The sequence below is a fragment of the Ranitomeya imitator genome, chromosome 10 (genome assembly GCF_032444005.1).
Source record: "Ranitomeya imitator isolate aRanImi1 chromosome 10, aRanImi1.pri, whole genome shotgun sequence".
In the NCBI taxonomy this organism is placed as follows: Eukaryota; Metazoa; Chordata; class Amphibia; order Anura; family Dendrobatidae; genus Ranitomeya; species Ranitomeya imitator.
Window position 1 is genome coordinate 1,364,924 of NC_091291.1, and position 144,179 is coordinate 1,509,102.

A 144,179-nucleotide genomic window follows, 5' to 3' on the forward strand; every position below is an offset into this window, starting at 1 on the left:
TATTCCTCACCAACCGTTACACCGATGCCTCTACCCTGTGCCAGTCATTACACTGGTTACCCATCCACTCCAGAATCCAGTACAAAACTACTACCCTCATCCACAAAGCACTCCATGGCTCAGCACCACCCTACATCTCCTCTCTGGTCTGTCTACCACCCTACCCGTGCCCTCCGCTCCGCTAATGACCTCAGGTTAGCATCTTCAATAATCAGAAGCTCCCACTCCCGTCTCCAAGACTTTACACGTGCTGCGCCGACTATTTGGAATGCACTACCTAGGTTAATACGATTAATCCCCAGTACCCACAGTTTTAAGCATGTCCTAAAAACGCATTTGCTCAGACTGGCCTACCGCCCCAACGCATTAACCTAACCCTGTGTGGCTCATACAAAAATTTTACCATAACCAAGTCCCTCGTTTCATACTCACACGCTTTATGCAGTTAATAGCCCTCTGTGTCTATACGGTTACATATTTAGGCTGATAAGTGGTTTATGCAGCGTTACATGAACACCCAATTTCTTACATTATGGCTGGTCAGTAAAATGAAAGCCATTGTTACCATCCACCTTTCTTATCTCCCCTATCTCCTCATAGATTGTGAGCAGCAGGGCCTGGACTCCTCTTGGTATCTGTTGATCTACGTGATTATTGTTATGCTGTAATGTCTTTTGTCTGTACAAGTCCCCTCTAAAATGTAAAGTGCTGTGGAATATGTTGGCACTATAGAAATAAAATTATTATTATTATTATTCTTAAGTATACACCACAAGGGGGTGTGCATGCATGTGGAGACACAGGGGGTCAATGGGTGTCCTGGTGCGCTAGCTGAAAGCACATGGACCAGTGATCATCCCACTGAATACTCGCTATCCTATTACCGTGGGCATAATACTACTAAGACAACACAGGATGAGAGTAAAACAGTGGCAATACTTTATTGAACCACAAAACAGGCAAATAAAATATATAACAGTCCCAGCACAGTACCCAAGATGGTTCAAATTACATTAGTCTCACCCTTCCGCTGACTCGTCTGGATAATGGCAGCTGTTACTTCAGCGCTTCCAGGGCTGACTACCCCATCTGTGGCACGCACACAGGGAAGGTAACAACAGTCCATTGAGGTACAAGGCCAGTTGACCGGGGGTTCACAACCTGGCTTTTCGGAACATGTCCATGGAGCCAGGCAACCGGTGGGTCCCAATCTTGACTTTCTCCAAACGTATCCTTGGATCAGCAATGGTCAATAGAGCAGATTTGCATTCCTCCAGCCAAGGCTGAGGTCCCTTAAGCTGACATCCTGTATCCCTTAATACTGATAGGAAGGGCCGTGCGCACAACTATATAAGGGGCCTTGGTAGGTTCCCACACCATTAGCATAAGTTAAGTAAATCCAGCACTCATCGTAAGTGATCAAAAGCAGGATTTTAATGTGATTCACTGTAGTAAAACGTTTCGGTCTTGCTTCAGACCTTCTTCAGCTACAGTATATTTCAAATGACACTGTGCGTCAGTAATTTCCAATATGATCACAAGTTCGGTAAACCTTATAGAGGAGAGGAATGTAGATGTATAAACCTATATACAAGCATAGTGTTGTAAGCCACCGTGGCGCTTAGTGAACGCGGTGTCCACCGCTAGTCCTAGACCAACTCGCATTGTTTCTTTATTTAATCTAATTGCATAGTTTTTCGCCTGTTTCACAAGTCAATAAGCTGGCTGGCCTGGACAATGTGTAATCAATATATCAACAAACATTATTCAATGATCACTGTCTTACAAATATTGTAGACAATAAGTTGTAGGAGCTGATATAAGATGGCAAGCATTAGCCATTCATACATTTAGAAATGCCAATTTAACCTACCATAAGAGTAAACATTTCATACTCTTCACAACAAGAAAGAAACACATCAATTCAAAAGTCAACATATAAATAGCAGTCTATTCCCCATGGCTTGCTGAAAATAGACATCTAGTTAATTAAGATAAAATGCTGTGTCATCACAATGCGCTGGCTGCAAACTTGTGTAGAGTTGGAATAAGGCGGACAGCAGTAATGTCCACACCTCTGTTCCCGCCCATTGAGGCGTAGCAGACCGCGGAAGCTGTTGTGAATTTTGCTCTTGGGCTCCCTCCGGTGGTTATGAGTGGTAGTGCTGCGGTAGTTGGATCGCAGCATTTATCAGGTGTTTCTATTTTTTGCAATTTGGGCTGGGCTATTTAGTCCTGCTTTATCCTTTAGTCAGTGCCAGTTGTCCATTGTTTTTGGAGGATTCACATCCATGCCTGGTCTCTTCTGTTCTGCTGTTCATTTCAACAAAGATAAGTTCTGGCTTTGTTTTTGCTGTCCACCTGCTGTGGACCTTATAGTTCTGTGCATTTTCATGTTTTGTCTAGTCCAGCTTTGTCTGTGAAGGATGTTTTGCAGCCAAGCTGTGTCTCTGGAGATGCAGATATACCCGCCATGTCTTTAGTCAGATGTGGTGTTTTGTATTTTCTGTGGTGGATATTTTCTAGTGTTTTAATACTGACTGCATAGTACTCTGTCCTATTCTTTCTTTTTAGCTAGTATGGTCTCCTATGCTAAATCCTGATTTCATGTCTGCGTTTGTTATTTCCCTCTCCTCTCACAGTCAATATTTGTGGGGGGCTGTCTATCCTTTGGGGATTTTCTCTGAGGCAAGATAGGTTTCCTGTTTCTGTCTTTAGGGGAAGTTAGTTCTTAGGCTGTGTCGAGGGGTCTAGGGAGTGTTAGGTACCCCCACGGCTACTTCTAGTTGCGCTGCTAAGTTCAGGGTTTGCGGTCAGTACAGGTACCACCTTCTCCAGAGTCCGTCTCATGCTGCTCCTAGGCCACCAGATCATAACAGGAAGCCACGTGACCGCACTTCTAAGCCTCTGCTACATTTACAAGTTGTGACCAGCTGACATATGCACTGTAATACCCAGTGGGCGAGTTCTTTCTGCAACAGTCTCTTCTCATTGGTTGGCTTCGGTAGCAGCACGGTGGGATCCGTGACAATTGGTGGCAGCGATGGGATGAATATGGACTGGAACACATCAGCTCGGCTGCCCCCAATATGTGAATACGATTCTATGTATACAGGCCTGATTTATAGAGTCACCTTGGAGGTCAGATGTCTAGACCAGCCTCTCAGGCTAATATTATAATTGCTTGTTTTTTCATTGGCTCATGGCCACTCCACCAATGAATATATTTTTTCTGAAATTCTTGGTGTAAAGTTTCCCACAGATAGATAGTGTCAGACTGTAATTGACATCTCTCATCAAAAGAGCTAGGAGGTGTGAAATGTTTCCCCTTCCTGGTTCCCAGCCAGACCCCCTGGCGAGATTGGAGACAGTAGACTGCCTTCTCAAGATACATATGTTGTGACATTTGTGAGACCTGTAGTTTCAGGGCAGATGTTGAACTTCTGGCTACACATATAAACCTATATGTTTTTCACTACACACATATATACCTATACATATTCCATTACAAGGCTGATGATGCCCCATGTCCAGACACACCACTGAAGAAGCTGGCGAAACTTGTGCATTGAGGCTGGAGACATGACTACCTTTTCCAAGCCATAAGTATAGCCCTATATTGATTAATTGATTATGTAACACCCCAGGAAGCTGGTTGTTATCGTGGTATTGCCTTCCTCACGAGGAGGGTGATGCATGCCTGGAAGTGACAGGGATCCCTTTAACAGGTAACATGTACATACAACACCGATCTGACTCCAGGCCAGGAGGGGGAGCTCTGATCCAGTTTTCTGGGTGGCTTCCATATATATTCTGGCTGGAGGAATTAGCTAGTCAGTCTAGAGAAGAGCTGGAGCTGTGCAGACACGAGGTTCTGCAGCTCCCGACAGAAGATTGTAAGGCTGGGTTCCCATTGCGTTATGGGATCGCGTTTAACGGACAGCGTTGCACGGACAGCGTTGCACGGCGAAATTAACGCCGTGCAACGCGTCCGTTAGCGCGCCCATTCAAGGCAATGGGAACGCGCATCGCTAGCGCGTGCCATTTTCGGCACGCGCTAGCGATGTGCCGGTGTTTTGTAGCGCGCCGCGGACGCTGCTTGCAGCGTCCGCGGCGCGCCCGAGGTCCGTTCCCCGCTCTCGCAGATCAGGGATCTGCGCTAGCGGGGACGTTAAACGCGACCCCGAAAATCACATTGCGTTAGCGCAACCTGCTAGCGCTTAACGCTAAACGGATTGCTCTAACGCAATCTGAACCTAGCCTAAGAGACTGAGGGGAGAAGAGGCAAAGGAGAGGAAAGATACTGGGAGTGGAGCTGCGAGTGGGTTAACTCCAGAATCAGCACAAGAAATCGGAGGCCGGAATTCCAAGGTTGTGGGGGTAACTATGCCCCACAGCAGAATCCGGCGGGCAGGAGATTCCAAGTCTCCTGGCCACCATTAACACCCGAAGGCACAGCAGCAGCTAGAGCCCGGAGTCACCACGAGAAGGGACACCTGTAAAACTGCTCAAGTTACCTGCCATGCGGGTAGTGTCCACCTAAAAGGGACAGAGAGAAAGAGGACCTTGGGTGAGGCCTAAGGCAGCAAAGGACTACAACACAGCGCAGTAAGGAAGGCTTCCAACCCCACCTGGCTAGGGGATTCCGAATCGCTTCCAGGCTGCCCGGACCTCACCAGCACCTGTGATCTGTACCCTGGACTGTGGCTGCATACTACCAGTAAAAGGTAAAGAGACTGCTACCTTGTGTCCTCCAATTCTTTCCGGCATTACACCGTCTGTCATCTCTACCCACTACACTGGGAATCCTGGGGATCCCTGCTGCAATGACATCATCCCCAGTGGACCCCTTTAAGCAGCGTTGGTCATCCCTGACCGAATACCACAGGTGGCGTCACGAACATACTGCATTAGACTTTATTTCCATTAATCCCCTTTTTTTACTGGATACCCACAGACTAGGTCACTGCCACCATGACCACCCCTTTAAGAACCGGCCCGTTACAGAGTACCCCACGGTCCTAGCGGGCGCTCCAATTACCTTGCAGTATCCTTAGTTTAGGTCGATACCAAATGATTGCATACTAGTTTGTATCCACTGGAGATTTATGTTATGCTGCCATCTAGTGGCTCATCCGCGAGACACACGTACACCGAATCAGAGCCAACTGCTTGGGTAATTTCAGTCCCTTCTGGGTTTTTGACTGAAGATATGAATATATTCTGCCTTAAGCTAGTTGGTCCACCGGACATTAAAACTGGTATAATCTTATAGGCATCAACAAACGATAGATTGGCAGTTTGCGCTGGCTGACCACGAGGAGCCTGTTTTTACAATAATAGGTGCAAGTTTGTGGATTAATCACTCATTGCAAAGTGATGTTTGCAGCTTGGTAAGTAGATCGTCCTTACACTGCACTACTAGTACCACAACTCTGGTCAGTATTGGTGAAATACACTAGTGATAGTGAAGCTACCTGGTGTGAGACTCTTCACCAATCTGTCTGCTAGCGATATATTACCTTTCTTGTCTCCGATATTCTGGCATCTTCTTGAAGTGTTTTTAAATGATTATATATCAATACAATTTATTTTTTATTGGCACTTTTAATTTATAGCCAAGGTGAAAACCGTACACCAGATTATTTCCATGTTAAATTGCCCGTCAGCAGGATTGTGCTCATTGACTACAGGCAGTGTCAGGTCGGTACCGTTATACTGATTACACTGATACCTGTGATCAGGATTGTGGTCAGTGACTACACACAGTGTCAGGTCGGTGCCGTTATACTGATTACACCGATACCTGTGATCAGGATTGTGCTCAGTGACTACACACAGTGTCAGGTCAGTGCCGTTATACTGATTACACCGATACCTGTGATCAGGATTGTGCTCAGTGACTACACACAGTGTCAGGTCAGTGCCGTTATACTGATTACACTGATACCTGTGATCAGGATTGTGCTCAGTGCCGTTATACTGATTACACCGATACCTGTGATCAGGATTGTGCTCAGTGACTACAGACAGTGTCGGGTCAGTGCCGTTATACTGATTACACTGATACCTGTGGTCAGGATTGTGCTCAGTGACTACAGGCAGTGTCAGGTCGGTGCCGTTATACTGATTACACTGATACCTGTGATCAGGATTGTGCTCAGTGACTACAGACAGTGTCAGGTCGGTGCCGTTATACTGATTACACTGATACCTGTGATCAGCATTGTGCTCAGTGACTACAGACAGTGTCAGGTCAGAGCTGTTATACTGATTACACTGATACCTGTGATCAGGATTGTGCTCAGTGACTACAGTGTCAGGTCGGTGCCGTTATACTGATTACACTGATACCTGTGATCAGGATTGTGCTCTGACTACAGGCAGTGTCAGGTCGGTGCCATTATACTGATTACACTGATACCTGTGATCAGGATTGTGCTCAGTGACTACAGTGTCAGGTCAGTGCTGTTATACTGATTACACTGATACCTGTGATTAGGATTGTGCTCAGTGACTACACAGTGTCAGGTCGGTGCCGTTATACTGATTACACTGATACCTGTGATTAGGATTGTGCTCAGTGACTACAGACAGTGTCAGGTCTGTGCCGTTATACTGATTACACTGATACCTGTGATCAAGATTGTGCTCAGTGACTACAGACAGTGTCAGGTCGGTGCCGTTATACTGATTACACTGATACCTGTGATCAGGATTGTGCTCAGTGACTAAAGTGTCAGGTCAGTGCTGTTATACTGATTACACTGATACCTGTGATTAGGATTGTGCTCAGTGACTACACAGTGTCAGGTCTGTGCCGTTATACTGATTACACTGATACCTGTGATCAAGATTGTGCTCAGTGACTACAGGCAGTGTCATGTCGGTATATATGATGTATATATAATAGCACAGGATATATTATATACTGGCCATATGATGTATATATAATAGCACAGGATATATTATATACTGGCCATATGATGCATATATAATAGCACAGGAGATATGAGTAGCATGAATCAAATTACAGGTTCCCTTAACTTTGGCATTAGGTAACATGATGAGTCTTGTAGGTGACGTGCTCCACATAGCAGTGGCGCAGTATGTCATGACCCACATACCTTGGCCGTGCGTTCATCACCAGCCAGGTGGTCAGTGAGTAACCTCTCTGTTATACAGATAACCTTCCATTATCATAGCAGGATCTTCTATCAGCCCCTCTAATGATTCTCCTACAAAGCTGCGGCTCTGTATCCGGCCTGTGTACAATCCTGCAAACGATGGACCATGAAAACATGTGCTGTCTTAGGCCTCTTTCACACTTGCGTCGGTACGGGTCCGTCGCTATGCGTCGGGTCAACGTACCGATGCACGTTGTGAAATTTGTGCATGATGTGGGCAGCAGATGCAGTTTTTCAGCGCATCCGCTGCCCATTTTGAAGTCCGGGGAGGAGGGGGCGGACTTTCGGCCGTGCATGCGCGGTAGAAAATGGCGGACGCGACGGACAAAATAACGTTACATTGAATTTTTTTGTGACGACAGTCCACCGAAACACGACGGATCAGACATGTGGCCATACGTCGCTAATACAAGTCTATGGGCAAAAAACGCATCCTGCGGGCACATTTGCAGGATCCGTTTTTTTCCCAAAATGACGGATTGCGACGGATGCCAAACGACGTAAGTGTGAAAGAGGCCTAAGGCCTCTTTCACAGTTCCGTCTTTGAGCTTCCGTCTAAATCCGTTGATTTTTGAAAAAACAGGATCCAGCAAATTTTTCTGCTGGATCCTGTTTTTTCCCATAGACTTATATTAGCGACGGATTGTGACAAATGGCCATCCGTTTTATCCGTCGTGCACTGGATCCGTCGGAAAATTGCTATCCGTTGGGCTTATTAAACGTTTTTTCTGTACGTCGGAAAATCGTTCAGCGACGGATCCTGCGCTGCCCATGGTTGGCTATAATGGAAGGCTATGGACGCAGGATCCATCGCTGACTGTGAAAAGCAGGAATCCAGCAACAGGTCCCGTCTTTTGAAACTGAGCACGCGCGGAAGAATTTCCCGAAATTCTCTCTCGCTCTCTCTCTCTTTACTATTGATGCCGCCTATGCAGCATCAATAGTAACAATATATAATATTAAAAATAATAATAATTAAAAAAAAATTGCAATATTCTCACCTTCTGGCGGCCCCCGCAGCGTTACCTATGCTCCCGGCAGCTGGCGTTCCCAGTAATGCTTTGCTAAATGACCCGATGACGTTGTGGTCTCGCGAGGCATTATCACAGAAGTGTGATAGAGGCCTTAATGGTCATGATGATGGCCCCATTCCTATTCATTTAGCTTAAGATTTGCATTATTGCATGCATCATGGGCAGACACTGACAGTTTGGAACCCCTGGGCAAGAAATGTGTTTGGGCCCCCCTCCTTTTATGGCGACTAGGATACATATATATAGTGGCATGGCGACTGGTCATGTGATTGATGGACGGTATGTATCGCACAGGTGGGTGGCCTGTGATGGAAGCCTGGGTGCAGATCTACTGCTGAGGGATGTGTTTTACATTGGAAAGGCTTCCAGGTGATTGGAGAGATGGGTGGGTCCAGTCACCTACAAACCCGCCCAAAGGGATGTGTCTGAATACCCAAGATGAAGCCTGTATGTGATTGTGTGTTTGAGGACCTGCAGTGATGTCACCATCACCTGACTGGCCATGTGACAGGTACCTGGGGGTGGTTACACCTGTGTAATGGAGGTGTGTTTGGCACATGGGAGCGAGTGCTGGCTAGTCTGAGCCAGAGCACGGAGGCCTGTGAGATACCAACGGCGTGGACGGTCTAATAACCGTGCGTGATACTGACCGACCGGGGTCAATGTGGGACTGTGGTTCCACTGTAAAGCTGAATGTGTGCAGACGGTGTTCAGGCTGCTGCATACTACCACGTTCCTGACGTTGTGGTTTATGCTGATGTGGAAAAAACCAAATAGACTGTTTTTGTAAGAAAATCGTGTCTCTGCGTTTATCCCGTTGCCAAGCAAGTCTCCCCCACGATACACAGTAAGAGCTATCTTAAAAAAAAAAATATATATATATATATATATATATATACATATATATATACATACACAGTACAGACCAAAAGTTTGGACACCTTCTCATTTAAAGATTTTTCTGTATTCTCATGACTATGAAAATTGTACATTCACACTGAAGGCATCAAAACTATGAATTAACACATGTGGTATACTTAACAAAAAAGTGTGAAACAACTGAAATTATTTCTTATATTCTAGGTTCTACAAAGTAGCCACCTTTTGCTTTGATGACTGCTTTGCACACTCTTGGCATTCTCTTGATGAGCTTCAAGAGGTAGTCACCGGGAATGGTTTTCACTTCACAGGTGTGTCCTGTCAGGTTTAATATGTGGGATTTCTTGCCTTATAAATCGGGTTGGGACCATCAGTTGTGCTGTGCAGAAGTCTGGTGGATACACAGCTGATAGTCCTACTGAATAGACTGTTAGAATTAGTATTATGGCAAGAAAAAAGCAGCTAAGTAAATAAAAACGAGTGGCCATCATTACTTTAAGAAATGAAGGTCAGTCAGTCCGAAAAATTGAGAAAACTTTGAAAGTGTCCCCAAGTGCAGTGGCAAAAACCATCAAGCGCTACAAAGAAACTGGCTCACATGAAGACCGCCCCAGGAAAGGAAGACCAAGAGTCACCTCTGCTTCTGAGGATAAGTTTATTCGAGTCACCAGCCTCAGAAATCACAGGTTAACAGCAGCTCAGATTAGAGACCAGGTCAATGCCACACAGAGTTCTAGCAGCAGACACATCTCTACAACTGTTAGGCCGGGATCACACATGCGAGAAACACGTCCGTGTCTCGCATGTGAAATCCAAGCTCTGGCGCCGGCACTGTGGAGCGGAGCGTGTGGCCGCATAGGAACACATGGAGCCGCATGGTCCGCTCCCAAGTGCCGGCGCCAGAGCTTGGATTTCACATGCGAGACACGGACGTGTTTCTCGCATGTGTGATACCGGCCTTAAGCGACTTTGTGCAGCAGGCCTTCATGGTAAAATAGCTGCTAGGAAACCACTGCCAAGGACAGGCAACAAGCAGAAGAGACTTGTTTAGGCTAAAGAACACAAGGAATGGACATTAGATGAGTGGAAATCTGTGTTTTGGTCTGATGAGTCCAAATTTGAGATCTTTGGTTCCAACCACCGTGTCTTTGTGCGACGCAGAAAAGGTGAACGGATGGAGGAGGAGGTGTGATGGTGTGGGGGTGCTTTGCTGGTGACACTGTTGGGGATTTATCCTGGTATAATATGCCTCATCCTGGTAGAATGTGCCCCATCCTGGTATAATATGCCTCATCCTGGTAGAATGTGCCCCATCCTGGTATAATATGCCTCATCCTGGTATAATGCGCCTTATCCTGGTATAATATGCCTCCTCCTGGTATAATGTGCCCTTATTCTGGTATAATATGCCTTATCCTGGTATAATGTGCCCTTATCCTGGTATAATATGCCTCATCCTGGTATAATGTCCCTCATCTTGGTATAATGTTCCTCATTGTGGTATAATGTGCCCTCATCCTGGTATAATATGCCTCATCCTGGTATAATGTGCCTCATCCTGGTATAATGTGCCCTTATTCTGCTATAATATGCCTCATCCTGGTATAATATGCCTCATCCTGGTATAATGTGCCTCATCCTGGTATAATGTGCCCTTATTCTGCTATAATATGCCTCATCCTGGTATAATGTGCCTCATCCTGGTATAATGTGCCCTTATTCTGCTATAATATTCCTCATCCTGGTATAATATGCCTCATACTGGTATAATGTGCCCCATCTTGGTATAATATGCCTCATCCTGGTATAATGTGCCCTTATCCTGGTATAATATGCCTCATCCTGGTAGAATGTGCCCCATCCTGGTATAATATGCCTAATCCTGGTAGAATGTGCCCCATCCTGGTATAATATGCCTTATCCTGGTATAATGTGCCCTTATCCTGCTATAATATGCCTCATCCTGGTATAATGTGCCCTTATCCTGCTATAACATGCCTCATCCTGGTATAATGTGCCTCATCCTGGTATAATGTGCCCTCATCCTGGTATAATGTGCCCTCATCCTGGTATAATGTGCCCTCATCCTGGTATAATGTGCCCTCATCCTGGTATAATGTGCCCTTATCCTGGTATAATATGCCTCATCCTGGTATAATGTGCCCTTATCCTGGTATAATGTGCCCTTATCCTGGTATAATATGCCTCATCCTGGTATAATGTGCCCTTATCCTGGTGTAATGTGCCCTTATCCTGGTATAATGTGCCTCATCCTGGTAGAATGTGCCCCATCCTGGTATAATGTGCCCTTATCCTGGTATAATATGCCTCATCCTGGTATAATGTGCCCTTATCCTGGTATAATGTGCCTTATCCTGGTATAATGTGCCCTCATCCTGGTATAATGTGCCCTTATCCTGGTATAATGTGCCCTCATCCTGGTATAATGTGCCCTTATCCTGGTATAATATGCCTCATCCTGGTATAATGTGCCCTCGTCCTGGTATAATGTGCCCTCGTCCTGGTATAATGTGCCCTCATCCTGGTATAATGCGCCCTCTATCCTGGTATAATGTGCCCTTATCCTGGTATAATGTGTCCTTATCCTGGTATAATATGCCTCATCCTGGTATAATGTGCCCTTATCCTGGTATAATGTGCCCCATCCTGGTATAATGTCCCTCATCCTGGTATAATGTGCCCTTATCCTGGTATAATATGCCCATATCCTGGTATAATGTGCCCTTATCCTGGTATAATGTGCCCCATCCTGGTATAATATGCCTCATCCTGGTATAATGTGCCCTTATCCTGGTATAATGTGTCCTCATCCTGGTATAATGTGCCCTTATCCTGGTATAATGTGCCCTTATCCTGGTATAATATGCCTCATCCTGGTATAATGCACCCTTATCCTGGTATAATGCACCCTTATCCTGGTATAATGTGCCCTTATCCTGGTATAATATGCCTCATCCTGGTATAATGTGCCCTTATCCTGGTATAATGTGCCCTTATCCTGGTGTAATGTGCCCTTATCCTGGTATAATGTGCCTCATCCTGGTATAATGTGCCTTATCCTGGTATAATGTGCCTTATCCTGGTATAATGTGCCCTTATCCTGGTATAATGTCCCCCATCCTGGTATAATGTGCCCTCATCCTGGTATAATGTGCTTCATCCTGGTATAATGTGCCCTTATCCTGGTATAATGTGCCCCATCCTGGTATAATGTGCCCTCATCCTGGTATAATGTGCCCTCATCCTGGTATAATGTGCCCTCATCCTGGTATAATGTGCTTCATCCTGGTATAATGTGCTTCATCCTAGTATAATGTGCTTCATCCTGGTATAATGTGCTTCATCCTGGTATAATGTGCCCTCATCCTGGTATAATGTGCTTCATCCTGGTATAATGTGCCCTCATCCTGGTATAATGTGCTTCATCCTGGTATAATGTGCCCTCATCCTGGTATAATGTGCCCTCATCCTGGTATAATGTCCCTCATCCTGGTATAATGTGCCCTTATCCTGGTATAATGTGCCTCATCCTGGTATAATGTGCCCTCATCCTGGTATAATGTCCCTCATCCTGGTATAATGTGCCCTTATCCTGGTATAATGTGCCTCATCCTGGTATAATGTGCCCTTATCCTAGTATAATGTGCCCTCATCCTGGTATAATGTGCCCTCATCCTGGTATAATGTGCCTCATCCTGGTATAATGTGCCCCATCCTCGTATATATGTCCTTCATCCTGCTATATTGTGCTTTGTTTTGTGATACATTAAACACTTTTGCTACTTCTCACCATGGTAGCACGCCCTGCGAGGTGCTCTTTTACGGCCGGCAGTTGACTTCCCTGTAATGGTGCATAGAACGCCGTGGTCAGCTGCCGTTCTCTGGCCGACGGCGGGTTCCCTGCCCCACGATACACTGCAGCACATCTGTGGTAGTCGCTGGTGGCGGCAGGCCCCGGTGCGGCTGCACTGGCTGCACTAGTGATACGTGTGGCCCCGGCAGGCATGTGTCACTAGTGCAGCCATCAGAAGCTCCCAGGTTACAGCGGAGATACTGGGGAAGGGGTTACAAGCCTGGGCTGTGTGCTGACTGGCTCACAAGAAGTGTACTGTGGGATTGTTGGAGTAGACTGCTGACATTCCATTGTGAGTGGAATCTGCCCGCTGGCACCGTCCATTTCTATGTGTCATCCAGCATTACACAGATCTTCCTCGTATTCAGGAACCATTCTTATGCAAAGTGCGTTGTGTCATTTGGGAAGTTGCAGCCTAGTAAATTCCCGCCATGACAGGTAATGTCCACAACGTTCCCCACACGATCCAGGTATTGGCTCTCTGTCCTTTCCCGTGTTCGCGTACCATCCTGGGCTCCATGCAGTGTCAGACACCATGATGGCCAAGTGGGAGTGACTTCCAATCCCACCACGGACGACATCTGCAGACAGTTTGTATGGATTCCTTTGGTTTCTCAGGATTCCTCTCACAATCTAAGACATTACTGTAGATTGTGAGCCCTAATGGGGACAGTGATGACGTCTGTAATTCCCTGTGGATTATGACTGCGCTATGTAAGTACAATAGATACTTAGAGAAGGAGCGCATGAATGCCTCGCCACGCAGGATTCACCACGTCTGTCCTCTGTATGCAAATACTGCTGAGCGTCAGGAAATTAGTCCACGAAAAGCTGATCAGCACATGACAAAAATAGATCAAGTCTTCAAATTATATTCTATAAGTATAAAACAATTAACATCCACATGCTGGTGATAGAAAAAACCTGCAGCGTTTCTGACGCTAGAATGACTAGGTACGGCCTGATCCTACTCTCCTGCCCCTTTGTAAGGCCTGATCCTACTCTCCTGCCCCTTTGTAAGGCCTGATCCTACTCTCCTGCCCCTTTGTAAGGCCTGATCCTACTCTCCTGGGCCTAGGTAAGGCCTGATCCTACTCTCCTGGGCCTAGGTACAGCCTGATCCTACTCTCCTGCCCCTTTGTAAGGCCTAATCCTACTCTCCTGGGCCTAGGTAAGGCCTGATCCTACTCTCCTGGGCCTAGGTACAGCCTGATCCTACTCTCCTGCCCCTTTGTAAGGCCTAATCCTACTCTCCTGGGCCTAGGTAAGGCCTGATCCTACTCTCCTGGGCCTAGGTAAGGCCTGATCCTTCTCTCCTGGGCCTAGGTACGGCCTGATCCTACTCTCCTGGGCCTAGGTAAGGACAGATCCTACTCTCCTGGGCCCTAGGTAAGGCCTGATCCTACTCTCCTGGGCCTAGGTAAGGCCTGATCCTTCTCTCCTGGGCCCTAGGTAAGGCCTGATCCTACTCTCCTGGGCCTAGGTACGGCCTGATCCTACTCTCCTGGGCCTAGGTACGGCCTGATCCTACTCTCCTGGGCCTAGGTACGGCCTGATCCTACTCTCCTGGGCCTAGGTAAGGCCTGATCCTACTCTCGTGGGCCTAGGTAATGCTTGATCCTACTCTCCTGGGCCTAGGTAAGGCCTGATCCTACTCTCCTGGGCCTAGGTAAGGCCTGATTCTACTCTCCTGGGCCTAGGTACGGCCTGATCCTACTCTCCTGGGCCTAGGTAAGGCCTGATCCTACTCTCGTGGGCCTAGGTAATGCTTGATCCTACTCTCCTGGGCCTAGGTAAGGCCTGATCCTACTCTCCTGGGCCTAGGTAAGGCCTGATCCTACTCTCCTGGGCCTAGGTAAGGCCTGATCCTACTCTCCTGGGCCTAGGTACGGACTGATCCTTACGTGCAAACGCGTCTTTTGTTTCCTTGTCATCATCTAGACATCGATCATCTAATTCCAGGACTGAAATGTAACCTTCCATACATTCACACCTGCTCTTGCCGTTTTCTTTACACCCCAACCCTAAGAAATGCACAGAACAAGCCTTAGTCACAATTCATTACTTTTATTTGAAGACATTTGTTACAAACTGACAATAAATAAAAAAACAATTAAGAGAAACTAATATGAAACAGTAATGAGCAGTGCCCCTGTCCATGCTCACAAACGCCAATATTAGCCGGTATAACTAGCATGCCATCAGCTTCTCGGGACAAACACGTCATCACTTTCATAACATCATAAGCTGCGTGACATTCCTGTGCCGTACAACATGGAAGAAGTCATTGACCAGAAGTGATGGGTGCGGATGTCACCTCCCGGAGGAAGGAAATATCGCAGTCTGCAAGGCCAGCACTGCTCAGGGTTATTGGTTTCATTTTGGATATTTGGCAGCAAATTCATATGTATATATATATATATGTATATACACGATGGATATAAAAAGTCTACATTTCTGGCAAAATACTAAAATGTCAGGTTTTTGTCATGTAAAAAGAAAATCCTACCAAGAAGCATTTAAGAATTTTTTTCCACCTTTAAAGTCGCTCTTAATCTGTCACAATTCAGTTAAAAAATAAGCTTTTTTCACACAAAAAGACTTCAATGAACTAAAATAATGTGGTTGTATAAGTCTTCACTCCCTGTATTTGCATGGGTTCCCTGCTCACACACTCCAAAGCTTATCTGTCACATTTCGGGGGCATCTCCGGGGACAGCGCCCTTTTCAGGTCACCACAGATTGTCCCTTGGGTTCAGGCATGAGCTTGGGCTGTTCCAGAGCTTTCATCTTCCAGCCAAGCTCTTCTTTAGTTCATTTGGAGATCGTCCAGGGTCACTGTTATCCTAAAAAGTAAAATTCCTCTTCAACTTCAGATTTTGTTGCAGAATTGACTGATATTTGAACTGTTCATAATTCTCTCTAACGTCACTAAAGTTGTTGGGCCCAAAAGTTCCCCCTTGGTCTTATCAGGCATAACATGTTTCACACATGCTTTTGGTAGACTTGATGTATGTTTTGGCAAAGCATAGCCAGGCTTGGATGTTTTTCTTTGTAGGGAAAGGCTTCCATCTTGCCACCCAATGCAACAGCCTGGACATATGAAGAATACGGGACCTTGTTGTCACATGTAGAACTTAAAGGGAACCTGTCACCCCGTTTTTTGAGATTGAGATATAAATACTGTTAAATAGGGCCTGTGCTGTGCGTTACTATAGTGTATGTAGTGTACCCTGATTCCCCATGTATGCTGAGAAATACATTACCAAAGTCACCGTTTTCACCTGTCAATCAGGCTGGTCTGGTCAGATGGGCGTGTTCACAGCGTTCTTTTCTTCCCCAGGTTTCCGTTGGTGGCGTAGTGGTGTGCGCATGTCCAAGGTCCGAATTCCTTGCGCCCACATGAAGACACAGCGCGCGATCTGCGCTGTCATCCCTTTCATCGGTGGGGGCGGCCATCTTCCTGGGGCCGCGCGTGCGCAGATGTAGTGCTCTGCTGCACGGGGCTTCAGGAAAATGGCCGCGGGATGCCGCGCGTGCGCAGAAGAGATCGCGGCGGCCATTTTCCCAAAGCCGAGATGCAAACTCGGACCTTGGACATGCGCACACCACTACGCCACCAACGGAAAGCTGGGGAAGAAAAGAGCGCTGTGAACACGCCCATCTGACCAGACCAGCCTGATTGACAGGCGAAAACGGCGACTTTGGTAATGTATTTCTCAGCATACATGGGGAATCAGGGTACACTACATACACTATAGTAACGCACAGCACAGGCCCTATTTAACAGTATTTATATCTCAATCTCAAAAAACGGGGTGACAGGTTCCCTTTAACCTGTACTTGCCAGAAATTCCTGCAGTTCCTTTAATGCTGAATTCCAGACCAACTTTCTTCTGATCTTTTTATCACTGCCTGAGGGACGTCCCGTTCTCAGTAATGTCACTGTTGTGCCACATTTCAGCCCCTTCTTGAAGACGTCTTCACAGTATCCATGGTAAATTAAATGCCTGGTAAATTATGTTGTCCCCTTCTGACTAATAACTTTCCACACTGAGATCCTCTGCTGTGTTGTCAGCTGTTTACAGACCAGAAAATGTCAGGAAAATCCTCCTGGACCAGCGACACGTTCTCTGGGGTTAATGAGCGGTAAGAGACGGTGTCTGTGCCCTGACTATTACGTAACATGAGGGAAAATGTGATTGGCTGATCATGAACACAACCACATCCCCAATTATAGGAGGTCCTCATATTTATGCAACCGCATTATTTTACATTTGTTATTTTTACTTTCCCCTCAAACTGATTTCAGATTGTTTCTCACTGGATTTGAACAGTTTATGTCGACATTATAGAGGGAAAAGTTATAAAACGATTCTTCATGGTAGGATTTTGTTTTAAAGAGAAGAAAACAAACAACTGGAATTGTATTAGGGTGTGTAGACTTTGTATATCCACTTATATATATTAATAAATTCATCTGCCACTAAGTCAGTGACCAGCCTGCCAGTGGAGTAACAATGCTGGCTATGGCAGGCAGCCATCTTTAGTATAGCCATCTACATACATGGAAAGACCTAACCGTTTACATATTCATGTTACACATCAATAACTCATATTCAGTACACAGGACAGTCTATGGTGGAAATATAATAACAATAAAATACGTTTCTTCTAGACAATAAGAAGCATTATAGTAAAGTTGCAGCTGAAAAATTGACCTTTACTTGTTATGAGCTACTGTGCAAAACTCACGGTGCAACTACAATACACATGTACAGAACAGAATCAGTCATTCAATACCTGAAGAATAACACCATCCAACAAAAATATATATTTATATATATACTTATAAATATATATATATATATAAATATCTGTAAAACTATATAAAGAAATGTGTCTCTGAAGATTGGAAAGTGAGCCTAAAGCTGCATGAGATAAATGGTTCATCCATAGGAAAGAAACACAAGTGTGAAGTTAAGGCGACTCTTGGCTGGCCCAGCATACATCTGGACTGAGCGTTAGATTCTACCTGGAGCCGTGACATACATCTGGACTGAGCGTTAGATTCTACCTGGAGCCGTGACATACATCTGGACTGAGCGTTAGATTCTACCTGGAGCCATGACATACATCTGGACTGAGCGTTAGATTCTACCTGGAGCCGTGACATACATCTGGACTGAGCGTTAGATTCTACCTGGAGCCATGACATACATCTGGACTGAGCGTTAGATTCTACCTGGAGCCGTGACATACATCTGGACTGAGCGTCGGATTCTACCTGGAGCCGTGACATACATCTGGACTGAGCGTTAGATTCTACCTGGAGCCGTGACATACATCTGGACTGAGCGTTAGATTCTACCTGGAGCCGTGACATACATCTGGACTGAGCGTTAGATTCTACCTGGAGCCGTGACATACATCTGGACTGAGCGTTAGATTCTACCTGGAGCCGTGACATACATCTGGACTGAGCGTTAGATTCTACCTGGAGCCGTGACATACATCTGGACTGAGCGTTAGATTCTACCTGGAGCCATGACATACATCTGGACTGAGCGTCGGATTCTACCTGGAGCCGTGACATACATCTGGACTGAGCGTTAGATTCTACCTGGAGCCGTGACATACATCTGGACTGAGCGTTAGATTCTACCTGGAGCCGTGACATACATCTGGACTGAGCGTCGGATTCTACCTGGAGCCGTGACATACATCTGGACTGAGCGTTAGATTCTACCTGGAGCCATGACATACATCTGGACTGAGCGTCGGATTCTACCTGGAGCCGTGACATACATCTGGACTGAGCGTTAGATTCTACCTGGAGCCGTGACATACATCTGGACTGAGCGTTAGATTCTACCTGGAGCCGTGACATACATCTGGACTGAGCGTCGGATTCTACCTGGAGCCGTGACATACATCTGGACTGAGCGTTAGATTCTACCTGGAGCCGTGACATACATCTGGACTGAGCGTTAGATTCTACCTGGAGCCGTGACATTCATCTGGACTGAGCGTTCGATTCTACCTGGAGCCGTGACATACATCTGGACTGAGCGATAGATTCTACCTGGAGCCGTGACATAAATCTGGACTGAGCGTTAGATTCTACCTGGAGCCATGACATACATTTGGACTGAGCGTTAGATTCTACCTGGAGCCATGACCTACATCTGGACTGAGCGTTAGATTCTACCTGGAGCCATGAAATACATCTGGACTGAGCGTCGGATTCTACTTGGAGCCATGAAACACCCACTGCAGGGTCACAGCCTTTGTAACATGATCAGTGCTGCTGTCATTATCCCCGCAGTCGACCCTTACACTCTCTCAGTGCTGCTGCACAGCAATTTGGGGAAAGCTCATCAGTGCAGGCCAAATAGAGTCTGTTCCAGATAGGAGCAGTCAAATGTGAGCATCAATCTCTCTGCTCGGAGTGTCTGACAAGAATAGCCCTATTCATTACAATAGTGGAGTTATTTTGTAACTGGGCGAGTAACAAACACTTGGAATGGCAAAAAAGTTATATAGCCTGTACACGTGAGATTGTACAGATGTGTCATCGGGAAAACATGACTGTAGAATAAAATATTCATAAAATAATAATGGAATTCTGCAGTCATTACAGCTGCGGGAGACTTCAAGAGTGGACAAAAGGCAAGAAGGCCGGACATGTTGTGCCCCTCCAGTTCTACTTTGTTCCCTCCATTAGTAGAAGGCGAAAGCATTGAGAACTCTCATCTCCTAATGTAAGATTGTTTCCTGCTTCATCTACTCTGTGTCATCCATGGCCAGTAATGCCAATATAGCGTAAGATCGGATTCTCTGCAGACTCTAGTCGTCTCCTTTCCTCTACAGCCACAGAAAAGAGAAAATATAAAACTACAGTACGTAAACAAGAGTCCAAGATGGGCCTGATGAGCAGACCGCTCCCCGCGTAGTGTTATCGGTCTGAAATACATATATATCCATGGATTAAAAAAAAAAGGACATTCAGTTCTTCAAATCTCCACAAATGGGCAATAAACCTGCAAAGAAGCTGGAGAGTATGAACACATAAGCTGTGGCTGTGGTTGTCCAAGACGGGTTGAAATGCCCTGAACGAAGGTTGGAAATGGTTTTCTGGCTAGCAGTGCTCTCAGAGGAGGTGTCGGTCAGGAAGAGGCAACCTAAACTGAGCGACTGCTTCCCTCACCCTGTCCTAGCCCTAAGTCCCTCTGCATCACTAATAAACACGGGCAGAAAAGAGGAGGGAAGTCACAAGAGGTAGGTAGTAATGGTGCGGATTAAACTTGGGAATCTCCCAGGCTGTGGAATTCTTCTGGAGAAGTTTGCTTGTCGGTGTTGGTCTCCCCACCCTGCCTGAAATCAGAAGCAATCTCATCAAAGGTGCGACCCTTTGTCTCAGGCACTTTGAAGAATGTGAAGATGAAGAAGATAATCAGCAGGACTGTGAAGATAATGAAGACGTAGGCCCCACAGAGTTTCTGCAAAGGAAAGAAGACATATAATGAAGAATCCAGAGTGAGACCATTACGGCTACAGTGTAAAGTGATACGATAAGGATCATTTACCTCCACGTATTGGAAGCCCATTCCCACAATAAAGTTGGAGGTCCAGTTGGAAAGGCCGGCAACTGCAATAGCTGCAGGGCGAGGACCCTGACTGAAAAGCTCAGCAACAATGAACCAAGGAATGGGTCCTGGTCCTATCTCAAAGAATGCCACAAAGCCAAAAATGGCTACAATACTGAGGTAGGACATCTCTGATACACGGTCCTGTTGTTGGCAGACAAAATAATTGGATGAAGACACTTGTACCATGTCATTCACTAGTGTTTCTCAAGCCTTCTCTTTCATTTTCAGTTTGCACTTACCAGTAATACAAGAGCAATGGTCATCAATATAGCACATGCAGCCATGCCTCCCAGTCCGATAAGATGAAGGGTACGTCGTCCAGCTCGCTCAACTACAAACAGCTGCAAAACAAGAACAGTACAGATGAGACTGCATCGCCCCTCTCACAGTACGTCTGAGACTGCATCACCCCTCTCACAGTACGTCTGAGACTGCATCACCCCTCTCACAGTCCGTCTGAGACTGCATCACCCCTCTCACAGTCCGTCTGAGACCGCATCACCCCTCTCACAGTACAACTGAGACCGCATCGCCACTCTCACAGTACACCTGAGCCTGCATCGCCCCTCTCACAGTACAACTGAGCCTGCATCGCCCCTCTCACAGTACAACTGAGACTGCATCGCCCCTCTCACAGTCCGTCTGAGACCGCATCGCCCCTCTCACAGTACAACTGAGCCTGCATCGCCCCTCTCACAGTACAACTGAGACCGCATCGCCCCTCTCACAGTACGTCTGAGACTGCATCACCCCTCTCACAGTCCGTCTGAGACTGCATCGCCCCTCTCACAGTCCGTCTGAGACTGCATCGCCCCTCTCACAGTCCGTCTGAGACTGCATCGCCCCTCTCACAGTCCGTCTGAGACTGCATCGCCCCTCTCACAGTCCGTCTGAGACCGCATCGCCCCTCTCACAGTACAACTGAGACCGCATCGCCACTCTCACAGTACAACTGAGACCGCATCACCCCTCTCACAGTACAACTGAGACTGCATCACCCCTCTCACAGTACAACTGAGACTGCATCACCCCTCTCACAGTCCGTCTGAGACTGGATCGCCCCTCTCACAGTACAACTGAGACTGCATCGCCCCTCTCACAGTACAACTGAGACTGCATCACCCCTCTCACAGTACAACTGAGACCGCATCGCCACTCTCACAGTACAACTGAGCCTGCATCACCCCTCTCACAGTACAACTGAGACTGCATCACCCCTCTCACAGTACAACTGAGACTGCATCGCCCCTCTCACAGTACAACTGAGACCGCATCGCCACTCTCACAGTACAACTGAGACCGCATCGCCACTCTCACAGTACACCTGAGCCTGCATCGCCCCTCTCACAGTACAACTGAGACTGCATCGCCCCTCTCACAGTACAACTGAGACTGCATCGCCCCTCTCACAGTACAACTGAGACCGCATCGCCACTCTCACAGTACAACTGAGCCTGCATCACCCCTCTCACAGTACAACTGAGACTGCATCACCCCTCTCACAGTACGTCTGAGACTGCATCGCCCCTCTCACAGTCCGTCTGAGACTGCATCGCCCCTCTCACAGTACAACTGAGACTGCATCACCCCTCTCACAGTACAACTGAGACTGCATCGCCCCTCTCACAGTACAACTGAGACTGCATCGCCCCTCTCACAGTACAACTGAGACTGCATCACCCCTCTCACAGTACAACTGAGACTGCATCACCCCTCTCACAGTACAACTGAGACTGCATCGCCCCTCTCACAGTACGTCTGAGACTGCATCACCCCTCTCACAGTCCGTCTGAGACTGCATCGCCCCTCTCACAGTCCGTCTGAGACTGCATCGCCCCTCTCACAGTCCGTCTGAGACTGCATCGCCCCTCTCACAGTCCGTCTGAGACTGCATCGCCCCTCTCACAGTCCGTCTGAGACCGCATCGCCCCTCTCACAGTACAACTGAGACCGCATCGCCACTCTCACAGTACAACTGAGACCGCATCACCCCTCTCACAGTACAACTGAGACTGCATCACCCCTCTCACAGTACAACTGAGACTGCATCACCCCTCTCACAGTCCGTCTGAGACTGGATCGCCCCTCTCACAGTACAACTGAGACTGCATCGCCCCTCTCACAGTACAACTGAGACTGCATCACCCCTCTCACAGTACAACTGAGACCGCATCGCCACTCTCACAGTACAACTGAGCCTGCATCACCCCTCTCACAGTACAACTGAGACTGCATCACCCCTCTCACAGTACAACTGAGACTGCATCGCCCCTCTCACAGTACAACTGAGACCGCATCGCCACTCTCACAGTACACCTGAGCCTGCATCGCCCCTCTCACAGTACAACTGAGACTGCATCACCCCTCTCACAGTACAACTGAGACTGCATCGCCCCTCTCACATTACAACTGAGACTGCATCGCCCCTCTCACAGTACAACTGAGACCGCATCGCCACTCTCACAGTACACCTGAGCCTGCATCGCCCCTCTCACAGTACAACTGAGACTGCATCACCCCTCTCACAGTACAACTGAGACCGCATCGCCCCTCTCACAGTACAACTGAGACCGCATCGCCACTCTCACAGTACACCTGAGCCTGCATCGCCCCTCTCACAGTACAACTGAGACTGCATCGCCCCTCTCACAGTACAACTGAGACTGCATCGCCCCTCTCACAGTACAACTGAGACCGCATCGCCACTCTCACAGTACAACTGAGCCTGCATCACCCCTCTCACAGTACAACTGAGACTGCATCACCCCTCTCACAGTACGTCTGAGACTGCATCACCCCTCTCACAGTCCGTCTGAGACTGCATCGCCCCTCTCACAGTACAACTGAGACTGCATCACCCCTCTCACAGTACAACTGAGACTGCATCGCCCCTCTCACAGTACAACTGAGACTGCATCGCCCCTCTCACAGTACAACTGAGACTGCATCACCCCTCTCACAGTACAACTGAGACTGCATCACCCCTCTCACAGTCCGTCAGAGACTGCATCACCCCTCTCACAGTCCGTCTGAGACTGCATCGCCCCTCTCACAGTCCGTCTGAGACTGCATCGCCCCTCTCACAGTACGTCTGAGACTGCATCGCCCCTCTCACAGTCCGTCTGAGACTGCATCGCCCCTCTCACAGTCCTTCTGAGACTGCATCGCCCCTCTCACAGTACGCCTGAGACTGCATCGCCCCTCTCAATCCATCTGAGACCGCATCGCCCCTCTCACAGTCCGTCTGAGACTGCATCGCCCCTCTCACAGTCCGTCTGAGACTGCATCGCCCCTCACAGTCCGTCTGAGACTGCATCGCCCCTCACAGTCCGTCTGAGACCGCATCGCCCCTCTCACAGTACAACTGAGACTGCATCACCCCTCTCACAGTACGTCTGAGACTGCATCGCCCCTCACAGTCCGTCTGAGACCGCATCACCCCTCTCACAGTACGTCTGAGACTGCATCATCCCTCTCACAGTCCGTCTGAGACTGCATTGCCCCTTTCACAGTACGTCTGAGACTGCATCGCCCCTCACAGTCCATCTGAGACCGCATCACCCCTCTCACAGTACAACTGAGACTGCATCACCCCTCTCACAGTACGTCTGAGACTGCATCGCCCCTCACAGTCCGTCTGAGACCGCATCACCCCTCTCACAGTACGTCTGAGACTGCATCATCCCTCTCACAGTCCGTCTGAGACTGCATTGCCCCTTTCACAGTACGTCTGAGACTGCATCGCCCCTCACAGTCCATCTGAGACCGCATCACCCCTCTCACAGTACAACTGAGACTGCATCACCCCTCTCACAGTACGTCTGAGACTGCATCGCCCCTCACAGTCCGTCTGAGACTGCATCGCCCCTCACAGTCCGTCTGAGACCGCATCGCCCCTCTCACAGTACAACTGAGACTGCATCACCCCTCTCACAGTACGTCTGAGACTGCATCGCCCCTCACAGTCCATCTGAGACCGCATCACCCCTCTCACAGTCCGTCTGAGACCGCATCGCCCCTCTCACAGTCCGTCTGAGACTGCATCACCCTCAGTCCGTCTGAGACCGCATCGCCCCTCTCACAGTACAACTGAGACTGCATCACCCCTCTCACAGTACGTCTGAGACTGTATCACCCCTCACAGTCCGTCTGAGACCGCATCACCCCTCTCACAGTCCGTCTGAGACTGCATCACCCCTCTCACAGTCCGTCTGAGACCGCATCGCCCCTCACAGTCCGTCTGAGACTGCATCACCCTCACAGTACGTCTGAGACCGCATCGCCCCTCTCACAGTACGTCTGAGACCGCATCGCCCCTCTCACAGTCCGTCTGACACTGCATCGCCCCTCTCACAGTACGTCAGAGACCGCATCGCCCCTCTCACAGTCCGTCTGACACTGCATCGCCCCTCTCACAGTAGAGCTGAGACTGCATCGCCCCTCTCACAGTACGTCTGAGTCCGCATCGCCCCTCTCACTGTACACCTTAGACCATTCACATGAGATTGCATCGCCTCCCCCGGTTTAGTTTGCTATTCCCTGACTCGCAAGGAAGATTTCTGTTAAAAATATCACATTCTAGTTTTAGTAATTCTCTCTAGTTTTTAAATCTTGAGTTTTAGTTTGGAACATTTATAGAATAAAGTTCTGCAGACATAGCACATAGACGTGGGATTATGTCCCAGGTCAGTGGTTGGGCCTTGTACTCACAGACACAACGGTAAATGCTGTGTTGACAATTCCAGCACCGATAGTGGCATAAATTGGCTGCTCAACTTGGGCTTTTTCGAAGATCATAGTAGAATAGTAGAAGACCTGAAATGAAGAAGAGATTGTGTTTATTTCCGGGCACAACATGGTAGGTGTACTGCACAGGTGACATTCCAGGAATAGCTGAGACACTGCCTTTGTATCCCTGCTTCATGCCTAGAAGTGCTGGTGAGAAATCGATATCTTCGAGCTTCTGTCTTACCGCATTAATGCCAGAGAGCTGCTGAGAAAGCTGCAGAACAATCGCAATGAAGATGGGCTGACGATACAACGGTGAGCGGAACAGCTCCAATATTGTCACATTCTTCTCTCTCATCATCTGACGACTCTCTTCCTTCATCTCCTGAAGATCGCTGGTCACATCTGTGGTGCCTCGAAGCTTCTTCAGGACTGTGAAAGATATCATGAGCCACGGTAAAGTTCACAGGATCACCCACATATTTAAGGTAAGAAAAGCTTCTAGGTGCTCACCACTCTTGGCTTTGTCCTCTTCATTACGGTTGATGAGTAAAAATCGGGGACTTTCCGGACAGAATGGTAGTGCCGCTGACTGGACAAGGGCAGGTACAAAGATGCAGCCAAGAAGAAGTGGCCATAAACTGTCATTCCCCATGATCGGCTCCAAGCCAAATATCTGTGCAGAGAATTGTAGATGTCACATCCTCTGTCAGGCAGAGACGTAAAGTACGAGCCACAGCAGTGCCGCCACGTACCTGGGCTATGAGAATGCCAACCACAACTCCCAGCTGGTGCAGAGTTCCCAGAGCTCCACGAAGAGACGTAGGAGCAACTTCTCCAACGTACATGGGCACAAAGCCAGTAGTAAGACCAGAGTAGAGACCGATTATAAACCGGCCAATAATCAGCATTTCAAAAGAGTAGGCCATCTTGGAGAAGCCCATAAAAATGGCAGCAATAAATGCCAGGATGTTAGCCATCAACATGGAGTTACGCCTGGAAACGAGAGGGCAACAAAAATCCATCATGCTTGGAAGATATTTCACCTGTAACTGGTCATACAATACGTGGCATGACTGATGCGATAATGGCGCCCAAGAACAAACCATAATAACATCCTTGATGATCTGACTATGCTGCCGCCTGTAGAGATGTTACTAGCCATCCACTGCCCCAGAAGAAAGCACGTGCAAAATAAGAACCCGATTTAGAAATCTTCCGTTGTCTTTGGATGACTTTCAGTTTTTATTCTGAGAGTTTGGGTAATGACCCTGCTCGCCCCATCAGCCAATATTCGGAGCTACCATCGTCTACGATATACATATAAATACCGGTAACAGAAAAACATGTACCCATGTAAGTGGCGACTCGCCAAAGAATGCAGAACCAGGAGAAAACTGGGTCAAAAAATGGCAATAAAAATACAAATGCAGAAGATAAATAAATCCAAAAAATATAATACATGAGTTGTAATCAAACAGATGATTAAATCCATAGGTGTAAAGAGAAGGCCGAAGAGAAGGTCGGGATTTATAATAAAGTGGAAACAGGAATATATAATCCATTTCCAGGTATCACATGCTTATATGGATCAGGATTCCACGTTGGCATTGAGTATACAAGTAACCAAGACAAAATGCATTTAAAAAAGTGGTCTGTAAATCACTCTGCTGCAGCCTGCACCTATCAAAAGTAACGTTAAGAAACAGCAGGGGTACGAACCCCCTGCCAGGGTCTACGCAGGACGAATCATCATAATGGGTCATTATTCCCATGGTTAGTGGTTGGGTGAAGCCATTTATTGTCACACTACTGTGTTTTCTCTTTATAAATCATAATGACAACCCAAAACATCCAAATGACCCTGATCAAAAGTTCACATCCCCTGGGGATTTTGGCCTGATAACATGTACAGAAGTTGACACAAATGGGTGTGAATGGCTGCTAAAGGCAACATCCTCACCTGTGACCTGTTTGCTTGTAATCAGTGTGTGTATAAAAGCTGAGTGAGTTTCTGGGATCCAGACAGACTCTTGCATCTTTCATCCAGCCACTGACATTTCTGGATTGTGAGTCATGGGGAAAGCAAAATAATTGTCAACAGATCTACGGGAAAAGGTGGTTGATCTGTATAAAACAGGAAAGGGATACAAAAAGATATCCAAGGAATTGATCATGCTAGTCAGCAGCGTTCAAACTTATTAACAAATGGAAAATTAGGGGCTCTGTACAAACAAAACGATACTTGGTGAAAGCTGAAGGAAAGATGAGTGCAGCACGTTGTCAGCAAATACTGGAGGGAAATTTGCACTCATCAGCCCAGAAGCTGCGCATGGGTCATACTTGGACGTTCTAGCACGACAACGATCCAGAACACAAGTCGACCTGTCATTGGCTACAGCAGAACAAGGTGAAGATTCTGGAGTGTCCATCTCAGTCTCCTGACCTCAGTATCATTGAGCCACTCTGGGGAGATCTCAAGTGCGCAGTTCATGCCAGACAGCCCAGGAATTTACAGGAACTGGAGGCTTTATGCCAAGAAGAGTGGGCAGCTTTACCATCTGAGAAAATAAAGAACCTCGTCCACAACTGCCACAAAAGACTTCAAGCTGCCATTGATGTTAGAGGGGGCAACACACAGTATTAAGAAATGAGGTATGTGAACTTTGATCAGGGTCATCTGGATGTTTTGGGTCATTATGATTTAAATAGGGAAAACACAGTAGTTTGACAATAAATGGCTTCAACCAAACCACTAACCATGAGCAGAGAAAAGGTTTTGGTGTTGTCCTTCATATTCTCTGAAAAAAGGCCAAGAAAGCAAAAATTCTGCCGGGGTATGCAAACTTTTGTTCACAGCTGTAAGCATGTGATACCTCTTTTTATTGAGTTCCTGGAAATGGCTTATATATTCCGGTTTTCTTCTGTTTGCCCTTTATTACAAATCCCGACCTCTTCGGCCTTCTCTTTACACCTATGGATTTAATCACCTTTTGATTACAGCCCATGTATTACACTTTTGTACTTCCCGTATTTATCTTCTGTATGTGTATGAATTGTTGTTCATTTAATAGAAGTTATAAACGTGTATTTTTTTGGCATTTTTTCACAGTTTTCGCCTTGTTTTGCAATAGTCTACGATAGTGTAGAGAAGCCTGCGGAAAACAAGCATGGCAGTGATAGATCTGCTGGACCTCCAGAATGACTGACGGAACAACTCACCTGCCAAATCGGTTCACAAACAGACCCACCGAGAAGGAGCCAATCATGCCACCAACTGAGAAGATGGCCACAGACAAGGACCACAGGGAGGTCAGGCTGGAGTCCGGGATGTTCTCCCCATAGCGGGAAATCCAAGTCTCATTGTAAAACTTCTCAATCACCTGCAAAAAACATCAGAAGAATGGTAGAAAGAATTACAGACAGGAAAGAGACGACTAAAGCACAAAGATATGTGCAAAACAGTGGTGTGCTTCAAAAAGCTGATTCCTCATAATCCCAGTTCTCTCCATATACAGTATAATCCTAGTTCTCTCCATATACAGTATAATCCTAGTTCTCTCCATATACAGTATAATCCTAGTTCTCTCTATATACAGTATAATCCCAGTTCTCTCCATATACAGTATAATCCTAGTTCTCTCCATATACAGTATAATCCTAGTTCTCTCCGTATACAGTATAATCCCAGTTCTCTCCGTATACAGTATAATCCCTGTTCTCTCCATATACAGTATAATCCCTGTTCTCTCCATATACAGTATAATCCCTGTTCTCTCCATATACAGTATAATCCTAGTTCTCTCCATATACAGTATAATCCTAGTTCTCTCCATATACAGTATAATCCTAGTTCTCTCCATATACAGTATAATCCTAGTTCTCTCCGTATACAGTATAATCCCTGTTCTCTCCATATACAGTATAATCCCAGTTCTCTCCGTATACAGTATAATCCCAGTTCTCTCCGTATACAGTATAATCACTGTTCTCTCCATATACAGTATAATCCCAGTTCTCTCCGTATACAGTATAATCACTGTTCTCTCCGTATACAGTATAATCCCAGTTCTCTCCATATACAGTATAATCCCAGTTCTCTCCATACACGGTATAATCCCAGTTCTCTCCATATATGGTATAATCCCAGTTCTCTCCATACACGGTATAATCCCAGTTCTCTCCATACACGGTATAATCCCTGTTCTCTCCATATACAGTATAATCCCTGTTCTCTCCATATACAGTATAATCCCAGTTCTCTCCGTATACAGTATAATCCCTGTTCTCTCCATATACAGTATAATCCTAGTTCTCTCCATATACAGTATAATCCTAGTTCTCTCCATATACAGTATAATCCTAGTTCTCTCCATATACAGTATAATCCCAGTTCTCTCCGTATACAGTATAATCCCAGTTCTCTCCATATACAGTATAATCACTGTTCTCTCCATATACAGTATAATCCCTGTTCTCTCCATATACAGTATAATCCCAGTTCTCTCCATACACCGTATAATCCCAGTTCTCTCCATACACGGTATAATCCCTGTTCTCTCCATATACAATATAATCCCACTTCTCTCCATACACGGTATAATCCCAGTTCTCTCCATATACAGTATAATCCCAGTTCTCTCCATACACAGTATAATCCCTGTTCTCTCCATATACAGTATAATCCCTGTTCTCTCCATATATGGTATAATCCCTGTTCTCTCCGTATACGGTATAATCCCTGTACTCTCCGTATACGGTATAACCCTGTTCTCTCCGTATACGGTATAATCCCAGTTCTCTCCGTATACGGTATAATCGCAGTTCTCTCCGTATACGGTATAATCCCAGTTCTCTCCGTATACGGTATAATCCCTGTTCTCTCCGTATACGGTATAATCCCAGTTCTCTCCGTATACGGTATAATCCCTGTTCTCTCCGTATACGATATAATCCCAGTTCTCTCCGTATACACTATAATCCCTTTTCTCTATATATACAGTATAATCCCAGTTCTCTCCGTATACGGTATAATCGCAGTTCTCTCCGTATACGGTATAATCCCTGTTCTCTCCGTATACACTATAATCCCTTTTCTCTCTATATACGGTATAATCCCAGTTCTCTCCGTATACACTATAATCCCTTTTCTCTCTATATACGGTATAATCCCAGTTCTCTCCGTATACGGTATAATCGCAGTTCTCTCCGTATACGGTATAATCCCAGTTCTCTCCGTATACGGTATAATCCCTGTTCTCTCCGTATACGGTATAATCACTGTTTTCTCCGTATACGGTATAATCCCTGTTCTCTCCGTATACACTATAATCCCTTTTCTCTCTATATACGGTATAATCCCAGTTCTCTCCGTATACGGTATAATCGCAGTTCTCTCCGTATACGGTATAATCCCAGTTCTCTCCGTATACGGTATAATCCCTGTTCTCTCCGTATACGGTATAATCACTGTTTTCTCCGTATACGGTATAATCCCTGTTCTCTCCGTATACAGTATAATCCCTGTACTCTCCGTATACGGTATAACCCTGTACTCTCCGTATACGGTATAACCCTGTTCTCTCCGTATACGGTATAATCCCAGTTCTCTCCGTATACGGTATAATCGCAGTTCTCTCCGTATACGGTATAATCCCAGTTCTCTCCGTATACGGTATAATCCCTGTTCTCTCCGTATACGGTATAATCACTGTTTTCTCCGTATACGGTATAATCCCTGTTCTCTCCGTATACAGTATAATCACTGTTCTCTCCATACACCGTATAATCCCAGTTCTCTCCGTATACGGTATAATCCCAGTTCTCTCTGTATACGGTATAATCCCTGTTCTCTCCGTATACGATATAATCCCAGTTCTCTCCGTATACGGTATAATCACTGTTTTCTCCGTATACGGTATAATCCCTGTTCTCTCCGTATACGGTATAATCCCTTTTCTCTCTATATACAGTATAATCCCAGTTCTCTCCATACTCAGGGGCGCCAGGAGCTGCACATTCAATACTAAGTATATACATGAACAAAATATCAGTTTATAAACAGAAAATGAAGCAGGAATAACGGCAGATGGCTCTGTGTTGTCATTTATAGACCGGGGTCTTTTCCATTCCAGACTTTGCTTCTCTGATAATCTCTGGCCCGATATTTCGGCGTACCCCTCTATTTCTGACAGCGGGTTCACATTTGTCGCAGATCTTTGGTATTTTCATGTCTGCAGCCAGGATGTCGCCCGTTTCGCCCTGGACCTTGGTGCCTGCTCTGTGATAACTGGGCCCAGCTCTATTTGCCATTGATTTTTGTGAGCAGCCTCTGGTTTCCTGCTCTTCTTTATAGCTTTTCTCATCTCCAATCAACTTATTGATCAACGTTCTTTCTTCTGTACGATGTCTGGAACGACCGGGCTAAAACCAGTAAGTACCACATCTGCTGCGTCCTTCTTCACATAAGGGCCATCATTAACATCTGTGTCTTCACATAATTAATAATCTCACTAATTGAACTTTGCACTGGTATTAATTAAGGGGGAAGTGAGACGACCGCCCCGGGGAGGGTGGACTCTGGGCAATGTATTGTGGCTGTAATGAATAACGAATAGTTGCCTCGTTAACCTGCCCACAACCTCAGATCTTCTCGTATGGTGGCCGGCGGTGGCATCACCCGTCCCTGGACAGCGGAGTGACTGACTGGGTACAGGGCAGAAGAGAAGGCAGACTCCATTTAAAAGAGTCTCAAGAAGGAGGAGCTGAGAGCCTGAGAGAGAGCCAGAGTAGTGGGATGACAACCTGGCGACCCCAATGCAAAGCTTGGCCAACTGGGACCGTGAACACCCACAAGAGGAGGTGAGGACGTGAAAGAGGGCATCTCCGTGGAAGGACCGCTGCCCAGTGCTGGCATCCAGATTTCAGAGGATCAACCGAGTTGAGGCGGATGATGGATGCACTGGGAGAGCGGCCACGGAGATAGAAGAGGCAGGAATCTTAAGCCAATATCTGGGTGTTCGTGTAGCAGCACCCCTACCTGCCTCCGCGTAGAGGACCGGGATAAAAGCAGAGAGAGGCCCGAGATATACCACAGTTCAGATGTTAGGAATATGTTAGTGCTGTATAAAGATTATTATTATTATTATAAAGCAATCATTCTATTAATCTCATCAGTATCTCAGTGGCCTCAAGCAATTGTTTTCCCAGCAACTGGGATGATGGACTTATGGAATATTCTTCATTCTGTGAACTAGAAGCAAATGTTTAAGAGGAAGGTATGAACACTTGTGGCCATTCAGAGGGAAGATCCCAGGACGGGAGGAAGAAGCCGTGTGCTTAGTCCATGAGTTGTGGAGAGTGACATCAAAGGGAACGCACCTAAGATGAGGTCCTGAAGGACATGGATGGATGGCCTATGGAGTTTGGAGATTGTTGTGTTATATGTTACGTCATGTGTAAACCTCTATACTCTGGTAGTGCGCTGTAACCTTTCACACGAACTACGGATGTGTATAGTAGCACATCACATGTGTCTGTATTTTGGTGTCTTTATGTGTCTATCGATGTGTCTGTTGGTTTCTCTGTGTCACGGTGTGTCTGTGTGTCGGTTTCTCTGTCTCTGTGTCTGTACAGGTCCTTCTCAAAAAATTAGCATATAGTGTTAAATTTCATTATTTACCATAATGTAATGATTACAATTAAACTTTCATATATTATAGATTCATTATCCACCAACTGAAATTTGTCAGGTCTTTTATTGTTTTAATACTGATGATTTTGGCATACAACTCCTGATAACCCAAAAAACCTGTCTCAATAAATTAGCATATTTCACCCATCCAATCAAATAAAAGTGTTTTTTAATAACAAACAAAAAACCATCAAATAATAATGTTCAGTTATGCACTCAATACTTGGTGGGGAATCCTTTGGCAGAAATGACTGCTTCAATGCGGCGTGGCATGGAGGCAATCAGCCGGTGACACTGCTGAGATGTTATGGAGGCCCAGGATGCTTCAATAGCGGCCTTAAGCTCATCCAGAGTGTTGGGTCTTGCGTCTCTCAACTTTCTCTTCACAATATCCCACAGATTCTCTATGGGGTTCAGGTCAGGAGAGTTGGCAGGCCAATTGAGCACAGTAATACCATGGTCAGTAAACCATTTACCAGTGGTTTTGGCACTGTGAGCAGGTGCCAGGTCGTGCTGAAAAATGAAATCTTCATCTCCATAAAGCATTTCAGCCGATGGAAGCATGAAGTGCTCCAAAATCTCCTGATAGCTAGCTGCATTGACCCTGCCCTTGATGAAACACAGTGGACCAACACCAGCAGCTGACATGGCACCCCACACCATCACTGACTGTGGGTACTTGACACTGGACTTCAGGCATTTTGGCATTTCCTTCTCCCCAGTCTTCCTCCAGACTCTGGCACCTTGATTTCCGAATGACATGCAAAATTTGCTTTCATCAGAAAAAAGTACTTGGGACCACTTAGCAACAGTCCAGTGCTGCTTCTCTGTAGCCCAGGTCAGGCGCCTCTGCCGCTGTTTATGGTTCAAAAGTGGCTTTACCTGGGGAATGCGGCACCTGTAGCCCATTTCCTGCACACGCCTGTGCACGGTGGCTCTGGATGTTTCCACACCAGACTCAGTCCACTGCTTCCTCAGGTTCCCCAAGGTCTGGAATCGGTCCTTCTCCACAATCTTCCTCAGGGTCCGGTCTCCTCTTCTCGTTGTACAGCGTTTTCTGCCACATTGTTTCCTTCCAACAGACTTACCATTGAGGTGCCTTGATACAGCACTCTGGGAACAGCCTATTTGTTGAGAAATTTCTTTCTGGGTCTTACCCTCTTGCTTGAGGGTGTCAATGATGGCCTTCTTGACATCTGTCAGGTCGCTAGTCTTACCCATGATGGGGGTTTTGAGTAATGAACCAGGCAGGGAGTTTATAAAAGCCTCAGGTATCTTTTGCATGTGTTTAGAGTTAATTAATTGATTCAGAAGATTAGGGTAATAGGTCGTTTAGAGAACCTTTTCTTGATATGCTAATTTATTGAGACAGGTTTTTTGGGTTATCAGGAGTTGTATGCCAAAATCATCAGTATTAAAACAATAAAAGACCTGACAAATTTCAGTTGGTGGATAATGAATCTATAATATATGAAAGTTTAATTGTAATCATTACATTATGGTAAATAATGAAATTTAACACTATATGCTAATTTTTTGAGAAGGACCTGTATATCTGTGTATCTGTCTTGGTGTCTGTTTCTCGGTATGTGTTTCTCTGTCTCGGTGTGTTAGTGTCTTGCTGTGTCTGTGTCTCGGAGTGTTTATCTCTGTATGTATCTCTGTGTGTGTGTCTTGGTATATCTGTCTCTGTGTTCGTTCTCCGTGTGTCTTGGTGTGTCTGTTTCTCTGTGTGTCTGTTTCTCGGTGTGACTGTATCTCGTGTCTGGGTCTTGGTGTGTCTATTTCTCTGTGTGTCTGTCTCTGTGTGTCTGTCTCGGTGTCTATGTCTCGGTGTGTCTGTGTCACGGTGTGTATGTCATGGTGTGTCTGTGTCTCGATGTGTCTGTTTCTCTGTGTCTCGGTGTTTCTATTTCTCGGTGTGTCTGTGTCTCGATGTGTCTGTCTTGGTGTGTCTTTCTCTGTGTGTCTGTATCTCGGTGTCGCCGTGTCTTAGTGTGTCTGTGTTTTGGTGTCGCCGTGTCTCGGTGTATCTGTGTTAACATAGAACTTAGCACTCAACTTGGGATGCTTGAACAGAAGAATTTTATTTTGCAGAATACTCAAAACGTTTCGGTTCAACATGAACCTTCTTCAGTTAGATGCAGCCGTGATATGCGGAGAGAGGTACTTTAGGAGAATAAGGTGCAGGCGTGTATACCACCAGACACGGAGTCCACCTCTTGTTTGATACGTGTCTCGGTGTGTTTGTGTCTCGGTGTGTCTGTGTTTCAGTGTTGCCGCGTCTTAGTGTGACTGTCTCGGTGTGTCTGTGTTTTGGTGTCGCCGTGTCTCGGTGTATCTGTGTGTCTGTGTTTCGGTGTCGCCGTGTCTCGGTGTGTCTGTATCTCGGTGTGTCAGTGTTTTGGTGTCGCTGTGTCTTGGTGTGTCTGTGTTTCGGTGTCGCTGTGTCTCGGTGTGTCTGTGTTTCGGTGTCGCCGTGTCTCGGTGTGTCTATCTCGGTGTGTCAGTGCTTTGGTGTCGCTGTATCTCGGTTTGTCTGTGTTTCGGTGTCGCCGTGTCTCAGTGTATCTGTGTGTCTGTGTTTCGGTGTCGCCGTGTCTCGGTGTGTCTGTTTCTCGGTGTGTCAGTGTTTTGGTGTCGCTGTGTCTTGGTGTGTCTGTGTGTCTGTGTTTCGGTGTCGCTGTGTTTTGATGTCGCCGTGTCTCAGTGTGTTTGTGTCTCGGTGTGTCTGTGTTTCGGTGTCGCCGTGTCTCGGTGTGTCTGTGTCTTGGTGTGTCTGTTTCTGTGTCGCCGTGTCTCGGTGTGTCTGTATCTCGGTGTGTCAGTGCTTTCGTGTTGCTGTATCTTGGTGTGTCTGTGTTTTGGTGTCGCCGTGTCTCGGTGTGTTTGTGTCTCGGTGTGTCTGTGTTTCGGTGTCGCCGTGTCTTGGTGTGTCTGTGTTTCGGTGTCGCTGTGTCTCGGTGTGTCTGTGTTTTGATGTCGCCGTGTCTCAGTGTGTTTGTGTCTCGGTGTGTCTGTGTTTCAGTGTCGCCGTGTCTCGGTGTGTCTGTGTCTTAGTGTGTCTGTGTTTCGGTGTCGCCGTGTCTCGGTGTGTCTGTATCTCGGTGTGTCAGTGCTTTGGTGTCGCTGTATATCGGTGTGTCTGTGTTTTGATGTCGCCGTGTCTCAGTGTGTTTGTGTCTCGGTGTGTCTGTGTTTCGGTGTCGCCATGTCTCGGTGTGTCTGTGTCTTGGTGTGTCTGTTTCTGTGTCGCCGTGTCTCGGTGTGTCTGTATCTCGGTGTGTCAGTGCTTTCGTGTCGCTGTATCTTGGTGTGTCTGTGTTTTGGTGTCGCCGTGTCTCGGTGTGTTTGTGTCTCGGTGTGTCTGTGTTTCGGTGTCGCCGTGTCTTGGTGTGTCTGTGTTTCGGTGTCGCTGTGTCTCGGTGTGTCTGTGTTTTGATGTCGCCATGTCTCAGTGTGTTTGTGTCTCGGTGTGTCTGTGTTTCAGTGTCGCCGTGTCTCGGTGTGTCTGTGTCTTGGTGTGTCTGTGTTTCGGTGTCGCCGTGTCTCGGTGTGTCTGTATCTCGGTGTGTCAGTGCTTTGGTGTCGCTGTATCTCGGTGTGTCTGTGTTTTGGTGTCGCCGTGTCTCAGTGTGTTTGTGTCTCGGTGTGTCTGTGTTTCGGTGTCGCCGTGTCTCGGTGTGTCTGCGTCTTGGTGTGTCTGTGTTTCGGTGTCGCTGTATCTCGGTGTGTCTGTGTTTTGGTGTCGCCGTGTCTCAGTGTGTTTGTGTCTCGGTGTGTCTGTGTTTCGGTGTCGCCGTGTCTTGGTGTGTCTGTGTTTCGGTGTCGCTGTGTCTCGGTGTGTCTGTGTTTTGATGTCGCCGTGTCTCAGTGTGTTTGTGTCTCGGTGTGTCTGTGTTTCAGTGTCGCCGTGTCTCGGTGTGTCTGTGTCTTGGTGTGTCTGTGTTTCGGTGTCGCCGTGTCTCGGTGTGTCTGCATCTCGGTGTGTCAGTGCTTTGGTGTCGCTGTATCTCGGTGTGTCTGTGTTTTGGTGTCGCCGTGTCTCAGTGTGTTTGTGTCTCGGTGTGTCTGTGTTTCGGTGTCGCCGTATCTCGGTGTGTCTGCGTCTTGGTGTGTCTGTGTTTCGGTGTCGCCGTGTCTCGGTGTGTCTGTATCTCGGTGTGTCAGTGCTTTGGTGTCGCTGTATCTCGGTGTGTCTGTGTTTTGATGTCGCCGTGTCTCAGTGTGTTTGTGTCTCGGTGTGTCTGTGTTTCGGTGTCGCCGTGTCTCGGTGTGTCTGTTTCTGTGTCGCCGTGTCTCGGTGTGTCTGTATCTCGGTGTGTCAGTGCTTTCGTGTCGCTGTATCTTGGTGTGTCTGTGTTTTGGTGTCGCCGTGTCTCGGTGTGTTTGTGTCTCGGTGTGTCTGTGTTTCGGTGTCGCCGTGTCTTGGTGTGTCTGTGTTTCGGTGTCGCTGTGTCTCGGTGTGTCTGTGTTTTGATATCGCCGTGTCTCAGTGTGTTTGTGTCTCGGTGTGTCTGTGTTTCAGTGTCGCCGTGTCTCGGTGTGTCTGTGTCTTGGTGTGTCTGTGTTTCGGTGTTGCCGTGTCTCGGTGTGTCTGTATCTCGGTGTGTCAGTGCTTTGGTGTCGCTGTATCTCGGTGTGTCTGTGTTTTGGTGTCGCCGTGTCTCAGTGTGTTTGTGTCTCGGTGTGTCTGTGTTTCGGTGTCGCCGTGTCTCGGTGTGTCTGCGTCTTGGTGTGTCTGTGTTTCGGTGTCGCTGTATCTCGGTGTGTCTGTGTTTTGGTGTCGCCGTGTCTCAGTGTGTTTGTGTCTCGGTGTGTCTGTGTTTCGGTGTCGCCGTGTCTTGGTGTGTCTGTGTTTCGGTGTGTCTGTGTTTTGGTGTCGCCGTGTCTCAGTGTGTTTGTGTCTCGGTGTGTCTGTGTTTCGGTGTCGCTGTGTCTCGGTGTGTCTGTGTTTTGATGTCGCCGTGTCTCGGTGTGTCTGTGTCTTGGTGTGTCTGTGTTTCGGTGTCGCCGTGTCTCGGTGTGTCTGCATCTCGGTGTGTCAGTGCTTTGGTGTCGCTGTATCTCGGTGTGTCTGTGTTTTGGTGTCGCCGTGTCTCAGTGTGTTTGTGTCTCGGTGTGTCTGTGTTTCAGTGTCGCCGTGTCTCGGTGTGTCTGTGTCTTGGTGTGTCTGTGTTTCGGTGTCGCCGTGTCTCGGTGTGTCAGTGCTTTGGTGTCGCTGTATCTCGGTGTGTCTGTGTTTTGGTGTCGCCGTGTCTCAGTGTGTTTGTGTCTCGGTGTGTCTGTGTTTCGGTGTCGCCGTGTCTCGGTGTGTCTGCGTCTTGGTGTGTCTGTGTTTCGGTGTCGCCGTGTCTCGGTGTGTCTGTATCTCGGTGTGTCAGTGCTTTGGTGTCGCTGTATCTCGGTGTGTCTGTGTTTTGATGTCGCCGTGTCTCAGTGTGTTTGTGTCTCGGTGTGTCTGTGTTTCGGTGTCGCCGTGTCTCGGTGTGTCTGTATCTCGGTGTGTCAGTGCTTTCGTGTCGCTGTATCTTGGTGTGTCTGTGTTTTGGTGTCGCCGTGTCTCGGTGTGTTTGTGTCTCGGTGTGTCTGTGTTTCGGTGTCGCCGTGTCTTGGTGTGTCTGTGTTTCGGTGTCGCTGTGTCTCGGTGTGTCTGTGTTTTGATGTCGCCGTGTCTCAGTGTGTTTGTGTCTCGGTGTGTCTGTGTTTCAGTGTCGCCGTGTCTCGGTGTGTCTGTGTCTTGGTGTGTCTGTGTTTCGGTGTCGCCGTGTCTCGGTGTGTCTGTATCTCGGTGTGTCAGTGCTTTGGTGTCGCTGTATCTCGGTGTGTCTGTGTTTTGGTGTCGCCGTGTCTCAGTGTGTTTGTGTCTCGGTGTGTCTGTGTTTCGGTGTCGCCGTGTCTCGGTGTGTCTGCGTCTTGGTGTGTCTGTGTTTCGGTGTCGCTGTATCTCGGTGTGTCTGTGTTTTGGTGTCGCCGTGTCTCAGTGTGTTTGTGTCTCGGTGTGTCTGTGTTTCGGTGTCGCCGTGTCTCGGTGTGTCTGCGTCTTGGTGTGTCTGTGTTTCGGTGTCGCCGTGTCTCGGTGTGTCTGTATCTCGGTGTGTCAGTGCTTTGGTGTCGCTGTATCTCGGTGTGTCTGTGTTTTGATGTCGCCGTGTCTCAGTGTGTTTGTGTCTCGGTGTCGCCGTGTCTCGGTGTGTCTGTGTCTTGGTGTGTCTGTGTTTCGGTGTCGCCGTGTCTCGGTGTGTTTGTGTCTCGGTGTCGCCGTGTCTCGGTGTGTCTGTATCTCGGTGTGTCTGTGTTTTGGTGTCGCCGTGTCTCAGTGTGTTTGTGTCTCGGTGTGTCTGTGTTTCGGTGTCGCCGTGTCTCGGTGTGTCTGCGTCTTGGTGTGTCTGTGTTTCGGTGTCGCTGTATCTCGGTGTGTCTGTGTTTTGGTGTCGCCGTGTCTCAGTGTGTTTGTGTCTCGGTGTGTCTGTGTTTCGGTGTCGCCGTGTCTCGGTGTGTCTGCGTCTTGGTGTGTCTGTGTTTCGGTGTCGCCGTGTCTCGGTGTGTCTGTATCTCGGTGTGTCAGTGCTTTGGTGTCGCTGTATCTCGGTGTGTCTGTGTTTTGATGTCGCCGTGTCTCAGTGTGTTTGTGTCTCGGTGTGTCTGTGTTTCGGTGTCGCCGTGTCTCGGTGTGTCTGTGTCTTGGTGTGTCTGTGTTTCGGTGTCGCCGTGTCTCGGTGTGTCTGTATCTCGGTGTGTCTGTGTTTTGGTGTCGCCGTGTCTCGGTGTGTTTGTGTCTCGGTGTGTCTGTGTTTCGATGTCGCCGTGTCTCGGTGTATCTGTGTTTCGGTGTCTCCGTGTCTCGGTGTGTTTGTGTCTCGGTGTGTCTGTGTTTCGATGTCGCCGTGTCTAGGTGTATCTGTGTTTCGGTGTCGCCGTGTCTCGGTGTGTTTGTGTCTCGGTGTGTCTGTGTTTCGATGTCACCATGTCTGTGTGTTTGTGTCTCGGTGTGTTTGTGTCTCGGTGTGTCTGTGTGTCTTTGTCGCAGCGTTTTCAATATTCTACTTTAGTCAAATGCCCGCGTTTACTCAGCTGATGTAAATGCCATGGAGCCAGGCGATTGTCACCTGATCCGCCACACGCTGCGGTGAGCATCGGGGGCGAGAACAGGCTGTCAGCCACAAATTCCACTTCTGTACACAATGTGACTGAGGAGGGTGTGTGCGTCGGCAGGCAGGCCATTGGCTGCCGTGGGCAGGATTAAGTTTACATGCACCCAGTGCCCAAAATACCTGGTAAATGTCACCGTGTGACCCGGGCCACCTTCTGCCCTTCACATATAGAGCTGATGCCACCGACCATTCATCTCTAGGAGAATGGGAGATCATTCGTGTAAAACGCAGGACATAATCAGCGAGGGGCAGAGTATGCTGGAGATGCAGATCACAGTGACTCAGCAGCCGCCGGGCTTTGGCCGCACACATCCGTTCTGCAGCCGCGTGTGACTGGTGGCGTACAGTTACGTCATTTCTCTCGCATCCTGTGGATGATATCAGTTCAGAAATCTGGAAACCCTTCCCGCCAAATGCTGGGAATGAGCCGTAATATGGAGTGAAGTCACCTTATTATTTATATAGCGCCATTGATCCCCGGCTCCTGTACATGAGGAGGTCACAGACTAATTAAAGATTACACTTAGAGTAAACTAACAGTGACAGCCGGGTACAGAGGGGAGAGGACCGGCCCCTGTGGGCTTACGGTCTACAGGATGGTGGGAGCCGGGTACAGAGAGGAGAGGACCGGCCCCCGTGGGCTTAGTCTGCAGGATGGTGTGAGCCGGGTACAGAGAGGAGAGGACCGGCCCCCGTGGGCTTAGTCTGCAGGATGGTGTGAGCCGGGTACAGAGGGGAGAGGACCGGCCCCCGTGGGCTTAGTCTGCAGGATGGTGGGAGCCGGGTACAGAGAGGAGAGGACCCGGCCCCCGCGGGCTTATTCTGCAGGATGGTGGGAGCCGGGTACAGAGAGGAGAGGACCGGCCCCCGTGGGCTTAGTCTGCAGGATGGTGGGAGCCGGGTACAGAGAGGAGAGGACCGGCCCCCGCGGGCTTAGTCTGCAGGATGGTGGGAGCCGGGTACAGAGAGGAGAGGACCGGCCCCCGTGGGCTTACGGTATACAGGATGGTGTGAGCCGGGTACAGAGGGGAGAGGACCCGGCCCCCGCGGGCTTATTCTGCAGGATGGTGGGAGCCGGGTACAGAGAGGAGAGGACCGGCCCCCGTGGGCTTAGTCTGCAGGATGGTGGGAGCCGGGTACAGAGAGGAGAGGACCGGCCCCCGCGGGCTTAGTCTGCAGGATGGTGGGAGCCGGGTACAGAGAGGAGAGGACCGGCCCCCGTGGGCTTAGTCTGCAGGATGGTGGGAGCCGGGTACAGAGGGGAGAGGACCGGCCCCCGTGGGCTTAGTCTGCAGGATGGTGGGAGCCGGGTACAGAGGGGAGAGGACCCGGCCCCCGCGGGCTTAGTCTGCAGGATGGTGGGAGCCAGGTACAGAGGGGAGAGGACCGGCCCCCGTGGGCTTAGTCTGCAGGATGGTGGGAGCCGGGTACAGAGAGGAGAGGACCGGCCCCCGCGGGCTTAGTCTGCAGGATGGTGGGAGCCGGGTACAGAGGGGAGAGGACCCGGCCCCCGTGGGCTTAGTCTGCAGGATGGTGGGAGCCGGGTACAGAGAGGAGAGGACCGGCCCCCGTGGGCTTACGGTCTACAGGATGGTGGGAGCCGGGTACAGAGAGGAGAGGACCGGCCCCCGTGGGCTTAGTCTGCAGGATGGTGTGAGCCGGGTACAGAGGGGAGAGGACCGGCCCCCGTGGGCTTAGTCTGCAGGATGGTGTGAGCCGGGTACAGAGAGGAGAGGACCGGCCCCCGTGGGCTTAGTCTGCAGGATGGTGGGAGCCGGGTACAGAGAGGAGAGGACCGGCCCCCGTGGGCTTACGGTCTACAGGATGGTGGGAGCCGGGTACAGAGAGGAGAGGACCGGCCCCCGTGGGCTTAGTCTGCAGGATGGTGGGAGCCGGGTACAGAGGGGAGAGGACAGGCCCCCGTGGGCTTAGTCTGCAGGATGGTGTGAGCCGGGTACAGAGAGGAGAGGACCGGCCCCCGTGGGCTTAGTCTGCAGGATGGTGGGAGCCGGGTACAGAGAGGAGAGGACCGGCCCCCGTGGGCTTACGGTCTACAGGATGGTGGGAGCCGGGTACAGAGAGGAGAGGACCGGCCCCCGTGGGCTTAGTCTGCAGGATGGTGGGAGCCGGGTACAGAGAGGAGAGGACCGGCCCCCGTGGGCTTAGTCTGCAGGATGGTGGGAGCCGGGTACAGAGGGGAGAGGACAGGCCCCCGTGGGCTTAGTCTGCAGGATGGTGGGAGCCGGGTACAGAGAGGAGAGGACCGGCCCCCGTGGGCTTAGTCTGCAGGATGGTGTGAGCCGGGTACAGAGAGAAGAGGACCGGCCCCCGTGGGCTTAGTCTGCAGGATGGTGGGAGCCGGGTACAGAGGGGAGAGGACCGGCCCCCGTGGGCTTAGTCTGCAGGATGGTGGGAGCCGGGTACAGAGAGGAGAGGACCGGCCCCCGTGGGCTTAGTCTGCAGGATGGTGGGAGCCGGGTACAGAGAGGAGAGGACCGGCCCCCGCGGGCTTAGTCTGCAGGATGGTGGGAGCCGGGTACAGAGGGGAGAGGACCCGGCCCCGGCGGGCTTAGTCTGCAGGATGGTGGGAGCCGGGTACAGAGGGGAGAGGACCGGCCCCCGGCGGGCTTAGTCTGCAGGATGGTGGGAGCCGGGTACAGAGGGGAGAGGACCGGCCCCCGTGGGCTTAGTCTGCAGGATGGTGGGAGCCGGGTACAGAGGGGAGAGGACAGGCCCCCGTGGGCTTAGTCTGCAGGATGGTGTGAGCCGGGTACAGAGAGGAGAGGACCGGCCCCCGTGGGCTTAGTCTGCAGGATGGTGGGAGCCGGGTACAGAGAGGAGAGGACCGGCCCCCGTGGGCTTACGGTCTACAGGATGGTGGGAGCCGGGTACAGAGAGGAGAGGACCGGCCCCCGTGGGCTTAGTCTGCAGGATGGTGGGAGCCGGGTACAGAGAGGAGAGGACCGGCCCCCGTGGGCTTAGTCTGCAGGATGGTGGGAGCCGGGTACAGAGGGGAGAGGACAGGCCCCCGTGGGCTTAGTCTGCAGGATGGTGGGAGCCGGGTACAGAGAGGAGAGGACCGGCCCCCGTGGGCTTAGTCTGCAGGATGGTGTGAGCCGGGTACAGAGAGGAGAGGACCGGCCCCCGTGGGCTTAGTCTGCAGGATGGTGGGAGCCGGGTACAGAGAGGAGAGGACCGGCCCCCGTGGGCTTAGTCTGCAGGATGGTGGGAGCCGGGTACAGAGGGGAGAGGACCGGCCCCCGTGGGCTTAGTCTGCAGGATGGTGGGAGCCGGGTACAGAGAGGAGAGGACCGGCCCCCGTGGGCTTAGTCTGCAGGATGGTGGGAGCCGGGTACAGAGAGGAGAGGACCGGCCCCCGCGGGCTTAGTCTGCAGGATGGTGGGAGCCGGGTACAGAGGGGAGAGGACCCGGCCCCGGCGGGCTTAGTCTGCAGGATGGTGGGAGCCGGGTACAGAGGGGAGAGGACCGGCCCCCGTGGGCTTAGTCTGCAGGATGGTGGGAGCCGGGTACAGAGGGGAGAGGACCCGGCCCCCGCGGGCTTCGTCTGCAGGATGGTGGAAGCCGGGTACAGAGAGGAGAGGACCGGCCCCCGTGGGCTTAGTCTGCAGGATGGTGGGAGCCGGGTACAGAGGGGAGAGGACCCGGCCCCCGCGGGCTTCGTCTGCAGGATGGTGGGAGCCGGGTACAGAGGGGAGAGGACCCGGCCCCCGTGGGCTTAGTCTGCAGGATGGTGGGAGCCGGGTACAGAGGGGAGAGGACCCGACCCCCGCGGGCTTAGTCTGCAGGATGGTGGGAGCCGGGTACAGAGGGGAGAGGACCCGACCCCCGCGGGCTTAGTCTGCAGGATGGTGGGAGCCAGGTACAGAGGGGAGAGGACCCGGCCCCCGCGGGCTTAGTCTGCAGGATGGTGGGAGCCGGGTACAGAGAGGAGAGGACCCGGCCCCCGCGGGCTTCGTCTGCAGGATGGTGGGAGCGTTGTACAGAGGGGAGAGGACCCGGACCCCGCGGGCTTACAGTCTGCAGGATGGTGGGAGCCGGGTACAGAGAGGAGAGGACCGGCCCCACGGGCTTAGTCTGCAGGATGGTGGGAGCCGGGTACAGAGGGGAGAGGACCCGGCCCCCGTGGGCTTAGTCTGCAGGATGGAGTGAGCTGGGTACAGAGAGGAGAGGACCCAGCCCCCGCGGGCTTAGTCTGCAGGATGGTGGGAGCCGGGTACAGAGGGAGAGGACCCGGCCCCCGCGGGCTTACATTCTACAGGATGGTGGGAGCCGGGTACAGAGGGGAGAGGACCCGGCCACCGCGGGCTTAGTCTGCAGGATGGTGGGAGCCGGGTACAGAGGGGAGAGGACCCGGCCCCCGCGGGCTTACAGTCTACAGGATGGTGGGAGCCGGGTACAGAGAGGAGAGGACCCGGCCCCCGCGGGCTGCGTCTGCAGGATAGTGGGAGCGTTGTACAGAGGGGAGAGGACCCGGCCCCTGTGGGCTTACAGTCTGCAGGATGGTGGGAGCCGGGTACAGAGGGAGAGGACCCAGCCCCCGCCGGCTTTGTCTGCAGGATGGTGGGAGCCAGGTACAGAGGGAGAGGACCCAGCCCCCGCAGGCTTTGTCTGCAGGATGGTGGGAGCCGGGTACAGACTGGAGAGGACCTGGCCACCGCGGGCTTAGTCTGCAGGATGGTGGGAGCCGGGTACAGAGGGGAGAGGACCCGGCCCCCACGGGCTTACAGTCTACAGGATGGTGGGAGCCGGGTACAGAGAGGAGAGGACCCGGCCCCCGCGGGCTTCGTCTGCAGGATGGTGGGAGCGTTGTACAGAGGGGAGAGGACCCGGCCCCCGCGGGCTTACAGTCTGCAGGATGGTGGGAGCCGGGTACAGAGGGAGAGGACCCAGCCCCCGCAGGCTTTGTCTGCAGGATGGTGGGAGCCGGGTACAGAGGGAGAGGACCCAGCCCCCGCAGGCTTTGTCTGCAGGATGGTGGGAGCCGGGTACAGAGGGGAGAGGACCCGGCCCCCGTGGGCTTACAGTCTACAGGATGGTGGGAGCCGGGTTCAGAGGGGAGAGGACCCGGCCCCCGCGGGCTTAGTCTGCAGGATGGTGGGAGCCGGGTACAGAGGGGAGAGGACCCAGCCCCCGCGGGCTTACAGTCTGCAAGATGGTGGGAGCCGGGTACAGAGGGGAGAGGACCCGGCCCCCGCGGGCTTAGTCTGCAGGATGGTGGGAGACGGGTACAGAGGGGAGAGGACCCAGCCCCCGCGGGCTTACAGTCTGCAGGATGGTGGGAGCCGGGTACAGAGGGGAGAGGACCCGGCCCCCGCGGGCTTAGTCTGCAGGATGGTGGGAGCCGGGTACAGAGGGGAGAGGACCAGCCCCCGCGGGCTTACAGTCTGCAGGATGGTGGGAGCTGGGTACAGATGGGAGAGAGAGGACCCGGCCCCCGCGGGCTTAGTCTGCAGGATGGTGGGAGCCGGGTACAGAGGGGAGAGGACCCGGCCCCCGCGGGCTTAGTCTGCAGGATAGTGGGAGCCGGGTACAGAGGGGAGAGGACCCGGCCCCCGCGGGCTTAGTCTGCAGGATGGTGGGAGCCGGGTACAGAGGGGAGAGGACCCGGCCCCTACGGGCTTAGTCTGCAGGATGGTGGGAGTCGGGTACAGAGGGGAGAGGACCCAGTCCCCGCAGGCTTAGTCTGCAGGATGGTGGGAGCCGGGTACAGAGAGGAGAGGACTCTGCCCCCACGGGCTTAGTCTGCAGGATGGTGGGAGCCGGGTACAGAGGGGAGAGGACCCGGCCCCTACGGGCTTAGTCTGCAATATTGGGCGAGTCGGGTACAGAGGGGAGAGGACCCGGCCCCTACGGGCTTACATTCTATGGTTGGTGGGAGCTGGGTACAGAGGGGAGAGGACCCAGCCCCCGCAGGCTTAGTCTGCAGGATGGTGGGAGCCGGGATACAGAGGGGAGAGGACCCGGCCCCTACGGGCTTACATTCTACAGGATGGTGGGAGCCGGGTACAGAGGGGAGAGGACCCGGCCCCCGCGGGCTTAGTCTGCAGGATGGTGGGAGCCGGGTACAGAGAGGAGAGGACCGGCCCCCGTGGGCTTAGTCTGCAGGATGGTGGGAGCCGGGTACAGAGAGGAGAGGACCGGCCCCCGTGGGCTTACGGTCTACAGGATGGTGGGAGCCGGGTACAGAGAGGAGAGGACCGGCCCCCGTGGGCTTAGTCTGCAGGATGGTGGGAGCCGGGTACAGAGGGGAGATGACCAAGCCCCCGCGGGCTTACAGTCAACAGGATGGTGGAGATGGAGACCGTAGGTTAAAGATAGTGCTGTTTCTCTACAGGCCCATACAAGGCTGAGGATCAAATACTACTAAGGCTACGTTCACATTTGCGTTGTGAGGTGCAGCGTCGGCAACGCAAAATGCAAATGTAAACGCATGCACAACACAGCGTTTTGTGACGCATGCGTCCACTTTTGCATGGTTTTTGGCGCAGAAAAAACTGCATCATGCAGCGTCCTCTGCGCCCTGACGCATGTGCCACAGTGACGCATGCGTCACAAAACGCAAGTGCAACGCATGTCCATGCGCCCCCCATGTTAAATATAGGGGCGCATGACGCATGCGTCACCACGGCTGCGTCCGACGCAACGCTAATGTGAACGTAGCCTAATGACTGTGCCCAGTGCACAAGGTCCATACAGACATGGGGGAAACATGAGCGGCCGCACACAGCAGAGAGATGTAGATGTGGTCAAGAAAGCTCCTGGACCAAGAAACAAAGGGTTTGAGTGCTGCTTTATCTGCGGGAGAAGTCAGCTCCACTGTGGACAGGTGTGGGCAATGCAGCAGAGGACGGTGATGCGACACGGACTGGAGATGCGACACGGCAGGCAATTCAGCAGGGGCCGACGATGCAGCAGGGGCCGACAATGCAGCAGGGGCCGACGATGCAGCAGGGGCCGACGATGCGCAGGGGCTGACGATGCAGCAGGGGCCGACGATGCGCAGGGGACGGCGATGCAGCAGGGGACGATGATGCCCTCTTATGTTCCAGTCTCCTAACTCTGCATTCTGATTTTTGGGTGTACAGGAATATTGTGTCTGGATGTTAAATTGCTCGATGTACGGAAAGTACATCATGTCCTAGAATTCCTGGGCTGCCGACATCTTCCAGCAGGATCCTGATGAGACATCTGCAGGAAGGAGGTTAATCTTCCTAATGAGATGAACTATCTTAAGGCTCCGCTTGTCCATGTGTCTGCGAGTCCTTACTTGTGTCCCTCCCCTCTCATGAAATGATTGACATAGAAGCCCGTCCCCTCGAGTAACCTCCAAACGCCATATTGGTATATAGTGACTGTGTGGTCACTGCTGTACACATGGTGTATAGTGACTGTGGCTAGGTGCTGCTGTACACGTGGTCTATAATACTGCGTGGTGCGCGTGATTTTCCTCGTGGCTGTGGATGCAACATCTCTTACCTTCTGTGGTGCATTAATGACTCCAGTGTTGTAGCCAAACTGTAAGGATCCTAGAACCGCGATGCTCACCGCCACCATCAACCGCAGCGTCATCTGCAATAAAGGTAAAGATAACGGTGACAACTGTGAGACCAAAGTGACCAGAGCTGCCCTTAGTTCCGAGCCCCAAAAATGGCCCCAACATCTCGATAGCAGCATCACTGTAGGATACACAGCTATAGGCTAAAAGGCAGAGTTACCTCTGTACACTACATAGGGGGCGGCAGTGTTACCTCTGTACTTTACATAGGGGGCTGTAGTATTACCTCTGTACACTACATAGGGGACTGCATTGTTACCTCTGTACACTACATAGGGGTGTTATAGTGTTACCCCTGCACAGTACATAGAATCATGTCCTACAATGTCTATTAGTATATCCAAGTATTTTCACACGTGCTGTTGCTTAGTTCTGTTCCTCTAATTCTATAGATGTAATTTTCGTTTTTCTTGCCCATATGTAGAATCTTGGACAGAGCCTTGTGGTCCCCACTTGTAACACTGTGGCCAGGACAGAGCCTTGTGGTCCCCACTTGTAACACTGTGGCCAGGACAGAGCCTTGTGGTCCCCACTTGTAGCACTGGGGCCAGAACAGAGCCTTGTGGTCCCCACTTGTAACACTGGGGCCAGGACAAAGCCTTGTGGTCCCCACCTGTAATACTGGGGCCAGGACCGAGCCTTGTGGTCCCCACTTGTAACACTGGGGCCAGGACAGAGCCTTGTGGTACCCCACTTGTAATACTGGGGCCAGGACAGAGCCTTGTGGTACCCCACTTGTAATACTGGGGCCAGGACAGAGCCTTGTGGTACCCCACTTGTAATACTGGGGCCAGGACAGAGCCTTGTGGTACCCCACTTGTAATACTGGGGCCAGGACAGAGCCTTGTGGTACCCCACTTGTAATACTGGGGCCAGGACAGAGCCTTGTGGTCCCCACTTGTAACACTGGGGCCAGGACAGAGCCTTGTGGTACCCCACTTGTAATACTGGGGCCAGGACAGAGCCTTGTGGTACCCCACTTGTAATACTGGGGCCAGGACAGAGCCTTGTGGTTGCTACTTGTAACACTCTTCCAATTGGATGTGCAACCATTTGATACCACTCTTTGAGTATGATCTCTGAGTTAGTTATGAATCCACCTAACCGTAGTCTTGTCAATCCCATACTTGGTCATTTTCTCAATAAGGATAGTATGAGATACTTTATCAAATGCTTTGCTAAAGTCAATATATACTATAACTTCCGCATTTCCCTGATCCACCCAGTCAGTGATTCCATCATAGAAGGAAATTAGATTAGTCTGACATGACTTGTTTGCTACAAACCCTTTCTGGCTCTGGTTAGTTACTGTATTCTTATCCAAGTACTTACATACATAATAATAATAATCTTTATTTTTATATAGCGCTAACATATTCAGCAGCGCTTTACATTTTTGCACACATTATCATCTCTGTCCCCGATGGGGCTCACAATCTAAATTCCCTATCAGTATGTCTTTGGAATGTGGAAGGAAGCCGGAGTGCCTGGCGGAAACCCACGCAAACACAGAGAGAACATACAAACTCTTTGCAGATGTTGTCCTTGGTGGGGTTTGAACCCAGGACTCCAGCGCTGCAAGGCTGCAGTGCTAACCACTACGCCACCATGCCGCCCCATGCTGTTTAATAATTTGTTCACAGATCTTTCCTGATATAGAAGTAAGCCTTACTGGCCTGTAATTTCCTGGTATACAGTGCCTTGTGAAAGTATTCGGCCCCCTTGAACTTTTCAACCTTTTCCCACATATCATGCTTCAAACATAAAGATACCCAATGTAAATTTTTGGCGAAGAATCAACAACAAGTGGAACACAATTGTAAAGTTGAACGAAATTTATTGGTTATTTTAAATTTTTGTAGAAAATCAAAACCTGAAAAGTGGGGCGTGCAATATTATTAGGCCCCTTTACTTTCACTCCAGAAGTTCATTGTGGATCTCTGAATGATCCAATGTCGTCCTAGATGCCTAATGATGATAAATATAATCCACCTGTGTGTAATCAAGTCTCCGTATAAATGCACCTGCTCTGTGATAGTCTCAGGGTTCTGTTTGAAGCACAGAGAGCATCATGAAGACCAAGGAACACAACAGGCAGGTCCGTGATACTGTTGTGGAGAAGTTTAAAGCTGGATTTGGATACAAAATGATTTCCAAAACTAAACAGCCCAAGGAGCACTGTGCAAGCGATCATATAAAAATGGAAGGAGTATCATTCCACTGCAAATCTACCAAGACCCGGCCGTCCCTCTAAACTTTCATCTCAAACAAGGAGAAGACTGATCAGAGATGCAGCCGAGAGGCCCATGATCACTCTGGATGAACTGCAGAGATCTACAGCTGAGGTGGGACAGTCAGTCCATAGGACAACAATCAGTCGTACACTGCACAACAAATCTGGCCTTTATGGAAGAGTTGCAAGAAGAAAGCCATTTCTCAAAGATATCCATAAAACGTGTCATCTAAAGTTTGCAACAAGCCACCTGGGAGACACACCAAACATGTGGAAGACGGTGCTCTGGTCAGATGAAACCAAAATTGAACTTTTTGGCAACAATGCCAAACGATATGTTTGGTGTAAAGACAACACAGCTCATCACCCTGAACACACCATCCCCACTGTCAAACATGGTGGTGGCAGCATCATGGTTTGGGCCTGCTTTTCTTCAGCAGGTACAGGGAAGATGGATAAAATTGATGGGAAGATGGATGGAGCCAAATACAGGATCATTCTTGAAGAAAACCTGTTGGAGTCTGCAAAAGACCTGAGACTGGGACGGAGATTTGTCTTCCAACAAGACAATGATCCCAAACATAAAGCAAAATCTACAATGGAATGGTTCACAAATAAACATATCCAGGTGTTAGAATGGCCAAGTCAGAGTCCAGACCTCAATCCAATCGAGAATCTGTGGAAAAAGCTGAAAACTGCTGTTCACAAATGACCTCCATCAAACCTCACTGAGCTCGAGCTGTTTGCCAAGGAAGAACGGGCAAAAATTTCAGTTTCTCAATGTACAAAACTGATAGAGACAGAACCCAAGAGACTTGTAATCGCAGCAAAAGGTGGAGCAAGAAAGCATTAAGTTAAAGGGGCAAAATAATATTTCATGCCCCACTTTTCAGTTTTTGATTTTCCACAAAAATTTAAGATAACCAATAAATGTCGTTCACCTTCACAATTGTGTTCCACTTGTTGTTGATTCTTCACCAAAAATTTACATTTGGTATCTTTATGTTTGAAGCATGATACAGTATGTGGGAAAAGGTTGAAAAGTTCAAGGGGCCCGAATACTTTCGCAAGACACTGTAGAAGTAAGGCTCACTGGCCTGTAATTTCCTGGTATAGAAGTAAGACTGTAATTTCCTGGCTCCGTCTTCTTTTCATTTTTGAAGATAGGGACAACATTTGCCCTTCTCCAATCTTCTGGGACTTCTCCTGTTCTCCAAGATTTTTCAAAGATTCTGGCTAGTGGTTCTGAAATTTCTTCTGTTAACTCTTTCAGTACCGTAGGATATAATTCATCTGGACCAGGAGATTTAAGTTCATGTAAATTAGTTAAGTGTTCCCTCACCATCGCTCTGTTTATGGATAGAGTGAATTCTTTTATTCCTTCCATGGCACCATGAAGATCAGTTATCAGTTACAATTGGGGGGGGGGATCTGTGGCGATACCTTTGTACAGTACATAGGGGGTGCTGTGGCTTACCACTGTACAGAACATAGTGGGCTGTAGTATTACCTCTGTACAGTACATAGGGGGGCACTGTGGTGTTACCTTTGAACAGTGCATGGGGGGCTGTAATGTTACCTCTGTACAGAACATAGTTGGCTGTACTGTACATAGGGGGGCTTTGTGGTGTTACCTCTGTACAGTACATGGGGCTCTGTGGTGTTACCTCTGTACAGTACATAGGGGGCACTGGTGTTACCTCTGTACAGAACATAGTGGGCTGTACAGTACATAGGGGGGCTTTGTGGTGTTACCCCTATACAGTACATAGCTGGGGAGCTGTAATGGTACCTCTGTACAGAACATAGTGGGCTGTATTATTCCTTCTGTACAGTACATAGGGGGGCGCTATAGTCTTACTTCTGTGCAGTACATGGGGGGGCACTATGGTGTTACCTCTGTGCAGTACATGGGGGGCGCTATGGTGTTACCCAGAGTTGTCAAACTGCATTCCTCGAGGGCCGCAAACAGGTCATGTTTTCAGGATTTCCTTGTATTGCACAAGGTGCTGGATTCATTCTGTGCAGGTGATTAAATCACTGGGGAACACAATTTTTTAAGAGTTAGGTCAGACAACTGTTCTTAATTAATTTTTGGATGCTGAATCCAGAAATGATCTCAGTTTTTCTCTATCACGTCAAGTTTTTGAACTATAGGATTTTTGTCTTCTCAAAACTATGTAAACTACTGTACCTAAAAAGTGTTTTGTTTTTTTTAAATAGTACAAATATGAACAAAAAATGAAATATTTTAGAAATAGGCATGACAAAGTTGTGACTACTCTTACAAGTTGCCCCGTAGCTCTATATGAGTCGAATTGTAATCAGATAACAAGTCTTATTACAGATATCAGTGCAATTGTGCTTCTCTGGCAGGTAAGTTGTGTAGGAAAAACTTGACGTGCTAGAAAAAAACTGACTACATTTTTGGAATCAGCATGCCAATTTTAGTATAAATCAGCTCAAAAACCGAACTCAACAGAAATTTTTTTTCAAATTGTTCCCCTGTGTTACCTGTGCAATACACGGAAATCCTGAAAACATGACCTGTTTGCGGCTCTCGAGGAATGCAGTTTGACACCTCTGGTGTTACCCCTGTAGAGAGCATAGTGGACTGTAGATGGGGGGGGCTGTAGTGTTACCTCTGTACAGAACATAATGGGCTGTACAGTACATAGAGGGTCTCTGTGGTATTACCTATGTACAGTACATAGGGGCGCTGTAGTGTTGCCTCTGTACAGAACATAGTGGGGCGCTATGGTGTTACCTCTGTATAGTAAATGGGGGGGCGCTATGGTGTTACCTCTGTACAGTACATGGGGGGGCGCTATGGTGTTACCTCTGTACAGAACATGGGGGCACTGTGGTATTACCTCTGTATAGTAAATAGGGGGGCGCTATGGTGCTACCTCTGTACAGTACATGGGGGGGCGCTATGGTGTTACCTCTGTATAGTAAATGGAGGGGCACTATGGTGTTACCTCTGTACAGTACATGGGGGCACTGTGGTATTACCTCTGTATAGTAAATAGGGGGCGCTACGGTGTTACCTCTCTATAGTAAATAGGGGGAGCTATGGTGTTACCTCTGTATAGTAAATTGGGGGCGCTATGGTGTTACCTCTGTACAATATGTGCAGGGGCGCTATGGTGTTACCTATGTACAGTATGTGCAGGGGCGCTATGGTGTTACCTCTGTACAGTATGTGCAGGGGTGCTATGGTGCTACCTCTGTACAGTATGTGCAGGGGCGCTATGGTGTTACCTCTGTACAGTACATGGGGGGCACTGTGGTATTACCTCTGTACAGTATGTGCAGGGGCGCTGTGGTATTACTTCTGTACAATAAATAGGGGGGTGCTGTGGTGTTACCTCTGTATAGTAAATGGGGGGGCGCTATGTTGTTACCTCTGTACAGTACATGGGGGGCACTGTGGTATTACCTCTGTACAGTATGTGCAGGGGCGCTGTGGTATTACCTCTGTACAATAAATAGGGGGGTGCTGTGGTATTACTTCTGTACAATAAATAGGGGGGTGCTGTGGTGTTACCTCTGTACAATAAATAGGGGGTGCTGTGGTATTACCTCTGTACAATAAATAGGGGGTGCTGTGGTGTTACCTCTGTACCGTACATGTGGTGTTACCATGGTTCCTCAGACATTTAATCAGCCTATAACCATACTCAGATGTCCTTATGTCGCTCTCTATAGAGTGAAGCTGGACATATTCCCTACTAAAGCTTTTGATCTCCTTTTTCCTTCAGAAAGCTCGTTTCCTATAAAAGTAACTTCTGATAAGACGATTCCCAGTGTAGACAGAGGGAACCAGAAGCGAAGCGTTGGGCACCTGTGGGTTGGAGCGTCTTGTGGTCTCGGTCTTGTGAGTCCCACACAATGGCAGCTGTGATTTCTGTAATGATCAGAGTACCTGCATCTGTCACTGCACCAGAAAGCTGCTTGTCTAGATCTCCACTCTTCAGCTCATAGTCACACAATTGGCAGCTTGTTCAGCTTCTGATGGGCATAGGAGGTGAAGCCTGTTTACCAAATTACTCAATGAATTGATTCACCTCAGCTGAGAAAGAGCCCAGTATTTCCTAAGCAGCTTTACGACCTTCCTGGGGGACCAAGGGCAAATACACAATATAGGAGGGAGGAGGTGGACCTTGGAGATGAGGTGAGCTGCTCTAGGCCTTCAGATCTGAGCGTTACATTCCTATATGATGTATATAGAGAGCGTCTCCCTGGGCGGTGAAGGGTTAACCTTCTTAGGTCCCGATCCTGGAAAAGACATGACAAGGAGCACAGAAGAATGACCATGGCTGATCCTGAAGAGAACATCACAAAGAGCATAAACAAATGATGATTTCTGTTACTGAAGAGGACATCAGAAGGAGCACAGAAGAATGACCATGGCTGATCCTGGAAAGGCCATCACAAGTAGCATAGAAGAATGATGATGGCTGTGGAGACACAGGGGTCGGCCGGCGCCTCAGGTCCGCTAACTGAAACCGCATGGACCAGGGATCGTCCTACCGAATGCCCGCTCTCCCATTAACATGGGCATAACGCTCCTCAGGCAATACAGGGTAAAGGTAAAACTGTGGCAATGTTTTATTGAACCACAAAACAGGCAGATAATACGTAGAACAGTCCCAGCAAAATTCCCCAAGATGGTGCACATTATAGAATCTCACCCTTCCGCTGACTCGCTGGGATAATGGCAGATGTTGCTTCAGAGCTTCCAGGGTCGCTACCCCACCTGTGACACGCCCACAGAGAGGAGGTAAAGACAAGCATAGGAAGATGACAGTCCATGGAGTCCATACAAGGTACAATCGTGAGGATCACAACCTGGCTTCATCTTCCAGTGTTGGTTACTCCACCTGTGGCACGCACACAGAGAGGATGTGATGACAAGAGTAGGACGATGACAGGCCATTGACGTACAAGGCCAGTTAACCCGAGAGTCACAATCTGGCTTCTCAAACGTATCCATGGTTCACCGTTGGTCAATGGAGCAGATCTGTATTCTTCTAACCTGGGTCGAAAACCCCTAGGTTGTTTATTGTAGAATGATAGATCCGTGTCTCTCATGATGGAGCCATGATGTATAATGGCTGCTGTCCTGTCTCTGGTCCTTGTCGATATATGGATGTCTTGACAGAATCTCTGGTTGTCTCTCTCAGTTTCTGAGTCTCTATACAGAGGCATGTAACCTATTTTTAGATTTAACAAGTGTCCTTCAGTCCAGCATCACAAATAAGGGGAAGAACGGGGATGAGATCAAGTAGCATTTCTTGATTATTTAAATTATTTGCATAGATTTTCCTCCTCTGTTTAGAAGGTAAGCAAACTGACAGGCAAGGACAATGCATGTAATTGACATATCAGCAAACATCATTGTCCAGTGGCCATCCATTACTGTTTTGCAAAGATAACAGAAAATAAATGGTATGAGATATTAGATGTAAATATTCATCCTACAAGAAGAGTCAATACTTCAGATAAAACTGTTTATGATTTTGGGCCTACACAATTTATCTCGGTCTAATTAGGTGCAAGGCTGTGTCTTTACAATGGCTGATCCTAAGGAGGACCTCACACTGAGCATAGAATAATGATGACTGCTGATCCTGGAGAGGACACCATAAGAAGCACAGAAGAATGACCATGGTTGATGCTGGAAAGGACATCACAAGCAGCATAGAAGAATGACAATTTCTGAAGAGGACATCACAAGGAGCACAGAAGAATGACGATTGCTGATCCTGGAGAAGACATCACAAGAAGCATAATAATGATTGCTATACCTGCAGAGGACATCTCAGGGAGCACGGAAAAATTATCATGGCTGATCATTGAAAGAAAATCACAAGGAGCACAGAATAATGACTATTTCTGATACTAGAGAGGACACTACAAGGAGCACAGAAGAATGACCGTGGTTGATGCTGGAAAAGACTCAAGAAACACAAAAGAATGACCCTGGCTGATTCTGGAAAGGACATCACAAGGAGCACAGAAGAATGACGATTGCTGAAGAGGACATCACAAGAAGCATAGAAGAATGACAATGGCTTATACTGAGGAGGACCTCACAAGTAGTATAGAAAAATGGTGATGGCTGATCCTGAAGAGGACCTCATAAGGAGCATATAATAATGATGATTGCTGATCCTGGAGAGGACACCATAAGGAGCATAGAATAATGACCATGGTTCGTGCTGGAAAAGACTTAAGGAACACAGAAGAATGACCCTGGCGAATCCTGGAAAGGACATTACAAGGAACTCAGAAGGATAACCATGGCTGATCCTGGAAAGGAAATCACAAGGAGCATATAGAAGAATGACAATAGCTGATCCTGGAGAGGCCATCACAGGGAATGCAGAATGATTATGGCTGATCCTGGAGAGGCCATCACAAGGAGTATGAAGAATCACAATGGCTGATCCTGGAGAGGATATCACAAGGAGTATGAAGAATCACAATGGCTGATCCTGCAGAGGCCATCACAAGGAGTATGAAGAATCACAATGGCTGATCCTGGAGAGGATATCACAAGGAGTATGAAGAATCACAATGGCTGATCCTGAGAGGACATCACAAGGAGTATGAAGAATCACAATGGCTGATCCTGGAGAGGATATCACAAGGAGTATGAAGAATCACAATGGCTGATCCTGAGAGGACATCACAAGGAGTATGAAGAATCACAATGGCTGATCCTGAGAGGACATCACAAGGAGTATGAAGAATCACAATGGCTGATCCTGGTGAGGCCATCACAAGGAGTATGAAGAATCACAATGGCTGATCCTGGAGAGGCCATCACAAGGAGTATGAAGAATCACAATGGCTGATCCTGGAGAGGCCATCACAAGGAGTATCAATCACAATGGCTGATCCTGAGAGGACATCACAAGGAGTATGAAGAATCACAATGGCTGATCCTGGAGAGGCCATCACAAGGAGTATGAAGAATCACAATGGCTGATCCTGGAGAGGACATCACAAGGAGTATGAAGAATCACAATGGCTGATCCTGGTGAGGCCATCACAAGGAGTATGAAGAATCACAATGGCTGATCCTGGAGAGGCCATCACAAGGAGTATGAAGAATCACAATGGCTGATCCTGGAGAGGCCATCACAAGGAGTATGAAGAATCACAATGGCTGATCCTGGAGAGGACATCACAAGGAGTATGAAGAATCACAATGGCTGATCCTGGTGAGGCCATCACAAGGAGTATGAAGAATCACAATGGCTGATCCTGGAGAGGCCATCACAAGGAGTATGAAGAATCACAATGGCTGATCCTGGTGAGGCCATCACAAGGAGTATGAAGAATCACAATGGCTGATCCTGGAGAGGCCATCACAAGGAGTATGAAGAATCACAATGGCTGATCCTGAGAGGACATCACAAGGAGTATGAAGAATCACAATGGCTGATCCTGGAGAGGACATCACAAGGAGTATGAAGAATCACAATGGCTGATCCTGAGAGGACATCACAAGGAGTATGAAGAATCACAATGGCTGATCCTGGTGAGGCCATCACAAGGAGTATGAAGAATCACAATGGCTGATCCTGGAGAGGACATCACAAGGAGTATGAAGAATCACAATGGCTGATCCTGGAGAGGCCATCACAAGGAGTATGAAGAATCACAATGGCTGATCCTGGAGAGGCCATCACAAGGAGTATGAAGAATCACAATGGCTGATCCTGAGAGGACATCACAAGGAGCACAGAAGAATCACGATGGCAGCACATCCATCAAATATACTTACAGGTAGGAGTACAAAACTTCCAGAAAATTTCCAACCCCTAGCATGCACTACACCATAGTTCGCTCCGCACAGCAGCACACAGCCCAACCTCTGCTCCCTTCACATCTTTCTGTTCCACCATTTTCTTCAGGATGGGAGAGAATAGACTGAAGAAGCGTCAAAGATTGATGCTCTGAGGTAACCATCTTTTAGACAGAGACAAATCTAGAGCATGAGCTATTGGGAAAAGCCAACTGGAAAGGCTACGGCCTCCCTGTGCTCCTCTGTGCTGCTATATTATGGACTGCATATACAGAACCAGGCCTGATCTGTGACAAACGCCTCCTGTGATAAGCAATCGAGCTGCTTCTGTGTATTCTATAGGGGTTTCCTCCTGGTCACAATCTCAGAAAATTCCTAAGAGGGGCCACAAGCCACCCAGACAAGAAAGGGGACAAGCCACCAGATAGGCCTGCATGCACACAAGGGGTGGCATTTAAAGGAGAATGTCCGGTTTCCAGCTGGAGAAATCTGAAGCTGTGATGTTTACATGGCTACACCTGATGTTCGCTCTATTCTTTGCCACTGCTTAGTTGTACATTAGGTCACAGCTACAGTCGCTTGTCTTCAGCACAACAGAAGACCTCTGGTGGAATGTCAAGAAGGCTGTTGTAAAAGAGGAATATTCCGTCATTTGGAGACCACTGCCCATGAGGATTGAGGTAAGATTCCTCAGGAACGCTCTGAGAAGCTGATGTCTGGCTACGCATCGCATCTGCAGCAGGTTATAACATCCAGAGGGGGCTCTGCAAGGTTCTGAAGGCACCCAACATGAAGGAGGAACAGTCCTGAGACTGCCGTAGTCCGTAAAAGTGTCACTTTGTGATGACATTTGGAGAAAGCACTTGTTGTGCTCTTATAACTTGTTGTATTGCGAACGGCAGACAATGTTACTATGGACTAACAATGGATGGAGATAGGGTTGGTCGTAACTGTACAATCCATTACCCCATTTTCATTGCAATGTCTGTTGGCGTATGATGTAGTCTGAAATTAGAAGGAGACAGCCACCCATAACCTAACCAAGAGGTATCGGCTCACACCCCGTCACCGAGAGACCAGGAAACTCTCCCCTGCAGAAAGTAGGAGAAGGCCCTGAGGCCTGGAGGCTTTGTGGTGGCCTGAGAGGTCACACGCTGTAGACCAGTGTGATACCGCAGACATCACAGGAGGCCTCTGGTTAGGAGACTACAACATAGACCAAACTCTGACCATCAGGATGGTGAGTGGGACAATGGCACCTTGTGATGGGTGCGGTCCCACCTGTGCACGGAAGTGATCACCGCTCTCCGCTCCCACAAGCTGGAAATTCAAGTTGTGTCTTGTGACCTGACAATATACGGTAATATTAGCGCAGTCACGGTGTATTGTCATATCGCGTCTCGTCCTGTGATGGGTGTCATATAGGATCATAAAGTATATACACACGGGGCACGTAACATGGGTATTACACGTGTGCAGAGGGGCTCACCGCCATGGAATATACTCGGCACATCACATGTATATCACACACGTATACCGGCACATCGTCCATATATCACACACGTATACCGGCACATCATACATATATCACACATGTATACCGGCACATCATACATATATCACACACGTATACCGGCACATCATACATATATCACACATGTATACCGGGCACATCACACATATATCACACATGTATACCAGCACATCATACATATATCACACACGTATACCGGCACATCATACATATATCACACATGTATACCGGGCACATCATACATATATCACACACGTATACCGGCACATCACACATATATCACACATGTATACCGGCACATCATACATATATCACACATGTATACCAGGCACATCACACATATATCACACACGTATACCGGCACATCGTCCATATATCACACACGTATACCGGCACATCATACATATATCACACATGTATACCGGCACATCATACATATATCACACACGTATACCAGGCACATCACACATATATCACACACGTATACCGGCACATCGTCCATATATCACACACGTATACCGGCACATCATACATATATCACACACGTATACCGGGCACATCATACATATATCACACATGTATACCGGCACATCATACATATATCACACACGTATACCGGCACATCGTCCATATATCACACACGTATACCGGCACATCGTCCATATATCACACACGTATACCGGCACATCGTCCATATATCACACATGTATACCGGCACATCATACATATATCACACACGTATACCGGCACATCATACATATATCACACACGTATACCGGCACATCATACATATATCACACACGTATACCGGCACATCGTCCATATATCACACACGTATACCAGGCACATCACACATATATCACACATGTATACCGGCACATCATACATATATCACACACGTATACCGGGCACATCATACATATATCACACACGTATACCGGGCACATCACATGTATATCACACACGTATACCGGCACATCATACATATATCACACACATATACCAGGCACATCATACATATATCACGCATGTATACCGGGCACATCATACATATATCACACACGTATACCGGGCACATCACATGTATATCACACACGTATACCGGCACATCATACATATATCACACACATATACCAGGCACATCATACATATATCACGCATGTATACCGGCACATCATACATATATCACACACGTATACCAGGCACATCACACATATATCACACATGTATACCGGCACATCATACATATATCACACACGTATACCAGGCACATCACACATATATCACACATGTATACCGGCACATCATACATATATCACACACGTATACCAGGCACATCATACATATATCACACACGTATACCGGCACATCGTCCATATATCACACACGTATACCAGGCACATCACACATATATCACGCATGTATACCGGGCACATCATACATATATCACACACGTATACCGGCACATCATACATATATCACACACGTATACCGGGCACATCACATGTATATCACACATGTATACCGGGCACATCATACATATATCACACATGTATACCGGGCACATCACATGTATATCACACATGTATACCGGCACATCATACATATATCACACATGTATACCGGGCACATCACATGTATATCACACACGTATACCGGCACATCATACATATATCACACATGTATACCGGGCACATCACATGTATATCACACATGTATACCGGCACATCATACATATATCACACATGTATACCGGGCACATCACATGTATATCACACACGTATACAGGCACATCATACATATATCACACATGTATACCGGGCACATCACATGTATATCACACATGTATACCGGCACATCATACATATATCACACACGTATACCGGCACATCATACATATATCACACACGTATACCGGGCACATCACATGTATATCACACATGTATACCGGCACATCATACATATATCACACACGTATACCAGGCACATCACACATATATCACACATGTATACCGGCACATCATACATATATCACACACGTATACCGGCACATCATACATATATCACACATGTATACCGGGCACATCATACATATATCACACACGTATACCGGGCACATCACACATATATCACACATGTATACCGGGCACATCATACATATATCACACACGTATACCGGCACATCATACATATATCACACACGTATACCGACACATCATACATATATCACACACGTATACTGGGCACATCATACATATATCACACACGTATACTGGGCACATCACACATATATCACACACGTATACCGGCACATCATACATATATCACACATGTATACCGGGCACATCATACATATATCACACATGTATACCGGGCACATCATACATATATCACACATGTATACCGGGCACATCATACATATATCACACATGTATACCGGGCACATCGTCCATATATCACACATGTATACCGGCACATCATACATATATCACACACGTATACCGACACATCATACATATATCACACACGTATACCGGGCACATCATACATATATCACACACGTATACCGGGCACATCATACATATATCACACACGTATACCGGCACATCATACATATATCACACACGTATACCGGGCACATCATACATATATCACACACGTATACCGGCACATCATACATATATCACACATGTATACCGGGCACATCATACATATATCACACACGTATACCGGGCACATCACATGTATATCACACATGTATACCGGGCACATCATACATATATCACACACGTATACCGGCACATCATACATATATCACACACGTATACCGGCACATCATACATATATCACACACGTATACCGGCACATCATACATATATCACACACGTATACCGGCACATCATACATATATCACACACGTATACCGGCACATCATACATATATCACACACGTATACCGGCACATCATACATATATCACACACGTATACCGGCACATCATACATATATCACACACGTATACCGGGCACATCATACATATATCACACACGTATACCGGGCACATCATACATATATCACACACGTATACCAACACATCACACATATATCACACGTATACCAACACATCATACATATATCACACACGTATACCAGGCACATCATACATATATCACACACGTATACCGGGCACATCATACATATATCACACACGTATACCAGGCACATCATACATATATCACACACGTATACCGGGCACATCATACATATATCACACACGTATACCGGCACATCATACATATATCACACACGTATACCGGGCACATCATACACATATCACACACGTATACCGGGCACATCATACATATATCACACACGTATACCAACACATCACACATATATCACACACGTATACCAACACATCATACATATATCACACACGTATACCAGGCACATCATACATATATCACACACGTATACCGGGCACATCATACATATATCACACACGTATACCAGGCACATCATACATATATCACACACGTATACCGGGCACATCATACATATATCACACACGTATACCGGCACATCGTCCATATATCACACATGTATACCGGGCACATCATACATATATCACACACGTATACCGGGCACATCATACATATATCACACACGTATACCGGGCACATCACACATATATCACATACGTATACCAGGCACATCATACATATATCACACACGTATACCGGGCACATCACACATATATCACACACGTATACCGGGCACATCATACATATATCACACAAGTATACCGGGCACATCATACATATATCACACACGTATACCGGGCACATCATACATATATCACACACGTATACGGGCACATCATACATATATCACACACGTATACCGGGCACATCATACATATATCACACACGTATACCGGGCACATCATACATATATCACACAAGTATACCGGGCACATCATACATATATCACACACATATACCGGGCACATCATACATATATCACACACGTATACGGGCACATCATACATATATCACACACGTATACCGGGCACATCATACATATATCACACACGTATACCGGGCACATCATACATATATCACACATGTATACCGGGCACATCATACATATATCACACACGTATACCGGGCACATCATACATATATCACACACGTATACAGGGCACATCATACATATATCACACACGTATACAGGGCACATCATACATATATCACACACGTATACCGGGCACATCATACATATATCACACACGTATACCGGGCACATCATACATATATCACACATATATCACACATGTATACCTGGCACATCATACATATATCACACACGTATACCGGGCACATCATACATATATCACACACGTATACCAGGCACATCATACATATATCACACACGTATACCAGCACATCATACATATATCACACACGTATACCGGGCACATCATACATATATCACACATGTATACCAGCACATCATACATATATCACACACGTATACCAGGCACATCATACATATATCACACACGTATACCGGGCACATCATACATATATCACACACGTATACCGGGCACATCATACATATATCACACATGTATACCGGGCACATCATACAAATATCACACACGTATACCGGGCACATCATACATATATCACACACGTATACCGGGCACATCATACATATATCACACACGTATACCGGGCACATCATACATATATCACACACGTATACAGGGCACATCATACATATATCACACACGTATACCGGGCACATCATACATATATCACACAAGTATACCGGGCACATCATACATATATCACACACGTATACCGGGCACATCATACATATATCACACACGTATACAGGGCACATCATACATATATCACACACGTATACCGGGCACATCATACATATATCACACACGTATACCGGGCACATCATACATATATCACACACATATACCGGGCACATCATACATATATCACACACGCATACCGGGCACATCATACATATATCACACAAGTATACCGGCACATCATACATATATCACACACGTATACCGGGCACATCATACATATATCACACAAGTATACTGGGCACATCATACATATATCACACAAGTATACCGGGCACATCACACATATATCACACACGTATACAGGGTACATCATACATATATCACACATATATCACACAAGTATACCGGGCACATCATACATATATCACACATGTATACCGGGGGGCACATCATACATATATCACACAAGATTCAAGATTCAAAGAAGCTTTATTGGCAGGACCAAATACACATCAGTTTTGCCAAAGCAAGTGTATAGAGGCAATAGGGATAGGGACTGTGGGGATGTTGGGTAGGAGCTGTGGGGGGAGGTGGATGGGGCAGATCCAGGTTGGGGCTATAGTCCATGGCATAGGGGAGGTGGATGGGGCAGATCCAGGTTGGGGGCTATAGTCCATGGCATAGGGGAGGTGGATGGGGCAGGTTCAGGTTGGGGGCTATAGTCCATGGCATAGGGGAGGTGGATGGGGCAGATCCAGGTTGGGGGCTATAGTCCATGGCATAGGGGAGGTGGATGGGGCAGATCCAGGTTGGGGGCTATAGTCCATGGCATAGGGGAGGTGGATGGGGCAGGTCCATTGTGGGGGCTATAGTCCATGGCATAGGGGAGGTGGATGGGGCAGGTCCAGGTTGGGGGCTATAGTCCATGGCATAGGGGAGGTGGATGGGGCAGGTTCAGGTTGGGGGCTATAGTCCATGGCATAGGGGAGGTGGATGGGGCAGGTCCATTGTGGGGGCTATAGTCCATGGCATAGGGGAGGTGGATGGGGCAGGTTCAGGTTGGGGGCTATAGTCCATGGCATAGGGGAGGTGGATGGGGGCAGATCCATTGTGGGGGCTATAGTCCATGGCATAGGGGAGGTGGATGGGGCAGATCCAGGTTGGGGGCTATAGTCCATGGCATAGGGGAGGTGGATGGGGCAGGTCCATTGTGGGGGTATAGTCCATGGCATAGGGGAGGTGGATGGGGCAGATCCAGGTTGGGGGCTATAGTCCATGGCATCATACTTCTCTTTCTCGCAGTCTATGACATTCGCTCACATACCGCGCTGCTATCTCCACCGCTCTCTCTTCTTCTCCCAGCAAGATATATGTTTTCTCTTCCTCCTTCATGGTGATGAAGTCTGGGAAGAGATGTGAGAGTCTCCTGAAGTGAGTGTCCCTCACTGCTGAGTATTTGGAGCAGTGTAGCAGGAAGTGGGTTTCGTCCTCTATGGCCTCCTGGTCACAGTGTTGGCACAGTCTTTCCTCCCTGGGCTTGTAGCTCTGCCTGTGTCGGCCACATTCGATGGCCAGACTGTGGGCACTGAGTCTATATCGGCTCAGGATCTGGCGGTCTCTGGGGTCCGGGAGTTTCTCCAGATATGGGGCCAGTCTGTAGTCTCTCTGTAGGCTCCGGTACATGGTCAGTTTCTGTGAGCTGATGATATCATTCTTCCAGTCACTGACATACCTCTCCTGGCCTTCATCTGCCATCTTCCTAATTCCGGCTTTTGTCAGGTTGTTGTGATTGGTGTTCTGCTCCGGTTGGGTTTGGCTGGGCTGTTCCGGGGGTTCTGGTTTTTCTGTTTCACCTTCATGTATCAGGGCTTTATGGTGATGGGAGCTTGGATTGCTCCTATGCAGGTGAGCCCGGAATGACAGCGCCCTCTTTAGAACTGTTAGGTGTAGAGGGAATCTGCCCAGCTCGGCCCGACAAGCACTGTTGGAGGTGCTCCGATGGACCTGGAGAAGATGCTTGCAGAATTCCAGGTGGAATTTTTCTGTTGGACTGGAGTCCCACTTTGACCAGTCTGGGTAGGTGTGAGGACCCCAGACTTCGCTGCCATACAGGAGGATTGGGGCGATGATGGAGTCGAAGATTTTTAGCCAGACCCTCACTGGTGGCTTCAGATGGTAGAGTGTCCTCCGGATGGCATAGAAGGTTTTGCAGGCCTTGTCTTTCAGGGTCTCTATGGCTTGTTTGAAGTTCCCTGACCGGTGAATCTCTAGGCCCAGGTAGGTATATTTGTCAGTTCCTGTGAGGTCGCAGTTGTTGAGGATAAATGATGGGTGCTGGTCTGATCTTCTCTTTCTCCTCTGGAACACCATGGTGTTGGTTTTCTTTAGGTTGACCGGTAGGGCCCAGGTGGAGCTGAATTTCTCTAGGATTTTCAGGTTGTCCTGGAGGCCTTTCTCGGTTGGTGACAGCAGCAGCAGGTCATCTGCATACAGCAGGAATTTCACCTGGGCGTCGTGGAGGGTGAGACCTGGTGCTGAGGAGGATTCCAGGGCGGTAGCCAGCTCGTTGATGTAGATGTTGAAGAGCGTTGGGCTTAGGCTGCAGCCTTGTCTTACTCCGCGGCTCTGCTGGAAATAAGCCGTTCTTTTGCCGTTCACACTCACGCTGCAGCTGCTCTCGGTGTAGGAGCTTTTGATGACATCGTAGGTCTTTCCTCCTATTCCACTCTCCAGCAGTTTCAGGAATAAGCCCAGGTGCCACACTGAATCAAAGGCCTTTTTAAAGTCCACAAAGCAGGCGTATATCTTCCCATTCTTTGTATTGTAGACGTGTCTCTGAATGAGGCTGTGCAGAGTATAGATGTGGTCAGTGGTGCGGTGGTTCGGCATGAACCCTGCTTGGCTCTTGCTGAGGACGTTGTGCTCGGTGAGGAAGGTGAGGATCCTCTTGTTCAGGATACTGTTGAACAGTTTTCCCAGGTTGCTGCTGACGCATATGCCTCTGTAGTTGGCTGGGTCATACCTGTCCCCACTCTTGTGGATGGGTGTGATGAGGCCTTGGTTCCAGGTACGAGGGAAGTAGCCGGCACTCAGTACAATATTGAAGAGTTTAACCATTGCAGCCTGTATTTCTGGTGGGCTGTACTTCAGCATTTCTGGTTGGATTCCATCCAGGCCACCGGCTTTTCTACATCTTATGGAGGAGAGTCTCTCGGTTACTTCCTGTAGTGTTATAGGTGTATCCACCGGGTTTTGGAAGTTTTTGATTTTTTCCTCCATTGCTTTTAGTTTCGCCATTATGTTTTCCTGTTCTTGGGTTAGTCCTTCCTTTGGAATGTCTTTATAGAGGTCTCTGAAGTATTGGAGCCAGAGGTTGCCATTTTGGATATGGTTGTTGTTTTTCTTGTCTTTGGGCACATCATACATATATCACACATGTATACCGGGCACATCATACATATATCACACATGTATACGGGCACATCATACATATATCACACACGTATACGGGCACATCATACATATATCACACACGTATACCGGGCACATCATACATATATCACACACGTATACGGGCACATCATACATATATCACACATGTATACGGGCACATCATACATATATCACACACGTATACGGGCACATCATACATATATCACACACGTATACCGGGCACATCATACATATATCACACATGTATACCGGGCACATCATACATATATCACACACGTATACGGGCACATCATACATATATCACACATGTATACCGGGCACATCATACATATATCACACATGTATACGGGCACATCATACATATATCACACATGTATACGGGCACATCATACATATATCACACATGTATACGGGCACATCATACATATATCACACACGTATACGGGCACATCATACATATATCACACACGTATACCGGGCACATCATACATATATCACACATGTATACCGGGCACATCATACATATATCACACACGTATACGGGCACATCATACATATATCACACATGTATACCGGGCACATCATACATATATCACACATGTATACGGGCACATCATACATATATCACACATGTATACGGGCACATCATACATATATCACACATGCATACGGGCACATCATACATATATCACACACGTATACGGGCACATCATACATATATCACACACGTATACTGGGCACATCATACATATATCACACATGTATACCGGGCACATCATACATATATCACACATGTATACGGGCACATCATACATATATCACACACGTATACCGGGCACATCATACATATATCACACATGTATACCGGGCACATCATACATATATCACACATGTATACGGGCACATCATACATATATCACACATGTATACGGGCACATCACACATATATCACACATGTATACCGGGCACATCACACATATATCACACATATATCACACACGTATACCGGGCACATCACACATATATCACACATATATCACACACGTATACCGGGCACATCATACATATATCACACACGTATACCGGGCACATCATACATATATCACACACGTATACCGGGCACATCACACATATATCACACACGTATACCGGCACATCATACATATATCACACACGTATACCGGGCACATCACACATATATCACACACGTATACCGGCACATCATACATATATCACACACGTATACCGGGCACATCATACATATATCACACACATATACCGGGCACATCATACATATATCACACACGTATACCGGGCACATCATACATATATCACACACGTATACCGGGCACATCATACATATATCACATACGTATACCGGGCACATCATACATATATCACACATGTATACGGGCACATCATACATATATCACGCACGTATACCGGGCACATCATACATATATCACACACGTATACCGGGCACATCATACATATATCACACACGTATACCGGGCACATCATACATATATCACACACGTATACCGGGCACATCATACATATATCACATACGTATACCGGGCACATCACACATATATCACGCACGTATACGGGCACATCATACATATATCACACATGTATACGGGCACATCATACATATATCACACACGTATACCGGGCACATCATACATATATCACACATGTATACCGGGCACATCATACATATATCACACATGTATACGGGCACATCATACATATATCACACATGTATACGGGCACATCACACATATATCACACATGTATACCGGGCACATCACACATATATCACACATATATCACACACGTATACCGGGCACATCACACATATATCACACATATATCACACACGTATACCGGGCACATCATACATATATCACACACGTATACCGGGCACATCATACATATATCACATACGTATACCGGGCACATCACACATATATCACGCACGTATACGGGCACATCATACATATATCACACATGTATACGGGCACATCATACATATATCACACACGTATACCGGGCACATCATACATATATCACACATGTATACCGGGCACATCATACATATATCACACATGTATACGGGCACATCATACATATATCACACATGTATACGGGCACATCACACATATATCACACATGTATACCGGGCACATCACACATATATCACACATATATCACACACGTATACCGGGCACATCACACATATATCACACATATATCACACACGTATACCGGGCACATCATACATATATCACACACGTATACCGGGCACATCATACATATATCACACACGTATACCGGGCACATCACACATATATCACACACGTATACCGGCACATCATACATATATCACACACGTATACCGGGCACATCACACATATATCACACACGTATACCGGCACATCATACATATATCACACACGTATACCGGGCACATCATACATATATCACACACATATACCGGGCACATCATACATATATCACACACGTATACCGGGCACATCATACATATATCACACACGTATACCGGGCACATCATACATATATCACATACGTATACCGGGCACATCATACATATATCACACATGTATACGGGCACATCATACATATATCACGCACGTATACCGGGCACATCATACATATATCACACACGTATACCGGGCACATCATACATATATCACACACGTATACCGGGCACATCATACATATATCACACACGTATACCGGGCACATCATACATATATCACATACGTATACCGGGCACATCACACATATATCACGCACGTATACGGGCACATCATACATATATCACACATGTATACCGGTCACATCACACATATATCACACATGTATACGGGCACATTACACATATATCACACACGTATACGGGCACATTACACATATATCACACACGTATACCGGGCACATCATACATATATCACACATGTATACTGGGCACATCGCACATATATCACACATGTATACCGGGCACAGCATACATATATCACACACGTATACGGGCACATCATACATATATCACACACGTATACGGGCACATCATACATATATCACACACGTATACGGGCACATTACACATATATCACACACGTATACCGGGCACATCATACATATATCACACATATATCACACACGTATACCGGGCACATCATACATATATCACACACGTATACGGGCACATCATACATATATCACACACGTATACCGGGCACATCATACATATATCACACACGTATACGGGCACATCATACATATATCACACACGTATACCGGGCACATCATACATATATCACACATATATCACACACGTATACCGGGCACATCATACATATATCACACACGTATACCGGGCACATCATACATATATCACACACGTATACGGGCACATCATACATATATCACACACGTATACCGGGCACATCATACATATATCACACACGTATACGGGCACATCATACATATATCACACACGTATACCGGGCACATCATACATATATCACACATATATCACACACGTATACCGGGCACATCATACATATATCACACACGTATACCGGGCACATCATACATATATCACACACGTATACGGGCACATCATACATATATCACATATGTATACCGGGCACATCATACATATATCACACACGTATATCGGGCACATCATACATATATCACACACGTATACCGGTCACATCACACATATATCACGCACGTATACCGGGCACATCATACATATATCACACACGTATACCGGGCACATCACACATATATCACACACGTATACCGGGCACATCATACATATATCACACACGTATACGGGCACATCATACATATATCACGCATGTATACCGGGCACATCACACATATATCACACACGTATACGGGCACATCATACATATATCACATATGTATACCGGGCACATCATACATATATCACACACGTATATCGGGCACATCATACATATATCACACACGTATACCGGTCACATCACACATATATCACGCACGTATACCGGGCACATCATACATATATCACACACGTATACCGGGCACATCACACATATATCACACACGTATACCGGGCACATCATACATATATCACACACGTATACGGGCACATCATACATATATCACGCATGTATACCGGGCACATCACACATATATCACACACGTATACCGGGCACATCATACATATATCACACATATATCACACACGTATACCGGGCACATCATACATATATCACACACGTATACCGGGCACATCATACATATATCACACATATATCACACACGTATACCGGGCACATCATACATATATCACACACGTATACCGGGCACATCACACATATATCACACACGTATACCGGGCACATCATACATATATCACACACGTATACCGGGCACATCATACATATATCACACATATATCACACACGTATACCGGGCACATCATACATATATCACACACGTATACCGGGCACATCATACATATATCACACATGTATACCGGGCACATCACACATATATCACACACGTATACCGGGCACATCATACATATATCACACACGTATACGGGCACATCATACATATATCACACACGTATACCGGGCACATCATACATATATCACACATATATCACACACGTATACCGGGCACATCATACATATATCACACACGTATACCGGGCACATCATACATATATCACACACGTATACGGGCACATCATACATATATCACATATGTATACCGGGCACATCATACATATATCACACACGTATATCGGGCACATCATACATATATCACACACGTATACCGGTCACATCACACATATATCACATATGTATACCGGGCACATCATACATATATCACACACGTATATCGGGCACATCATACATATATCACACACGTATACCGGTCACATCACACATATATCACGCACGTATACCGGGCACATCATACATATATCACACACGTATACCGGGCACATCACACATATATCACACACGTATACCGGGCACATCATACATATATCACACACGTATACGGGCACATCATACATATATCACGCATGTATACCGGGCACATCACACATATATCACACACGTATACCGGGCACATCATACATATATCACACATATATCACACACGTATACCGGGCACATCATACATATATCACACACGTATACCGGGCACATCATACATATATCACACATATATCACACACGTATACCGGGCACATCATACATATATCACACACGTATACCGGGCACATCACACATATATCACACACGTATACCGGGCACATCATACATATATCACACATATATCACACACGTATACCGGGCACATCATACATATATCACACACGTATACCGGGCACATCATACATATATCACACACGTATACGGGCACATCATACATATATCACGCATGTATACCGGGCACATCACACATATATCACACACGTATACCGGGCACATCATACATATATCACACACGTATACCGGGCACATCATACATATATCACACACGTATACCGGGCACATCATACATATATCACACATATATCACACACGTATACCGGGCACATCACACATATATCACACACGTATACCGGGCACATCACACATATATCACACATGTATACGGGCACATCATACATATATCACGCACGTATACCGGGCACATCATACATATATCACACACGTATACCGGGCACATCATACATATATCACACACGTATACCGGGCACATCATACATATATCACACACGTATACCGGGCACATCATACATATATCACGCATGTATACCGGGCACATCACACATATATCACACATGTATACCGGGCACATCATACATATATCACACACGTATACCGGGCACATCATACATATATCACACATATACCGGGCACATCATACATATATCACACACATATACCGGGCACATCATACATATATCACACACGTATACGGGCACATCATACATATATCACACACGTATACGGGCACATCATACATATATCACGCATGTATACCGGGCACATCATACATATATCACACACGTATACCGGGCACATCATACATATATCACACACGTATACCGGGCACATCATACATATATCACACATATACCGGGCACATCATACATATATCACACACGTATACCGGGCACATCATACATATATCACACATATACCGGGCACATCATACATATATCACACACGTATATCGGGCACATCATACATATATCACACACGTATACAGGGCACATCATACATATATCACACACGTATACGGGCACATCATACATATATCACACACGTATACGGGCACATCATACATATATCACACACGTATACGGGCACATCATACATATATCACACATGTATACCGGGCACATCATACATATATCACACACGTATACCGGGCACATCATACATATATCACACACGTATACCGGGCACATCATACATATATCACACATGTATACCGGGCACATCATACAAATATCACACACGTATACCAGGCACATCATACATATATCACACACGTATATCGGGCACATCATACATATATCACACACGTATACCGGGCACATCATACATATATCACACACATATACCGGGCACATCATACATATATCACACACGTATACAGGGCACATCATACATATATCACACACGTATACGGGCACATCATACATATATCACACATGTATACCGGGCACATCATACAAATATCACACACGTATACCAGGCACATCATACATATATCACACACGTATACGGGCACATCATACATATATCACACATGTATACCGGGCACATCATACAAATATCACACACGTATACCAGGCACATCATACATATATCACACACGTATACCGGGCACATCATACATATATCACACATGTATACCGGGCACATCATACAAATATCACACACGTATACCAGGCACATCATACATATATCACACACGTATATCGGGCACATCATACATATATCACACACGTATACCGGGCACATCATACATATATCACACACGTATACGGGCACATCATACATATATCACGCATGTATACCGGGCACATCACACATATATCACACACGTATACGGGCACATCATACATATATCACACACGTATACGGGCACATCATACATATATCACACACGTATACGGGCACATCATACATATATCACACATGTATACCGGGCACATCATACATATATCACACACGTATACCGGGCACATCATACATATATCACACACGTATACCGGGCACATCATACATATATCACACATGTATACCGGGCACATCATACAAATATCACACACGTATACCAGGCACATCATACATATATCACACACGTATACCGGGCACATCATACATATATCACACACATATACCGGGCACATCATACATATATCACACACGTATACAGGGCACATCATACATATATCACACACGTATACGGGCACATCATACATATATCACACATGTATACCGGGCACATCATACAAATATCACACACGTATACCAGGCACATCATACATATATCACACACGTATACCGGGCACATCATACATATATCACACATGTATACCGGGCACATCATACAAATATCACACACGTATACCAGGCACATCATACATATATCACACACGTATATCGGGCACATCATACATATATCACACACGTATACCGGGCACATCATACATATATCACACACGTATACGGGCACATCATACATATATCACGCATGTATACCGGGCACATCACACATATATCACACACGTATACGGGCACATCATACATATATCACATATGTATACCGGGCACATCATACATATATCACACACGTATATCGGGCACATCATACATATATCACACACGTATACCGGTCACATCACACATATATCACGCACGTATACCGGGCACATCATACATATATCACACACGTATACCGGGCACATCACACATATATCACACACGTATACCGGGCACATCATACATATATCACACACGTATACGGGCACATCATACATATATCACGCATGTATACCGGGCACATCACACATATATCACACACGTATACCGGGCACATCATACATATATCACACATATATCACACACGTATACCGGGCACATCATACATATATCACACACGTATACCGGGCACATCATACATATATCACACATATATCACACACGTATACCGGGCACATCATACATATATTACACACGTATACCGGGCACATCATACATATATCACACACGTATACGGGCACATCATACATATATCACGCATGTATACCGGGCACATCACACATATATCACACACGTATACCGGGCACATCATACATATATCACACACGTATACCGGGCACATCACACATATATCACACACGTATACCGGGCACATCATACATATATCACACATATATCACACACATATACCGGGCACATCATACATATATCACACACGTATACCGGGCACATCATACATATATCACACACGTATACGGGCACATCATACATATATCACGCATGTATACCGGGCACATCACACATATATCACACACGTATACCGGGCACATCATACATATATCACACATGTATACGGGCACATCATACATATATCACCCACGTATACCGGGCACATCATACATATATCACGCATGTATACCGGGCACATCACACATATATCACACACGTATACGGGCACATCATACATATATCACATATGTATACCGGGCACATCATACATATATCACACACGTATATCGGGCACATCATACATATATCACACACGTATACCGGTCACATCACACATATATCACGCACGTATACCGGGCACATCATACATATATCACACACGTATACCGGGCACATCACACATATATCACACACGTATACCGGGCACATCATACATATATCACACACGTATACGGGCACATCATACATATATCACGCATGTATACCGGGCACATCACACATATATCACACACGTATACCGGGCACATCATACATATATCACACATATATCACACACGTATACCGGGCACATCATACATATATTACACACGTATACCGGGCACATCACACATATATCACACACGTATACCGGGCACATCATACATATATCACACATATATCACACACGTATACCGGGCACATCATACATATATCACACACGTATACCGGGCACATCATACATATATCACACACGTATACGGGCACATCATACATATATCACGCATGTATACCGGGCACATCACACATATATCACACACGTATACCGGGCACATCATACATATATCACACACGTATACCGGGCACATCACACATATATCACACACGTATACCGGGCACATCATACATATATCACACATATATCACACACATATACCGGGCACATCATACATATATCACACACGTATACCGGGCACATCACACATATATCACACACGTATACCGGGCACATCATACATATATCACACATATATCACACACATATACCGGGCACATCATACATATATCACACACGTATACCGGGCACATCATACATATATCACACACGTATACGGGCACATCATACATATATCACGCATGTATACCGGGCACATCACACATATATCACACACGTATACCGGGCACATCACACATATATCACACATGTATACGGGCACATCATACATATATCACCCACGTATACCGGGCACATCATACATATATCACACACGTATACCGGGCACATCATACATATATCACACACGTATACCGGGCACATCATACATATATCACACACGTATACCGGGCACATCATACATATATCACGCATGTATACCGGGCACATCACACATATATCACACATGTATACCGGGCACATCATACATATATCACACACGTATACCGGGCACATCATACATATATCACACATATACCGGGCACATCATACATATATCACACACGTATACGGGCACATCATACATATATCACACACGTATACGGGCACATCATACATATATCACACATGTATACCGGGCACATCATACATATATCACACACGTATACCGGGCACATCATACATATATCACACACGTATACCGGGCACATCATACATATATCACACACGTATACCGGCACATCATACATATATCACACACGTATACCGGCACATCATACATATATCACACATGTATACCGGGCACATCATACATATATCACACACGTATACCGGGCACATCATACATATATCACACACGTATACAGGGCACATCATACATATATCACACATGTATACCGGGCACATCATACAAATATCACACACGTATACCAGGCACATCATACATATATCACACACGTATATCGGGCACATCATACATATATCACACACGTATACCGGTCACATCACACATATATCACGCACGTATACCGGGCACATCATACATATATCACACACGTATACCGGGCACATCACACATATATCACACACGTATACCGGGCACATCATACATATATCACACACGTATACGGGCACATCATACATATATCACGCATGTATACCGGGCACATCACACATATATCACACACGTATACCGGGCACATCATACATATATCACACATGTATACGGGCACATCATACATATATCACGCATGTATACCGGGCACATCACACATATATCACACACGTATACCGGGTACATCACACATATATCACACACGTATACCGGGCACATCATACATATATCACACATATATCACACACGTATACCGGGCACATCATACATATATCACACATATATCACACACGTATACCGGGCACATCATACATATATCACACATATATCACACACGTATACCGGGCACATCATACATATATCACACACGTATACCGGGCACATCACACATATATCACACACGTATACCGGGCACATCATACATATATCACACATATATCACACACGTATACCGGGCACATCATACATATATCACACACGTATACCGGGCACATCATACATATATCACACACGTATACGGGCACATCATACATATATCACGCATGTATACCGGGCACATCACACATATATCACACACGTATACCGGGCACATCATACATATATCACACACGTATACCGGGCACATCATACATATATCACACACGTATACCGGGCACATCATACATATATCACACATATATCACACACGTATACCGGGCACATCACACATATATCACACACGTATACCGTGCACATCACACATATATCACACACGTATACGGGCACATCATACATATATCACGCATGTATACCGGGCACATCACACATATATCACACATGTATACCGGGCACAGCATACATATATCACACACGTATACGGGCACATCATACATATATCACGCATGTATACCGGGCACATCACACATATATCACACATGTATACCGGGCACATCATACATATATCACACACGTATACCGGGCACATCATACATATATCACACATATACCGGGCACATCATACATATATCACACACATATACCGGGCACATCATACATATATCACACACGTATACGGGCACATCATACATATATCACACACGTATACGGGCACATCATACATATATCACGCATGTATACCGGGCACATCATACATATATCACACACGTATACCGGGCACATCATACATATATCACACACGTATACCGGGCACATCATACATATATCACACATATACCGGGCACATCATACATATATCACACACGTATACCGGGCACATCATACATATATCACACACGTATACGGGCACATCATACATATATCACACACGTATACGGGCACATCATACATATATCACACACGTATACCGGGCACATCATACATATATCACACACGTATACCGGGCACATCATACATATATCACACACGTATACAGGGCACATCATACATATATCACACACGTATACCGGGCACATCATACATATATCACATACGTATATCGGGCACATCATACATATATCACACACGTATACAGGGCACATCATACATATATCACACACGTATACGGGCACATCATACATATATCACACATGTATACCGGGCACATCATACATATATCACACACGTATACCGGGCACATCATACATATATCACACACGTATACGGGCACATCATACATATATCACATACGTATATCGGGCACATCATACATATATCACACACGTATACAGGGCACATCATACATATATCACACACGTATACGGGCACATCATACATATATCACACATGTATACGGGCACATCATACATATATCACACACGTATACGGGCACATCATACATATATCACACATGTATACCGGGCACATCATACAAATATCACACACGTATACCAGGCACATCACACATATATCACACACGTATACCGGCACAACATACATATATCACACACGTATACCGGGCACATCATTCATATATCACACACGTATACGGGCACATCATACATATATCACACATGTATACCGGGCACATCATACATATATCACACATGTATACCGGGCACATCATACATATATCACACACGTATACCGGGCACATCATACATATATCACACACGTATACGGGCACATCATACATATATCACACACGTATACGGGCACATCATACATATATCACACATGTATACCGGGCACATCATACATATATCACACACGTATACCGGGCACATCATACATATATCACACACATATACCGGGCACATCATACATATATCACACACGTATACCGGGCACATCATACATATATCACACACGTATACCGGGCACATCACACATATATCACACACGTATACCAGGCACATCATACATATATCACACACGTATACCGGGCACATCATACATATATCACACACGTATACCGGGCACATCATACATATATCACACACGTATACCGGGCACATCATACATATATCACACACGTATACCGGGCACATCATACATATATCACACACGTATACGGGCACATCATACATATATCACACATGTATACCGGGCACATCATACATATATCACACACGTATACCGGGCACATCATACATATATCACACACATATACCGGGCACATCATACATATATCACACACGTATACCGGGCACATCATACATATATCACACACGTATACCGGGCACATCACACATATATCACACACGTATACCGGCACATCATACATGTATCACACACGTATACCGGCACATCATACATATATCACACATGTATACGGGCACATCACACATATATCACATATGTATACCGGGCACATCATACATATATCACACACGTATACCGGGCACATCATACATATATCACACACATATACCTGGCACATCATACATATATCACACACGTATACCGGGCACATCATACATATATCACACACGTATACAGGGCACATCATACATATATCACACACGTATACCGGGCACATCACACATATATCACACACGTATACCGGCACATCATACATGTATCACACACGTATACCGGCACATCATACATATATCACACATGTATACGGGCACATCACACATATATCACATATGTATACCTCTAGAATGTAAGTCCCCCAGTCTGTCATTGTTAGTTTTATGTAAATGATATCTGTGATTAGTATGTAACCCCTTCTCATGTACAGCACCATGGAATCAATAGCGCTATATCAATAATAATGATAATAATAATATCTATGTAGTATATATACGGTACATATATAGAATGTAAGCCCCCCAGGGCCGGTCCTCGCCCCCCAGGGCCGGTCTGTCACTGTTAGCTTACTGTAACTTGTATGTAACCCCTTCTCATGTACAGCACCATGGAATTAAAGGCGCTAGATCAATAATAATAATAATAATAATATCTATGTAGTGTATATACGGTACGTATATAGAATGTAAGCCCCCCAGGGCCGGTCCTCGCCCCCCAGGGCCGGTCTGTCACTGTTAGTTTACTGTAACTTGTATGTAACCCCTTCTCATGTACAGCACCATGGAATCAATAGCGCTATATCAATAATAATGATAATAATAATATCTATGTAGTATATATACGGTACATATATAGAATGTAAGCCCCCCAGGGCCGGTCCTCGCCCCCCAGGGCCGGTCTGTCACTGTTAGCTTACTGTAACTTGTATGTAACCCCTTCTCATGTACAGCACCATGGAATTAAAGGCGCTAGATCAATAATAATAATAATAATAATATCTATGTAGTATATATACGGTACGTATATAGAATGTAAGCCCCCCAGGGCCGGTCCTCGCCCCCCAGGGCCGGTCTGTCACTGTTAGTTTACTGTAACTTGTATGTAACCCCTTCTCATGTACAGCACCATGGAATCAATAGCGCTATATAAATAATAATAATAATATCTATGTAGTGTATATACGGTACATATATAGAATGTAAGCCCCCCAGGGCCGGTCCTCGCCCCTCTGCACCAGTCTGTCACTGTTAGCTTACTGTAACTTGTATGTAACCCCTTCTCATGTACAGCACCATGGAATCAATAGCGCTATATAAATAATAATAATGTACACCGGGGCCATCACTGTAACCAGCGGCAGCGTGATCCCGTGATGTGGCGCACGACGCCGCCGTCCTTATGTGTCTCACGGTTGCATCAGAGGAGCAGACTCTGCTTTCGGGAAGGCTCGTCCCCCTCGGCCAATAGTCGCCGGCGCTGATCACACACCTATCCAGCTGTGTGCACCATTCACCCTTGTCCTACTAAGCTGCTGTCGTCATGCTGCGTCTCCGCGCCTCCTCCTCCACCGTGGCCTCATTTCAAGGCCTCCGGAAGACGTGTATACCAAGCAACACTGGCTCTGCCCGGAGCCTAGAGCGATGCCATCCGTTCTGTGAGCACGTGGTGCCTGAAGCGTCAGAGTCACAACTATTGCATCAGTCACTATGGCAGAGAGTCCACGAATGCATCACACACAAGGTCACACGTTCAGAAGCCAAAACCAGCAGTGGGTGATAAATGCAGAAGTGTTGAATACAGATTATTACATGTTCTTACTACACTTGTCCTGGCTACAAATCCTGAACGTGGCCTAACGGACAAGCTGGGTGAAGGATAGGCTCAGTATGTGTCACCAGGGGGTGAAGGAGCCGCAGATCGGAACCTATAGGACAGAGGACCATGCAGAGCGGCTTCCGTACCCGCTCACACAACCATGTCTGCACACATTATACTGTGCGTCCATCCTACAGGGCAACCACCTAATCCAGAGAACAATGGCCATGGCTCCAGGACCATCATCATTGCTCCTGAATATTACCGCAGTCATCTCTCCAGTATATCACCACTAGACGATTGACCAAAATGACAACCAGGTGACAATGAAAGATGCAGCTAGGGCTAAGCTTCTGTGTGAAGAAAATAATCCACTCAACAAAATATGTAAAAATGTCACTAAACTGCAGGAATTAGATTATCATTGACCCAGCATGGAGTTCCCTCAGGAGAGCTTCCACCTACCCTACCAACACGTTTTATTACAGCTGCCCAAGGATGTGAAGTGGTCAGACGATATGGCGCACAAGCATCTGTTGTCCTTTATGTGATTGTGGAGAACATCTCAAGGCCTTCATCAGGGTAGACGTGTGAGTGTCATCCATTGTCCTTCTGTAGCCATCACCACTATGACCGCCTGCTCTTCATCTCCTCATGATCCATATCCTGCACCAGTCCTTGCCATAAAAATATTTCTACAGTCTACTGCCTTACTTTGATGGCCACCTTTAGACATGAAGGACAGAGAAGAGCAGGAGGGCTGGTTCTTTTCCTCCAGATCTTCATGCCAGGAATGTCTTTGTAAGTAAACAGAGGAAGCAGACTTTCAGACTGGGGGAGGGGAAGATGGAGGAGAAGTCTGCCACTAATGTAGCCTCCAGGAAAGCTCACATTCAGGTGGGCACAAAATCTACTTCCAGGAAGTGGGAAAAATTAAGTACCAGAAAAACATCCATATCCTGAAACAACTTTCTCCGAGCTTGAAAACGCTCTGTGCTTGGCCGTCCTGTGACTCTTGTCCTACTCAGAGTTCTTTCCAGATATTTAGAGCAGAGACATATTGAGACCCCTCCCCGCTATTAATACAATCCATCCTCGGCCCTGAATCTACAGAACATTAGGCGAAAGGTCAGAAATTAAGTGACTGCCTCCTATACGTAACCTCTGAAGTGGTGGGGATACTGTTCTGGGCAGCCTGAGGATCCACAGTCCCCGGCAATGTCAAGGACACAAGAGCTGACACCCCAGTCTGTCCATCCACATATGTGCCCTCCTGTGCTGGGTCTCAAATATGGTGAGGAGCATACATGACAATCGGGAGCAACTAAACATGGCACAGTCATGTGGCATAAAATAAAAGAAGTCTCGTATATACCTGAACACCCCACAAGACAGACCATATACCGGAACACCCCACACGACCCGCCGTATACAAAGAACACCCCACAAGATCAGCCATATACCAAGAACACCTCAAAAAGCCTACCATATACAAAGAACACCCCACAAGATCAGCCATATACCGAGAACACCTCAAAAAGCCTACCATATACGGAGAACACCCCACAAGACCCGCCGTATACTGAGAACACCTCAAAAAGCCTACCATATACAAAGAACACCCCACAAAACCTACTATATAAAGAGAGCACCCCACAAGGCCTACCATATATACCGAGAACACCCCACAAGGCCTACCATATATACCGAGAACACCCCACAAGGCCTACCATATATACAGAACACCTCACAAGGCCTACTATATATACAGAACACCCCACAAGGCCTACCATATATACAGAACACCCCACAAGGCCTACCATATATACAGAACACCTCACAAGGCCTACCATATACCGAGAACACCCTACAAGGCCTACCATATATACAGAGAACACCCCACAAGGCCTACCATATATACAGAGAACACCCCACAAGGCCTACCATATATACCGAGAACACCCCACAAGGCCTACCATATATACAGAGAACACCCCACAAGGCCTACCATATATACAGAACACCTCACAAGGTCTACCATATACTGAGAACACCCTACAAGGCCTACTATATACCGAGAACACCCCACAAGGCCTACCATATACTGAGAACACCCCACAAGGCCTACCATATATACAGAGAACACCCCACAAGGCCTACCATATATACCGAGAACACCCCACAAGGCCTACCATATATACAGAGAACACCCCACAAGGCCTACCATATATACCGAGAACACCCCACAAGGTCTACCATATACCGAGAACACCCCACAAGGTCTACCATATACTGAGAACACCCTACAAGGCCTACCATATACTGAGAACACCCCACAAGGTCTACCATATACCGAGAACACCCCGCAAGGCCTACCATATATACAGAGAACACCCCACAAGGCCTACCATATACCGAGAACACCCTACAAGGCCTACCATATACCGAGAACAGCCCACAAGGCCTACCATATATACAGAGAACACCCCACAAGGCCTACCATATACCGAGAACACCCTACAAGGCCTACCATATACCGAGAACACCCCACAAGGTCTACCATATACTGAGAACACCCTACAAGGCCTACCATATACCGAGAACACCCCGCAAGGCCTACTATATACCGAGAACACGCCACAAGGCCTACTATATACCGAGAACACCCCACAAGGCCTACCATATATACAGAGAACACCCCACAAGGCCTACCATATATACCGAGAACACCCCACAAGGTCTACCATATACTGAGAACACCCTACAAGGCCTACCATATACCGAGAACACCCCGTAAGGCCTACCATATATACAGAGAACACCCCACAAGGCCTACCATATACCGAGAACACCCTACAAGGCCTACCATATACCGAGAACAGCCCACAAGGCCTACCATATACCGAGAACACCCCACAAGGTCTACCATATACTGAGAACACCCTACAAGGCCTACCATATACCGAGAACACCCCGCAAGGCCTACCATATACCGAGAACACGCCGCAAGGCCTACCATATACCGAGAACACCCCACAAGGCCTACCATATACCGAGAACACCCCACAAAACCCGCCATATACCGAGAACACCTCACAAGGCCTACTATATACCGAGAACACCTCACAAGGCCTACCATATTCCGAGAACACCCCACAAGACCTACTATATACCGAGAACACTCCACAAGGCCTACTATATACCGAGAACACCTCACAAGGCCTACCATATACCGAGAACAGCCCACAAGGCCTACCATATACCGAGAACACCCCACAAAACCCGCCATATACCGAGAACACCTCACAAGGCCTACTATATACCGAGAACACCTCACAAGGCCTACCATATTCCGAGAACACCCCACAAGACCTACTATATACCGAGAACACTCCACAAGGCCTACTATATACCGAGAACACCTCACAAGGCCTACCATATACCGAGAACAGCCCACAAGGCCTACCATATACCGAGAACACCCCACAAGGTCTACCATATACTGAGAACACCCTACAAGGCCTACCATATACCGAGAACACCCCGCAAGGCCTACCATATACCGAGAACACGCCGCAAGGCCTACCATATACCGAGAACACCCCACAAGGCCTACCATATACCGAGAACACCCCACAAAACCCGCCATATACCGAGAACACCTCACAAGGCCTACTATATACCGAGAACACCTCACAAGGCCTACCATATTCCGAGAACACCCCACAAGACCCGCCATATACCGAGAACACTCCACAAGGCCTACTATATACCGAGAACACCTCACAAGGCCTACCATATACCGAGAACACCCCACAAGGCCTACCATATAAAGAGAGCACCCCACAAAACCCGCCATATACCGAGAACACCCCACAAGGCCTACTATATACCGAGAACACCCCACAAGACTTACCATATAACGAGAACACCCCACAAGGCCTACCATATAACGAGAACACCCCACAAGGCCCATTATATACAGAGAACACCCCACAAGGCCTACTATATAGGAGAACACCCCACAAGGCCTACCATATAAAGAGAACACCCCACAAGGCCCACCATATACCGAGAACACCCCACAAGGCCTACTGTGTATACCAGGAATATCCCAAAGGGAAAGAACTTTCAATTAAATCTGAGTTGCGCACACCCTCAGTAATGACCAGTTGTCCGGATGGGACAGTTCCACTACGCTGACATATTACTGTCTGTATTCATTTGTATAAACCAGTAGTGATGATCAGCCCCTCTGCGGTGGCCCTATGTCTGTGCTGCCACTAGCTCCTCTGCCCTGTTCTTATCTCTCAGCAGCCAGAAGTCCTCACATTGAGCGACCTCTATACAGTGTGACCTCAGATGGGACCTCAGTACAGCGGAATAAACACCACCATGTGTGCCCCCCGGCACTACTATAACCCACCTCATATGCCAGCTATCCTGGGGGTGACAGTGTGTAGAGGGGTCAGCAGGGTCTTACCTTCCCTCCAGACTCCATGGTGCCTGAGTGTGTTCTGTCCCCCGCACCACCGAGTAATAGTCCTGATTCTGTGCCTCTCTCCTTGGATACAATGTATCAATCTCTGGATAGAATGTGTCAGTCTCTGGATACAATGTATCAGTCTCTGGATAGAATGTATCAGTCTCTGGATACAATGTATCAGTCTCTGGATACAGAATGTTGCTCTCTGGATACAATGTATCAGTCCCTTCCTGTGCCTGCTAATGGTTGTGGGAGTTTTATACAGGAGGGTGTATGTGACATCACTAGGCCACCCCCCCTACATGTGTCATCCCCATTCCTTCCCCCATCCTGAGAGCAGCAGGTCTTATACCCACAACCACTGAACTATCTGCCGTATACACGGGTACTCTATAGGAAATACACCCCACAGGGCCTGCTGTATACTGACAATGTCCTTCATGGTCCGTCATATACTGCCAACATCTCACAAGACTCCCTGTATAGCACAAATACCCCAGAAGACTTATTGTATAGCAAGAACACCCCCAGAAGACCCCCTGAATACTGGAAACACGCCAGAAGACTTATTGTATTGCAAGAACCCCCCAAAAGACTCATTATATAGCAAGAACCCCCCACAAGACTCGCTGTTTACCAGGAACACCCCAGAAGACCCCCTGAATACTGGAAACACCCCAGGAGACTTATTGTGTACCAGGAACACCCCAGAAGACTTATTGTGTACCAGGAACACCCCAGAAGACCCCCTGAACACTGGAAACACCCCAGGAGACTTATTGTGTACCAGGAACACCCCAGAAGACTTATTGTGTACCAGGAACACCCCAGAAGACCCCCTGAACACTGGAAACATCCCACAAGACTCATTGTGTACCAGCAACACCCCAGAAGACTTATTGTGTACCAGGAACACTTCTGAACACCTCCTAAATATTGGAAACACCCCAGAGGACTTATTGTGTACCAGGAACACCCCAGAAGACTTATTGTGTACCAGGAACACCCCAGAAGACTCGCTGTAAACCAGAAACACCTCAGAAGACCCCCTGAATACTGGAAACACCCCACAAGACTTATTGTGTATCAGGAACACCCCACAAGACTTATTGTGTATCAGGAACACCCCTGAAGACTTATTGTGTATCAGGAACACCCCAGAGGACTTATTGTGTACCAGGAACACCCCAGAAGACTTATTGTGTACCAGGAACACCCCAGAAGACTCGCTGTAAACCAGAAACACCTCAGAAGACCCCCTGAATACTGGAAACACCCCACAAGACTTATTGTGTATCAGGAACACCCCTGAAGACTTATTGTGTATCAGGAGCACCGCAGAAGATTTATTGTGTATCAGGAACACCCCAGAAGATTTATTGTGTATCAGGAACACCCCAGAAGACTTATTGTGTATATCAGGAACACCCCAGAAGATTTATTGTGTACCAGGAACACCCCAGAAGATTTATTGTGTATCAGGAACACCCCAGAAGACTTATTGTGTATATCAGGAACACCCCAGAAGACTTATTGTGTACCAGGAACACCCCAGAAGATTTATTGTGTATCAGGAACACCCCAGAAGACTTATTGTGTATATCAGGAACACCCCAGAAGACTTATTGTGTATCAGGAACACCCCAGAAGATTTATTGTGTACCAGGAACACCCCAGAAGACTTATTGTGTATCAGGAACACCCCAGAAGACTTATTGTGTATATCAGGAACACCCCAGAAGACTTATTGTGTACCAGGAACACCCCAGAAGATTTATTGTGTATCAGGAACACCCCAGAAGACTTATTGTGTACCAGGAACACCCCAGAAGATTTATTGTGTATATCAGGAACACCCCAGAAGACTTATTGTGTATCAGGAACACCCCAGAAGATTTATTGTGTATCAGGAACACCCCAGAAGATTTATTGTGTATATCAGGAACACCCCAGAAGACTTATTGTGTATCAGGAACACCCCTGAAGACTTATTGTGTACCAGGAACACCCCTGAAGACTTATTGTGTATCAGGAACACCCCAGAAGATTTATTGTGTATCAGGAACACCCCTGAAGACTTATTGTGTATATCAGGAACACCCCAGAAGACTTATTGTGTATATCAGGAACACCCCAGAAGATTTATTGTGTACCAGGAACACCCCAGAAGACTTATTGTGTATCAGGAACACCCCTGAAGACTTATTGTGTATATCAGGAACACCCCAGAAGACTTATTGTGTATATCAGGAACACCCCAGAAGATTTATTGTGTACCAGGAACACCCCAGAAGACTTATTGTGTATATCAGGAACACCCCAGAAGACTTATTGTGTATCAGGAACACCCCTGAAGACTTATTGTGTACCAGGAACACCCCAGAAGACTTATTGTGTATATCAGGAACACCCCAGAAGATTTATTGTGTATCAGGAACACCCCAGAAGACTTATTGTGTACCAGGAACACCCCAGAAGACTTATTGTGTATCAGGAACACCCCAGAAGACTTATTGTGTATATCAGGAACACCCCAGAAGATTTATTGTGTATCAGGAACACCCCAGAAGATTTATTGTGTATATCAGGAACACCCCAGAAGACTTATTGTGTATCAGGAACACCCCTGAAGACTTATTGTGTACCAGGAACACCCCAGAAGACTTATTGTGTATATCAGGAACACCCCAGAAGATTTATTGTGTATCAGGAACACCCCAGAAGACTTATTGTGTACCAGGAACACCCCAGAAGACTTATTGTGTATCAGGAACACCCCAGAAGACTTATTGTGTATCAGGAACACCCCTGAAGACTTATTGTGTATATCAGGAACACCCCAGAAGATTTATTGTGTATCAGGAACACCCCAGAAGATTTATTGTGTATATCAGGAACACCCCAGAAGACTTATTGTGTATCAGGAACACCCCAGAAGACTTATTGTGTATATCAGGAACACCCCAGAAGACTTATTGTGTATATCAGGAACACCCCTGAAGACTTATTGTGTATCAGGAACACCCCAGAAGATTTATTGTGTACCAGGAACACCCCAGAAGACTTATTGTGTATCAGGAACACCCCAGAAGATTTATTGTGTATCAGGAACACCCCAGAAGACTTATTGTGTATCAGGAACACCCCAGAAGATTTATTGTGTACCAGGAACACCCCAGAAGATTTATTGTGTATATCAGGAACACCCCAGAAGATTTATTGTGTACCAGGAACACCCCAGAAGACTTATTCTGTATATCAGGAACACCCCAGAAGATTTATTGTGTATCAGGAACACCCCAGAAGACTTATTGTGTACCAGGAACACCCCAGGAGACTTATTGTGTATATCAGGAACACCCCAGAAGATTTATTGTGTACCAGGAACACCCCAGAAGATTTATTGTGTATCAGGAACACCCCAGAAGACTTATTGTGTATATCAGGAACACCCCAGAAGACTTATTGTGTACCAGGAACACCCCAGAAGACTTATTCTGTATATCAGGAACACCCCAGAAGATTTATTGTGTATCAGGAACACCCCAGAAGACTTATTATGTATCAGGAACACCCCAGAAGATTTATTGTGTATATCAGGAACACCCCAGAAGACTTATTGTGTATCAGGAACACCCCAGAAGACTTATTGTGTACCAGGAACACCCCAGAAGACTTATTGTGTATATCAGGAACACCCCAGAAGACTTATTGTGTATCAGGAACACCCCAGAAGACTTATTGTGTATATCAGGAACACCCCAGAAGACTTATTGTGTATATCAGGAACACCCCAGAAGATTTATTGTGTATCAGGAACACCCCAGAAGACTTATTGTGTATCAGGAACACCCCAGAAGACTTATTGTGTACCAGGAACACCCCAGAAGACTTATTGTGTATCAGGAACACCCCAGGAGACTTATTGTGTATCAGGAACACCCCAGAAGACTTATTGTGTACCAGGAACACCCCAGAAGATTTATTGTGTATCAGGAACACCCCAGAAGACTTATTGTGTACCAGGAACACCCCAGAAGATTTATTGTGTATCAGGAACACCCCAGAAGACTTATTGTGTACCAGGAACACCCCAGAAGACTTATTGTGTACCAGGAACACCCCAGAAGACTTATTGTGTACCAGGAACACCCCAGAAGACTTATTGTGTATCAGGAACACCCCAGAAGACTTATTGTGTACCAGGAACACCCCAGAAGACTTATTGTGTATCAGGAACACCCCAGAAGACTTATTGTGTATATCAGGAACACCCCAGAAGACTTATTGTGTACCAGGAACACCCCAGAAGACTTATTGTGTATCAGGAACACCCCAGAAGAGTCATTTTGGAGATGACCCACTCATCTATACATCACCCCATTGCTTGTCCGTGTTGTGGCCATGTCTGACCCGTGATACAATCTGCACACGGGGTGATTACACACGTCACAGTCATGGAGGACAACATGTAATAGAAGAAGGGAATGTAGACAGAACTTGTCTCCTTCCTGTAAGACGTCTAAAAATAATGTTATCGGCCTGTCCCCATGGGCAGTGTGGCCCCTGCCTGACGTGACTCTCTCCCATGATGTCTGCTCTCAGTGCTGGAATGGGATACGACACTTCCTAAACGGATAGATTCCCACATTCTGAGCGAGGGGCCACAGAGGCACAAGATGGGCCCCTGCCTCAATGTGATGCTCTTGTCTGTGAGTCCCATCCATTATCTATAGATGCCATTATATGACGCTGGTGAAACCCGGTGTATGTGTCCAAATCTGCGCTGCTGATAAAGATGGATGGCGGGCGATATTCTTCAAAGCCTTAGCTAAGGCTTTGTCCCGAGGAAGAGGTCCTGCACGACCTCGAAATATATTGACTATTAACCTGTTTGCAATAAAGCTTTGAAGAATATCGTCCGCCATCCATCTTTATCAGCAGCGCAGATTTGGACACATACACCGGGGTTCACCATCATCCTCGGTCTCTGGACCCCGGTCCTGCAGCAGCTGATCCCTGCTTTTCACATGTTACTTAGTTGCTACAAAACAAGGTGGGCATTATCTCTCCCAGATGCTCCCCATGTTTATAACCAGTTAAGACCCTATTTTTGCTCTCCAGATTTTCTACTTCTATTATATAACGCTGAGCTCTGTGTCGATGGCTCCGGGCTCCCGTGTCGTGGGGCTCTGTGTCGATGGCTCCGGGCTCCCGTGTCGTGGGGCTCTGTGTCGATGGCTCCGGGCTCCCGTGTCGTGGGGCTCTGTGTCGATGGCTCCGGGCTCCCGTGTCGTGGGGCTCTGGGGGCGCCTCAGGGCTCCCGTGTCGTGGGGCTCTGTGCCGGCCACACCGGGCTCCCGTGTCGTGGGGCTCTGTGGGGGCCACTCCGGGCTCCCGTGTCGTGGGGCTCTGTGCCGGCCACACCGGGCTCCCGTGTCGTGGGGCTCTGGGGGCGCCTCAGGGCTCCCGTGTCGTGGGGCTCTGTGCCGGCCACTCCGGGCTCCCGTGTTGTGGGGCTCTGGGAGCGCCTCAGGGCTCCCGTGTCGTGGGGCTCTGTGCCGGCCACTCCGGGCTCCCGTGTTGTGGGGCTCTGGGGGCGCCTCAGGGCTCCCGTGTCGTGGGGCTCTGTGCCGGCCACTCCGGGCTCCCGTGTCGTGGGGCTCTGTGGGGGCCACTCAGGGCTCCCGTGTCGTGGGGCTCTGTGCCGGCCACTCCGGGCTCCCGTGTTGTGGGGCTCTGGGGGCGCCTCAGGGCTCCCGTGTCGTGGGGCTCTGTGCCGGCCACTCCGGGCTCCCGTGTCGTGGGGCTCTGTGTCGGCCACTCAGGGCTCCCGTGTCGTGGGGCTCTGTGCCGGCCACACCGGGCTCCCGTGTCGTGGGGCTCTGTGGGGGCCACTCAGGGCTCCCGTGTCGTGGGGCTCTGTGCCGGCCACTCCGGGCTCCCGTGTTGTGGGGCTCTGGGGGCGCCTCAGGGCTCCCGTGTCGTGGGGCTCTGTGCCGGCCACTCCGGGCTCCCGTTTTGTGGGGCTCTGGGGGCGCCTCAGGGCTCCCGTGTCGTGGGGCTCTGTGCCGGCCACTCCGGGCTCCCGTGTCGTGGAGCTCTGTGCCGGCCACTCCGGGCTCCCGTGTCGTGGGGCTCTGTGCCGGCCACTCCGGGCTCCCGTGTTGTGGGGCTCTGTGCCGGCCACTCCGGGCTTCCGTGTCATGGGGCTCTGTGCCGGCCACTCCGGGCTCCCGTGTCGTGGGGCTCTGTGTCGATGGCTCCGGGCTCCTGTGTCGTGGGGCTCTGTGTCGGCCACTCAGGGCTCCCGTGTCGTGGGGCTCTGTGCCGGCCACTCCGGGCTCCCGTGCCGTGGGGCTCTGTGGGGGCCACTCAGGGCTCCCGTGTCGTGGGGCTCTGTGTCGATGGCTCTGGGCTCCCGTGTCGTGGGGCTCTGTGCCGGCCACTCCGGGCTCCCGTGCCGTGGGGCTCTGTGGGGGCCACTCAGGGCTCCCGTGCCGTGGGGCTCTGTGTCGATGGCTCCGGGCTCCCGTGTCGTGGAGCTCTGTGTCGATGGCTCTGGGCTCCCGTGTCGTGGGGCTCTGTGTCGATGGCTCCGGACTCCCGTGTCGTGGAGCTCTGTGTCGATGGCTCCGGGCTCCCGTGTCGTGGGGCTCTGTGTCGGACACTCCGGGCTCCCGTGCCGTGGGGCTCTGTGTCGATGGCTCCGGGCTCCCGTGTCGTGGGGCTCTGTGTCGATGGCTCCGGGCTCCCGTGTCGTGGAGCTCTGTGTCGATGGCTCTGGGCTCCCGTGTCGTGGGGCTCTGTGTCAATGGCTCTGGGCTCCCGTGTCGTGGGGCTCTGTGTCGATGGCTCCGGGCTCCCGTGTCGTGGGGCTCTGTGTCGATGGCTCCGGGCTCCCGTGTCGTGGAGCTCTGTGTCGATGGCTCCGGGCTCCCGTGTCGTGGGGCTCTGTGTCGATGGCTCTGGGCTCCCGTGTCGTGGGGCTCTGTGTCGATGGCTCCGGGCTCCCGTGTCATGGGGCTCTGTGTCGATGGCTCCGGGCTCCCGTGTCGTGGGGCTCTGTGTCGATGGCTCCGGGCTCCCGTGTCGTGGGGCTCTGTGTCGATGGCTCTGGGCTCCCGTGTCGTGGGGCTCTGTGTCGATGGCTCCGGGCTCCCGTGTCGTGGGGCTCTGTGTCGATGGCTCCGGGCTCCCGTGTCGTGGGGCTCTGTGTCGATGGCTTCGGGCTCCCGTGTCGTGGGGCTCTGTGTCGGACACTCCGGGCTCCCGTGTCGTGGGGCTCTGTGTCGATGGCTCCGGGCTCCCGTGTCGTGGGGCTCTGTGTTGATTGCTCCGGGCTCCTGTGTCGTGGGGCTCTGTGTCGATGGCTCCGGGCTCCTGTGTCGTGGGGCTCTGTGTCGATGGCTCTGGGCTCCCGTGTCGTGGGGCTCTGTGTCGATGGCTCTGGGCTCCCGTGTCGTGGGGCTCTGTGTCGATGGCTCTGGGCTCCCGTGTCGTGGGGCTCTGTGTCGATGGCTCCGGGCTCCCGTGTCGTGGGGCTCTGTGTCGATGGCTCTGGGCTCCCGTGTCGTGGGGCTCTGTGTCGATGGCTCTGGGCTCCCGTGTCGTGGGGCTCTGTGTCGATGGCTCTGGGCTCCCGTGTCGTGGGGCTCTGTGTCGATGGCTCTGGGCTCCCGTGTCGTGGGGCTCTGTGTCGATGGCTCTGGGCTCCCGTGTCGTGGGGCTCTGTGTCGATGGCTCTGGGCTCCCGTGTCGTGGGGCTCTGTGTCGATGGCTCTGGGCTCCCGTGTCGTGGGGCTCTGTGTCGATGGCTCCGGGCTCCCGTGTCGTGGGGCTCTGTGTCGATGGCTCCGGGCTCCCGTGTCGTGGGGCTCTGTGTCGATGGCTCTGGGCTCCCGTGTCGTGGGGCTCTGTGTCGATGGCTCTGGGCTCCCGTGTCGTGGGGCTCTGTGTCGATGGCTCCGGGCTCCCGTGTCGTGGGGCTCTGTGTCGATGGCTCCGGGCTCCCGTGTCGTGGGGCTCTGTGTCGATGGCTCTGGGCTCCCGTGTCGTGGGGCTCTGTGTCGATGGCTCCGGGCTCCCGTGTCGTGGGGCTCTGTGTCGATGGCTCCGGGCTCCTGTGTCGTGGGGCTCTGTGTCGATGGCTCCGGGCTCCCGTGTCGTGGGGCTCTGTGTCGATGGCTCCGGGCTCCTGTGTCGTGGGGCTCTGTGTCGATGGCTCCGGGCTCCCGTGTCGTGGGGCTCTGTGTCGATGGCTCTGGGCTCCCGTGTCGTGGGGCTCTGTGTCGATGGCTCCGGGCTCCCGTGTCGTGGGGCTCTGTGTCGATGGCTCCGGGCTCCCGTGTCGTGGGGCTCTGTGTCGATGGCTCTGGGCTCCCGTGTCGTGGGGCTCTGTGTCGATGGCTCTGGGCTCCCATGTCGTGGGGCTCTGTGTCGATGGCTCCGGGCTCCTGTGTCGTGGGGCTCTGTGTCGATGGCTCTGGGCTCCCGTGTCGTGGGGCTCTGTGTCGATGGCTCTGGGCTCCCATGTCGTGGGGCTCTGTGTCGATGGCTCCGGGCTCCCGTGTCGTGGGGCTCTGTGTCGATGGCTCTGGGCTCCCGTGTCGTGGGGCTCTGTGTCGATGGCTCCGGGCTCCCGTGTCGTGGGGCTCTGTGTCGATGGCTCCGGGCTCCCGTGTCGTGGGGCTCTGTGTCGATGGCTCCGGGCTCCCGTGTCGTGGGGCTCTGTGTCGATGGCTCTGGGCTCCCGTGTCGTGGGGCTCTGTGTCGATGGCTCCGGGCTCCCGTGTCGTGGGGCTCTGTGTCGATGGCTCCGGGCTCCCGTGTCGTGGGGCTCTGTGGGGGCGCCTCAGGTTTGGGGCCTGCATACTTGGTGTTATTGGTCGGTAGTTGTGTGCAGCTTGTGAGTGTGGGATGGAGGATGGGAATGTGTATGTGACCGGCAGCAGGTAGTGCAGTGCGGGGAGGGACCAGGCTGAGCGTCATCCTCTCTGGGGATGTGACTGATTGTGTCATCACCGTCTGATGCTCCAAATATCTCAGCACCACGGTACCACCAGCATCCGGCCATCACACAAGGCCTATGGTCCGAATATCACCCCCATCATCTTCTCCAAGAGCTGACCCTCTAATCCAGCACACACATAGTATCACCCCCATCATCCCTGACCCTAGGAGCTGACCCTCTAATCCAGCACACACATAGTATCACCCCCATCATCCCTGACCCTAGGAGCTGACCCTCTAATCCAGCACACACATAGTATCACCCCCATCATCCCTGACCCTAGGAGATGACCCTCTAATCCAGCGCACACATAGTATCACCCCCATCATCCCTGACCCTAGGAGCTGACCCTCTAATCCAGCACACACATAGTATCACCCCCATCATCCCTGACCCTAGGAGCTGACTCTCTAATCCAGCACACACATAGCATCACCCCCATCATCCCTGACCCTAGGAGCTGACCCTCTAATCCAGCACACACATAGTATCACCCCCATCATCCCTGACCCTAGGAGCTGACCCTCTAATCCAGCACACACATAGCATCACCCCCATCATCCCTGACCCTAGGAGCTGACCCTCTAATCCAGCACACACATAGTATCACCCCCATCATCCCTGACCCTAGGAGCTGACCCTCTAATCCAGCACACACATAGTATCACCCCCATCATCCCTGACCCTAGGAGATGACCCTCTAATCCAGCACACACATAGTATCACTCCCATCATCCCTGACCCTAGGAGCTGACCCTCTAATCCAGCACACACATAGTATCACCCCCATCATCCCTGACCCTAGGAGATGACACTCTAATCCAGCGCACACATAGTATCACTCCCATCATCCCTGACCCTAGGAGCTGACCCTCTAATCCAGCACACACATAGTATCACCCCCATCATCCCTGACCCTAGGAGCTGACCCTCTAATCCAGCACACACATAGTATCACTCCCATCATCCCTGACCCTAGGAGCTGACCCTCTAATCCAGCACACACATAGCATCACCCCCATCATCCCTGACCCTAGGAGCTGACCCTCTAATCCAGCACACACATAGTATCACCCCCATCATCCCTGACCCTAGGAGCTGACCCTCTAATCCAGCACACACATAGTATCACCCCCATCATCCCTGACCCTAGGAGCTGACCCTCTAATCCAGCACACACATAGTATCACCCCCATCATCCCTGACCCTAGGAGCTGACCCTCTAATCCAGCACACACATAGTATCACCCCCATCATCCCTGACCCTAGGAACTGACCCTCTAATCCAGCACACACATAGTATCACTCCCATCATCCCTGACCCTAGGAGCTGACCCTCTAATCCATCACACACATAGTATCACCCCCATCATCCCTGACCCTAGGAGATGACCCTCTAATCCAGCACACACATAGTATCACCCCCATCATCCCTGACCCTAGGAGCTGACCCTCTAATCCAGCACACACATAGTATCACCCCCATCATCCCTGACCCTAGGAGCTGACCCTCTAATCCAGCACACACATAGTATCACCCCCATCATCCCTGACCCTAGGAGATGACCCTCTAATCCAGCACACACATAGTATCACCCCCATCATCCCTGACCCTAGGAGCTGACCCTCTAATCCAGCACACACATAGTATCACCCCCATCATCCCTGACCCTAGGAGATGACCCTCTAATCCAGCACACACATAGTATCACCCCCATCATCCCTGACCCTAGGAGCTGACCCTCTAATCCAGCACACACATAGTATCACCCCCATCATCCCTGACCCTAGGAGCTGACCCTCTAATCCAGCACACACATAGTATCACCCCCATCATCCCAGACCCTAGGAGCTGACCCTCTAATCCAGCACACACATAGTATCACTCTCATCATCCCTGACCCTAGGAGATGACCCTCTAATCCAGCACACACATAGTATCACCCCCATCATCCCTGACCCTAGGAGATGACCCTCTAATCCAGCACACACATAGTATCACTCCCATCATCCCTGACCCTAGGAGCTGACCCTCTAATCCAGCACACACATAGTATCACCCCCATCATCCCTGACCCTAGGAGCTGACCCTCTAATCCAGCACACACATAGTATCACTCCCATCATCCCTGACCCTAGGAGCTGACCCTCTAATCCAGCACACACATAGTATCACCCCCATCATCCCTGACCCTAGGAGCTGACACTCTAATCCAGCACACACATAGTATCACCCCCATCATCCCTGACCCTAGGAGCTGACCCTCTAATCCAGCACACACATAGTATCACTCCCATCATCCCTGACCCTAGGAGATGACCCTCTAATCCAGCACACACATAGTATCACCCCCATCATCCCTGACCCTAGGAGCTGACACTCTAATCCAGCACACACATAGTATCACCCCCATCATCCCTGACCCTAGGAGCTGACCCTCTAATCCAGCACACACATAGTATCACTCCCATCATCCCTGACCCTAGGAGATGACCCTCTAATCCAGCACACACATAGTATCACCCCCATCATCCCTGACCCTAGGAGCTGACCCTCTAATCCAGCACACACATAGTATCACTCCCATCATCCCTGACCCTAGGAGCTCACCCTCTAATCCAGCGCACACATAGTATCACTCCCATCATCCCTGACCCTAGGAGCTGACCCTCTAATCCAGCACACACATAGTATCACTCCCATCATCCCTGACCCTAGGAGCTGACCCTCTAATCCAGCACACACATAGTATCACTCCCATCATCCCTGACCCTAGGAGATGACCCTCTAATCCAGCACACACATAGTATCACCCCCATCATCCCTGACCCTAGGAGCTGACCCTCTAATCCAGCACACACATAGTATCACCCCCATCATCCCTGACCCTAGGAGATGACCCTCTAATCCAACACACACATAGTATCACTCCCATCATCCCTGACCCTAGGAGATGACCCTCTAATCCAGCACACACATAGTATCACCCCCATCATCCCTGACCCTAGGAGCTGACCCTCTAATCCAGCACACACATAGTATCACCCCCATCATCCCTGACCCTAGGAGCTGACCCTCTAATCCAGCACACACATAGTATCACTCCCATCATCCCTGACCCTAGGAGCTGACCCTCTAATCCAGCACACACATAGTATCACTCCCATCATCCCTGACCCTAGGAGCTGACCCTCTAATCCAGCACACACATAGTATCACCCCCATCATCCCTGACCCTAGGAGCTGACCCTCTAATCCAGCACACACATAGTATCACCCCCATCATCCCTGACCCTAGGAGCTGACCCTCTAATCCAGCACACACATAGTATCACCCCCATCATCCCTGACCCTAGGAGCTGACCCTCTAATCCAGCACACACATAGTATCACTCCCATCATCCCTGACCCTAGGAGATGACCCTCTAATCCAGCACACACATAGTATCACCCCCATCATCCCTGACCCTAGGAGATGACCCTCTAATCCAGCACACACATAGTATCACCCCCATCATCCCTGACCCTAGGAGATGACCCTCTAATCCAGCACACACATAGTATCACCCCCATCATCCCTGACCCTAGGAGCTGACCCTCTAATCCAGCACACACATAGTATCACCCCCATCATCCCTGACCCTAGGAGATGACCCTCTAATCCAGCACACACATAGTATCACCCCCATCATCCCTGACCCTAGGAGCTGACCCTCTAATCCAGCACACGCATAGTATCACCCCCATCATCCCTGACCCTAGGAGATGACCCTCTAATCCAGCACACACATAGTATCACCCCCATCATCCCTGACCCTAGGAGATGACCCTCTAATCCAGCACACACATAGTATCACCCCCATCATCCCTGACCCTAGGAGATGACCCTCTAATCCAGCACACACATAGTATCACTCCCATCATCCCTGACCCTAGGAGATGACACTCTAATCCAGCACACACATAGTATCACCCCCATCATCCCTGACCCTAGGAGATGACCCTCTAATCCAGCACACACATAGTATCACCCCCATCATCCCTGACCCTAGGAGATGACCCTCTAATCCAGCACACACATAGTATCACCCCCATCATCCCTGACCCTAGGAGCTGACCCTCTAATCCAGCACACACATAGTATCACCCCCATCATCCCTGACCCTAGGAGATGACCCTCTAATCCAGCACACACATAGTATCACTCCCATCATCCCTGACCCTAGGAGATGACCCTCTAATCCAGCACACACATAGTATCACCCCCATCATCCCTGACCCTAGGAGCTGACCCTCTAATCCAGCACACACATAGTATCACCCCCATCATCCCTGACCCTAGGAGATGACCCTCTAATCCAGCACACACATAGTATCACCCCCATCATCCCTGACCCTAGGAGATGACCCTCTAATCCAGCACACACATAGTATCACTCCCATCATCCCTGACCCTAGGAGATGACACTCTAATCCAGCACACACATAGTATCACCCCCATCATCCCTGACCCTAGGAGATGACCCTCTAATCCAGCACACACATAGTATCACCCCCATCATCCCTGACCCTAGGAGCTGACCCTCTAATCCAGCACACACATAGTATCACCCCCATCATCCCTGACCCTAGGAGATGACCCTCTAATCCAGCACACACATAGTATCACCCCCATCATCCCTGACCCTAGGAGATGACCCTCTAATCCACCACACACATAGTATCACCCCCATCATCCCTGACCCTAGGAGCTGACCCTCTAATCCAGCACACACATAGTATCACTCCCATCATCCCTGACCCTAGGAGATGACCCTCTAATCCAGCACACACATAGTATCACCCCCATCATCCCTGACCCTAGGAGATGACCCTCTAATCCAGCACACACATAGTATCACCCCCATCATCCCTGACCCTAGGAGATGACCCTCTAATCCAGCACACACATAGTATCACCCCCATCATCCCTGACCCTAGGAGATGACCCTCTAATCCAGCACACACATAGTATCACTCCCATCATCCCTGACCCTAGGAGCTGACCCTCTAATCCAGCACACACATAGTATCACCCCCATCATCCCTGACCCTAGGAGATGACCCTCTAATCCACCACACACATAGTATCACCCCCATCATCCCTGACCCTAGGAGCTGACACTCTAATCCAGCACACACATAGTATCACTCCCATCATCCCTGACCCTAGGAGATGACCCTCTAATCCAGCACACACATAGTATCACCCCCATCATCCCTGACCCTAGGAGCTGACCCTCTAATCCAGCACACACATAGTATCACCCCCATCATCCCTGACCCTAGGAGATGACCCTCTAATCCAGCACACACATAGTATCACTCCCATCATCCCTGACCCTAGGAGCTGACCCTCTAATCCAGCACACACATAGTATCACCCCCATCATCCCTGACCCTAGGAGATGACCCTCTAATCCACCACACACATAGTATCACCCCCATCATCCCTGACCCTAGGAGCTGACACTCTAATCCAGCACACACATAGTATCACTCCCATCATCCCTGACCCTAGGAGATGACCCTCTAATCCAGCACACACATAGTATCACCCCCATCATCCCTGACCCTAGGAGCTGACCCTCTAATCCAGCACACACATAGTATCACCCCCATCATCCCTGACCCTAGGAGCTGACACTCTAATCCAGCACACACATAGTATCACTCCCATCATCCCTGACCCTAGGAGATGACCCTCTAATCCAGCACACACATAGTATCACTCCCATCATCCCTGACCCTAGGAGATGACCCTCTAATCCAGCACACACATAGTATCACCCCCATCATCCCTGACCCTAGGAGCTGACACTCTAATCCAGCACACACATAGTATCACTCCCATCATCCCTGACCCTAGGAGATGACCCTCTAATCCAGCACACACATAGTATCACTCCCATCATCCCTGACCCTAGGAGCTGACCCTCTAATCCAGCACACACATAGTATCACCCCCATCATCCCTGACCCTAGGAGCTGACACTCTAATCCAGCACACACATAGTATCACTCCCATCATCCCTGACCCTAGGAGATGACCCTCTAATCCAGCACACACATAGTATCACTCCCATCATCCCTGACCCTAGGAGCTGACCCTCTAATCCAGCACACACATAGTATCACCCCCATCATCCCTGACCCTAGGAGATGACCCTCTAATCCAGCACACACATAGTATCACCCCCATCATCCCTGACCCTAGGAGATGACCCTCTAATCCAGCACACACATAGTATCACCCCCATCATCCCTGACCCTAGGAGATGACCCTCTAATCCAGCACACACATAGTATCACCCCCATCATCCCTGACCCTAGGAGCTGACCCTCTAATCCAGCACACACATAGTATCACCCCCATCATCCCTGACCCTAGGAGATGACCCTCTAATCCAGCACACACATAGTATCACTCCCATCATCCCTGACCCTAGGAGCTGACCCTCTAATCCAGCACACACATAGTATCACCCCCATCATCCCTGACCCTAGGAGATGACCCTCTAATCCAGCACACACATAGTATCACCCCCATCATCCCTGACCCTAGGAGATGACCCTCTAATCCAGCACACACATAGTATCACCCCCATCATCCCTGACCCTAGGAGATGACCCTCTAATCCAGCACACACATAGTATCACCCCCATCATCCCTGACCCTAGGAGCTGACCCTCTAATCCAGCACACACATAGTATCACCCCCATCATCCCTGACCCTAGGAGATGACCCTCTAATCCAGCACACACATAGTATCACTCCCATCATCCCTGACCCTAGGAGCTGACCCTCTAATCCAGCACACACATAGTATCACCCCCATCATCCCTGACCCTAGGAGATGACCCTCTAATCCAGCACACACATAGTATCACCCCCATCATCCCTGACCCTAGGAGATGACCCTCTAATCCAGCACACACACATAGTATCACCCCCATCATCCCTGACCCTAGGAGATGACCCTCTAATCCAGCACACACATAGTATCACTCCCATCATCCCTGACCCTAGGAGCTGACCCTCTAATCCAGCACACACATAGTATCACCCCCATCATCCCTGACCCTAGGAGCTGACCCTCTAATCCAGCACACACATAGTATCACCCCCATCATCCCTGACCCTAGGAGATGACCCTCTAATCCAGCACACATAGTATCACTCCCATCATCCCTGACCCTAGGAGCTGACCCTCTAATCCAGCACACACATAGTATCACTCCCATCATCCCTGACCCTAGGAGATGACCCTCTAATCCAGCACACACATAGTATCACTCCCATCATCCCTGACCCTAGGAGATGACCCTCTAATCCAGCACACACATAGTATCACTCCCATCATCCCTGACCCTAGGAGATGACCCTCTAATCCAGCACACACATAGTATCACCCCCATCATCCCTGACCCTAGGAGATGACCCTCTAATCCAGCACACACATAGTATCACCCCCATCATCCCTGACCCTAGGAGCTGACCCTCTAATCCAGCACACACATAGTATCACTCCCATCATCCCTGACCCTAGGAGCTGATCCTCTAATCCAGCACACATAGTATCACTCCCATCATCCCTGACCCTAGGAGCTGACCCTCTAATCCAGCACACATAGTATCACTCCCATCATCCCTGACCCTAGGAGCTGACCCTCTAATCCAGCACACATAGTATCACTCCCATCATCCCTGACCCTAGGAGATGACCCTCTAATCCAGCACACACATAGTATCACTCCCATCATCCCTGACCCTAGGAGATGACCCTCTAATCCAGCACACACATAGTATCACCCCCATCATCCCTGACCCTAGGAGATGACCCTCTAATCCAGCACACACATAGTATCACTCCCATCATCCCTGACCCTAGGAGCTGACCCTCTAATCCAGCACACACATAGTATCACCCCCATCATCCCTGACCCTAGGAGATGACCCTCTAATCCAGCACACACATAGTATCACCCCCATCATCCCTGACCCTAGGAGATGACCCTCTAATCCAGCACACACATAGTATCACCCCCCATCATCCCTGACCCTAGGAGATGACCCTCTAATCCAGCACACACATAGTATCACTCCCATCATCCCTGACCCTAGGAGCTGACCCTCTAATCCAGCACACACATAGTATCACTCCCATCATCCCTGACCCTAGGAGCTGATCCTCTAATCCAGCACACACATAGTATCACTCCCATCATCCCTGACCCTAGGAGCTGACCCTCTAATCCAGCACACACATAGTATCACTCCCATCATCCCTGACCCTAGGAGATGACCCTCTAATCCAGCACACACATAGTATCACTCCCATCATCCCTGACCCTAGGAGATGACCCTCAATCCAGCACACACATAGTATCACTCCCATCATCCCTGACCCTAGGAGCTGACCCTCTAATCCAGCACACACATAGTATCACTCCCATCATCCCTGACCCTAGGAGCTGATCCTCTAATCCAGCACACACATAGTTTCACTCCCATCATCCCTGACCCTAGGAGCTGACCCTCTAATCCAGCACACACATAGTATCACTCCCATCATCCCTGACCCTAGGAGATGACCCTCTAATCCAGCACACACATAGTATCACCCCCATCATCCCTGACCCTAGGAGATGACCCTCTAATCCAGCACACACATAGTATCACTCCCATCATCCCTGACCCTAGGAGATGACCCTCTAATCCAGCACACACATAGTATCACCCCCATCATCCCTGATCCTAGGAGCTGACCCTCTAATCCAGCACACACATAGTATCACCCCCATCATCCCTGACCCTAGGAGATGACCCTCTAATCCAGCACACACATAGTATCACTCCCATCATCCCTGACCCTAGGAGATGACCCTCTAATCCAGCACACACATAGTATCACTCCCATCATCCCTGACCCTAGGAGATGACCCTCTAATCCAGCACACACATAGTATCACCCCCATCATCCCTGACCCTAGGAGATGACCCTCTAATCCAGCACACACATAGTATCACTCCCATCATCCCTGACCCTAGGAGATGACCCTCTAATCCAGCACACACATAGTATCACCCCCATCATCCCTGATCCTAGGAGCTGACCCTCTAATCCAGCACACACATAGTATCACCCCCATCATCCCTGACCCTAGGAGATGACCCTCTAATCCAGCACACACATAGTATCACTCCCATCATCCCTGACCCTAGGAGATGACCCTCTAATCCAGCACACACATAGTATCACTCCCATCATCCCTGACCCTAGGAGATGACCCTCTAATCCACCACACACATAGTATCACCCCCATCATCCCTGACCCTAGGAGCTGACCCTCTAATCCAGCACACACATAGTATCACCCCCATCATCCCTGACCCTAGGAGCTGACCCTCTAATCCAGCACACACATAGTATCACCCCCATCATCCTGACCCTAGGAGATGACCCTCTAATCCAGCACACACATAGTATCACCCCCATCATCCCTGACCCTAGGAGATGACCCTCTAATCCAGCACACACATAGTATCACTCCCATCATCCCTGACCCTAGGAACTGACCCTCTAATCCAGCACACACATAGTATCACCCCCATCATCCCTGACCCTAGGAGATGACCCTCTAATCCAGCACACACATAGTATCACTCCCATCATCCCTGACCCTAGGAGATGACCCTCTAATCCAGCACACACATAGTATCACCCCCATCATCCCTGACCCTAGGAGCTGACCCTCTAATCCAGCACACACATAGTATCACCCCCATCATCCCTGACCCTAGGAGCTGACCCTCTAATCCAGCACACACATAGTATCACTCCCATCATCCCTGACCCTAGGAGATGACCCTCTAATCCAGCACACACATAGTATCACCCCCATCATCCCTGACCCTAGGAGATGACCCTCTAATCCAGCACACACATAGTATCACCCCCATCATCCCTGACCCTAGGAGCTGACCCTCTAATCCAACACACACATAGTATCACCCCCATCATCCCTGACCCTAGGAGATGACCCTCTAATCCAGCACACACATAGTATCACCCCCATCATCCCTGACCCTAGGAGATGACCCTCTAATCCAGCACACACATAGTATCACTCCCATCATCCCTGACCCTAGGAGATGACACTCTAATCCAGCACACACATAGTATCACTCCCATCATCCCTGACCCTAGGAGCTGACCCTCTAATCCAGCACACACATAGTATCACTCCCATCATCCCTGACCCTAGGAGATGACCCTCTAATCCAGCACACACATAGTATCACCCCCATCATCCCTGACCCTAGGAGATGACCCTCTAATCCAGCACACACATAGTATCACCCCCATCATCCCTGACCCTAGGAGATGACCCTCTAATCCAGCACACACATAGTATCACCCCCATCATCCCTGACCCTAGGAGCTGACCCTCTAATCCAGCACACACATAGTATCACCCCCATCATCCCTGACCCTAGGAGCTGACCCTCTAATCCAGCACACACATAGTATCACCCCCATCATCCCTGACCCTAGGAGATGACCCTCTAATCCAGCACACACATAGTATCACCCCCATCATCCCTGACCCTAGGAGATGACCCTCTAATCCAGCACACACATAGTATCACCCCCATCATCCCTGACCCTAGGAGATGACCCTCTAATCCAGCACACACATAGTATCACCCCCATCATCCCTGACCCTAGGAGATGACCCTCTAATCCAGCACACACATAGTATCACCCCCATCATCCCTGACCCTAGGAGCTGACCCTCTAATCCAGCACACACATAGTATCACCCCCATCATCCCTGACCCTAGGAGATGACCCTCTAATCCAGCACACACATAGTATCACCCCCATCATCCCTGACCCTAGGAGATGACCCTCTAATCCAGCACACACATAGTATCACCCCCATCATCCCTGACCCTAGGAGCTGATCCTCTAATCCAGCACACACATAGTATCACCCCCATCATCCCTGACCCTAGGAGCTGACCCTCTAATCCAGCACACACATAGTATCACCCCCATCATCCCTGACCCTAGGAGCTGACCCTCTAATCCAGCACACACATAGTATCACTCCCATCATCCCTGACCCTAGGAGCTGACCCTCTAATCCAGCACACACATAGTATCACCCCCATCATCCCTGACCCTAGGAGCTGACCCTCTAATCCAGCACACACATAGTATCACTCCCATCATCCCTGACCCTAGGAGCTGACCCTCTAATCCAGCACACACATAGTATCACCCCCATCATCCCTGACCCTAGGAGATGACCCTCTAATCCAGCACACACATAGTATCACTCCCATCATCCCTGACCCTAGGAGATGACCCTCTAATCCAGCACACACATAGTATCACTCCCATCATCCCTGACCCTAGGAGCTGACTCTCTAATCCAGCACACACATAGTATCACTCCCCATCATCCCTGACCCTAGGAGCTGACCCTCTAATCCAGCACACACATAGTATCACCCCCATCATCCCTGACCCTAGGAGATGACCCTCTAATCCAGCACACACATAGTATCACTCCCATCATCCCTGACCCTAGGAGCTGACTCTCTAATCCAGCACACACATAGTATCACTCCCATCATCCCTGACCCTAGGAGCTGACCCTCTAATCCAGCACACACATAGTATCACTCCCATCATCCCTGACCCTAGGAGATGACACTCTAATCCAGCACACACATAGTATCACCCCCATCATCCCTGACCCTAGGAGCTGACCCTCTAATCCAGCACACACATAGTATCACCCCCATCATCCCTGACCCTAGGAGCTGACCCTCTAATCCAGCACACACATAGTATCACTCCCATCATCCCTGACCCTAGGAGATGACCCTCTAATCCAGCACACACATAGTATCACTCCCATCATCCCTGACCCTAGGAGCTGACCCTCTAATCCAGCACACACATAGTATCACCCCCATCATCCCTGACCCTAGGAGCTGACCCTCTAATCCAGCACACACATAGTATCACCCCCATCATCCCTGACCCTAGGAGCTGACCCTCTAATCCAGCACACACATAGTATCACTCCCATCATCCCTGACCCTAGGAGATGACCCTCTAATCCAGCACACACATAGTATCACCCCCATCATCCCTGACCCTAGGAGATGACCCTCTAATCCAGCACACACATAGTATCACTCCCATCATCCCTGACCCTAGGAGATGACCCTCTAATCCAGCACACACATAGTATCACCCCCCATCATCCCTGACCCTAGGAGCTGACCCTCTAATCCAGCACACACATAGTATCACCCCCATCATCCCTGACCCTAGGAGATGACCCTCTACTCCAGCACACACATAGTATCACCCCCATCATCCCTGACCCTAGGAGATGACCCTCTAATCCAGCACACACATAGTATCACCCCCATCATCCTGACCCTAGGAGCTGACCCTCTAATCCAGCACACACATAGTATCACCCCCCATCATCCCTGACCCTAGGAGCTGACCCTCTAATCCAGCACACACATAGTATCACTCCCATCATCCCTGACCCTAGGAGCTGACCCTCTAATCCAGCACACACATAGTATCACTCCCATCATCCCTGACCCTAGGAGCTGACCCTCTAATCCAGCACACACATAGTATCACCCCCATCATCCCTGACCCTAGGAGATGACCCTGTAATCCAGCACACACATAGTATCACCCCCATCATCCCTGACCCTAGGAGCTGACCCTCTAATCCAGCACACACATAGTATCACCCCCATCATCCCTGACCCTAGGAGATGACCCTGTAATCCAGCACACACATAGTATCACCCCCATCATCCCTGACCCTAGGAGCTGACCCTCTAATCCACCACACACATAGTATCACCCCCATCATCCCTGACCCTAGGAGCTGACCCTCTAATCCAGCACACACATAGTATCACCCCCATCATCCCTGACCCTAGGAGCTGACCCTCTAATCCAGCACACATAGTATCACCCCCATCATCCCTGACCCTAGGAGCTGACCCTCTAATCCAGCACACACATAGTATCACTCCCATCATCCCTGACCCTAGGAGATGACCCTCTAATCCAGCACACACATAGTATCACTCCCATCATCCCTGACCCTAGGAGCTGACCCTCTAATCCAGCACACACATAGTATCACTCCCATCATCCCTGACCCTAGGAGATGACCCTCTAATCCAGCACACACATAGTATCACTCCCATCATCCCTGACCCTAGGAGCTGACCCTCTAATCCAGCACACACATAGTATCACTCCCATCATCCCTGACCCTAGGAGCTGACCCTCTAATCCAGCACACACATAGTATCACCCCCATCATCCCTGACCCTAGGAGATGACCCTCTAATCCAGCACACACATAGTATCACTCCCATCATCCCTGACCCTAGGAGCTGACCCTCTAATCCAGCACACACATAGTATCACTCCCATCATCCCTGACCCTAGGAGATGACCCTCTAATCCAGCACACACATAGTATCACCCCCATCATCCCTGACCCTAGGAGATGACCCTCTAATCCAGCACACACATAGTATCACCCCCATCATCCCTGACCCTAGGAGCTGACCCTCTAATCCAGCACACACATAGTATCACCCCCATCATCCCTGACCCTAGGAGCTGACCCTCTAATCCAGCACACACATAGTATCACCCCCATCATCCCTGACCCTAGGAGATGACCCTCTAATCCAGCACACACATAGTATCACCCCCATCATCCCTGACCCTAGGAGATGACCCTCTAATCCAGCACACACATAGTATCACTCCCATCATCCCTGACCCTAGGAGATGACCCTCTAATCCAGCACACACATAGTATCACCCCCATCATCCCTGACCCTAGGAGCTGACCCTCTAATCCAGCACACACATAGTATCACTCCCATCATCCCTGACCCTAGGAGCTGACCCTCTAATCCAGCACACACATAGTATCACCCCCATCATCCCTGACCCTAGGAGCTGACCCTCTAATCCAGCACACACATAGTATCACTCCCATCATCCCTGACCCTAGGAGCTGACCCTCTAATCCAGCACACACATAGTATCACTCCCATCATCCCTGACCCTAGGAGCTGACCCTCTAATCCAGCACACACATAGTATCACTCCCATCATCCCTGACCCTAGGAGCTGACTCTCTAATCCAGCACACACATAGTATCACTCCCATCATCCCTGACCCTAGGAGATGACCCTCTAATCCAGCACACACATAGTATCACTCCCATCATCCCTGACCCTAGGAGCTGACTCCTCTAATCCAGCACACACATAGTATCACTCCCATCATCCCTGACCCTAGGAGATGACCCTCTAATCCAGCACACACATAGTATCACCCCCATCATCCCTGACCCTAGGAGCTGACCCTCTAATCCAGCACACACATAGTATCACTCCCATCATCCCTGACCCTAGGAGCTGACCCTCTAATCCAGCACACACATAGTATCACCCCCATCATCCCTGACCCTAGGAGCTGACCCTCTAATCCAGCACACACATAGTATCACTCCCATCATCCCTGACCCTAGGAGCTGACCCTCTAATCCAGCACACACATAGTATCACCCCCATCATCCCTGACCCTAGGAGATGACCCTCTAATCCAGCACACACATAGTATCACCCCCATCATCCCTGACCCTAGGAGCTGACCCTCTAATCCAGCACACACATAGCATCACCCCCATCATCCCTGACCCTAGGAGATGACCCTCTAATCCAGCACACACATAGTATCACCCCCATCATCCCTGACCCTAGGAGCTGACCCTCTAATCCAGCACACACATAGTATCACCCCCATCATCCCTGACCCTAGGAGATGACCCTCTAATCCAGCACACACATAGTATCACCCCCATCATCCCTGACCCTAGGAGCTGACCCTCTAATCCAGCACACATAGTATCACTCCCATCATCCCTGACCCTAGGAGATGACCCTGTAATCCAGCACACACATAGTATCACCCCCATCATCCCTGACCCTAGGAGCTGACCCTCTAATCCAGCACACACATAGTATCACTCCCATCATCCCTGACCCTAGGAGATGACCCTCTAATCCAGCACACACATAGTATCACTCCCATCATCCCTGACCCTAGGAGCTGACCCTCTAATCCAGCACACACATAGTATCACCCCCATCATCCCTGACCCTAGGAGATGACCCTCTAATCCAGCACACACATAGTATCACTCCCATCATCCCTGACCCTAGGAGCTGACCCTCTAATCCAGCACACACATAGTATCACCCCCATCATCCCTGACCCTAGGAGCTGACCCTCTAATCCAGCACACACATAGTATCACCCCCATCATCCCTGACCCTAGGAGATGACCCTCTAATCCAGCACACACATAGTATCACCCCCATCATCCCTGACCCTAGGAGATGACCCTCTAATCCAGCACACACATAGTATCACCCCCATCATCCCTGACCCTAGGAGATGACCCTCTAATCCAGCACACACATAGTATCACCCCCATCATCCCTGATCCTAGGAGCTGACCCTCTAATCCAGCACACACATAGTATCACCCCCATCATCCCTGACCCTAGGAGATGACACTCTAATCCAGCACACACATAGTATCACCCCCATCATCCCTGACCCTAGGAGATGACCCTCTAATCCAGCACACACATAGTATCACTCCCATCATCCCTGACCCTAGGAGCTGACCCTCTAATCCAGCACACACATAGTATCACTCCCATCATCCCTGACCCTAGGAGCTGACCCTCTAATCCAGCACACACATAGTATCACCCCCATCATCCCTGACCCTAGGAGCTGACCCTCTAATCCAGCACACACATAGTATCACTCCCATCATCCCTGACCCTAGGAGCTGACCCTCTAATCCAGCACACACATAGTATCACTCCCATCATCCCTGACCCTAGGAGCTGACCCTCTAATCCAGCACACACATAGTATCACCCCCATCATCCCTGACCCTAGGAGCTGACCCTCTAATCCAGCACACACATAGTATCACCCCCATCATCCCTGACCCTAGGAGATGACCCTCTAATCCAGCACACACATAGTATCACCCCCATCATCCCTGACCCTAGGAGCTGACCCTCTAATCCAGCACACACATAGTATCACCCCCATCATCCCTGACCCTAGGAGCTGACCCTCTAATCCAGCACACACATAGTATCACCCCCATCATCCCTGACCCTAGGAGATGACCCTCTAATCCAGCACACACATAGTATCACCCCCATCATCCCTGACCCTAGGAGCTGACCCTCTAATCCAGCACACACATAGTATCACCCCCATCATCCCTGACCCTAGGAGCTGACCCTCTAATCCAGCACACACATAGTATCACCCCCATCATCCCTGACCCTAGGAGATGACCCTCTAATCCAGCACACACATAGTATCACCCCCATCATCCCTGACCCTAGGAGCTGACCCTCTAATCCAGCACACACATAGTATCACCCCCATCATCCCTGACCCTAGGAGCTGACCCTCTAATCCAGCACACACATAGTATCACCCCCATCATCCCTGACCCTAGGAGCTGACCCTCTAATCCAGCACACACATAGTATCACCCCCATCATCCCTGACCCTAGGAGCTGACCCTCTAATCCAGCACACACATAGTATCACTCCCATCATCCCTGACCCTAGGAGATGACCCTCTAATCCAGCACACACATAGTATCACCTCCATCATCCCTGACCCTAGGAGATGACCCTCTAATCCAGCACACACATAGTATCACCCCCATCATCCCTGACCCTAGGAGCTGACCCTCTAATCCAGCACACACATAGTATCACTCCCATCATCCCTGACCCTAGGAGATGACCCTCTAATCCAGCACACACATAGTATCACCCCCATCATCCCTGACCCTAGGAGATGACCCTCTAATCCAGCACACACATAGTATCACCCCCATCATCCCTGACCCTAGGAGCTGACCCTCTAATCCAGCACACACATAGTATCACTCCCATCATCCCTGACACTCCTGGGGTCAGTGTGGAGGTGGACCATCATGGTGTTCAGCACACGGCACTGACAAACTTCATATAACTGACTGAAGGATGAACGGACAGATGTGCGAGACTTTCCTGATAACAATCTGCTGCCGTCCACCCGGATGATGAAGAGGAAACGAGGGAGGACATTTCATCACAATGATCCCAAATAGAGAAAGAAAATAAATCTGCTAGAACGGCCGAGCCGATCACTGGACCGGAGTCCAAGAGAAAATGTATTGAAGGAACTAAAGCCCAGAGATCGTAGGAGGAGCCGGCAGCACCTTCAAGATGTGACGAGTGTTTGTGTGGAAGAACGGGCCAAAATCCCACCTGAGCAATGCCTGCGACTAGTTTCTCCATACAGGAGGCATCGTGAAGCTTCATCGCCAACAACGGATACATACCACGTATTAATCACATGTTAGTTACATGTTTAGTACTTTACCCTGCATCACCTCTCACTATTACACATCATTTATGGACTTCATGGTGATTTCTATTCTGTGTGGATTGGAAGGGTTGTTACCGACAGCGGGGGAGAATTTCATGCCAATAGCCCCTTTACCATTATATTTACTGAGAACACTGCTGACATGTGCAACACTTATGTCACCCACTGAACATAACATTTGTGGTCCACACCAGGCCCGTATCTTTCCATTTGTAATTGTGAGAAGTTCATGGCTCTGGTCACAATGAGCCTTTTGTCTGAAAACCATGGCCAATATCCAAATGCAGATAATATTCTCCACACTCCTGCTCCTTATCCTCCAGACTCCTACCCCTTATTCTCCACACTCCTGCCCCTTATTCTCTAGATTCCTGCCCCTTCTTCCCCACACTCCAGCCCCTTATTCTCTAGATTCCTGCCCCTTCTTCCCCACACTTCTGCCCCTTATTCTCCAGACTCCTGCCCCTTATCCTCCCGACTCCTGCCCCTTATTCTCCACACTCCTGCTCCTTATCCTCCAGACTCCTGCCCCTTATTCTCCACACTCCTGCCCCTTATCCTCCAGACTCCTGCCCCTTATCCTCCAGACTCCTGCCCATTATTCTCCAGACTCCTGCCCCTTATTCTCCAGACTCCTGCCCATTATTCTACACACTCCTGCCCCTTATCCTCCAGACTCCTGCCCATTATTCTCCACACTCCTGCCCCTTATCCTCCAGACTCCTGCCCCTTATTCTCCAGACTCCTGCCCCTTATTCTCCACACTCCTGTGTTATATACAGATGATCAGGTTTTTAAATACATCAGATAGGGATTGCATACATTAGTTAGGACTGCTCTGATAAGGGTATACCGTGAAGATTGGTAGAGCAGCTTAGTATACATTTTTTGCAAAAAACGTATCAACCAAATACCCTGTTTTTTACATCTTTTACTAGCACTTGTGGATTACTGCAACATTTTTTCAAACTGAGTGTTTTTGGTTTTACTATTCTCTTTTGTGTCTTCAGGTTTCTTGGTGGTGTGTGAACATGATCATACAGACTTGTTCACTGTGCAAGTAGCCCATGTGTTCCTGTTTCCCTTATCCTCCAGACTCCTGCCCCTTATTCTCCACACTCCTGCCCCTTATCCTCCACACTCCTGCCCCTTATTCTCCAGACTCCTGCCCCTTATTCTCTACACTCCTGCCCCTTTTTCTCCACACTCCTGCCCCTTATTCTCCACACTCCTGACCCTTATTCTCCAGACTCCTGCCCCTTATTCTCCAGACTCCTGCTACTTATTCTCCACACTCCTGCCCCCTTATCCTCCAGACTCCTGCCCATTATTCTCCACACTCCTGCTCCTTATTCTCCACACTCCTGCTCCTTATTCTCCACACTCCTGCCCCATATCCTCCAGACTCCTGCCCCTTATTCTCCAGACTCCTGCCCCTTATTCTCTACACTCCTGCCCCTTTTTCTCCACACTCCTGCCCCTTATTCTCCACACTCCTGACCCTTATTCTCCAGACTTCTGCCCCTTATTCTCCAGACTCCTGCTCCTTATTCTCCACAGTCCTGCCCCTTATCCTCCAGACTTCTGACCCTTATTCTCCACACTCCTGCCCCTTATTCTCCACACTCCTGCCCCTTATTCTCCACACTCCTGCCTCTTATTCTCCAGACTCCTGCACCTTATTCTCCACACTTCTGCCCCTTATTCTCCACACTCCTGCCCCTTATTCTCCAGACTCCTGCCCCTTATTCTCCAGACTCCTGCACCTTATTCTCCACACTTCTGCCCCTTATTCTCCACACTCCTGCCCCTTATCCTCCAGACTCCTGCCCCTTATTCTCCACACTCCTGCCCCATATCCTCCAGACTCCTGCCCCTTATCCTCCAGACTCCTGCCCCTTATTCTCCACACTCCTGCCCAATATTCTCCACACTCCTGCCCCTTATTCTCCAGACTCCTGCCCCTTATTCTCCAGACTCCTGCCCCTTATTCTCCAGACTCCTGCCCCTTATTCTCGACTCCTACCCCTTATTCTCCACACTCCTGCCCCTTATTCTCCAGATTCCTTCCCGTTCTTCCCCACACTCCTGCCCCTTATCCTCCAGACTCCTGCCCCTTATCCTCCAGACTCCTGTCCCTTATTCTCCACACTCCTGCCCCTTATTCTCCATATTCCCGCCCCTTATTCTCCACACTCCTGCCCCTTATTCTCCACATTCCTGCCCCTTATCCTCCAGACTCCTGCCCCTTATTCTCCACACTCCTACCCATTATTCTCCACACTCCTGCCCCTTATCCTCCAGATTCCTGCCCCTTATTCCCCAAACTCCTGCCCATTATTCTCTAGACTCCTGTTATGAAAGGTAATTCAGTACCACAATGGACATAGAGATCAGTGCACATACAGTGACCGGGCAATAACCCAAAAAACAAGAACGAGCTCTGAGACGTGGGAACTCTGTTGACCGCAATCCCTAATCCTCTCCAACCACATTAAAGGCAGCTGTGGATTGCGCCTAACGCTCCCTATGCAACTCGGCACGGCCTGAGAGACTAGCTAGCCCCTTATTCTCCACACTCCTGCCCCTTATCCTCCAGACTCCTGCCCCTTATTCTCCACACTCCTGCCCCTTATCCTCCAGACTCCTGCCCCTTATCCTCCAGACTCCTGCCCCTTATTCTCCACACTCCTGCCCATTATTCTCCAGACTCCTGCCCATTATTCTCCAGACTCCTGCCCCTTATTCTCGACTCCTACCCCTTATTCTCCACACTCCTGCCCCTTATTCTCCAGACTCCTGCCCCTTATTCTCGACTCCTACCCCTTATTCTCCACACTCCTGCCCATTATTCTCCACACTCCTGCCCCGTATTTTCCACACTCCTGCCCCGTATTCTCCACACTCCTGCCCCTTATCCTCCAGACTCCTGCCCCTTATTCTCCACACTCCTGCCCCTTATTCTCCACACTCCTGCCCCTTATCCTCCAGACTCCTGCCCTTTATTCTCCACACTTCTGCCCCTTATTCTCCACACTCCTGACCCTTATTCTCCAGACTCCTGCCCCTTATTCTCCAGACTCCTGCTACTTATTCTCCACACTCCTGCCCCCTTATCCTCCAGACTCCTGCCCATTATTCTCCACACTCCTGCTCCTTATTCTCCACACTCCTGCCCCATATCCTCCAGACTCCTGCCCCTTATTCTCCAGACTCCTGCCCCTTATTCTCTACACTCCTGCCCCTTTTTCTCCACACTCCTGCCCCTTATTCTCCACACTCCTGACCCTTATTCTCCAGACTTCTGCCCCTTATTCTCCAGACTCCTGCTCCTTATTCTCCACAGGCCTGCCCCTTATCCTCCAGACTTCTGCCCCTTATTCTCCACACTCCTGCCCCTTATTCTCCACACTCCTGCCCCTTATTCTCCAGACTCCTGCCTCTTATTCTCCAGACTCCTGCACCTTATTCTCCACACTTCTGCCCCTTATTCTACACACTCCTGCCCCTTATTCTCCAGACTCCTGCCCCTTATTCTCCAGACTCCTGCACCTTATTCTCCACACTTCTGCCCCTTATTCTCCACACTCCTGCCCCTTATCCTCCAGACTCCTGCCCCTTATTCTCCACACTCCTGCCCCTTATCCTCCAGACTCCTGCCCCTTATCCTCCAGACTCCTGCCCCTTATTCTCCACACTCCTGCCCATTATTCTCCACACTCCTGCCCCTTATTCTCCAGACTCCTGCCCCTTATTCTCCAGACTCCTGCCCCTTATTCTCCAGACTCCTGCCCCTTATTCTCGACTCCTACCCCTTATTCTCCACACTCCTGCCCCTTATTCTCCAGATTCCTTCCCGTTCTTCCCCACACTCCTGCCCCTTATCCTCCAGACTCCTGCCCCTTATCCTCCAGACTCCTGTCCCTTATTCTCCACACTCCTGCCCCTTATTCTCCACATTCCTGCCCCTTATCCTCCAGACTCCTGCCCCTTATTCTCCACACTCCTACCCATTATTCTCCACACTCCTGCCCCTTATCCTCCAGATTCCTGCCCCTTATTCCCCAAACTCCTGCCCATTATTCTCTAGACTCCTGTTATAAAAGGTAATTCAGTACCACAATGGACATAGAGATCAGCGCACATACAGTGACCGGGCAATAACCCAAAAAACAAGAACGAGCTCTGAGACGTGGGAACTCTGTTGACCGCAATCCCTAATCCTCTCCAACCACACTAAAGGCAGCTGTGGATTGCGCCTAAGGCTCCCTATGCAACTCGGCACGGCCTGAGAAACTAGCTAGCCCCTTATTCTCCACACTCCTGCCCCTTATCCTCCAGACTCCTGCCCCTTATTCTCCACACTCCTGCCCCTTATCCTCCAGACTCCTGCCCCTTATCCTCCAGACTCCTGCCCCTTATTCTCCACACTCCTGCCCATTATTCTCCAGACTCCTGCCCCTTATTCTCCAGACTCCTGCCCCTTATTCTCGACTCCTACCCCTTATTCTCCACACTCCTGCCCATTATTCTCCACACTCCTGCCCAGTATTTTCCACACTCCTGCCCCGTATTCTCCACACTCCTGCCCCTTATCCTCCAGACTCCTGCCCCTTATTCTCCACACTCCTGCCCCTTATTCTCCACACTCCTGCCCCTTATCCTCCAGACTCCTGCCCCTTATTCTCCACCCTTCTGCCCATTATGCTCCACACTCCTGCCCCGTATTCTCCACACTCCTGACCCGTATTCTCCACACTCCTGCCCCTTATCCTCCAGACTCCTGCCCCTTATCCTCCACACTCCTGCCCCTTATCCTCCAGACTCCTGCTCCTTATTCTCCACACTCCTGACCCCTTATCCTCCAGACTCCTGCCCATTATTCTCCACACTCCTGCTCCTTATTCTCCACACTCCTGCCCCTTATCCTCCAGACTCCTGCCCCTTATTCTCCAGACTCCTGCCCCTTATTCTCCAGACTCCTGCCCCTTATTCTCCACACTCCTGCCCATTATTCTCCACACTCCTGCCCCGTATTCTCCACACTCCTTCCCCGTATTCTCCACACTCCTGCCCCTTATCCTCCAGACCCCTGCCCCTTATTCTCCACACTCCTGCCCCTTATTCTCCAGACTCCTGCTCCTTATTCTCCACACTCCTGCCCCCTTATCCTCCAGACTCCTGCCCATTATTCTCCACACTCCTGCTCCTTATTCTCCACACTCCTGCCCCTTATCCTCCAGACTCCTGCCCCTTATTCTCCAGACTCCTGCCCCTTATTCTTTACACTCCTGCCCCTTATTCTCCACACTCCTGCCCCTTATTCTCCACACTCCTGACCCTTATTCTCCAGACTTCTGCCCCTTATTCTCCAGACTCCTGCTCCTTATTCTCCACACTCCTGCCCCTTATCCTCCAGACTTCTGCCCCTTATTCTCCACACTACTGCCCCTTATTCTCCACACTCCTGCCCCTTATTCTCCAGACTCCTGCCCCTTATTCTCCAGACTCCTGCCCGTTATACTCCACACTTCTGCACCTTATTCTCCACACTCCTGCCCCTTATCCTCCAGACTCCTGCCCCTTATTCTCCAGACTCCTGCCCCTTATTCTCCAGACTCCTTCCCCTTATTCTCCAGACTCCTGCCCCTTATTCTCGACTCCTACCCCTTATTCTCCACACTCCTGCCCCTTATTCTCCAGATTCCTTCCCGTTCTTCCCCACACTCCTGCCCCTTATCCTCCAGACTCCTGCTCCTTATTCTCCACACTCCTGCCCCTTATCCTCCAGACTCCTGCCCCTTATTCTCCACACTCCTGCCCATTATTCTCCACACTCCTGCCCCGTATTCTCCACACTCCTGCCCCTTATCCTCCAGACTCCTGCCCCTTATCCTCCACACTCCTGCCCCTTATCCTCCAGACTCCTGCCCCTTATTCTCCACACTCCTGCCCCTTATTCTCCAGACTCCTGCTCCTCATTCTCCACACTCCTGCCCCCTTATCCTCCAGACTCCTGCCCATTATTCTCCACACTCCTGCTCCTTATTCTCCACACTCCTGCCCCTTATCCTCCAGACTCCTGCCCCTTATTCTCCAGACTCCTGCCCCTTATTCTCCACACTCCTGCCCCTTATTCTCCACACTCCTGCCCCTTATTCTCCACACTCCTGACCCTTATTTTCCAGACTTCTGCCCCTTATTCTCCAGACTCCTGCTCCTTATTCTCCACACTCCTGCCCCTTATCCTCCAGACTTCTGCCCCTTATTCTCCACACTCCTGCCCCTTATTCTCCACACTCCTGCCCCTTATTCTCCAGACTCCTGCCTCTTATTCTCCAGACTCCTGCCTCTTATTCTCCAGACTCCTGCCCCTTATTCTCCACACTTCTGCCCCTTATCCTCCAGACTCCTGCCCCTTATTCTCCACACTCCTGCCCCTTATCCTCCAGACACCTGCCCCTTATCCTCCAGACTCCTGCTCCTTATTCTCCACACTCCTGCCCATTATTCTCCAGACTCCTGCCCCTTATTCTCCACACTCCTGCCCCTTATTCTCGACTCCTACCCCTTATTCTCCACACTCCTGCCCCTTATTCTCCAGATTCCTTCCCCTTCTTCCCCACACTCCTGCCCCTTATCCTCCAGACTCCTGCCCCTTATCCTCCAGACTCCTGCCCCTTATTCTCCACACTCCTGCCCCTTATTCTCCACATTCCCGCCCCTTATTCTCCAGACTCTTGCCCCTTATTCTCCACACTCCTGCCCCTTATTCTCCACACTCCTGCCCCTTATCCTCCAGACTCCTGCCCCTTATTCTCCACACTCCTGCCCATTATTCTCCACACTCCTGCCCCTTATCCTCCAGATTCCTGCCCCTTATTCCCCACACTCCTGACCCTTATTCTCCAGACTCCTACCCCTTATTCTCCACACTCCTGCCCATTATTCTCTAGACTCCTGCTCCTTATTTTCCACACTCCTGCCCCTTATCCTCCAGACTCCTGCCCCTTATTCTCCACACTCCTGCCCATTATTCTCCACACTCCTGCCCCGTATTCTCCACACTCCTGTCCCGTATTCTCCACACTCCTGCCCCTTATCCTCCAGGCTCCTGCCCCTTATCCTCAACACTCCTGCCCCTTATCCTCCAGTCTCTTGCCCCTTATTCTCCACACTCCTGCCCCTTATTCTCCAGACTCCTGCTCCTTATTCTCCACACTCCTGCCCCCTTATTCTCCAGACTCCTGCCCATTATTCTCCACACTCCTGCTCCTTATTCTCCACACTCCTGCCCCTTATCCTCCAGACTCCTGCCCCTTATTCTCCAGTCTCCTGCCCCTTATTCTCCACACTCCTGCCCCTTATTCTCCACACTCCTGCCTCTTATTCTCCACACTCCTGACCCTTATTCTCCAGACTCCTGCTCCTTATTCTCCATACTCCTGCCCCTTATCCTCCAGACTTCTGCCCCTTATTCTCCACACTCCTGCCCCTTATTCTCCACACTCCTGCCCCTTATTCTCCAGACTCCTGCCTCTTATTCTCCAGATTCCTGCCCCTTATTTTCCAGACTCTTGCCCCTTATTCTCCACACTTCTGCCCCTTATTCTCCACACTCCTGCCCCTTATTCTCCAGACTCCTGCAAATTATTCTCCACACTCCTGCCCCTTATCCTCCAGACTCCTGCCCCTTATTTTCCACACTCCTGCCCATTATTCTCCACACTCCTGCCCCGTATTCTCCACACTCCTGCCCCTTATCCTCCAGACTCCTGCCCCTTATCCTCCACACTCCTGCCCCTTATCCTCCAGACTCCTGCCCCTTATCCTCCACACTCCTGCCCCTTATTCTCCAGACTCCTGCTCCTCATTCTCCACACTCCTGCCCCCTTATCCTCCAGACTCCTGCCCATTATTCTCCACACTCCTGCTCCTTAATCTCCACACTCCTGCCCCTTATCCTCCAGACTCCTGCCCCTTATTCTCCAGACTCCTGCCCCTTATTCTCCACACTCCTGCCCCTTATTCTCCACACTCCTGCCCCTTATTCTCCACACTCCTGATCCTTATTCTCCAGACTTCTGCCCCTTATTCTCCAGACTCCTGCTCCTTATTCTCCACACTCCTGCCCCTTATCCTCCAGACTTCTGCCCCTTATTCTCCACACTCCTACCCCTTATTCTCCAGACTCTTGCCTCTTATTCTCCAGACTCCTGCCCCTTATTCTCCAGACTCCTGCACCTTATTCTCCACACTTCTGCCCCTTATTCTCCACATTCCTGCCCCTTATCCTCCAGACTCCTGCCCCTTATTCTCCACACTCCTGCCCCTTATCCTCCAGACTCCTGCCCCTTATCCTCCAGACTCCTGCCCCTTATTCTCCACACTCCTGCCCATTATTCTCCACACTCCTGCCCCTTATTCTCCAGACTCCTGCCCCTTATTCTCCAGACTCCTGCCCCTTATTCTCCAGACTCCTGCCCCTTATTCTCGACTCCTACCCCTTATTCTCCACACTCCTGCCCCTTATTCTCCAGATTCCTTCCCGTTCTTCCCCACACTCCTGCCCCTTATCCTCCAGACTCCTTCCCCTTATCCTCCAGACTCCTGTCCCTTATTCTCCACACTCCTGCCCCTTATTCTCCATATTCCCGCCCCTTATTCTCCACACTCCTGCCCCTTATTCTCCACATTCCTGCCCCTTATCCTCCAGACTCCTGCCCCTTATTCTCCACACTCCTGCCCCTTATCCTCCAGATTCCTGCCCCTTATTCCCCAAACTCCTGCCCATTATTCTCTAGACTCCTGTTATGAAAGGTAATTCAGTACCACAATGGACCTAGAGATCAGCGCACATACAGTGACCGGGCAATAACCCAAAAAACAAGAACGAGCTCTGAGACGTGGGAACTCTGTTGACCGCAATCCCTAATCCTCTCCAACCACACTAAAGGTAGCTGTGGATTGCGCCTAACGCTCCCTATGCAACTCGGCACGGCCTGAGAAACTAGCTAGCCCCTTATTCTCCACACTCCTGCCCCTTATCCTCCAGACTCCTGCCCCTTATTCTCCACACTCCTGCCCCTTATCCTCCAGACTCCTGCCCCTTATCCTCCAGACTCCTGCCCCTTATCCTCCAGACTCCTGCCCCTTATTCTCCACACTCCTGCCCATTATTCTCTAGACTCCTGCCCCTTATTCTCCAGACTCCTGCCCCTTATTCTCGACTCCTACCCCTTATTCTCCACACTCCTGCCCATTATTCTCCACACTCCTGCCCCGTATTTTCCACACTCCTGCCCCGTATTCTCCACACTCCTGCCCCTTATCCTCCAGACTCCTGCCCCTTATACTCCACACTCCTGCCCCTTATTCTCCACACTCCTGCCCCTTATCCTCCAGACTCCTGCCCCTTATTCTCCACACTTCTGCCCATTATGCTCCACACTCCTGCCCCGTATTCTCCACACTCCTGCCCCGTATTCTCCACACTCCTGCCCCTTATCCTCCAGACTCCTGCCCCTTATCCTCCACACTCCTGCCCCCTTATCCTCCAGACTCCTGCCCATTATTCTCCACACTCCTGCTCCTTATTCTCCACACTCCTGCCCCTTATCCTCCAGACTCCTGCCACTTATTCTCCAGACTCCTGCCCCTTATTCTCCAGACTCCTGCCCCTTATTCTCCACACTCCTGCCCATTATTCTCCACACTCCTGCCCCGTATTCTCCACACTCCTTCCCCGTATTCTCCACACTCCTGCCCCTTATCCTCCACACTCCTGCCCCTTATTCTCCAGACTCCTGCTCCTTATTCTCCACACTCCTGCCCCCTTATCCTCCAGACTCCTGCCCATTATTCTCCACACTCCTGCTCCTTATTCTCCACACTCCTGCCCCTTATCCTCCAGACTCCTGCCCCTTATTCTCCAGACTCCTGCCCCTTATTCTTTACACTCCTGCCCCTTATTCTCCACACTCCTGCCCCTTACTCTCCACACTCCTGACCCTTATTCTCCAGACTTATGCCCCTTATTCTACAGACTCCTGCTCCTTATTCTCCACACTCCTGCCCCTTATCCTCCAGACTTCTGCCCCTTATTCTCCACACTACTGCCCCTTATTCTCCACACTCCTGCCCCTTATTCTCCAGACTCCTGCCTCTTATTCTCCAGACTCCTGCCCCTTATTCTCCAGACTCCTGCCCCTTATTCTCCACACTTCTGCCCCTTATTCTCCACACTCCTGCCCCTTATCCTCCAGACTCCTGCCCCTTATTCTCCAGACTCCTGCCCCTTATTCTCCAGACTCCTTCCCCTTATTCTCCAGACTCCTGCCCCTTATTCTCGACTCCTACCCCTTATTCTCCACACTCCTGCCCCTTATTCTCCAGATTCCTTCCCGTTCTTCCCCACACTCCTGCCCCTTATCCTCCAGACTCCTGCTCCTTATTCTCCACACTCCTGCCCCTTATCCTCCAGACTCCTGCCCCTTATTCTCCACACTCCTGCCCATTATTCTCCACACTCCTGCCCCGTATTCTCCACACTCCTGCCCCTTATCCTCCAGACTCCTGCCCCTTATCCTCCACACTCCTGCCCCTTATCCTCCAGACTCCTGCCCCTTATTCTCTACACTCCTGCCCCTTATTCTCCAGACTCCTGCTCCTCATTCTCCACACTCCTGCCCCCTTATCCTCCAGACTCCTGCCCATTATTCTCCACACTCCTGCTCCTTATTCTCCACACTCCTGCCCCTTATCCTCCAGACTCCTGCCCCTTATTCTCCAGACTCCTGCCCCTTATTCTCCACACTCCTGCCCCTTATTCTCCACACTCCTGCCCCTTATTCTCCACACTCCTGACCCTTATTCTCCAGACTTCTGCCCCTTATTCTCCAGACTCCTGCTCCTTATTCTCCACACTCCTGCCCCTTATCCTCCAGACTTCTGCCCCTTATTCTCCACACTCCTGCCCCTTATTCTCCACACTCCTGCCCCTTATTCTCCAGACTCCTGCCTCTTATTCTCCAGACTCCTGCCCCTTATTCTCCACACTCCTGCCCCTTATTCTCCACACTTCTGCCCCTTATCCTCCAGACTCCTGCCCCTTATTCTCCACACTCCTGCCCCTTATCCTCCAGACTCCTGCCCCTTATCCTCCAGACTCCTGCCCCTTATTCTCCACACTCCTGCCCATTATTCTCCAGACTCCTGCCCCTTATTCTCCACACTCCTGCCCCTTATTCTCGACTCCTACCCATTATTCTCCACACTCCTGCCCCTTATTCTCCAGATTCCTTCCCCTTCTTCCCCACACTCCTGCCCCTTATCCTCCAGACTCCTGCCCCTTATCCTCCAGACTCCTGCCCCTTATTCTCCACACTCCTGCCCCTTATTCTCCACATTCCCGCCCCTTATTCTCCAGACTCCTGCCCCTTATTCTCCACACTCCTGCCCCTTATTCTCCACACTCCTGCCCCTTATCCTCCAGACTCCTGCCCCTTATTCTCCACACTCCTGCCCATTATTCTCCACACTCCTGCCCCTTATCCTCCAGATTCCTGCCCCTTATTCCCCACACTCCTGACCCTTATTCTCCAGACTCCTACCCCTTATTCTCCACACTCCTGCCCATTATTCTCTAGACTCCTGCTCCTTATTTTCCACACTCCTGCCCCTTATCCTCCAGACTCCTGCCCCTTATTCTCCACACTCCTGCCCATTATTCTCCACACTCCTGCCCCGTATTCTCCACACTCCTGCCCCGTATTCTCCACACTCCTGCCCCTTATCCTCCAGGCTCCTGCCCCTTATCCTCCACACTCCTGCCCCTTATCCTCCAGTCTCTTGCCCCTTATTCTCCACACTCCTGCCCCTTATTCTCCAGACTCCTGCTCCTTATTCTCCACACTCCTGCCCCCTTATTCTCCAGACTCCTGCCCATTATTCTCCACACTCCTGCTCCTTATTCTCCACACTCCTGCCCCTTATCCTCCAGACTCCTGCCCCTTATTCTCCAGTCTCCTGCCCCTTATTCTCCACACTCCTGCCCCTTATTCTCCACACTCCTGCCTCTTATTCTCCACACTCCTGACCCTTATTCTCCAGACTTCTGCCCCTTATTCTCCAGACTCCTGCTCCTTATGCTCCACACTCCTGCCCCTTATCCTCCAGACTTCTGCCCCTTATTCTCCACACTCCTGCCCCTTATTCTCCAGACTCCTGCTCCTTATTCTCCACACTCCTGCCCCTTATCCTCCAGACTCCTGCCCCTTATTTTCCACACTCCTGCCCATTATTCTACACACTCCTGCCCCGTATTCTCCACACTCCTGCACCTTATCCTCCAGACTCCTGCCCCTTATCCTCCACACTCCTGCCCCTTATCCTCCAGACTCCTGCCCCTTATTCTCCACACTCCTGCCCCTTATTCTCCAGACTCTTGCTCCTCATTCTCCACACTCCAGCCCCCTTATTCTCCAGACTCCTGCCCATTATTCTCCACACTCCTGCTCCTTATTCTCCACACTCCTGCCCCTTATCCTCCAGACTCCTGCCCCTTATTCTCCACACTCCTGCCCCTTATTCTCCAGACTCTTGCTCCTCATTCTCCACACTCCTGCCCCCTTATTCTCCAGACTCCTGCCCATTATTCTCCACACTCCTGCTCCTTATTCTCCACACTCCTGCCCCTTATCCTCCAGACTCCTGCCCCTTATTCTCCACACTCCTGCCCCTTATCCTCCAGACTCCTGCTCCTTATTCTCCACACTCCTGCCCCTTATTCTCCACACTCCTGCCTCTTATTCTCCACACTCCTGACCCTTATTCTCCAGACTTCTGCCCCTTATTCTCCAGACTCCTGCTCCTTATTCTCCACACTCCTGCCCCTTATCCTCCAGACTTCTGCCCCTTATTCTCCACACTCCTGCCCCTTATTCTCCACACTCCTGCCCCTTATTCTCCAGACTCCTGCCCCTTATTCTCCACACTCCTGCCCCTTATTCTCCACACTCCTGCCCCTTATTCTCCACACTCCTGCCCCTTATTCTCCACACTCCTGACCCTTATTCTCCAGACTTCTGCCCCTTATTCTCCAGACTCCTGCTCCTTATTCTCCAGACTCCTGCCTCTTATTCTCCAGACTCCTGCCCCTTATTCTCCACACTCCTGCCCCTTATTCTCCACACTTCTGCCCCTTATCCTCCAGACTCCTGCCCCTTATTCTCCACACTCCTGCCCCTTATCCTCCAGACTCCTGCCCCTTATCCTCCAGACTCCTGCCCCTTATTCTCCACACTCCTGCCCATTATTCTCCACACTCCTGCCCCTTATTCTCCAGACTCCTGCCCCTTATTCTCGACTTCAACCCCTTATTCTCCACACTCCTGCCCCTTATTCTCCAGATTCCTTCCCCTTCTTCCCCACACTCCTGCCCCTTATCCTCCAGACTCCTGCCCCTTATCCTCCAGACTCCTGCCCCTTATTCTCCACACTCCTGCCCCTTATTCTCCACATTCCCGCCCCTTATTCTCCAGACTCCTGCCCCTTATTCTCCACACTCCTGCCCCTTATTCTCCACACTCCTGCCCCTTATCCTCCAGACTCCTGCCCCTTATTCTCCACACTCCTGCCCATTATTCTCCACACTCCTGCCCCTTATCCTCCAGATTCCTGCCCCTTATTCCCCACACTCCTGCCCCTTATTCTCCAGACTCCTACCCCTTATTCTCCACACTCCTGCCCATTATTCTCTAGACTCCTGCTCCTTATTCTCCACACTCCTGCCCCTTATCCTCCAGACTCCTGCCCCTTATTCTCCACACTCCTGCCCATTATTCTCCACACTCCTGCCCCGTATTCTCCACACTCCTGCCCCGTATTCTCCACACTCCTGCCCCTTATCCTCCAGACTCCTGCCCCTTATCCTCCACACTCCTGCCCCTTATCCTCCAGTCTCTTGCCCCTTATTCTCCACACTCCTGCCCCTTATCCTCCAGACTCCTGCCCCTTATTCTCCACACTCCTGCCCCTTATTCTCCACACTCCTGCCCCTTATTCTCCACACTCCTGCCCCTTATTCTCCACACTCCTGACCCTTATTCTCCAGACTTCTGCCCCTTATTCTCCAGACTCCTGCTCCTTATTCTCCAGACTCCTGCCTCTTATTCTCCAGACTCCTGCCCCTTATTCTCCACACTCCTGCCCCTTATTCTCCACACTTCTGCCCCTTATCCTCCAGACTCCTGCCCCTTATTCTCCACACTCCTGCCCCTTATCCTCCAGACTCCTGCCCCTTATCCTCCAGACTCCTGCCCCTTATTCTCCACACTCCTGCCCATTATTCTCCACACTCCTGCCCCTTATTCTCCAGACTCCTGCCCCTTATTCTCGACTCCTACCCCTTATTCTCCACACTCCTGCCCCTTATTCTCCAGATTCCTTCCCCTTCTTCCCCACACTCCTGCCCCTTATCCTCCAGACTCCTGCCCCTTATCCTCCAGACTCCTGCCCCTTATTCTCCACACTCCTGCCCCTTATTCTCCACATTCCCGCCCCTTATTCTCCAGACTCCTGCCCCTTATTCTCCACACTCCTGCCCCTTATTCTCCACACTCCTGCCCCTTATCCTCCAGACTCCTGCCCCTTATTCTCCACACTCCTGCCCATTATTCTCCACACTCCTGCCCCTTATCCTCCAGATTCCTGCCCCTTATTCCCCACACTCCTGCCCCTTATTCTCCAGACTCCTACCCCTTATTCTCCACACTCCTGCCCATTATTCTCTAGACTCCTGCTCCTTATTCTCCACACTCCTGCCCCTTATCCTCCAGACTCCTGCCCCTTATTCTCCACACTCCTGCCCATTATTCTCCACACTCCTGCCCCGTATTCTCCACACTCCTGCCCCGTATTCTCCACACTCCTGCCCCTTATCCTCCAGACTCCTGCCCCTTATCCTCCACACTCCTGCCCCTTATCCTCCAGTCTCTTGCCCCTTATTCTCCACACTCCTGCCCCCTTATTCTCCAGACTCCTGCCCATTATTCTCCACACTCCTGCTCCTTATTCTCCACACTCCTGCCCCTTATCCTCCAGACTCCTGCCCCTTATTCTCCAGTCTCCTGCCCCTTATTCTCCACACTCCTGCCCCTTATTCTCCACACTCCTGCCTCTTATTCTCCACACTCCTGACCCTTATTCTCCAGACGTCTGCCCCTTATTCTCCAGACTCCTGCTCCTTATTCTCCACACTCCTGCCCCTTATCCTCCAGACTTCTGCCCCTTATTCTCCACACTCCTGCCCCTTATTCTCCACACTCCTGCCCCTTATTCTCCAGACTCCTGCCTCTTATTCTCCAGATTCCTGCCCCTTATTTTCCAGACTTTGCCCCTTATTCTCCACACTTCTGCCCCTTATTCTCCACACTCCTGCCCCTTATTCTCCAGACTCCTGCCCCTTATTCTCCACACTCCTGCCCCTTATCCTCCAGACTCCTTCCCCTTATCCTCCAGACTCCTGCCCCTTATTCTCCACACTCCTGCCCATTATTCTCCAGACTCCTGCCCCTTATTCTCCACACTCCTGCCCCTTATTCTCGACTCCTACCCCTTATTCTCCACACTCCTGCCCCTTTTTCTCCAGATTCCTTCCCCTTCTTCCCCACACTCCTGCCCCTTATCCTCCAGACTCCTGCCCCTTATCCTCCAGACTTCTGCCCCTTATTCTCCACACTCCTGCCCCTTATTCTCCACATTCCCGCCCCTTATTCTCCAGACTCCTGCCCCTTATTCTCCACACTCCTGCCCCTTATTCTCCACACTCCTGCCCCTTATCCTCCAGACTCCTGCCCCTTATTCTCCACACTCCTGCAAATTATTCTCCACACTCCTGCCCCTTATCCTCCAGATTCCTGCCCCTTATTCCCCACACTCCTGCCCCTTATTCTCCAGACTCCTGCCCCTTATTCTCCACACTCCTGCTCCTTATTCTCCACACTCCTGCCCCTTATCCTCCAGACTCCTGCCCCTTATTCTCCACACTCCTGCCCCGTATTCTCCACACTCCTGCCCCGTATTCTCCACACTCCTGCCCCTTATCCTCCAGACTCCTGCCCCTTATTCTCCACACTCCTGCCCCTTATTCTCCACACTCCTGCCCATTATTCTCTAGACTCCTGCTCCTTATTCTCCACACTCCTGCCCCTTATCCTCCAGACTCCTGCCCCTTATTCTCCACACTCCTGCCCATTATTCTCCACACTCCTGCCCCGTATTCTCCACACTCCTGCCCCGTATTCTCCACACTCCTGCCCCTTATCCTCCAGACTCCTGCCCCTTATCCTCCACACTCCTGCCCCTTATCCTCCACACTCCTGCCCCTTATCCCCCACACTCCTGCCTCTTATCCTCCAGACTCCTGCCCCTTATTCTCCACACTCCTGCCCCTTATTCTCCAGACTCCTGCTCCTTATTCTCCACACTCCTGCCCCCTTATCCTCCAGACTCCTGCCCATTATTCTCCACACTCCTGCTCCTTATTCTCCAGACTCCTGCTCCTTATTCTCCACACTCCTGCCCCCTTATTCTCCAGACTCCTGCCCATTATTCTCCACACTCCTGCTCCTTATTCTCCACACTCCTGCCCCTTATCCTCCAGACTCCTGCCCCTTATTCTCCAGTCTCCTGCCCCTTATTCTCCAGACTCCTGCTCCTTATTCTCCAGACTCCTGCTCCTTATTCTCCACACTCCTGCCCCTTATCCTCCAGACTTCTGCCCCTTATTCTCCACACTAATGCCCCTTATTCTGCACACTCCTGCCCCTTATTCTCCAGACTCCTGCCCCTTATTCTCCACACTCCTGCCCCTTATTCTCCACACTCCTGCCCCTTATTCTCCACACTCCTGCCCATTATTCTCTAGACTCCTGCTCCTTATTCTCCACACTCCTGCCCCTTATCCTCCAGACTCCTGCCCCTTATTCTCCACACTCCTGCCCATTATTCTCCACACTCCTGCCCCGTATTCTCCACACTCCTGCCCCGTATTCTCCACACTCCTGCCCCTTATCCTCCAGACTCCTGCCCCTTATCCTCCACACTCCTGCCCCTTATCCTCCACACTCCTGCCCCTTATCCCCCACACTCCTGCCTCTTATCCTCCAGACTCCTGCCCCTTATTCTCCACACTCCTGCCCCTTATTCTCCAGACTCCTGCTCCTTATTCTCCACACTCCTGCCCCCTTATCCTCCAGACTCCTGCCCATTATTCTCCACACTCCTTCTCCTTATTCTCCAGACTCCTGCTCCTTATTCTCCACACTCCTGCCCCCTTATTCTCCAGACTCCTGCCCATTATTCTCCACACTCCTGCTCCTTATTCTCCACACTCCTGCCCCTTATCCTCCAGACTCCTGCCCCTTATTCTCCAGTCTCCTGCCCCTTATTCTCCAGACTCCTGCTCCTTATTCTCCAGACTCCTGCTCCTTATTCTCCACACTCCTGCCCCTTATCCTCCAGACTTCTGCCCCTTATTCTCCACACTCCTGCCCCTTATTCTGCACACTCCTGCCCCTTATTCTCCAGACTCCTGCCCCTTATTCTCCACACTCCTGCCCCTTATTCTCCACACTCCTGCCCCTTATTCTCCACACTCCTGACCCTTATTCTCCAGACTTCTGCCCCTTATTCTCCAGACTCCTTCTCCTTATTCTCCAGACTCCTGCCTCTTATTCTCCAGACTCCTGCCCCTTATTCTCCACACTCCTGCCCCTTATTCTCCACACTTCTGCCCCTTATCCTCCAGACTCCTGCCCCTTATTCTCCACACTCCTGCCCCTTATCCTCCAGACTCCTGCCCCTTATCCTCCAGACTCCTGCCCCTTATTCTCCACACTCCTGCCCATTATTCTCCACACTCCTGCCCCTTATTCTCCAGACTCCTGCCCCTTATTCTCGACTCCTACCCCTTATTCTCCACACTCCTGCCCCTAATTCTCCAGATTCCTTCCCCTTCTTCCCCACACTCCTGCCCCTTATCCTCCAGACTCCTGCCCCTTATCCTCCAGACTCCTGCCCCTTATTCTCCACACTCCTGCCCCTTATTCTCCACATTCCCGCCCCTTATTCTCCAGACTCCTGCCCCTTATTCTCCACACTCCTGCCCCTTATTCTCCACACTCCTGCCCCTTATCCTCCAGACTCCTGCCCCTTATTCTCCACACTCCTGCCCATTATTCTCCACACTCCTGCCCCTTATCCTCCAGATTCCTGCCCCTTATTCCCCACACTCCTGCCCCTTATTCTCCAGACTCCTACCCCTTATTCTCCACACTCCTGCCCATTATTCTCTAGACTCCTGCTCCTTATTCTCCACACTCCTGCCCCTTATCCTCCCGACTCCTGCCCCTTATTCTCCACACTCCTGCCCATTATTCTCCACACTCCTGCCCCGTATTCTCCACACTCCTGCCCCGTATTCTCCACACTCCTGCCCCTTATCCTCCAGACTCCTGCCCCTTATCCTCCACACTCCTGCCCCTTATCCTCCAGTCTCTTGCCCCTTATTCTCCACACTCCTGCCCCCTTATTCTCCAGACTCCTGCCCATTATTCTCCACACTCCTGCTCCTTATTCTCCACACTCCTGCCCCTTATCCTCCAGACTCCTGCCCCTTATTCTCCAGTCTCCTGCCCCTTATTCTCCACACTCCTGCCCCTTATTCTCCACACTCCTGCCTCTTATTCTCCACACTCCTGACCCTTATTCTCCAGACCTCTGCCCCTTATTCTCCAGACTCCTGCTCCTTATTCTCCACACTCCTGCCCCTTATCCTCCAGACTTCTGCCCCTTATTCTCCACACTCCTGCCCCTTATTCTCCACACTCCTGCCCCTTATTCTCCAGACTCCTGCCTCTTATTCTCCAGATTCCTGCCTCTTATTTTCCAGACTCTTGCCCCTTATTCTCCACACTTCTGCCCCTTATTCTCCACACTCCTGCCCCTTATTCTCCAGACTCCTGCCCCTTATTCTCCACACTCCTGCCCCTTATCCTCCAGACTCCTTCCCCTTATCCTCCAGACTCCTGCCCCTTATTCTCCACACTCCTGCCCCTTATTCTCCACATTCCCGCCCCTTATTCTCCAGACTCCTGCCCCTTATTCTCCACACTCCTGCCCCTTTTTCTCCAGATTCCTTCCCCACACTCCTGCCCCTTATCCTCCAGACTCCTGCCCCTTATCCTCCAGACTCCTGCCCCTTATTCTCCACACTCCTGCCCCTTATTCTCCACATTCCCGCCCCTTATTCTCCAGACTCCTGCCCCTTATTCTCCACACTCCTGCCCCTTATTCTCCACACTCCTGCCCCTTATCCTCCAGACTCCTGCCCCTTATTCTCCACACTCCTGCAAATTATTCTACACACTCCTGCCCCTTATCCTCCAGATTCCTGCCCCTTATTCCCCACACTCCTGCCCCTTATTCTCCAGACTCCTGCCCCTTATTCTCCACACTCCTGCTCCTTATTCTCCACACTCCTGCCCCTTATCCTCCAGACTCCTGCCCCTTATTCTCCACACTCCTGCCCATTATTCTCCACACTCCTGCCCCGTATTCTCCACACTCCTGCCCCGTATTCTCCACACTCCTGCCCCTTATCCTCCAGACTCCTGCCCCTTATTCTCCACACTCCTGCCCCTTATTCTCCACACTCCTGCCCATTATTCTCTAGACTCCTGCTCCTTATTCTCCACACTCCTGCCCCTTATCCTCCAGACTCCTGCCCCTTATTCTCCACACTCCTGCCCATTATTCTCCACACTCCTGCCCCGTATTCTCCACACTCCTGCCCCGTATTCTCCACACTCCTGCCCCTTATCCTCCAGACTCCTGCCCCTTATCCTGCACACTCCTGCCCCTTATCCTCCACACTCCTGCCCCTTATCCCCCACACTCCTGCCTCTTATCCTCCAGACTCCTGCCCCTTATTCTCCACACTCCTGCCCCTTATTCTCCAGACTCCTGCTCCTTATTCTCCACACTCCTGCCCCCTTATCCTCCAGACTCCTGCCCATTATTCTCCACACTCCTGCTCTTATTCTCCACACTCCTGCCCCTTATCCTCCAGACTCCTGCCCCTTATTCTTCAGACTCCTGCCCCTTGTTCTCCACACTCCTGCCCCTTATTCTCCACACTCCTGCCCCTTATTCTCCACACTCCTGACCCTTATTCTCCAGACTTCTGCCCCTTATTCTCCAGACTCCTGCTCCTTATTCTCCACACTCCTGCCCCTTATCCTCCAGACTTCTGCTCCTTATTCTCCACACTCCTGCCCCTTATTCTCCACACTCCTGCCCCTTATTCTCCAGACTCCTGCCTCTTATTCTCCAGACTCCTGCCCCTTATTCTCCAGACTCCTGCCCCTTATTCTCCACACTTCTGCCCCTCATTCTCCACACTTCTGCCCCTTATTCTCCAGACTCCTGCTCCTTATTCTCCACACTCCTGCCCCTTATCCTCCACACTCCTGCCCCTTATTCTCCACACTCCTGCCCCTTATTCTCCACACTCCTGCCCCGTATTCTCCACACTCCTGCCCCGTATTCTCCACACTCCTTCCCCTTATCCTCCAGACTCCTGCCCCTTATTCTCCACACTCCTGCCCCTTATTCTCCACACTCCTGCCCATTATTCTCCACACTCCTGCCTCGTATTCTCCACACTCCTGCCCCTTATTCTCCACACTCCTGCCCCTTATTCTCCAGACTCCTGCCTCTTATTCTCCAGATTCCTGCCCCTTATTTTCCAGACTCTTGCCCCTTATTCTCCACACTTCTGCCCCTTATTCTCCACACTCCTGCCCCTTATTCTCCAGACTCCTGCCCCTTATCCTCCAGACTCCTGCCCCTTATCCTCCAGACTCCTGCCCCTTATCCTCCACACTCCTGCCCCTTATCCTCCAGACTCCTGCCCCTTATTCTCCACACTCCTGCCCCTTATTCTCCAGACTCCTGCTCCTTATTCTCCACACTCCTGCCCCCTTATCCTCCAGACTCCTGCCCATTATTCTCCACACTCCTGCTCCTTATTCTCCACACTCCTGCCCCTTATCCTCCAGACTCCTGCCCCTTATTCTCCAGACTCCTGCCCCTTGTTCTCCACACTTCTGCCCCTCATTCTCCACACTTCTGCCCCTTATTCTCCAGACTCCTGCTCCTTATTCTCCACACTCCTGCCCCTTATCCTCCACACTCCTGCCCCTTATTCTCCACACTCCTGCCCCTTATTCTCCACACTCCTGCCCCGTATTCTCCACACTCCTGCCCCGTATTCTCCACACTCCTTCCCCTTATCCTCCAGACTCCTGCCCCTTATTCTCCACACTCCTGCCCCTTATTCTCCACACTCCTGCCCATTATTCTCCACACTCCTGCCCCGTATTCTCCACACTCCTGCCCCGTATTCTCCACACTCCTGCCCCTTATCCTCCAGACTCCTGCCCCTTATCCTCCAGACTCCTGCCCCTTATCCTCCACACTCCTGCCCCTTATCCTCCAGACTCCTGCCCCTTATTCTCCACACTCCTGCCCCTTATTCTCCAGACTCCTGCTCCTTATTCTCCACACTCCTGCCCCCTTATCCTCCAAACTCCTGCCCATTATTCTCCACACTCCTGCTCCTTATTCTCCACACTCCTGCCCCTTATCCTCCAGACTCCTGCCCCTTATTCTCCAGATTCCTGCCCCTTGTTCTCCACACTCCTGCCCCTTATTCTCCACACTCCTGCCCCTTATTCTCCACACTCCTGACCCTTATTCTCCAGACTTCTGCCCCTTATTCTCCAGACTCCTGCTCCTTATTCTCCACACTCCTGCCCCTTATCCTCCAGACTTCTGCCCCTTATTCTCCACACTCCTGCCACTTATTCTCCACACTCCTGCCCCTTATTCTCCAGACTCCTGCCTCTTATTCTCCAGACTCCTGCCCCTTATTCTCCAGACTCCTGCCCCTTATTCTCCACACTCCTGCCCCTTGTTCTCCAGACTCCTACCCCTTATTCTCCACACTCCTGCCCCTTATTCTCCACACTCCTGCCCCTTAATCTCCACACTCCTGTCCCTTATTCTCCTGACTCCTGCCCCTTATTCTCCACACTCCTGCCCCTTATTCCCCACACTCCTGCCCCTTATTCTCCACACTCCTGTCCCTTATTCTCCGCACTTCTTCCCCTTATTCTCCGCACTCCTGCCCCTTATTCTCCACACTCCTGTCCCTTATTCTCCACACTTCTGCCCCTTATTCTCCACACTACTGCCCATTATTCTCCTGACTCCTGACCCTTATTCTCCACACTCCTGCCCCTTATTCTCCACACTCCTGCCCCTTATTCTCCACACTCCTGCCCCTTATTCTCCCGATTCCTGACCCTTATTCTCCGCACTCCTGACCCTTATTATCCAGACTTCTGCCACAATGTTTGGGGGCTTCTCATCCATGGAGGGGTCACTCAGAATGTGTGGGGGTTTCTCATCCATGGAGGGGATCACTCACAATGTGTGGGGGCTTCTCATCCATGGAGGGGGTCACTCACAATGTGTGGAGGCTTCTCATCCATGGAGGGGTCACTCACAATGTGTGGGGGCTTCTTATCCATGGAGGGGCTCACTCACAATGTGTGGGGGCTTCTCATCCATGGAGGGGATCACCCACAATTATATCTATAATCATGGACATGAATGGAAAGTGGGGTCTAAACCTCCTACAAGAGGTACGTCTCCCATCATCCAGGACAATGTGTTATGATGCATTTTCCACAAAGATGGAGACCATGTCAGAAAGCAAAATTGATAACTCGAATGTTGGATAACAAAATATTGGCATTTTGGATATACGGCCAAAAAATCCAAGAGATCTCAGTATCATTGAGACCCTGTGGTCAATCCTCAAAAAGTGAAAAAGAAAAAAACCAAAATTGTGATAACTGCGCCCTCTGATGAGCCAAGAGCTGGAAACTGTCAGTCGAGATCTGCCCAGAAGTCGATATCTAGCTGCCGAGTTCAGGGCTGAAGTCTTTAGAATAAGGGGCAGCGCTGGGAATATAGAGGCATCACAGAAATTTGTACATGAATTAGGAGATGGTTATTTGTAGCATCAGACACCGTGACTAAGCAATAAAAAAGGATTTTGGGGATATGTCAAAAGTAAAAGAAAAGTTAAAGATGCTATAGGATTTTTACAGGATAAAAATGATGAAATGGAAAGAAAGGATGTTGAGAAGGCCGAACTTCTTAATTCCTATTTTGTATCTGTTTTCTCCCAGAAAGGAAATGTCACATCAACTGATCTTCACTGTCCTATTAAAGGAATAGAAGAATCCAGTATATCTATAAACAGAAAGATAGTGAGGAAACCCTTAGCTAACATAAATTAATTCAAGTCTCCAGATCCAGATGAATTTCACCCCAGAGTACTGAAGGAGATAGCAGAAGAAATTTTTGAACCACTCTCCATAATCTTTGAAAATTCTTGTAGAACAGCAGAAGTCCCAGAAGACTGGAGAAGAGCAAACGTTGCTCCTATCTTCAAAAAGGGGAGAATCTGGACCCACAGAACTATAGGCCGGTGAGTCTTACTTCCATACCAGGAAAGATCTTTGAACAAATTATTGAACAACATGTATGTAAGTACCTGGATAAGAATGAAGTGATTAACCAGAGTCCGCATGGATTTGTAACTAATAAGTCATGTCAGACTAACTTAATTTCCTTCTATGACAGAATCACTGAGTGGGTGGATCAGGGAAATGCTGTAGATATAGTATATCTTGACTTCAGCAAAGCATGTGACAAAGTATCTCACACCATCCTTATTGAAAAAATGACTAAGTATGGAATGGACAAGGCAACTGTTAGGTGGATTCATAACTGGCTTAGTGATCAGACCCAAAGAGTGGTCATAAATGGCTGCACATCCAGTTGGAAGAATGTCTCAAGTGCGGTACCACAGGGCTCTGTCCTAGACCCTGTATTGTTCAACGTCTTTATGATTTAGATGAAGGAATTGAGGGTAAATTGATAAAATTTGCTGATGACACAAAGCTAGGAGGGATAGCTAATACTAGAGGAGAGAGAGAGAATTCAAAAAGATATAAATAAACTGGAGCAGTGGGCAGCAACTAACAGAATGGTTTATAACAAGGAAAAATGCAAAGTACTACATCTGGGCAATAAAAATGAAAAAAGCATATACAGAATGGGAGGAGAAGGTCTAAGCAACAGCATGTGTGAAAAAGACTTGGGTATACTAATAGATCACAGTCTGAACATGAGTCAACAGTGTGATGCAGCAGCAAAAAAGGCAAATGCAATTCTGGGATGTATTAACAGAAGCATACAGTCTAGATAACGTGAAGTCATTATTGACCTCTACTCCTCTTTGGTCAGACCTCATCTGGAATACTGTGTCCAGTTTTGGGCTCCACATTTTAAAAAAGACATCAACAAACTGGAGCAAGTTCAGAGAAGAGCGACCAGAATGGTGACCGGTCTGCAAACCATGTCCTATGAGGAACGGTTACAGGATTGGGAATTTTTAGCTTTCAAAAAAGGAGACTTAAAAGCTGTCTACAAATATCTCAAGGGCTGTCACATTGTAGAAGGATCATCTTTTATTCTCATTTGCGCAAGGAAAGACTAGAAGCAATGGGATGAAACTTAATGGGAGGAGTCTCAGATTAGATATTAGAAAAAACTTTTTGACAGATAAGGTGATCAATGAGTGGAACAGGCGGCCAAGAGAGGTGGCGAGCTCTCCTTCAATGGAAGTCTTCAAACAGAGGCTGGACAGACATCTGTCTGGGATGATTTAGTGAATCCTGCTTTGAGCCGGGGGTTGGACCAGATGACCTAGGAGGTCCCTTCCAACTCTAACATTCTATGATTCTATGGTTTAATATGAGTGATCACTTGCATTAGGAGCAGTCCAGTCACGTCTCCGGTTATTGTCCCAATGGTATCTGCACATGAATACTTATCATACTGGGATCTACACCCAGCATATATATGACTGTATATAGCCCCCAAGTTTAGTCAACACCTGAAGCTCTCACATCCCTCCTCGGCCTCACATCTCTCACCGCACCTTCGCTTCTGGCCATCGATCCCCACTCCCAACTTTGGCTTCACATCTCCTAGCAGCCTTACATCCCCCACCGGCCTTACGTCCCGCACCAGCCTTACCCATAAGAGACAGAAGCACATGTCTCTGTGTGGAGCAGAGATTGCTATGAATTCCTTTGCTATTTATATTCTTATCTCGGAGTATTGTTATCCAAAATTAGTTTGCATGTCACGGAGTGTGAGAGATTGGGCTGGAATGTGACCAAGTGATCCTAAGACTGGGGCTTCCACTACACAGATCTGTTTGCTGGTCCTTACATCTGATGATCATCTTAACAAGCCACACTACAGCTTTATCCCTGTGTGCCGCCTTTACCCATGCAGTGATCAGTGTGGCACTCGGGGTGGCAGATCTAGAGCATGGTAGACAAATGGCCAAAATAAATCCCAAATTGATTTTCGATTTTTGCAAAAAGTCGAAATTGTCATATTTGCGCCAGATAAAGAGACCAACCATGAATGACCGATCTGTATCTTACCAATGGAATCAAGATCACAACAGACAAACCATGATTGATAGATCTGCATCCTATCAGAGGATCCTAGACCAGAGATCACAGCAAACAATGAATGACAGGTCCACATGTCATCAATGGGGCACATATCACAGCAAACCTACCATGAATGTCAAATCAGCATCACCATCAATGGATCCCAAGCCAGGCCACAGGTCATAGCAGACTGACCATAAATGGTAGATCTGTATGTCAGCAGTGGAGCCTAGACCAGTTCACAAACAGCATTGTCCACATTCTCCATCCACAACCAGTTGCCAACCACAGAAGACAATGCTAAGGATGAATATAAACTAAGGATCCCTCAGGTTCTTCTCATCTCTGGGAGCTCAGCATCGCTGTGATGTCCTCACAATGTAAGGGCCTGAGTACATCATCCACATATGGGTGTTGGTGTAATTGGTGGTTACGTAGTAATTATTACATGTCGTCTCTTTGTCTTGTGTATTTGTCCTGGTGATAGGTGTAGCCTCTATACCTATATTTCACAGTGACTTCAGCTGCATGTCTGCAGACATCTTTCTCCATCGTCCCCATCACTAATGCAGAGCTAAGCATGTGCACAAGATCTCTGCTTCTGCTACTACTGAAGGAAGAAACCCTGTGGCCAAAGAGGTGTGGAGTCCAGCACATCTCTAATAACTGAGGCCTCCTTCCACTTTTCCTGGATTTCTGCTGCCGTCCAAAGCTCTGCACATTTCCTGTCTTATAGATATTTCGTAAGACTTCCGTGCCTCAGCAATATGCTGAAGACTTCACGTAGTTGAGACATCGCTCACAGATTCCTCAGACAGAACTTTGAACTGGAATTATCCTCTGGGATCGGACTGATGATTCACAGGAGAATGCATGGGTTGCCCGTCATCATCAGAAGTGGAGCATAAAGTTCCTGGGCCTAATGCAAAGCTGAGACTTGTGGCCGTTGCCTCAATGGCAATGATTTGTCTACAAAGCACTAAGAGATGACTATTTCGCCCACCACTGTATGGCAGGCGGCGTGCTTCAATGTCTAGAGCCCCTCATCTGTGACCTGGAATCATGTAGAGCACCATTGGTATCTTGGAATGTAAGGATGAGCTGGGTGACGTCTCCGTCCACGTTGCTCTATATCTTCCAGACCCTGTCACCACCGATAAACGGAGCCTTGCATCTATTCTGGAAGGTTTGGTACAGGAGGATTTTTAATGATGTAGTGGGATTCATCACGTCTGCAATGGCGTCTCGCACTTCACACCATCATCGGTGGGGACACTAGGGTCCCCTCTATCACCCACTTGTATATTAGGAATGCTGCAAACACATGATGAACATCCTCCGTGGAGAAACCTGAGGCTCTAAGACGATTCTGAGAGCATTGGTGGAATGTTTCTAGGACAATGCTCCACACCGTCATCACACTTCCAGTTTGTACGCTAAATGGCGGCGATCTCGTTGTGCTCAGTTTAAAGAGGTGACGAGGAGGAAGGAAGGAAGGTTGGCGCGGTCGCACACTACAACATAATTAACATTTTATGATTTTGGCTGCTTTCCAGCAATTATGACTCTAAAGAAAAGAGAACAAAACTCTAATAGAATCCCAAATGATAGAAGAGCTGAAGCATATGAAGCCAACCCAGGAATGATTGGTACCCCAAAATCCTGACCCACTTAACTAAAGCCTATACTCATGCTCTACAGAGGCCTGCCTTATTCCACCACTGTCCCTCCATTATAAGGCCTGCCTTATTCCACCACTGTCCCTCCATTATAAGGCCTGCCTTACACCGCTACAGGCCCTCCGTTACATGCAAGTCCTGCCTCACTCCTCTAAAGTCCCTCTATTATAAAGGAGTCCTGCCTCACTCCAAAAGTCCCTCCATCATACCTACCAGTCATGTATCATTGCACCACATTCCCTCCATTTCTCAAGTCCTGCCTCACTCCATTACATCCCTCCGTTACACATGAGTCCTGCCTCACTTAGTGTTAAGCTCTACATTACGAGAGTCCGGCCTCACTCTGCTTTAGTCCGTCCATGACTTGTGCCCCCTGCATCATGTCACGAAAGTCCCTCCAATACACCTGAGCCCTGCCTTACTCCACAACAGTCCTTTAGTTACACGGGAGCCATACCTCACTACACATTAGTCCCTTCATTACACAAGAGTTTTCCCTCAGCCACAATATATGGGAGTCTTGCCTTATTCCTCTCTAGTCCCTCTGTTACACACATGTCCTTCCTCGCCCCACTCTAGTCTCTATATTACACTCAGGTCCTGCCTCGCCCACTTTACTCCCTCCATCACATACAGGTCCTGCCTCGCCCCGCTCTAGACCCCCCGGTACACACATGTCCTGCCTCGCCCTACTCTAGTCCCTCCATTACACACAGGTCCTGCCTCGCCCCACTCTAGTCCCTCCGTTACACACAGGTCCTGCCTCCCCCCACTCTAGTCCCTCCATCACACACAGGTCCTGCCTCCCCCACTCTAGTCCCTCCGTTACACACAGGTCCTGCCTCCCCCACTCTAGTCCCTCCATCACATACAGGTCCTGCCTCACCCTACTCTAGTCCCTCCGTTACACACAGGTCCTGCCTCCCCCCACTCTAGTCCCTCCATCACATACAGGTCCTGCCTCCCCCCACTCTAGTCCCTCCGCTACACGCCTCGCCCCACTGTAGTCCCTCCATCACATACAGGTCCTGCCTCACCCTACTCTAGTCCCTCCGTTACACACAGGTCCTGCCTCCCCCCACTCTAGTCCCTCCATCACATACAGGTCCTGCCTCCCCCCACTCTAGTCCCTCCGCTACACGCCTCGCCCCACTGTAGTCCCTCCATCACACACAGGTCCTGCCTCCCCCCCACTCTAGTCCCTCCATTACACACAGGTCCTGCCTCGCCCTACTCTAGTCCCTCCATTACACACAGGTCCTGCCTCGCCCCACTCTAGTCCCTCCATCACACACAGGTCCTGCCTCCCCCACTCTAGTCCCTCTGTTACACACAGGTCCTGCCTCCCCCCACTCTAGTCCCTCCATCACATACAGGTCCTGCCTCACCCTACTCTAGTCCCTCCGTTACACACAGGTCCTGCCTTCCCCACTCTAGTCCCTCCATCACATACAGGTCCTGCCTCACCCTACTCTAGTCCCTCCATTACACACAGGTCCTGCCTCGCCCCACTGTAGTCCCTCCGTTACACATAGGTCCTCCGTTACACACAGGTCCTGCCTCTCCCCACTCTAGTCCCTCCGTCACATACAGGTCTTGCCTCCCCCCACTCTAGTCCCTCCATCACACACAGGGCCTGCCTCCCCCACTCTAGTCCCTCCGTTACACACAGGTCCTGCGTCCCCCCCTCTCTAGTCCCTCCATCACATACAGGTCCTGCCTCCCCCCACTCTAGTCCCTCCATCACACACAAGTCTTGCCTCCCCCACCCTAGTCCCTCCGTTACACAGGTCCTGCCTCACCCCACTCTCATTCCTCCATTACACACAGGTCCTGCCTCCCCCACCCTAGTCCCTCCATCACATACAGGTCATGCCTCCCCCACTCTAGTCCCTCCGTTACACACAGGTCCTGCCTTGCCCCACTCTCATCCCTCCGTTACACTCAGGTCCTGCCTCCCCCACCCTAGTCCCTCCGTTACACACAGGTCCTGCCTCACCCCACTCTAGTCCCTCCATCACATACAGGTCTTGCCATTCCCACTCTAGTCCCTCCGTTACACACAGGTCCTGCCTCCCCCCACTCTAGTCCCTCCATCACATACAGGTCCTGCCTCGCCCCACTCTAGTCCCCTCGGTACACACATGTCCTGCCTCGCCCCACTCTAGTCCCTCCATTACACATAGGTTCTGCCTCGCCCCACTCTAGTCCCTCCGTTACACACAGGTCCAGCCTCCCTTTACTCTAGTCCCTCCATCACATACAGGTCTTGCCTCCCCCCACTCTAGTCCCTCCATCACATACAGGTCTTGCCTCCCCCACTCTAGTCCCTCCATTACACACAGCTCCTGCCTCCCCCACTCTCATCCCTCTGTTACACACAGGTCCTGCCTCCCCCACTCTAGTCCCTCCATCACATACAGGTCTTGCCTCCCCCACTCTAGTCCCTCCGTTACACACAGGTCCTGCCTCCCCCACTCTCATCCCTCCGTTACACTCAGGTCCTGCCTCTCCCACCCTAGTCACTCCATCGCACACAGGTCCTGCCTCCCCCACTCTAGTCCCTCCGTTACACCCAGGTCCTGCCTCCCCCCACTCTAGTCCCTCCATCACATACAGATCTTACCTCCCCCACTCTAGTCCCTCCGTTACACACAGGTCCTGCCTCCCCCACTCTCATCCCTCGGTTACTCTCAGGTCCTGCCTCTCCCACCCTAGTCACTCCATCACACACAGGTCCTCCCTCCCCAACTCTAGTCCCTCCGTTACATCCAGGTCCTGCCTCCCCCCACTCTAGTCCCTCCATCACATAAAGATCTTACCTCCCCCACTCCATCACACACAGGTCCTGCCTCCCCCACACTAGTCCCTCCGTTACACCCAGGTCCTGCCCCCCCCACTCTAGTCACTCCATCATACATAGGTCTT

General features: G+C 49.4%; 1 protein-coding gene across 1 annotated transcript; it reads right to left on the reverse strand.

Annotated features, from left to right (window-relative positions):
- Positions 1 to 20,142: 20,142 nt before the first annotated feature.
- On the reverse strand, positions 20,143 to 87,477 carry SLC2A1 (solute carrier family 2 member 1). The gene is made up of 10 exons (XM_069741773.1): positions 87,268 to 87,477; positions 47,699 to 47,791; positions 28,577 to 28,737; positions 26,110 to 26,350; positions 25,868 to 26,030; positions 25,599 to 25,786; positions 25,337 to 25,441; positions 20,866 to 20,967; positions 20,564 to 20,767; positions 20,143 to 20,476 (listed from the first exon to the last, which is right to left on the reverse strand). The coding sequence occupies exons 1-10, from the start codon at positions 87,283 to 87,285 to the stop codon at positions 20,276 to 20,278; spliced, it is 1,476 nt and encodes a 491-aa protein (XP_069597874.1). The 5' UTR covers positions 87,286 to 87,477; the 3' UTR covers positions 20,143 to 20,275.
- Between the last annotated feature and the right edge of the window lie 56,702 nt (positions 87,478 to 144,179).

Excerpts from the sequence above, each read along its gene's own strand:
- SLC2A1 (XM_069741773.1), bottom strand. Across the intron at positions 26,031-26,109 it reads TTGGCATTCTCATAGCCCAG|ATATTTGGCTTGGAGCCGAT; the intron begins GTACGTGGCGGC and ends TTCTCTGCACAG. Across the intron at positions 25,787-25,867 it reads AGAGGACAAAGCCAAGAGTG|TCCTGAAGAAGCTTCGAGGC; the intron begins GTGAGCACCTAG and ends TATCTTTCACAG.